At 57.1% G+C, this 111,014-nt stretch overlaps 8 protein-coding genes across 20 annotated transcripts; 7 read left to right on the plus strand and 1 right to left on the minus strand.

Moving 5' to 3' along the window:
- Positions 1-1,613: 1,613 nt before the first annotated feature.
- Positions 1,614-11,680, plus strand: BCAM (basal cell adhesion molecule). 3 transcript variants are annotated; one of them, XM_023649872.2, is made up of 15 exons: positions 1,614-1,773; positions 4,258-4,379; positions 4,902-5,130; positions 5,215-5,285; positions 5,589-5,685; positions 5,766-5,948; positions 6,457-6,593; positions 6,914-7,070; positions 8,917-9,032; positions 9,116-9,257; positions 9,400-9,536; positions 9,722-9,866; positions 9,959-10,103; positions 11,011-11,128; positions 11,222-11,680. In XM_023649872.2, the coding sequence occupies exons 1-15, from the start codon at positions 1,692-1,694 to the stop codon at positions 11,225-11,227; spliced, it is 1,887 nt and encodes a 628-aa protein (XP_023505640.2). In that variant the 5' UTR covers positions 1,614-1,691; the 3' UTR covers positions 11,228-11,680. The 3 variants fall into 3 exon arrangements, with proteins under 3 accessions (XP_023505640.2, XP_070079101.1, XP_023505641.2); XM_023649873.2 differs by lacking the exon at positions 1,614-1,773 and adding an exon at positions 2,652-2,843; XM_070223000.1 differs by lacking the exon at positions 5,766-5,948 and having other exon boundaries at positions 1,618-1,773.
- A 4,025-nt stretch (positions 11,681-15,705) lies between these two features.
- On the plus strand, positions 15,706-43,591 carry NECTIN2 (nectin cell adhesion molecule 2). 4 transcript variants are annotated; one of them, XR_011421880.1, is made up of 10 exons: positions 16,986-17,304; positions 26,498-26,893; positions 30,030-30,326; positions 32,004-32,121; positions 32,416-32,564; positions 39,251-39,404; positions 41,522-41,585; positions 41,724-41,810; positions 42,462-42,937; positions 43,340-43,591. XR_011421880.1 is itself a non-coding variant. In XM_070223001.1 (9 exons), exons 2-9 carry the CDS (start codon positions 26,620-26,622, stop codon positions 42,732-42,734), a joined length of 1,416 nt encoding a protein of 471 aa, XP_070079102.1. In that variant the 5' UTR covers positions 15,706-16,380; positions 26,498-26,619; the 3' UTR covers positions 42,735-43,591. The 4 variants fall into 4 exon arrangements, 2 of the variants coding, with proteins under 2 accessions (XP_070079102.1, XP_003362376.1); XM_070223001.1 differs by lacking the exon at positions 16,986-17,304 and adding an exon at positions 15,706-16,380 and having other exon boundaries at positions 42,462-43,591; XR_011421881.1 differs by having other exon boundaries at positions 16,886-17,304; positions 36,423-39,404; positions 42,462-43,591.
- Positions 43,592-44,933: 1,342 nt separating this feature from the next.
- TOMM40 (translocase of outer mitochondrial membrane 40) lies at positions 44,934-51,952 on the plus strand. The gene is made up of 10 exons (XM_023649875.2): positions 44,934-45,090; positions 45,186-45,465; positions 46,190-46,257; positions 46,700-46,792; positions 47,657-47,758; positions 47,831-47,936; positions 49,622-49,744; positions 50,023-50,099; positions 50,197-50,299; positions 51,354-51,952. The coding sequence occupies exons 1-10, from the start codon at positions 44,980-44,982 to the stop codon at positions 51,491-51,493; spliced, it is 1,203 nt and encodes a 400-aa protein (XP_023505643.1). The 5' UTR covers positions 44,934-44,979; the 3' UTR covers positions 51,494-51,952.
- Positions 51,953-53,272: 1,320 nt separating this feature from the next.
- LOC100070639 (mitochondrial import receptor subunit TOM40 homolog) lies at positions 53,273-59,474 on the plus strand. The gene is made up of 5 exons (XM_070223002.1): positions 53,273-53,452; positions 53,896-53,988; positions 54,853-54,954; positions 55,027-55,132; positions 59,323-59,474. The coding sequence occupies exons 1-5, from the start codon at positions 53,288-53,290 to the stop codon at positions 59,397-59,399; spliced, it is 543 nt and encodes a 180-aa protein (XP_070079103.1). The 5' UTR covers positions 53,273-53,287; the 3' UTR covers positions 59,400-59,474.
- A 3,748-nt stretch (positions 59,475-63,222) lies between these two features.
- Positions 63,223-67,088, minus strand: LOC111775214 (apolipoprotein C-I). 6 transcript variants are annotated; one of them, XM_070223004.1, is made up of 6 exons: positions 66,444-66,470; positions 66,018-66,100; positions 65,460-65,495; positions 65,302-65,375; positions 64,648-64,819; positions 63,223-63,545 (listed from the first exon to the last, which is right to left on the minus strand). In XM_070223004.1, exons 2-6 carry the CDS (start codon positions 66,038-66,040, stop codon positions 63,497-63,499), a joined length of 354 nt encoding a protein of 117 aa, XP_070079105.1. In that variant the 5' UTR covers positions 66,041-66,100; positions 66,444-66,470; the 3' UTR covers positions 63,223-63,496. The 6 variants fall into 6 exon arrangements, with proteins under 6 accessions (XP_070079105.1, XP_070079107.1, XP_070079108.1 ...); XM_070223006.1 differs by lacking the exons at positions 65,460-65,495; positions 66,444-66,470 and adding an exon at positions 66,914-67,088; XM_070223007.1 differs by lacking the exon at positions 65,460-65,495.
- A 13,891-nt stretch (positions 67,089-80,979) lies between these two features.
- Positions 80,980-82,658, plus strand: LOC138915724 (mitochondrial import receptor subunit TOM40 homolog). Its single transcript, XM_070223010.1, has 3 exons — positions 80,980-81,277; positions 81,409-81,485; positions 81,582-82,658. The coding sequence occupies exons 1-3, from the start codon at positions 81,253-81,255 to the stop codon at positions 81,735-81,737; spliced, it is 258 nt and encodes an 85-aa protein (XP_070079111.1). The 5' UTR covers positions 80,980-81,252; the 3' UTR covers positions 81,738-82,658.
- A 27-nt stretch (positions 82,659-82,685) lies between these two features.
- On the plus strand, positions 82,686-87,427 carry APOE (apolipoprotein E). Of its 2 annotated transcripts, none has more exons than XM_005614763.4 (4): positions 82,686-84,699; positions 85,437-85,502; positions 85,994-86,177; positions 86,581-87,427. In XM_005614763.4, exons 2-4 carry the CDS (start codon positions 85,460-85,462, stop codon positions 87,284-87,286), a joined length of 933 nt encoding a protein of 310 aa, XP_005614820.3. In that variant the 5' UTR covers positions 82,686-84,699; positions 85,437-85,459; the 3' UTR covers positions 87,287-87,427. The 2 variants fall into 2 exon arrangements, with proteins under 2 accessions (XP_005614820.3, XP_023505644.1); XM_023649876.2 differs by having other exon boundaries at positions 84,609-84,771.
- A 2,181-nt stretch (positions 87,428-89,608) lies between these two features.
- LOC138915723 (apolipoprotein C-I-like) lies at positions 89,609-92,393 on the plus strand. Of its 2 annotated transcripts, none has more exons than XM_070223009.1 (4): positions 89,609-90,239; positions 90,325-90,398; positions 90,857-91,007; positions 92,111-92,393. In XM_070223009.1, exons 2-4 carry the CDS (start codon positions 90,341-90,343, stop codon positions 92,205-92,207), a joined length of 306 nt encoding a protein of 101 aa, XP_070079110.1. In that variant the 5' UTR covers positions 89,609-90,239; positions 90,325-90,340; the 3' UTR covers positions 92,208-92,393. The 2 variants fall into 2 exon arrangements, with proteins under 2 accessions (XP_070079110.1, XP_070079109.1); XM_070223008.1 differs by having other exon boundaries at positions 89,866-90,083.
- Positions 92,394-111,014: the final 18,621 nt, after the last annotated feature.

Raw genomic sequence — 111,014 nt, forward strand, 5'->3', positions numbered from 1 at the left:
ACTCCACATGGTCCTCTCCCAACTAGAACCTCGGCTGGTTGGGTTCTTGAGGAAGGTGGAAGAGGGTGGCTCAGGAGAGTGTGCCGACCAGGGTCCAGCCCAAGCAGTAGACACACAGCCAGGGCCGGAAAAGCTGGGGGTGGGTGTGTGGGGTCGCAGGGTGGGAACTTGTCCCAAGGAGCGTGTGGGGCTGTCTGGGAAAGCGACTGTCTTTGTCCCAGAGTTTGGACCGTGTGTCCTGTGACCGGGGGAGGGAGGCCTGTCCCCAGGTAGAGATGACCCAGAGTGAGCAGGGCTTGGGTAGGGGAGCCCAGAGAGGGTAGCTGACTCAGCTTAGGGGAACAAGGAGGGCTTCCTGGAAGAGGGGATGGTGGGTTAATACTCAAAGACCACCTCTCCCAGGATAATAGTTGCTTTCCTGTATCGCTGATGGAGGAAGTAGACTGGGCCAGTCTGACCAATAACTCCCAGGCTGACCTGTAATCTAAGTCTTCCCTCTGTGTCTCCTGGGTAAAGCCCCGTCTTACCAGTGACCCCCAGTCTGACCAGAGGCCTGAGGAACCTCTCCCAGTAGGATCAGCCACCCCCCCATCCTGACCAGTGTCCAAGGCTTGCTTCTCTGCAGTAACCGGTGGCCTCTCCCGCCCCCAGCCAGCCCCCCAGCCAGCAGTCTGGAGATTTTCTCCCAGTCAGACCTGGCTAGTGAGGAGCCTGGGGGCAGTCTGTTCTGTGACTCCTCGTCTGACCTGTGACCTTCCCTTCTGACCCATGGCCAAGCTCCTCCCCTTCCTCTCAGGTACCCTGGCCTTCTCCCCTCCCCCACTCACCTGCTTCTGCCAGCCTGGTTCTCCTCCCCTCCCCCCAAAGTTGGGAAGGAGTGAAGGGGGGAGGGAGGGAAGAAGGGGGGCGGCATTCCTGGGATTCCCTGGATGGGGGGGGGAAGAGAGGGAGGGCGCTATAGAGGAGAACCAAGGAGAGAGCACCCCGCAGCCCCCGCCGTGGTCACAAAGGCCTCGGCAGAACGGGGTTTGAAGACTATTAGATAGCAGAGACTGAACTGATGGGTTCCAGGCCACTGGTCAGACAGGAAGGCACAGGGAGGGGCCTCACAGGACAAAGTGGGAGAAGCCGTTCTAAGCCACCGGTCAGGCTGGCAGATCCTGGGTGGCCTGGGGAAGTCCAACCCAGGCCACTGGTTAGACTGGGGCTCCCTGGTTATTCTGGGGGAGGCTCACTCGCGCCGCGGATCAGCCTAGGGGGCCACTAGTTGGACTGGGAGAGGCCAGTGCAGGTTGCTGGTTAGACCGGCATCAGCTGGGGGAAATCGACGAGGCAAGGCCAAGCCACTGGCCATAATGGGAAGGAGTCTCCAAGGTCCTTGGTCAGAATGCGAGGGAGAAGGTGTCCCAGGGACGTCCCCGCTCAGGACACTGGCTGGACTGGTCGGTCAGGCCACCCGCCGCGGGCACTGGTCAGCCTGAGCCTGAGAGTCCAGGGCTCGGGGGCAGCGGCTCCAGGCCGAGCGCTGGGAGGTCCTGGCCTCGCGCCCGGGTTTCGGGGGGCGGACCGGGGAGGGGGGCCCGCGGGCGGGGCGGGGCGGGGCTGCCGGGGGCGGGGCCTGCTCGCTCCCCGCCCCGGGGCCGCCGAGCGGCAGCCCGGGCTCAGTCACCGCCGCCACCGCCGCCGCGAACATGGAGCCCCCGGCCGCCCGGGCCGGGGCGCGCGGGGCCTCGCGGCTGCTGGCGCTCGCGCTCCTGCTGGGGGCGCCCTCAGGTACGGCTGGCGGAGAGCAGGGCGCGCCTGGGGGCGGCCCCGGGGCCCCCGGGGATGGATGGGGAAGGGGCTCTCACCGACCCCAGGGAGCCAGTCCTGGGGAGCCCAGGGAGGAGGGCTAGGGAGCATGGAGACCCCCCTCCCCGTGAGAAACCTGCGGACAGCCAGGCAGAGTTGCTGGGGATGCCACAGCAGTGGATCAGAGACCACCTGAGGAGTCCCAGCCTCCTCCCGGCTCGGAATCCTGGAGTGGGGGCCCCAGCCTCCTCCTCCCCCAGCCCCTGGAACCTGGGCCCCCTCCCCTGCCCCCTGGGACCCAGGGGTCCAGGCCTCCAGGGACCGGAGTGGCTTCCCCCAGGACACAGGAAACCAAAACCCCAGGACTCCCCCTGGAAGGTTCTCAAGATTTGAGAGGGTCAGGGACCCTCTGCCCAGAACGAGACTCCCCTGCGTTCAAGGGTTCTCCATCTAGATTCAGAGCCCAGACTCTGAAGAGCCCGCCTCCCTCAGGAAAGGGCTGGGGCACTGGCCCTGGGCAGTGACAGGGGAACAAAGTGTTTCCGAGTGACAGTGCCCCCTTCCCGGGGCCCCAGATAAATCCACACACCTGCGAGGTGGTGGGAGGGGAGGGGCCGGCAGCAGGGGGAACAGAGATGAGGAAGGCTGAAGAGGAGAGGAAAGATCTGTCTGCTGACTTTGCCGGCTGCTCCTCAGAGCCAGCCCCAGGCACCAGCGCGGCCCCACGCCCCCTCCCCTGGGACAAGCCTGGGCCAGAGATGGGTGCCTGGGAATCCAGGCCCCTGGTGTAAGCATGGCAAATAGTGGGTCCCCAGGGGCAGGGCTGGGCCAGGCTGGGCGGGGAAGAGAAGGGAGGTTCTAAGACTTGAGAGCTGATGCCCAGAGGGTAAGCGAGCACGGTTTCTCCATGAGAACGGATCTATCTGCCAGGATCCTGGGACAGGAGTCCAGGCTCCAGCCGCCAATTCCCCCAGGACCCGGGAGCCTAGGCCCCCAGCTCCCTTCTCCCTCAGGACCCAGGATCCAGGGCCTCGACCCCATCCCGTTCTAAGGTGACACACCTCACCCACTTCCCTCTCTATCAAAGAAGCAGAGGGGCCAAGGGGCGGGTAGGGGGCTCTGGCGCCAGGCCGGGCAGGTCTGAGCCAGCCTGTCCCTCCCACATTCCTACAACCTGCCCAGCCCTGTCCCCCCTCACCGCCCCCGCACACCCATCCTGCCTCAGCTGCAGGCCCAGCCGCAGCCCACACCCCAGCCCAGCCCCCGACTCATGGGAGAGAGACCCAGGGGCCGAGAGAGATGGAGACTGAGAGAGACAGGCTGCGAGAGACACGGAGAGAGGCAGAGGGTGTGGGACTGAGAGATGGAGACCCAGGGTGAGAGATGTGGGCAAAGACGGTGCCACGACGAGAGAGACTTTCATCCTACGTCACCCTGCCAGGCCCTGTGCAGGGTGCTGGAGGCGACGGAATGAGGCAGCCCTGGCCCTGCCCTTGAGAGGGGGGGTTGGTCTGGTGTGGAAAGCAAGGACAGGTGCAACTTTACGCCAGGAGGATTGAATGGAGGCCACGGACCCTGTGTGGCCCAAGGGAGGATCCCTTAGATCTGCAAGTGGAGGGAGAGATGGAGAGAAGTGCTCACAGGATCTGAAGCTCCCAGACGAGATGCAGAGATGAGAGATGGAGGGAGACAGGAGCAGGGTCTGAGGGAGGAGGGGCTGGGGACCTGAGCTCCTGGGTCTGAGGGAGGAGGGGCTGGGGCCTGAGCTCCTGGGTCTGAGGGAGGAGGGGCTGGGGGATAGACCACTGGGTCTGAGGGAGGAGGGGCTGGGGGATGGACCCCTGGGTCTGAGGGAGGAGGGGCTGGGGGATAGACCACTGGGTCTGAGGGAGGAGGGGCTGGGGGATGGACCCCTGGGTCTGAGGGAGGAGGGGCTGGGGGATAGACCACTGGGTCTGAGGGAGGAGGGGCTGGGCCTGGACCCCTGGGTCTGAGGGAGGAGGGGCTGGGACCTGGACTCCTGGGTCTGAGGGAGGAGGGGCTGGGGGATAGACCACTGGGTCTGAGGGAGGAGGGGCTGGGGGATGGACCCCTGGGTCTGAGGGAGGAGGGGCTGGGGCCTGGACCCCTGGGTCTGAGGGAGGAGGGGCTGGGGCCTGGACCCCTGGGTCTGAGGGAGGAGGGGCTGGGACCTGGACTCCTGGGTCTGAGGGAGGAGGGGCTGGGGGATAGACCACTGGGTCTGAGGGAGGAGGGGCTGGGGCCTGGACCCCTGGGTCTGAGGGAGGAGGGGCTGGGGGATGGATCCCTGGGTCTGAGGGAGGAGGGGCTGGAGCCTGGACTCCTGTGTCCTGGGGAAGGAGGGGGCCTGGAGCCAGGACTCCTGGGTCCTGGGGGAGGCGAGGCTCCATCTGGGGGCTCTCCCTATGGGTGGCAGGGAGAGAGAGCTCACTTGCTCTTCCGCAGGTGCCCAGGCTGAGGTGCAGGGGTCTGTGCCCTCCCTGGTGGAGGTGATGCGAGGGGAGTCTGCCACTCTGGACTGCACCCCCTTGGGGACCCAAGGCCATTTCGTGCTGGAATGGTTCCTGGTGAGTGCTGTGGGCTGGGCGGGTGGAGGGGGGCCTGGGAGTCAGGATGCAAACACTTCTTCCCTCATCAGAGCTGAAAGACCCTGAGAGTTCTCCCAGGCTGACTCTCCAGGGTCCCTTGGTGTCCGGGCACAGCTGAGACTAGAATGAAGAAATCTCTCTTCAGAGCACTGGCTTTTAAGAGAGAACATCCAGAGAAGGACACGAAGAAAGCAAGAGATCGGGGATCTAAAGAGAGACAGAGAAGAAGAGAAAATAAGCAGAGAGAGACAGGGCGGGAGAGGGAGACAGAGAGAGAGGAAGAGAGACGGGGACAGAGTGAGAGGGAGAAAGGGAAATGACAACAGGTAGGGCACAGGGGCAGGAGAGGGTGGAGAGAGGGACAGAGGGAGCAGAGAGAGGTGACAAGAGGAAAAGAGACAGACTCACAGAGCAGCAGAAAGAAAGGGACATGGAGAGAGACAGAGACACTGAGGAGGGTGGGCCGGGCAGCCACGAACTGAGGCCCTCCCCGCCCCGCAGGCCGACCGCTCTGGGGTCCGCCACCGCCTGGCCTCGGCCGAGGTACAGGGCTCTGAGCTCCAGGCCAGGGTGCATGACTCCCGGGGCCGCAGCCCCCCCTACCAGCTGGACTCCCGGGGACGCCTGGTGCTGACCAACGCCCAGGTGGGCGACGAGCGGGACTATGTGTGCGTGGTGCGGGCAGGGGCAGCGGGCACCACCGAGGCCACCACGCAGCTCCGAGTGTTTGGTGAGCATCCGAGGGCACCCCCGGAAGGGGCGGGCAGGTGAGAGCCCAGGGAAGGGGCTCCTGACAGTAACATCTCCCCCCTAGCAAAACCAGAGGCCACCGAGGTCATCCCCAACAAAGGGATACTGTCTGTGACGGATAACTTTGCCCAGGAGGTACCTCGGGACAGACCTTGATTCCAGGGTCCTGGGGGAGGAGGGGGCTGGGGGACCCAGAATCCTGGACCTAAGGAGGGAGGGGGCTGGGGGCCAGACTCCTGCATCCTGGAGGAGGAGCGACTGGGGTCCTGGGTTCTCAGTCTGAGCAGGGCCTGGGGTGTGGATTTCTGGGTCCTTGGGGAGTGGAGGGCTGGGAGCCCAGACCCCTGGATCTGAGTGGGGAGAGCGGCTGAGGGAGGCAGGGCCCCAGATTTCAGAGTCCTGGCTCAGAGCCCAGGGCCACGCCCATGTCCGCCTCAGATCGCCGTCTGCAACAGCCCCAACGGGAACCCGGCCCCCCAGATCACGTGGTATCGGGACGGGCAGCGCCTGGAGGTGCCCATGGAGGTGAACCCAGGTGAGTGGCACAAGAGCCCAGCACGATGTGGGGTGGGGTGGGGTGGTGGCGGCTGACTGACCGCCTCGTCCCTCTCCCAGAGGGCTACACGGCCACCCGCACGGTCCGGGAGGCCTCGGGCCTGCTGTCCCTCACCAGCACCCTCTACCTGCGGCCTGGCAAGGCTGACCGCGACGCCAGCTTCCACTGCTCCGTGCGCTACCGCCTGCCCGCCGGCCAGGAGGGCCACCTGGACAGCCCCAGCTTCCACCTCAGCCTGCACTGTGAGTCCACGCTGGCCTGGGGACCCCACCCCGGACTCCGAGCCAGCCTGTGGCCTCCCCCTCCCCCTGGCCCTCCGCTCCTTTACCTCGCACTGAAAGGTGTGCTGGCCACTCACCTCTGACCTCTGACCTCAAATAGTAACCCAAGCCCCATCCTGCTCTCTGACCCCCCTTGGCACCCTCAACCGCATGGAGTTTCAGGATTGTGTGCTCCACCCTCTCACACTGAATTGGGTCCCCAATTCACTGACCTGTCCCCCACACTGACCTCTGACCCTTGACCTGTCATCTCAGCTTATCTCAACCTCTGACCTCTGGCCCCTGACCTCAGAATAAGTGTGAACCTGAACCTTGAAAGATAGGACCTGTCCCCTTGAGCAGCCACAGCCCTGCCCTCTGCTGCGGTGCTGGCCTCTCTCGCTTCATCCAGCCCTGCCTTCACCTTTGACCTGACCTGCCCTTGACCCTGATCGAGCGTCTGCCCTGACCTGGCCCCCCTTGTTCTTAGATCCCACGGAGCACGTGCACTTCTGGGTGGGCAGCCCGTCCACCGCGGAGGGCTGGGTCCGCGAGGGGGAGTCTGTCCAGCTGTTCTGCCGGGGGGACGGCAGCCCCAGCCCGGAGTACACGTTCTTCCGCCTGCAGGTGACTCACCCCTGACCCCTGTGCCATAGTGACCTGCACCAGCTTCTGACCTTTCATTTGGGTGGTGGCTGGCTTAGCTGACTGGTGACTCAGGAGCTAATGGGGCCTCTGACCCCTGACTTGAGGGGGTCCTGACTTGGCACCTGACATAGGTGACCCTCTGCCCCTTACTGGAGTGGGCTCTGACCTCGCATGACACTAGCCTGGTGACCCCTAACCTCCCAAGACGCCTGACTCTGCCCCAGGGGGCCCCTGACCTAGCATGACCCCACGGGCCCAGGGCGGCTCCTGAACTGGGTTCCTCATCCCTGGTCACACAGGACAAGCAGGAGGATGTGCTGAAAACAGATCTGGAGGGGAACTTGACCCTGGACGGGGTGCAGCGGGCCCACAGCGGGACCTACGGCTGCAGGGTGGAGGACTACGATGCAGCCGAGGACGCGGAGCTCTCCCAGACCCTGGAGCTGCGCGTGGCCTGTGAGCGCCCCGGGAGAACGGGAGGGGCCCCCCCATGACCAGCTCTATGCTCTCTGCCTTCCCTCCGGGCCCCTGCCCCAGCCCCCTCCAATCTGCCACACCAGGCAGCCTGAGAGCTCTTTCCAGTGCAAAAACCTGACCTCCCCCTGCTCAGAACCTGCCATGGCTCCCCAGTGCCCTCGGGAGAAAGCCTAACCACAGCCTTCAAGGCCCACCTGGCCTGCTTCACCTCTGACTGACCTTTCTCCCCGCCAAGGCACTCTCCTCATTCCTATGATAACCCCCCAACCTCTCTCCCATCCGTTTCTAACTAATCTCTTGGGGGCCTGTTTGCCAAGAAGCCGCCTCAGTTTGCTGGCACCTGAACCCTGTGCCAAGGCTCTGGTCCTCCTCAGCACTGCTTATGCCTCCCTTCCTGGGGCTTGACCCTGTGCCAGACGTGGGGGACACGTCTGTGAACAAGACAGCACAGTCCCCGCCTTCAGAGAGCTCCCTGTCCAGTAGGCGAGGAGGATGCTAAGGAAGACTCAGGAGCAAGCCCGCGTCCACAGGGACTAAGGCAGAGGATAAGGAGGGGGCCAGGAGTGGGGATTATTCAAGATGGGGACGTTGCAGGCTGCATCCCCGGGAGGCAGATTCTGAGTCTTTGATCTGCAGGCAGGATGTTTATGGGGATGGCCTTGGATCCTCAGCTTTGGGGGGCGGGGAGGTGGAGGAAGCAGGATTGGGTGGAGAGAAGCTGGGCTGCCATCTAAAGAAGGCCTCAGTTGGCCCCACGGGGCACTCAGAAGCCGGGGTGCCTCCAGCTCAACCAGTCACTGGAGGTTGGGCTGCCTGAGGAAGGGGGTGTGACCTTGAGCGAGGGACTCTCTGCAGCTGAGGCCGTTCCGGAGAGGACCGACAGCTGAGGGCCGACAGCTGCCATCCTTCTCAACAGCTGGGGAAATAAATCCTCTGGTGCTGAAGGGGAAATCCGAGTGTCCACACTAGGGCATCAGAGAGGCCGCTCGGAGAAGGGGAGATTTGAGTGGCAAACCACAGAGTGGAATCTGGATTCGAAGAGCGGGATGAAGAGCATTTTGGGCAGGGGGAACAGCACGTGCAAAGGCCCTGAGGCAGGGCCCAATGTGGCACACTAGAGAAAAACAGCAAGAGGATGGGGTGGCTGGAGCTTAGGGGACAAGCGAGGAGGATGGGAGATGAGGTTGAAGAGGTAGACAGGGGTCAGACCAGGCAGGATTTTTGGCTTTGTCGAGGAGTTTGGCTTTATGCCAAGGGTCCTGGGAACCACTGCCCGATTTTATGCAGAGGTAAGGGTTGATCAGTGTGTGCTTTAAAAGCATCCCTCTGGCTGCTCAGCGGAGGATGGACTGGAGAGGACAAGAGTCCTGCCCCGCAGGGAGACCGGTGAGGCAACTGCAGTGGTCCGGGCGGTCCTACCCGGGGTTCAGAGATGGAGAGCAGTGGGAAGATCCATTTGGGGGGCAGAGCAGATAAAGACTTGATGGAAGGATGGAGAGGGGGAGGAGGAGGGGGCAAGGGTTTGGGTGGTTAAGTCGGAGAAGGAACACCTCGTACCTCCAGGGTCCTGCATGAACCTTAGGCCCCGATGCCAGCCCTGGCGTAAGGTGGTCGAGGTGGCCGTGCGTTTTGGAGTTCGACTCCTAGATTCGCGGTCAGGATTTGGCCTGGATGCGAGAGTGGCGTGTGGCGGAGATGGAGAGCGAGGAGGAACCCTTGGCGTTCTCTGCTTATGATCATCCATTCATGTCTGCAGCCCGGGAGAGCTCCTAACCAAGTGGGTGAGGGTCCGGGGAAGGTGACGGCCTCTCCCCCCACCCCACAGACCTGGACCCCCTCGAGCTCAGCACCGGGGAGGAGCTCTCCGTACACCTGAACAGCAGCACGGCTGTCAACTGCTCCGTGCAAGGCCTGCCCGCCCCAGCCCTCCGCTGGACCAAGGTGAGATGAAGGGAGCCCCAGCCCTGGGCCCCCCTCCCTTCTGTCACCCCCTACCCTTCTCTCACAGCCCGCCTCACCTCCAGGACTCCATACCCCTGGGGAACGGCCCTACGCTCTCGCTCAGCAAAATCACCTTCGATTCGGCTGGCACCTACTTCTGTGAGGCCTCCATGCCCAGGGTTCCCCTCCTCAGTCGCACCCGGAGCTTCAAGCTGCTGGTTGAAGGTTCGAGGGCGGGGCGGGGGTGGAAGGGGACAGTGGGGGCAGGCGGCCAGGACACAGGGACGGTCCATGGCTGGTCCCTCTGTCTTCCACTCTGTTCCTCTCCATTCTCTGTCTCCCTCTCTTCCCACCCCGCCACCCGCAGGGCCACCAGAGGTAAAGCCGGAGGAGACGCAGCCCCAGGCAAAGGGCAGCTGGAGGGAAGGAGATGAAGTCAGGCTGGTCTGCTTTGCCCGCGGCTTCCCAGAGCCCAAGCTCAGCTGGAGCCAGTTGGGTGGCAGTGTAAGGGACCCCTCCCCCTCCACCCCGAACCCTCTGGGAGCAACCCAGGCACCCTCCCCAAACCTGTTCCCTCACCCATCCAAGCACTGTGTCCCCTCCACTTCCTGGGGCACTGGACATTTTCACCTCTGCCCTCACCCCCAGCCCTTGGTCCCATGGGCCTGGCCTGACCCGAGCCTCCACAGCCAGCAGAGCCGGCCCCTGGAGGGCAAGGCTGGGTGAGCAGCTCTCTGACACTGAAGGTGACCAGTGCCCTGAGCCGAGACGGCGTCTCCTGTGAGGCCTCCAACCCCCACGGGAACGCGCGCCACGTCTTCCACTTTGGCGCTGGTGAGTAACCGCGGCGGAGGGTTGGGACCCGGGCGTGGGGCAGACAGCGCCACTGGCTGACCACCCCCTCCCCCTCCGTCCTGCCCCTGCAGTGGCCCCCCAGACCGCCCAGGCTGGAGTGGCTGTCATGGCCGTGGCCATCAGCGTGGGCCTCCTGCTCCTCGTTGTCGCTGCCTTCTACTGCATGAGACGCAAGGGCCGCCCTGGCTGCTGCCGGCGCGGGGAGAAGGGGGCTCCGTGAGTGGCCTGCCACCTTGGAACTGACCTCTGTAACCATCCCTGTGTCTGATGCTGACCAGCCTCAACCCCAAACCCAGCCCGTGACCAACCTCAGTGGCATCCTGGCACTGACCCCAAACCCAACCACTTCCCCAACCCAACCCCATCACCAAGGGAAATGCAGTTCCATCTTCCACCTCAGCCCTGATGCGTAACCGTCCCCTCTGCCATCCTCATCCTCACTTGATCCCCACCCGATCCTTGAACATCCCCAGACCCACCCGCAAGTCCAACTTAACCCCATTTGTACCCCCAATCTCCCCTCCAACCCCAATCTCACCCTCATCCCCAACTCCATCTCCAGTTCCAACACTACTCCCATCCCCAACCCCAAACCCAGTCCGTAACCACCTCACACCTGTCCCCATCGAACCTCTACAATGCTACTGTATCCCCATCCTCGACGCCAACGTAACCGGCCCCTCTCCAACCCTAACCTCACCCCAAACTCCAGCCTCTCCCCCAACCCCATCCCCAACTCCAACCCGGAACCAGCACCAACCCAGCTTCAACACAGCCCCAGCCCCAAGGCCCCTCCGACCCCAGTTCCTAACTCCGAACCCAGCCCCCTCTCACCTTGTCTCCAACCCAGCCACGTGGCCACCCTCAGCTCCAATCCATAGCCACCCCCAAACCCATCCTCAAAACCGACCCCAGCTGGGGTACCACCCCGACTCCAACAGCATCTTCAACCCTAGCCCCACCCCACCCCTAACCTCAATGCCGTCACCACGCCCCCAGCCCCAATCCACTCCCAACCCGTTCCCACCCGTGCTCCAAGCCCATCCCCTCTAGCACGACGCCATTCCCAGGTCCTTCCCCGGTCAGCCGTGACTCCCTCTGACAGGCTGCTTCCTCTCGCCAGGCCACCTGGGGAGCCAGAGCTGAGCCACTCGGGGTCCGAGCGGCCGGAGCAGACGGGCCTTCTCCTGGGAAGTGCCTCTGGAGGGGCCAGGCGTGGCAGTGGCGGCTTTAGAGATGAGGTGGGTGAGGGCCTGGGCACCTGGGGAGAGGGGGCCTGCTGGGGGTGGAACAGCCTCCGTGGGCATGGGCTGAGCACCTCATCTTCTCTGCAGTGCTGAGCCCGAGGCCCTCCAAGAGGCAGTCCCTGGACCTAACCTGGAGTTGCTCACGGGCATCAGAGAACCAGCCCTGCTCACGCCTGCCCCCGCCTTCCCGGCCTTCCTTCTTGGGCCCTCCCTTCCTTCCTCTGCAGGCTGGGCAGGGACCGACAGCGGCCAGCTCCGAGGCTGCTGAGAGGGAGGGAGGGCAGCTGGGTGGGAGGGGACCTTCCTTCAGAGAGGGTGACTCTCCCAGGCCCCAGAATAGCTCCTGGACTGAAGCCCAGGGCCCAGCCTGGGACGAGGCTCCGAGGGTCGGCTGGCCAGGGCTATTTTTACCTCCTGCCTCCATTGCTGGTCCCCCCACCTGACGTCCTGCTGCATAGTCTGACACTGGATCCCCACCCCCACCCCCGCGCCATCATCTGTGGACACTGGAGTCTGGAATAAATGCCGTCTGTCACGTGGACACCATCCTGTGGCCAGAGCCGCCTCTGGGGGATGAAAGGGGGCGGGGGCACAGGTGATGCTCGCCCCCCCCAACTGTCCTCCTCCCACTCCCTTGCAAGACCCGGGAGACTCTGATGTCATGGAGAAAGAAATAAGAGAGAGCAGAGGGTAATTCAGCTGGCCAAGGGTAGAAGAGAGAGATGCCAGGGGTCCAGAGTGCTCTGAGCCTGGCCCCTGAGGACTATGGCTGGCTCGGTGGGGGGTGGGGTGCTGTCCCCTTAAATAAAAGTTCCCAGTCTCTTGCCAGAGCCCCAGAGGGAATTGAAGCTGCCAGAGGAAAAGTTCTCTCTGAGCTGTAGGGTGGCTGGAATTAGGAATGGAGCCGCTCCCTCTGGGGACGACATGGTTCCTGCAGCTGAGGACTCCCTGGGGAAGGAGGGGTGGCTTGGAGGACCCCAGATGAAGGGGCCCGGGGCAGAGAAGAGACAGCGAGGCCAGCTAGAGAGACTTACGGAGGCAGAGGAAGAGAGATGGGGAGAAGGATGGAAAGATGTAGGAGGAGGAACGAGGGATGGACTGGAAGAAGCTCAGAGAGGAGCCAGAGCCCTAGAGAGAGACAGGCAGAGACAGATTTGGGGAGAGAAAGGCAGAGACAGACAGACAGAGACAAACCCACAGAAAGAGCTGAGATTCAGAGAAAGAACGACGGAAAGGGAGAAAAATTGTTGAAAGCAGCTCACGAGCGGTGGGAGGCGGGCACGAGTGGCCTTGGCCAAGTGTCATCACCTTCCTGAGCCCATCAGATGGAGATAAGTCCCACTTGGCCCCGTGGAGGGCTGGCGTGAGGCGTGGGCGCCACCGTCCCCGTGCAATGCACGCACGCAGAGGGCTCTGCACTCGGACATCCCTCATCTCAGGCACATGACTGCCTCTCCGTCCTCAGTTTGCTCAGCCACACGATGGACAAAGTGGGATCTGTCGCCGTGGGAAATTGGCGAGATGCTGTGGGAGCATCCTTGTAGGCGACCGAGCAGCAGGCCCAGAGGCCCTGGAACAGGAGAGCTCGCCGGCCGGGTTATTGAATTAGCTTAAAACAAAAGAGAGACGCAAAAGAGATGGGGCAGGTTAACACAGATCGGGGCACAAGAGATCAAAGGTCCCTGCCACCTGAGTTCTGGGGTACGCGTGCCTCCCATGTCCCATCGCTCAGCATGGCGTGGTTTCCACGCCCAGAGTGGATGTAAGCTGGGGGCTTCTGCAGCCGGAAGGCGCCCAGGGCCACTAGGGGCCAAAGACGCCCAGCTGAGACGATAGCTGGCTGATAACCTGCTTGGCCGCTGCAGCTTTTATCACGTGACTTGGGCACAGGACTCGTGGAACAGAGCGGAGTCCCCGACACCCCACGGAAGCATCTTAAGGACACGTGGATACTTGGAGCTTACTCGATCTTTCCATCCCTCCCATCTGTGTTCAGCTCCCATTCTTAACAGGTCTAACAGGCCTCATGCGTTGCGTCTTCATATCCATCCTTCGTTTCATCTCCCTGTCTCCATATCTGTGGGGCTTTCTTGTTTTCTAGAAGGCAGAACTGAATATTCTTTTATGAAAACACAGCAGAGGCGCCCAGAGGATCATAGGGGGTTGGGAGTATGTGATGAGATAACCGTGGAAAGCATTTAGGACAAAGCCTGGCTCAGAGGATGTGCTCGGTTCACGCTGACGATTATTATTATTTTCCAAGGGAAGGGGAGGGACAGAGAGAAAAGCAAAATAGGGCCCCTTGGTCCAGGGAAGGGACCAGGTGGAGAGAGAGCCCACTCAAAGGGCAGACATTGGTGAGAGGGCATCTGCGGAGCCTGAGGGGGAATAAACAGATGTCTGGGAGTAAGAGAGGAGGGGTACACTGCCCAGCACCTCGTCCCGAGTTAATGAGGGGAGGGTCCTGGCCCGCCTCCCAGGAGGGCATACGTTTGCATGAGGTCCCTCATCTGCATGGCATCCCAGGCAATTTGCATACAGCTGGCAGCCTGCGCCCTCAGTCTGACCCCTCCTTCCACCTTGGCCAAGGGTCTGGGGAAGGCGGAATGGGATGGGGTGATGAACCACAGGATTTGGGCCTCCAGGAAGGAAAGGCAAGTTTGGAGTAGATTCAGCCTGTTCATCAACCTTCTGTGGCTCCCTGTTGCTCTCGGGAGCATGAGCCCCCCTTCTTCTGGCATCCGGGGCCTTCTGAGATATGACCCTTCACAGACCCCACTGCTCCCTCGCTCACACGGGCCCCCACCTTGTGCTGCGATGACTTTACTGTTCCCCTCACCTGGAATGTCCTTCCCCATGTCCCCCACTGTAACAAAGCTTGCCTGTCCTTCCAAGCCTGGGCATCTTGAAGGATTCTGAAATTTTTCACACCCTTTTGCCTGCTCTTGAAACTTCACAGGCATCCATGCCTCTTCTGAACTCATAGAGTTTATCAGCAAGGATGTGTTTGGTTGCAAATGACAAAAAAAACCAAAGTCCAAAATTTGTGTAAGTGCAAAGGGAAAATTATTCACTCGTATAACCTGGAAGTTCAAGGGCTGACTACCTTCAGGCATAGCTGGATCTAGGAGCTCAAAGAGTCTCATCGAAAAGCTGTCCTCTCCTCTTTCTCAGCTCTGCTGTCCTCCATGCACAGGCAGGATCTTTTGTCTCGCGTGCCACCATAGTGCCAGATTTCTACCCTTGTAGCTTAGCAACCCCCATCAAGAGAGGGTGTCCCTTTCCTGTTAGTTCAAGCAGAAGGCTCAGGGCCAATTCTCCCACCCCCATTCCTGAAACAATCCCTGCGGCCAGGGGATCAAATGCTGTGATTGGCCGGGAGTGGGTCAGGTTCACTGTGAGCCACAGGCACTGAGAATAAGTTTCCCCAGAGGAAATCTGAGGGCTTGCTGCTGGAAGAAGGGAAATAGGTTGCTGGACAGGTAAAATTCTCGGCATCAACTCCTGTGGCCCTGTGCCCCTTCCTGCTGGTGGCTATGGCTCTTCAGTGAAGTGCCACCTCTGGCACTCCTTGACACTGGAAGTCCAGGCATGGGACCCACCCAGTCCTTTGTCAAAAAACACGGCAGCGCTCAGCCTTAAGTGTGTCTGGGGGCGTGAAACTCCAGCCTACCCTCCTGAGACTTCTCTCCTGGGCTCGCCTGTGCGCACAGAGAACAGCCAGGAGAGCTGAGCCCATTCACTGACAGGCCGGGAGAAGAATGGGTGCCAGGGGGCCTTCCTGGAAGAAGGCTCCCTGGGGACTGGTTATTTTGCACAAAGAAGAAATGGGGGGCGGGGCCAGAATTTTACAAAGCAAGTTAGTAGCAAAGCTGGCATGAAACCCCAGCGATCCTGGCCCTAGACCGGGGAGAGAAGGACAGAGAGATCTAGAGCGCATTCATTATGCACCTGTTTGTCCAGCCCGCATCGTCCCAAGCTGTGCCAAGCCCGAGATATGGGTTATCTGGAGGTCCCAGCCTGTGACTTCTGGCTGGGTAGCTTGCGGGCAAATAACCACTTCCGGCTCAGCGTAGGCTGCAGCGAAATGAGATCATGACAGCGTCCCCTTCGTGAGATTCTTGTGATGAGTTAACTGAGAGAAGTCAGTCCGTTCTGGATCTGCCATTTCGTAAGACATTTATTAACAGTGTTGTTACCAAGACATGCATGCGGGTCAATAAGAGTCTCCCCTCCTTCAGACCTTGCCCTTCTGGAAAGGAAAGCTCAGGGGTACGGCAGGTGGGGCGGGAGGGCAAGTCTAGGGGGTCCTCTGGCTAGGGCAAGAGTGTCTGCCCCAGCTGATCAGCCCGGCGCCTCCGTGCCCCAGAGGACCGGGAACGGAGGGGCTCCAGGCGCTCGGTGGCATCCCTGCCTCGACCCCCCGGCGTCCCGCCCTCACCCCGCCACGCGGGCGGCCTCCCCAGCTCCCCCGCGCAGGCCGCCCGAGGAATGCGAAGAGGTAGGTGGGGGTGGGGAGGAGCGGGAGCCGCCAGGGAGAGACAAAGGGGCCGAGTCAGAGGGAGAGGCACAAAGACGCGAGGAGGCTGGGGAGATAGGAGAAGTGGGACAAGGACACGGGGAGGGACCGGCGGAGGCCAGCGGCCCGACCCCAGCCCAGCCCCGCACAGCCCGCGGAGCGCGGGGGCCGGTCTGTGCTGCCCCCTGGCGGGCGGCCGCGGTAAGGAGACGGTGCGGACCAGATGGAGGAGGAGAGGACGGGGATGCAGGGAGGGAGGGACGCGGAGAACAGAGACAGCGAGGGAGAAGCAAGAGACACTGGAAGAGAGACTCAGAGACACACAGAGACTGGAGGGCAGAGACAGTAGGCACAGAGATGGAGAGACACAGAGACACAGAGACGCAGGGAGGAGGAGAGACACAGAGACAGACAGAGAGTCAAAGGGATGGAAAGAGATACGGAGACCAAGTGACACAGAAACAGTGACAGAAAGACAAAGAGAGCCAGAAACACAAAGCGACCCCGAGACGTGAGGACCGAAAGACCCAGAGATAGAGAAATACAGGGACGGAGAAGGAGAACCCAAGATAGAGAGACGAGAGACACTAAGAGAGGCAGAGAGAAATCTAGAAAAAACCACGCAGCGGCGCCCAGCATCCGCGGCAGAGATCGGAAAGAGACGGGGAGAAGCCGAGATGCCCGCAGACGCGACCCGACAAGGAGCAAGAACTCGGGGACTGGCGAGGTGGGGTTGGGGGCGGGGCCTCGGCTGGGGGCGGGGCTCCAGAAGGGGCGGGGCCCAGCGAACCCACGTGCCCCCCGCAGGGGTGACGAGGCCAGGGCTAAGCTGGAGGGGCGGGGCCAGAGCTTGGGGCGGGGCCAGAGCTGGCCGGTCGGGGCTCCGGGGAAGGAGCCGGACACACTACAGGGGGGCGTGGCCGTCGCGGGGGCGTGGCCTCACGGGGGCGGGGTCGATAAGAAGTTCCATAGTTGGCGTGAGGCTCCGCCTTAAAGGAGCCGTCAGAGAAGGGGGAGGGACGCGGGGGGGACTGGGGGGGACCTCCTCGAGGGCAGGGGGCGTGGTTAAAAGCCCTAAGGCGGCGGGGCTTGAACCCCAGGAGAAGGCAGGGACAGGATCCCAGGGGCGGGGCGAACATGGAATCCTGGAGGACGGCAGGTGTAGAATCCTGGGAGGGGGCGGGTGCAGAATGCTGGGGGTGGGAATGTGGAATTCTGGGAGGGGCGGGTGTAGAATCCTGGGGCAGGACCAGCGTGGAATTTCAGAGGGGGCGGGGCCAGAAGAGCATGGGGCGGGGCCTGAGCCCGGGATCGGCTGGACAGGTGGGGGGAGGGAAGGGGTGGGTCCTGTGACGTCAGCGAGTCCGAACGGCCAGAAAGAAGCTAGGGGCCGGGGGCGCGGAGCCGAGAGAACCGGCCCGAGAGCCGAGCCGGGAGAGCGGAGCGCGGCGGAACTGGCCCGGAGCCGAGCCGCTCAGGCACCTGCTCGCCTGCCCCGCCGATCGGCGTCCGCAGAGTAGCCCACGGGCCTCCGCCCGGGCCCAGCCCCTCCCCGGGCCCCCCATGGCCCGGGCCGCAGCCCTTCCGCCGTCCAGATCGCTGCGGACGCTGCCGCTGCTGCCGCTGCTGCTGCTGCTGCTCCGGGAAACCGGTGAGAGACCGCAGCCCCCCCGCCCGCGCGCGCGGACCGGCCCCTTCCCCGCCTCCGAGGGGTGAGCCCGAGCACCCTCCCCGCCTCCACCCCGGATCCCCGGGCCCCCTCTCTCGCCCCACCGACTCCGACCCCCCGACACCTCATCCTCTCTCTGAGACTCCCACCTTTGGTCTCTGCATCCCTCTCACCCCCGACACCCTTCCTCATCCGAACTCCCCATCCTACGCCGGACTTCTGTTACCCCCTCCCCCTTACTCAGACTCTGTCGCCGAAAGGGTTAAATCCAAGGCCTCGCGCCCCCTCCCCACCCCGCGCCGATCGGTTCCCTCGGATCTGGGTTTCCGTCTGCGCTCACCCCCTCAGGAATGTGGGGAATGTCTCCCCACCCTCAGCAGGAGGGTCGGAGGAGGAGGCGAGACCACCCCACCCGCCCTTTTCCCTTCTCCCAAGGTTGGGCGTCTGAGGCCCGGGCAGGATCGAGGGCAGGGGGCCAGAGGTCGAGGTCCTCGAGAGAAGAGGCGGAGAGCTCAGACTTTGGGTCCCTTGGAGGGCCCGGGAGGAGAGTTCCGGCGACCTGGGACAGGGCCTGAGGGCTCCAACCCCGGGCCTCAGGGAGCTGCAGGCTCTGACTCTTAGGCCCCAGGAAACAAGGGGCTCGGGGCTGACTCCTGGGCTCCAGAAAGATTAGGGGCTGGGGGCTCTGTGTCCTGGGTACCAGGTAGAATGAAGGCTAGGGGCTATGTCTACTGGGGTTCTGGTAGCATTGGGGGCAGGAAGGGCTCAAGCTTGTGGGTTTCAGATTTAATTGTGAGCGGGGGGCTCTGTCTCCTGGGTCCCAGGTAGAATTGGGGTGGGGGGGGACAAGAGGCCCTATCTCGTGGGCTTCAGATTGTGAGCACTGGAATGTCTCCTGAGATCCAGATATAAAGGTGGGCAGGGACCCCGTCTCTTGGCTTCTAGATATATTCTTAGGGCTGGAGGCGCTGTGTGGAAGCGGAAGGCTCCATCAGCTGTGTCCCAGGGAAACAGGAGGCCGAGTCTCAAAGGCTGGGACCGGTCCCTTTCCCTGTGAGCTGTCGGTGGGGACGTCCCTGGGGAAGTTTTCCCGGTTTCACTTTCGTCGAGCTGGGGCGGGCGCGCTCTCCTGGCTCCCGGTTCCGGGCTCCAGGTTTCGGGACCTTATCTCTCCTGTTGTCGCGTCTTTGTCCTCGGATCCGCCTCGGAAGGTGGCCGCGAGGGGACGCCACCCTAATCCTCCGCCCCTCCATTTGCCCTGCCCAATACCCCCTCCTGTTTCCCCCAACCCCCCATGGAGGTGGGGCGCAGCCCCCAGGGGAGGGAGGGGCTGGGAGGAAGCAAGGTGGAGAAGGCTCTGGCTCCGCCCCTTGCAGATGACCCGGCTGTTTATTCCCAGCTGGAAACTTAGGATACTGGGGTTTCCCAAGAGTTTGCCCAGAAAGCACAGGGGCATCTTGGGGAAACCCGGTCATCCTTCTGACCTCACTTTTCCTAGTATGTCTCTGAGTTATCTCCCAGCCTTGACCCGGGCTGGGTGCTGCTTCTTGCATTCCCTGCCTCCCCCTTCTGTGTCAGAGATTAGGGAGGTGAGGTCAGAGGCTGCCACCTCTGGGGGAATGCTCCGAATCCACCTGACAGTGAGCCAGGCCTTGACTTGGCTGGTGATGTCATGGGAAGCTCTAGGCTGCCCTGGGTGACAGGTCCTGTTCCTGTTCCCATTTTGCAGATGAGGAAACAGAGGGTTCGAAAGGGCAAGCAACTTTCCCAGGATTTACAGCCGTCCCTGGAAGCCAGACTGCAGACTTCGGAGCCTTTCTTGGCCCTGCTCCACCGGGTGGGCTCCAGAAAGCGCCTCTGAGCCCGCATTTCCTCCTGTGTAAAACTGAGATAACAGTCCAGTCCCTGCAGGGCCACTGGGAGGGTTCGGAGGTCCCACTGATCCCTGTGAAGGCCCTTAGCCTGGGGAGGGGCCTTCCCCTTCCTGATGGTCCATCCTTGTGCCTTTGCTCTCTGCCATCTTGCCCTCGCTGCTCCCTTCCTCTCTCCCTCTCTCTCCCTCCCTCCCTCCTTCCCTCCCTTCATCTCTCTCTCTCTCAGGCTCTCACTTGCTCTCGCTCTCTCTGCTCCTCTGGCTCCCTCCTCTCTCTCTCCATCTCTCTCTGAGCTTTCTCTCCTCCCTGCTCCCCGTCTCCCTCTCTCCTTTCCCTCCGTCTCTGTTTACCCTCTCTGGCTGCTCTGCCTTCCTCCTCCTCAGCCTCCACGGAATGAGGGTGCACCACCTGGGCCTCCCGCTGGGCCGGCTTGGCTCCTCAGTCCTCCCCAGCTTTCACTGCTCATCCATGTCAGCCAGGCAGCCCCACATCGTGGAGGGGGAGGGGAGAAGAGAGGACTGCAGGCCCGCTGTCTCTTCTTGTTAGGGAAGGGGAACTGGGCAGAGGAGAAGTCGGGGTGAGTCTGTCCCCATACTCGGGGGAGGAGAGGGGGAGAGAGATGGACAGAGAGGAGGAGATACAGGGATGGGGACAGACGCTGACAGAGGGAGGACGTCGGAAACAGATTTAGGGGTGGGGTTGGGGACACATACGGGAATGAACCGAGAGCTGGGGAGGAATGAAGTAGAGCCCCAGGGAGGGGACAGAAAGACACTGGGATGGGACGGAGAAAGGTGGGGGCAAGGAGCTGGGCAGAGACACCAGGATAAAGGCAGGCACAGCCTGAGGAGAGAGACTTAGGGGTTTGGTGACAGGCAGGGAGCCCAAAAGACCCCAACTGTGAGTGATGGAGATGCCAGGACCCCGGGGAGGTTAGGGCATCAGCGAGCCTCAAGGCCAGCAGTGTGCGGGGGCAGAGGGAGAGGTGAACATAGGAGGCACAGCGAGTTGGGCACCCCGGCCAGCTCCCCCGCCCCCACCTGGGACACTGTTACATTTTTAATGTCCCAGCCATGCTGAGAAATGGAGCAGGAGGAGGAGAGGGGACCCAGTGAGATGGCCCAGGCAGGGAGGAAGTGTGTCCGAGATGGGGAGAGACATGCGGGGCTGGGGAGACCAGGGCGCAGGGAGATCCAAGGGCCAGAGACAGAGAGAAACAGAAACCTGAGAGATGGAGAGCCCAAACCTCAAGAGATCAGAGACCCCAGGAATCGATGGCCGGAACCAGATTCCAGAGACCAGGAGACCCCGACCCAGAAAGACAGGGACCACAGAGGTCAGAGCTCCACAGGAAAGAGAATATGAGACCGGTTAAGGAGGTGGGGTCTCTTGATGGGCTGGTGAAACGTTTGCAGTGGATTGTGGTGATGGACACATGAATCTATGAATACACAAAAAGCCATTGAACTGTACACTTTTAAATGGGCAATTGTAGGGTGTGGGAATTATATCTCCATAAAGATGTTAGAGAGAGAGAGGAAAAAAATGAGAGACACAGAAGGCAGAGACAGGCACTCCTTGGAGACAAAGGTAAGAGTGACAGGGTCTCTGAGAGAGACAGAGGCAGAGACCAGAGACCCTGGGAGTTGGAGACATAGCTTGGGACCCTAAGAACCGGATGCAAGGACAGACACCAGAGATCAAAGAGAGGGACCTGTGGGGGGGCGGGGCCGGTCTCAGAGGCAGAAGCAGGCAGGTGTGAACTCTGAACTGGGCGGAGCGCTGCGCGTAAGGGATTCTGTGTGAGAGGCTCAGACAGTCCTAGAGATCCACCCGCAGAAATGTCAGAGCCCCCAGGGGAGGCCTTCGGGGCAGCCAAGCCCCTGAGCAAAGGTAGAGAACTCTCAGCCAGGGAGGGGGGATCTCCCGGCACTGGGTGATGACCACCAGGGAGGCAGGCGAATCAGGAGGCAGGTCACACAGACAGCCCCACATCCTGGTGGCGCCTGCTACTGCTCACCCCCCAGACCGGCTCCTGGATGTCCACTGTGGGGGTGGGCACTATGATTAATGCAATTAATTAATTACTGAGGTGGCCGAGGCAGCAGCCCAGGCCAGTCCTCTCAGCACGCTGGCCTGAAAGGGCTGCTAGAGTCTGGCCGCGTCCTGTGGGGAGAGGGCGGCTCCCAGGGCTTTATAGGTCCAGGGTGAGCCAAGCCTGGAGAGGCCAGCTGGGCAGGAACCCAGAAGTCTGTTCTGGGACTGAGGAGTCTGGGCCCCCAGCCCCCTCCCCCTCCCTTTCCATAGGTCACTGTCTTGATCTTCCCTTCCCCAGATAGGAGGGTTTTGGATTCGGTGTCTGTCTCCCAAAGTTCCCCCCCCCCCCCCCCCCCCCCCCCCCCCGGCTCACACAATGCCCTGGCCAGCCCCCACTCTGCCCCCGACAGGAAACCTGCAGGCCTGGGCCGCAGGGAGAGGAAGCGTGTCTGGGGACCCAGCTGACACCTCATGGAGCTGTCAGCATTCTGGCTCGTGGAGGGAAGCTGAGGAAGGCCAGCGTTCTCACGGTCACTCCCCCGCCGTGGTGCCGGCCAGGTCCTGGACAAGGTCAGGGCACAGGCACCCACCCAGCAGCGTGCTGGGCACTAGAGTCCTAACTCCAGGCCGGCGGGCTGTCCTCTTGGCTTCATTTCCCCGCCTCCACCTGAAATGCAAAATACCTGGGCGGCAGTCCACACCCGTTCCCCCTTATCCCACCGTCTATCAGCCTCCCTGTCTCAACATTCCAGCTTCTGAATATGCTTCCAGTCCGCTTTTCCCTCCATCCCCACAGCCCCTACCCTGGTCCAGGTCCCTCTTCTTGCTCTGAGACCCTGCCCCACTCCATTCTGAGGGCTCTTTCTAGAGCACAAACCGAAGCCTGTTCCTCCCTCTATGTGTAACTCTCTGTGGCTCCCCAGTACCCTCAGGAAAAAGACTAAACTCTAGTTCAACCTCAGCCTGTGTGATCTGCTGCATTCTTGGTTCCCCATCTTCATCTCATTCATTCGTTCAGCACGTTTCTGGGGCTCCTACAGTGTGTCAGGCACTGATCTAGGCTCTGGGGATCCAGCAGAGAACAAGACAGATGAAGGTCCCTGCCCCCAGCACTGATGTTCTCTTGGGGACGATACATCGGGAGTTATGAGGAAAACAGAGCAGAGGCAAGGAGATTTTGTTATTGTCAGTGGGCGATTAGGGAATGCCTGGCTAAGCAAAGGGCTGAAGGAAGGGAGAGAGGGAGCCCTTGGGACGTGTGTGGGAAGAGCATTCCAAGATGAGGGGACAGCATGTGCAAAGGCCCTGAGGTGGGACTTGCCTGGCACGATTGAGGGATAGTGCGGAGGCCAGCGTGGCTGGAACAGGGTGAGCCAAGGGGACGAGGGTGGGAGATGAGGTCAGCATGAGGACAGGCACAGACCAGGCAGCATCTGTGGACCGCTGGAAAGACCTGAGCTTTTTTCTGAGTGAAAAGAGAGCCATGGGAGGGCTCAGAGCAGAGAGGAGGGACACGGTCTGCTGTAGCTTCTCACAGGCCCCTCGGGCTGCCTGTGGGAACAGACTGTGAGGGGCATCTGCAGTCCTCCATGAGGGGGGGCTGCCCCAGAGGGGAGGTGCCAGCAGACGAGGCCAGGATGGCGGCGGTGGACGGGTCAGATGTGGTCGGACTGTAGTAGATGTGTTTTGAAGATGGAGCTGACAGGATTTCCTGATGGATGCGTGTGGGGTGAGAGAGAAGGTGGGGGGGGGCGGGGGGGCGCGGGGAGGACTCCAACGCTTTGATCCTGAACCTTTTCCTGAAGTGGAAATGCCAAAAAAAAAAACGGACTGCTAGCCCCTCAGGGGCTCAACCAGCCTACGCATTCACTCAGAATTAGCAACTGAGAAGGGGTCGGAGAGCGCGGGGTTTTAGGACCGTGTTCATTCACTACTGCCAGCCGGTCTCTGTTGCAGGTGCGGAGGGTCCAGCTGTGAGCAAAACGGGACAGAATCTCTGTCCTGGTGGAGCTCAAGGGGGTCGAGAAATGTCTAGGGTGTCAGATGGGGCGAGGTGCTGTGTAGACAAATGGGGTGCGGGGCTGGAGGACGAGGGCCGGCTCAGGGAGCGGAGAGGTGCGTGGCCACCTGGGGCAGCATCCTGGGGGTGAAAGAATGATCTGAGGAGTCTGCCCCACAGGGAGCTAGAAGTGGGTGTTTTTAGTCCTCTGAAGCTGACAGTGTTGAGACGCTCCCCCCCAGAAGCGGGGGAGGGGGGGACAGCCTCCCTCCAAAGGGAGATGGAGCATCTTGCCATCACAGGACTCTCCTGAGGACAGGAAAGCTGAGTCCCAGAAGGGGCCCAGAGGCCCAGAGAGGGCTCCAGTCTCCACCACCAGGAAGCCCTCCGCACCCGCCTCAGTGGGTCAGGCCTCTTGCTCCAGCTTCTTCTCCCACACCCACCCCCTTCAGTCTTTATGGTGTCCTTGGTGATGACGGTTTGTGCAATATTTGTCTCCCCTGCTGGAATGGCATCTGATGGTCCCAGCGCTTTGGTGGCCCCGCTGCCAGCACAGAGCCTGATACTCATTCGACAGTGTTTGTGGAGCACCTGCTCCGTGGGTTGAGTCCATACTGGTTGCATGGATTTGCATAGGATGGGAAAGGATGGCGGGAGAGCAGATTACTTCCGGTTCCGCCCTCTCCCCCAACCGCTAAACCCCTTTCTAACTCCCTCTGGTGGAGCCGACCTCCTCCCCATGCCCAGGCACAGTTGGGACCTCTGGGTCTTTTTGTTGACACTTGTCAGGCCTTTTGGTGTCTGATAATGCATTGCTGTCCAGCTCCGCCTTCCCCTCAAGTCTCCTTGGCTTCAGCCAAGTCCTTCTCCAATTGAAGAGCCCTCATTGGCTCCCACTTGCCTCAGGGGGAGCCCCCACTCCCTGGCCCCATCCTGCTTTCTCTGCCACGCACCTGACTGGGGACCCTTCCTTCCTCAACCGGCTAGAAGGGGGCAGAGCTTTTGGGGATCCTTGTCCCGCACTGAGTGCATGTGGCAGCCAGGAGAGAGGAGGGTCCTGGCACCTCAGGGAATGCCTTGAGGGAACGGGGTGGCCCTTCCTCAGCGCCACCCAACTGCCCCCCGGGAGTCCCATATCCTGATTTTTGTTTGAGTTTTGACCTTGAATCTCCAGACCCTTCTGTGCCGCGAGGTCACTTCTGAAACAATGCCATGTAGGGCGAAAGTAAACACAAGTGAGAGCTGGATCCGGCTTGCTGCGGGGGGCCATTCACCTCGGCCTGACTCACCCGTGCCAGGCCCTGCGAAGGGCTTACGGGAAAACACTGAGTCATGGAATTGTCTCAGGGACGCTGCACGGCCACTTAAACATCCCCATTTTATAGACGGAGGAGATTAGGCTCCAAACAAGGTCTGCCACCTGGAAAGGGACAGAGCCAGCAGGAGATCCCTGCCATCTGCTCCGAGATGCCACACTCTTGTCGCTCTGGGGTCGCCCCAGAGTGGAGAGGCCCCATCTCCCAAGGTGGCACTGTGAGGTCTGAGTTGGGAGACCTGTGCGGGGAATTCCACGAGATGATGCGTGTGTCACACCCTGCTGCCACTTCACTGATGGCTTCTTTCCAAAAGTGCCTGGCACTGGCCCCGCCCGAGGGGTTGCTTTCTGCCGGGGACCCTCTCGTTAGGGTCACCTGTTAATGTTCCCTGGGTTCCTTTGTGAGACCAGAGGCTGCACACACTCCCCATCCCCACCTCGGTTGGAGTCAGCTGGGTCGGAGTCAGCCCCTTGAGACGGGGTGTGTGCCCTTGGCTTTGCCGGAGGCTGAGTGTCGAGAGCCACTTACCCGGCTGTGTTTATTTAACCATCTCGGAGCCCGTGTTTCCTGTGCCAAGTGCGCTACAAATAGTCTTTAATCCTTATAACAAGCCCAGGAGGTGGGCGCGGTCATGACCCTCTTTTTACAGCTGAGGAAACTGAGGCACAGAGAGGTTAAATGGCTTGCCCCAGGTCACAGTGCCAGCAGGTGGCAGAGCCAGGATTCAAACCCAGGCAGCCTGTGTCCTCAGTCGCCAGGCTGGAAACATTCTTCTTTATTCCGGTTGTTATTAAAAATGAGGAAAAAAAAGATAAGCTGAGAAACGGAAACAGACGTTTAGCAAAAACTTGTACATAAATATTCGCAGTAGCTGTGTTTATGACCACCCAAAAGTGGAAACAACCCACATGTCCGTCAGCTGATGAGGAGATAAACGAAATGTGGTATGTCCCCACAATGGAATATTATTCGGCCATAAAGAGGAATGAGTACTGACCCGTGCTATGACATGGATGACCCTGCAAGGTTATGCTGAGTGAAGAAAGCCAGTCTCAAAAGGTCACATAGTGCATGATTCTGTTTATGTGAAATGTCCAGAACAGGCAGATCTTTAGAGACAGGAAGTGGATGAGAGGTTACCAGGGCTGGGGGGTGGGGTGGGGGGGAATGGGGAGTGACTGTTAATGGGTACAGAAATTTCTTTGGGGGATTATAAAAATGGCCTAAAATTGATTACGGCGATGGATGCAGAACTCGTCAATATACAAAAAGCCATTAAGCGGGACACTTTAAATGGGTAGATGGGAATTATTTCTCTGTAAAGCTGCCCCCCCCAAAAAAAAAACAGTCTAAGAGAGCTGTAGGTTTTATCAAAAGGTGGGAGCAAGTAAATTCCTATGGAAAAAGATGAAAACTACCCTCCCACTTTTTAATTTTTTTGAAATTTGTTTGGTGATCGATTTATTTTTCTGTTGACTTGATTTGGGAGGATTATTTTTTTCTCCAAACATTTTATCCTGAAAAATTTCAAACATGCGGGTGGAAGGGTGGACCAGAGGCCTCTAGACTTTCCGGCGGGGCCATTGGCCGCATTTGTTTCTTCACTGTCTCTGTATATTGTTTTATTTTCTTACTGAACCGTTTGAGAGAAGATTGCAAAGTTGACATTGTAACCCTGTATCTTTTAAGAAAAAGCCACACAATGTAACCACGATTTCCTCATGGCGCCTAGTCACAGTAATTCCATGATGTGTTAGATGGACTCAGAGGGCCCTAGTTTTCCTCTGTGTCTTTTCTGGCTGGCCTTACTGGAATCGGGGCCCCTTGAAGGCTCCGGTGTTCCCTTTGGGGTCTGCATGTCCCTGTGGGGCCCCCTCAGGACGGCCCTGCCAAGCCTGCAGGGGTCTGGGTCCTTTGCCCACCTGACTTCCCTCTTCCCTCTCTCCCAGGAGCCCAGGATGTGCAGGTGCGCGTGCTGCCCGAGGTGCGGGGCCACCTGGGGGGCACCGTGGAGCTGCCGTGCCACCTGCTGCCACCAGCCTCTGAGGTCCAGGTGTCACAGGTGACGTGGATGCGCATGGATGCTGCTGGGATCAGCTCGAACGTGGCTGTTTTCCACCCTTTGTACGGGCCCAGCTTCCCCAGCCCGAAGCCTGGCAAGGAGCGGTTGTCCTTTGTCACGGCCAGGCAGAGCCCTGGGGCTGGGCAGGGCGCGAAGATGGAGCTGCGAGATGCCACGCTGGCGCTGGGGGGGCTGACGGTGGAGGATGAAGGCAACTACACCTGCGAGTTTGCCACCTTCCCCCAGGGCACCGGCCGTGGAGTGACCTGGCTCAGGGCCATAGGTGAGCAGGGCGGGGAGCGGGGGACAGTGAGGTGGGGAGGAGCGCGATGTGGCAAGGGGTCTGTTTCCCTCTCTGCTTCGGCCATAATGTCAACTTTCTCCGTGGTCTTCAGTCAACTGGCAAATATTCCTGAAACACCTGCTCTTTGTCAGATGCTGTTCTGCCAGTTGGGGACACAGCAGGGATGTGTATTCAGCACCCCTGTGTACCAGGCACTGTTCTTTTTTTTCCCTTTATTTTTTTGATTGAGGTCACATTGGTTTATAACATTCTATAAGTGTCAGGTATACATCATGTTTCGATTTCTGTATAGACTGTGTCGTGCTCACCACCCAAAGTCTAATTACCATCTGCCACCATACACATGTGCCGTACACGTGGTTATACGTGCTGTGGACGCCGGAGTGGGGCAGGTTGTGCTTCACCTAGCGAGGTCTGTGGTGTTTGAACAAGAACTAGAAGGAGCTGAGGGAGCCCTGCAAATATCTAAGGGAAGAGAGTGCCAGGCAGAGGGAATGGTAAGTGCAAAGGCCCTGAGGCAGCTCGCACCTGGAATATTTGAGGAAGGATGAGGAAGTCAGTGTGGTGGAGATGAGTGAAGACAGGGATAATAGGAAAGGACGACACGGGGAAGGTGGTGAAGGGGAGGGCATGGATCACAGATAGGCTCATGGAGCTTATCAAGACTTTTGCTTTTTTTTTTTGGTGTGGAAGATTGTCACTGAGCTAACATCTTGCCAGTCTTCCTCTATTTTGTATGTGGGATGCCACCACAGCATGGCTGGTTGAGCGGTGTGTTGGTCTGCACCCAGGATCCGAACCCACGAACCCCAGGCCGCTGAAGCAGAGCATTCAAACTTAACCACTGTGCCACTGGGCTGGCCCAGGCCTTTGGCTTTTGCCCTGAGAGCACAAGAGCTCCGGGAAGTTCTGAGCAGGGGAGGGGTGTGATCTGGCTTGGGGTCTCCCAGGCTCCTTCTGGCTGCACGGAGGTGGGAGGTGAGGGTGGAAGCTGGGAGGCCACAGAGGAGGCGACTGTGTAAGTCCAGGCGGGAGTTGATAGCAAATAGACCGAGGTGGAGGCAGTGGGCGTGACGAGATCAGATTTGGGGGATATTTTAAAGATGAAGCCAGAGAAGAATGAAATTGGCAAACAGGATGTTGTAAAATACTCACTCCGAGTAAGGGACCCGGTGGCCTCATTTAGACAGAATCGAATTTAGATAGAAGCCTCTTAGTCAAGTCCTGTGGTGTAAGAAGGGCCCCTCGTGGGCACACCTCCACCAGCAGAGGAAGGGATGCACGAGCAGATGGAACAGTGTGTGCAAAGCCGGGGTGGGAGAGCGAGCTTGGCGTGCCAAGAACAGAAAGGAGGCTGGCGAGGTGGTGGTGAGGGCTTGGGTGACCCTCACCGAGGCAGGGACCCCATCAGGCCCGGCTTGCCTGGGCCTCGTCGGGTGGACTTCATCCCAAGTACCATTTGGAGCCGTTGGAGGGGTTCCAGCCAGCAGAGCCACCTGATCAGATTGTTGACACTGTTTGAAGATGACGGGCTGCTGTGGGGGGCTATTGGAGGGGTCAGCAGAGGTGGCTGGAAGCAGAGAGACCAGGAGGGAGAAGGCACTGGCTTGGAAGAGGCCAGATTCAGCGGGAGGCGGGTGGAGGGAAGTGGGTGGAAGAGAGACACTGTTGGGAGATAGTCAGCTCTCGTCCACGAATGGAGGGAGGACCTCGGGGAGGACTCCCAGCCTTCCGGCTTCGGCGGCAGGGCGACCACACAGCCGCTGAGCGAGCCGGGGAAGTGGGAGGAAGGTATTTTTTTGAAGGATGCTATTTCTTGCTAACTGTCGGCATTCCCCTGGAATCCCACCTGCCCCCCAACGACTTCCCAGAAGCCACATCACCCTGGACACTTTATTTTCCCTCCTCCAGCCCCGGAGAGTCTGAGGCATCTCCTGGGTCAACGCTTCCCTTTCTAGGCAGCCTGAAACCATAGCTGTTTTGCATAACCCAGAGCCCGGCTCTTCTCCCCACCACCCCTTGCAAAGGTCCCTCTTCTTGTGCAATCGTTTGTTCTGGGCAAGAGGTTTGGGGAGGCACCTGCGGGGGCAGGAGAGCAGAACAGAACAGCCGAGGCTCTTGGAGGGAGCAGGCGGTGCTGCGAGGGCCACCAACAGGAGAGGGTCAGAAGTCAGAGAACTTCCCTAGAGGAAGTTAGGCTGGGACCTGGAGGAAGGGGAGGAGCGAGCCAAGCAGAAGGAGGGCCGGAGCCTTCCAGGTGCAAGGTCACCGAGACCCCGCAGTGGGCGGGAGCAGGGACAGAGGTGGGTGGGGTGGGGTGCCTGGGGCACCCAAGGGTGGATGGGAGGGTGCAGAGAGGATGTGGGGAAGCCATCAGAGGCGCTGTGGCCGTCCAGGAGGCAGGGGAAGGAGAGGGAAGCAGAGGAGGGCTGAGAAGCTCAGGGGACGCCCAGATGGAGAGGTCCAGAGGCAGCTGGAGCCGTGCGGCAGGAGCAGGCGTCAGGCTGGGTGGGGGCCCGCGTCGGGAACTGGGTGCTATTCTGATTTTTCGTGGAGGGTCGGTTTTCCCTCCTAATATTTTCCCGTGTTCTCCAGAAGGATGAGTGAAAAGGGCAAATGATTCCCAGCCTCGGGAGTCTCTTGCCTTTATTAACTTCCAGCACCACAGTCTAACCGTGATCGCAGGAAAGAAGTGGGAGGTCTTTCCAGCTGGACCTCTGGACCACGCTGGCCTGCTTTTGGCTTTTCTTTTTAAATCTCAGCCTCTTCCAGGCTTTTCAGACGCCGTCTCTGCTTTTCTAGCAGAGCAGAGCAGACAGTATAATAAAATGGCTCATGCATAGCACAGTGCCGGGCTCTGTCCAAAGGGCTTTACGTATAATTTATTTAATCCGCACACAATCCTAGGGGGTGGGAACATTTATCGTCCCCAGTTTCAGAGGAAACTGAGGTACGGAGTTGGGAAATGACTTGCCTAAGGCCATGCAGCTGCTAAGCAGCAGCACTGGGATGGCAACCTGGGCAGCTGGGTCTTAACTGCTCAGCTCCACGGCTGAGGTGTTTGTTGAATGACTGCAGGTGAAGACTGACACGCCCGCTCTGTTCCTTTCCCCAGCCCAGCCCCAGAACCGTATTGAGAAGCAGGAGGTCCCGCTCAGCCTGGAGCCTGTGCCCGTAGCCCGCTGTGTCTCCACGGGGGGCCGGCCACCCGCCCGGATCTCCTGGCTTTCGCCCTTGGATGGGGAGGCCAGAGAGAGCCAGGTGTCCGGGTCTGTGCCCGGCACAGTCACCGTCACCAGCCGCTTCACCCTGGTGCCCTTGGGCCGAGCAGACGGTGTCGAGGTCATCTGCAAAGTGGAGCACGAGAGCTTCAAGGAGCCCGATCTGCTGTCTGTGAGCCTCTCCGTGCGCTGTGAGTGTGTCAGGAGTGATCGAACCCCCAGGGCTGTCTACACGCTCTCCTCTAGGGCATGTCTACACTCTCCCCGAGTGTTGTCTGCATTGGTTCCCTCGGGCCGAATAATTCTGCACTGCCTTCCTGCCTGTTGTCTACACTGGCTCTATCTACACACTGCCCCCTCATGGTCTACACTGCTTCCCTAGGCTGTCTTCTTGCTGCCACCATCAACAGTGTAAGCCATAGTGGGTCTGCAAGGGCCAGTTTTATACATTTCTTCCCAATTCTGCATCTAGTGAAGTCATATTGGTAGCTTGAAATCAAGCCTGGGGGAGTGTTTATGACAAGGAAATTGGCAAACTCTGCAGCTGGGGGCTGGGGTTTTTTTTTTTCTTTTTTTGCTGAGGAAGATTGGCCCTGAGCCAACATCTGTGCCAGTCTTTCTCTACTTTGTATGTGGGATGCCACCACAGCATGGCTGACAATTGGTGTAGGTCTGTGCCCAGGATCCAAACCCATGAACCAAGGCCACTGAAGTGGAGTGCGCCGAACTTAACTGCTATGCCACAGGGCCGGCCTCAAGGGCTGGGTTTTTTTTTTCCTCCTTTCAGAGAGCCAGTTTACCAGCACGTAACTTCCCCCAACCATATCTTTCCTGGCTCTCATGGACCCTGGTGGACACTGCTCCCTCTCTGTCTGTATATCAACGACTCCTGGTCTGCCCAACCCAACGTTGTCTACACACGCACCCCCATTCACACTGCCTGAATTGGCTTCCCTAGGCACCGTCTATACTGAGCCTCCTGGGGTCTCTACACCAGCTCCCACCCCCCAGTATGATTCACATTGGCCCCTCTGGGCCCTGTCACTACTGGCCCTTCCAGAATGTTCTGTGCCAGCTCTTCAAAACTGCCTACGCTGACACCCCCTAATACCATCCATAGAGGCTGCCCTGGCACTCTCCCTGCAGACTCTGCCCAAATGGGAACCTTACCAGCCCTTCCAGTCACTGTCCAAACATACCCCAAACCCCAACTCAGAATCCTCTACCCTGGCTCCCAGGCAAGGCCTTCGGCTAAACCCATCCCCTCACCTACTCTGGCAGTTGGAGGTAACACACATTATCTGAAGTGGCTCCCGCAGGCCCTGTCTACACTGAACAATGCCTTCCTCACAACCACCCACAGCGGCGTCCCTGGATGGTGTCCACACTGGCCTCAGCAGACACAGCCCAGACTGATCTGCACCAGTTTCTGTGGTTCCACCTCCTGCCAAACCACCTCATTTCTTCTTTTATTTTTTAATATTCTGCCTCTCTCCCTTTTGTCCTTCCTCATTTATTTTCCTTTTTATTGCTGGGAAAGATTCCCCCTGAGCTAACATCTGTTACCAATCTTCCTCTCTCTCTCTTTTTTTCCCTTCCCAAAGCCCCAGTATACAGTTGTAGATTCTAGTTGTAGGTCCTTCTAGTTCTTCTATATGAGCCGCCACCCCAGCATGGCCACTGACATGGTGTGGTTCCACGACCAGGAACCAAACCTGCCCCACTGAAGCAGAGCACCCCAAACTTTAACCACTAGGCCATGAGGGCTGGCTCCTATGCCGTTTCTGTAGGATTCCCATCTATCTGCTTACCTATCACCTCCTCGGGGATTCTCCCCATTTCTCAGCCAGTCCCCCTGTTTCCATCAGACCCCCCTGAAGTCTCCATCTCTGGCTATGATGACAACTGGTACCTCGGCCGTAGTGAGGCCACCCTGAGCTGTGACGTCCGCAGCAACCCAGAGCCCACAGGCTATGACTGGAGCACGTGAGTCCCGGGTGGACCTGGACTCCTGGGTCTGAGGGAGGAGGGGCTGGGGGCCTGATCTCCTGGGTCTGAGGGAGGAGGGGCTGGGGGCCTGATCTCCTGGGTCATGGGAGAGGACCACCAGGGGCCCAAACCCATGAGTCTTCCAGAAGGAGGGAGCTGGCAGTACTGGGCTCTCAGGCAGTAAGTTTTAGATCCCTGGAGCTGGGCTTCCGAGGGCTCTGTCATCAGGGACCAGGCCTTGCTCCCGTCTGGCCCCTGCTGTCCCCGTCACATGACCCCCATCCTCTCCAGAACCTCGGGCACCCTGCCAGCCTCAGCCGTCGCCCAGGGCCCCCAGCTGATCATCCACTCGGTGGACAAGCTGGTCAACACCACCTTCATCTGCACGGTCACCAACGCCGTGGGCACAGGCCGCGCAGAGCAGGTGGTCCTCGTTCGAGGTAAGCGGGTCTTGGGGGCGGCGTGTGACAAGTGGGTCTGCTCCCCCGGCGCTCCTCCCTCCTGGAGCCGGGCCGCGCTGGAGAGGCTGTGCCGCCGGCCGGGAGAGGGCTTCCGACCCACCTCGCCAATCGGGGAGCAGGGCCCTGTGGCTTTTTTGCCTTGTCCCAGGTGGGATCTGGATTGGGGTGACAGGGTGGGCGTGGGCAGAGGAGTGAGGAGGTAGAGGCCTGTGCTGGGGGCTTTGTAGAAAGTAGAGGCGGGGAAGGGTCTTCAGGAAGAGACTCAGGGACATTGCCGTGGGCTCCAGCCAGTGAGACGCACGCACAGAATCACATAGCTGACTGTCGGAGAGACACATGTCAGCAGCTAGATAGACACAGAGATGTTCAGAAACGTTGACCTCTTACGTGAGTGCTGGTCAGAACCGTCTGGAAAGCAGTGCTAGTGTGTGCTGGAAGGTTTGTGTTTCTGGAGGTGGTATTTGGGGAATGGCGGCTGTGCGTCTGTGGGTCGAAAGTTCTCTGTCTCCTGATGTGAACACAGAAGCACACAAGCCCCAAGACATGTCGCTGGAGAGGAAGAGAACGAAGCCAAGCCAGGCCTGTGCACAGGCTGATGGAAACGAGATTGAAGTCACAGCTGTAGACCCACAAGCCTGCAGGGAGGCTGGGGCGGTTATGGGGCTACGCATCAGAGACAGAGACACGTGGACTCCTGGTCTGGGAATGGAGTCCCCTCCATGTCAGAGCCACAGCCCCCAGGGCCTGCATCTACAGAGACACGCTCTGTGCTTCGAGATGCGTTGGAATCGAAACAGACACTCACCCAAAACGTAACCCACACACTCAAACCCATTGTCACCAAGATCCACACCCCGAGAGAGCAGGGACACCAGCCAAGACATACTGAACAAAGCCAGATGACACCAGGCCAGAGCCGGTGAGATGCCACAGGTTCCTGGAAAGAGCCTCCCAGCATGGCGGTCCTTGCAGCACGCCCGCGCGACACACAACAGCCTCTGCGGGTAGGAGGACAGTCCCCCAGAAGCACGACCGAGAACAAACGCAAAGATGTAGGTGTGAAGATGGACACACACTCACACCTGGAGACAGACGGAAAGAGACCCCTTACTGAGACATGATCTTAACACCACACACACACACCTGGACAGACACCCAAATGAAAACAGACCCCTCCTAAGGAATTTAGTCACTCACCAGGGAGATGTGACATCGCTATTTAGAAACACTGTCACAAACCACAAATCAGAAAGACAGTTGACCTGCCCTCAGCATGGCTGACAGGCTCAGATACACACAAACACGCACACCTGGAGGGAGACACTACCACAGACATGCTGGAAGCCAGAAGGATCTGGAACAGCAACGGTTCTACACGCGGAAACAGCATCACACACACAGAGGCTGAGAAAGAAACTTGGAGATGTTCTCAGAGGTGCACACCCTCAGGAGTTCCCCAGAAACCCCTTTACAGAGATTCTCTTTCAACGCATCGTCATCTGAGAAATATTTGTTGAGGTTTCCTCTTTGCCAGGCAGCCTCGCTGAAGTTGGGGATACAATGGTGGACAAGAAAGACACAGTGTGTGCCCTCCAAGGCACACCCAGCGGAGGGCCAGCTCCACCCATCCAGCAAGATGCCCAACTGGAAATACAGCCCTGGACCGCTACCCCAGAAACACCCAGGAGGCTGGTCTCCCAACCCACGCTCCCGCGGTAGGCACCGCCAGGGGGCGGAGCCTGCAGAACACAGATGCGGTCACACATAAGGGCCTTCGGAAGAATAGACAACCGCAAAAATATGGACACCCCCCAAACACACAGACATCCCAGGGATGTCCAGTGCTGGAAGCACCCCCCCCCCCCCCACAAAGAGAACACAGCAGCTTCAGCCTTCAGCCCTTTGGCAATATTCCCCAGTGAAACACACACATACTCAGAGCCCCATCAGGGACATGGGGGCCCACAGAATGACACCCCCAGAGAAAGACTCAGCCCTCTGGAAAGACCTTCCTGCTCCTCAACTCTCCCAGAGCTGGCCACAGGCCCGCACACAGTCAAAGACATCGTCGCAAAGACGTGTGCCCACAGATGGATGCCAACAGAAATGGGGACATGCTGTGAGGAGCCTAGAGATCCCGCCACTGCCGTGGGAATACCAACAGACAGCCCGGCCCAGGGAGAAAACTCGCAGCAGTGGTGGAACCACTCTGAGCGGGTCCCAGAGACACATCATGCCCAGATATTCCGTCACAGACACGCGGATTCCCATGCGCACACGGATCCAGACATGTCACAGACGCATGGTTTGGGGTTCGCTCCGGCACAGACAGGTGCACGGGCTGCAGCTCAGACTAGACGTCGCCTCAGCGAGACCTCAGAGAGCGTTGGGCCTGCAGACTCATGAGCGCTCCCCCGCCATCTCCAAAATACCACCTCCAGAAACAGGCAGACATTCCAAGACACGTTAAAACTGGTTCCCAGACGAGATGGATGAGCACGCACGGTGAGCAGTCTGTTTCCTGCCCCGACCCTGTGTGCAGGTAGAGACATACCCCACCCCCTGCAAAGGCTTCACAAAATAGTACTTACCCTTCATACTGGAGATCCGCTTTTTCTAGTCTACTTTTTTTTTTTATTGCTACTTGCGAGTCATGTTACTGATTTGACAGCCCACGGGGTTGTGATTCCCTATTTGAAAAGGCCACTCTTAAAAGAAACACCCAGAAACGATGTCCTCAAGCGCCTGGGTCCCAGCCCCGCTGTGTGCAGCGGTGTGGGGAGAGGGGATCGGTATAAATGGACCCCTGTCCGTCTCTCCTTGCCAGGTCCTGTGTGCAGGACGGGGAAAGGGCTTGTGTGAGGGGATTCCAGGGCCTGTGGCATCAGTATCTGTCCCTGGCATGGGGCCCAGACGCCCCCTCCCTCATTCTCTTGCCTCCTCCCCATTAGTGCTCCCTGGCTTAGCGCTTCCTTCTCCGACTTTCCCCTCCCTTCCCCCCCCCCCAGCCCTCCCCTCCCACCCGCTCAGCCACTGCGGGCGACACTAGGGCGACACTAGCTGTAGGCGTCGTGAGCCCCCTTTTCCACGCTGAGGACGTGTGGTTCAGAGAGGAGGCGGCCAGGCCGCCCAGACCACGGGCTCCCAGCCACTCCCCAGGGAGGAATTCTTCCCCAGGACCCTTGCCCTTCTCAGTCCCCTTCCTGCAAGTGCAAAGAGCTTGAGGACCAAACAGCCTCACCTCCACTTCAGCTCTGCCTCTCTCTGGCTGGATCCCCCCAAGATCCCACCACCCTGACCTCAGAGCTTTTGTGAGGACCCCACAGCACGTCCTAAGGGGGTTGCAGACTCAGATGCCTGTAGGGGTGACTGGGTGACCAGGTGGGGAACTCTGTTCCCTTGCCAGTCCCCAGCCTTCCCTCAGTGACAGCCCCGTCACCAGGTGGAGGAGATGAGACTTTGATGGTGCCAGATCAGATTCCTTTTTCTCTAAAAGAAATCTGGAATTTTCGGCAAAATGGCCTGGTTTTGGCAATGTTGGCTAGCAAGTTTAATTTTTGAAAGACACTGTGCAGGTGGAAGGAAACACATCTGGGGACCACCAGTTGGCACCCCCCCCCCAACTATGTACAAAGCCCCCAGCCTGTAGCAAAGAACAAACGAGCTCTCCCTTCCCTCCCCACCTCCTGCTCCGTTCTCTGCTCTCTCAGAGTCGCCTCCTCGTTCCCTCACTGCCCTCCCACCCCCGTGTCCTGTGTCCTTCCTGCCCCCCTAGACATCTCCTCTTGACCTCGTGTCTCCCTCTCTCTCTCTCTCACCCTCCTTCTCTCTCCTCAGACACCCCCCGGGCCTCAACCCGAGACGTGGGTCCAGTGGTGTGGGGGGCCGTGGGGGGGACTCTGCTGGTGCTGCTGCTTCTGGCTGGGGGGTCCTTGGCCTTCATCCTGCTGAGGGGGAGGAGGAGGAGGAAGAGCCCCGGAGGAGGAGAGGACGGCGGCAGAGGAGCGTCCTACGATGCAAAAACGCAAGTGTTTGGGAACGGAGGCCCCGTCTACAGGACACCAGTGGCCCCTGGTCCCCCAGGGCCAGATGGCAAGGACGAGGAGGATGAGGAGGAAGACGAGGAGAAGGAGGAGAAGGCAGAGAAGGACCTCATGTTGCCTCCACCCCCGGTGCTCGAGGACGACATGGAGTCCCAGCTGGATGGCTCCCTCATCTCACGGCGGGCGGTATACGTGTGACCCCCAAGACAGACAGACAGACAGACAGAGCCGGCTGCACCAGCCAAGGCTTCCAGACTGGTTGGACTCGTTTGTCTGGATGACACTGGAGTTCAAAGGCTGCCTCCCGATTTCCTGGGCTTGGAGGGAGGTGGCGAATCACACACTGGACTTGCGTCTCCAGGGCTGCCTGGGGAAGGGGAGGCCCCGGGGAGCTCGGTAGCGGGGACCCACAGCGGACCCCCCCCGGAGACTTGGTTTTGGCTCCGGCCTGCCCCGGCCCCATGAAACTCAGGAGTTAATAAACGCCTTGGAGGAAAACATTGGGGGTGTCTTGTAATACATCAGACCCCCTCCTTGGGGCGGGACAGGAACTGCTGAGTCCCAGGGATGGGAAGAGCTGAAGTGGGCCCCAGGGAGAGGGAGCCTGATGGGTGCTCGACTTGAGAAAGCTGGGAGGCTCTGACTGCTTGGGTCCTTGAAAGACCCATTGGATGCTGAAGACCCCCCGAGGCCAGTGGGACTGGAAACTGAGCTTAGAGGCTGAGATGCTTGGGCGCGGGGCTTCCAGCACAGAGGCTGCCTTCCCTGGGGAGTGGCCAGACTGGTGGGAGGCCTGAGTTCCCGAGAGAGTGGGGCTGGGGTGCTGGACTCCTGGGGCCCTGCGGGGGGGATGCTGGGACCTGACCCCCGGGGGGAGCTCAGACCCCACCTCCTGAGGTTGCTGAGGATCTTGGGAGGGAGGGCTGCCCCTGCCTCGGGGCCCCTGAGGGTACGGAGCAGGCGAGGGTACTGAGGAAGCAGGGAAGTCCCACCTGTCACCATGGAGCAGTGGCCTTTCCCAGCCTCCTTCCTCTTTCTGTGTCCCCAGGCTGGGCCCGGGGGAATTTTCAGTGATTCAGAGGGAGGGGCCACAGCTCTGTATCCCTCCCACTCCCCCCAACTAGAAAACCCCCCACACCCAGCCCAGGGACTGAGGCAGGGACCTGGGAGGGCCAGGGTTAAAACCCAGCCACCTCTGCTCTCCCGAGCCCCAGAGCTGCCTGTGTGAAACGCAGGTGGCCAGGTGCCCTTCGTCTCTGCTCCTGAGGCAGTTAGGGGCGGGTCTCTATGGGGCTGAGCAGCCAGGAGGTGCTGGGGGAGTTCATTTCTTCCACCAGCGTGCACTCGCACTCACTCTGCTGGGGACACAGCGGTGACCTCCCAGGAATGCGGTCAGTAGTGACGACAGGAATCACAGTAATTTTAGGGTGACCATGAGTGGACCGAGCAGCAACTACTCTGTTATTCCTCCACGCCCTGAAGCCCGCCAGAGGATGCCAGCCCTCGCGTCGAACAGGACCTTGCGGAAGTCGGATCCTCCGGGGATCCAGACGTCATCCCTCTGGGCAGCTTTCTCTCCTTGCATGTGTGGTGGGGTTGATAGAAGGGTGGGGCTCTTGCACACCTGTTATTTCCTCTGGCTGTTTCCTGTCTGTCCCACCCCGTCCCCTGCACCATGGGAGGGCGGTGCCTGCAGGCGGGGGCGGGAATCTTGTCAATCTGGCATGCGGTAGGTCCTGGAGAGCCTGTGCTGGGCCCCTCCTCATGCGTCTAGAAGATGCCAACTGTGTGCCAGACCCTGCCCCTCGCAGCTCATAGTCTAGTGTGGAAATTGGCGAGTAGACAGGTAACTGTGCCAGAAGATGCCAGGAGAGGGAAGCGCTACACAGGAGAGGCCCCGGGGGCCGCGAGTCCTCCCAACCCCCTGTCCGGTCAGCTTGGAGGAGCTGTGATCCTCCGCCCAGGAGGACTCCGTCCCCTGTAACGAAAGAGGAGTTCTGATCCCAATCCCAGAATCCCCCCAATTCTCTGCCTCTTAGCTCTGCTCCCCCGTCCTCTCCCTTCCCGCGTTCCCCCACTCGCCCCTCATCGCTCTGCTCGAGCCGGCCGCGTGGTCCCCGTGCTGTTCCTTAAAAACAACACGGGGCTTCCTCCTCCGGGCCTTTTCGCTGGCTGTCCCCTCTGCCTGGAACACTCTCACGTTCTCCTGGCCATCCCCGGCAGCCCCTGCAGGTCTTCGCTGAATGTCACCTGCAGCAAGGCCCGCTCTGACTACCCTTGAGGGCCCCTGCTCTGTCACTTTCTTATCATCTTCCCTGCTGTTAGAGTTGTATCCTGTGTCACGTCACTGCCACCTGGCACATTCGCCATTGTCTTTGTTTCTGTACAGTTGGTCCCTCTCTCTCCCAGAACGCAAGTTCCATGGGGGTGGGGACTTTGTATGTTTTGGTCACCATCCTAGCCCACAGCAAATGCTCAGTGAGGATTAGTTGAAGGGAAGAATGTCCCCTGCCCTTGGGAGAGAGGGTAGGCAGGTGGGCTGTGACTTAGAGAGGGGGCACTGGGAATAAGGCGCAGTGGCTTCCTCCTGGACACCCCCTCATGCTATCCCTCTTCTTGCAGAGACTCCCAACACAGCAGGCGCAGGGGCCACGGGTGGCATCATTGGGGGCATCATTGCTGCCATCATTGCCACCGCTGTGGCTGCCACGGGCATCATCATCTGCCGGCAGCAGCAGAAGGAGCAGGGGCTGCAGGGGGCAGAGGAGGAGGATGAGTGAGTGATGGGCCCTGAGAAGCGGGTGGGGGAGGGGCCCCAGAACTGGGGAGCACAGGGTCGGGGCAAGGGTGGGGGACAATCATCCATAATGGCTGTGTGAAACAGAGAGAGCCCAGATAACTATGACTCGGCTGGGGTGGAGGGGAGAGTTCATTTCTGTCTCCCGTAAAGCATGGGTCCAACAGCTCTGCTCTGTGAGGTCCTCAGAGCCCAGGCTCCTGCTATCTTGTTGCTCCACTTTCCCTTGTCGACGCAAATAATCAATAACCAACCATGGATAAGAAAGATAGTGATATTTATCGAGCCAGTGCTGAGGACTAGCCCGGAAGTGCAATCTCCACTGGAGAAGAAAGCACTGCAGGGGAGCGTGGTTTACCGCATGGTTATATATTGTTTTAGAACAAAGAACATACACCAAGCATGACAGGAATACAATTTTCTTTCCCCCATAGTCACAAAGATGTTTTGCTGCAGTTTAACAGGTACACAGCAGGTCAACTTGACCTTGGTTTTCTCTGGGAAGAAAAGCTGATCTTCAAAGAATTACTGATATTGGCGTCAGAGGAAGGGAGACATTTATCCTATTCTTTGCTTTGGGAAAATGCATGAAGCAGATGTACAGTGCACATCTGGTGGGCCCTAAGTCAGGCTGCTCTGGGAAAAACAAGTTTTAGGCTGAATTGGGGTTAAACCAGAATGGCTTCCCCCATATACCTCAATATGTGAAAAATTCTTCTTCTTATTTTCATCACCCTGTAGTGGAGCCTTCACTCAAATTCCGAGATGGCTCCCCACTCTTCTATCGTTGTCTATGTACATGACAACCAGACATGGCCATCCTGGCCTCAACACCCCCATTCCTGCCTGTGGAAAAGGGAAATGGAAATAGAAGGCTGTGGGCTGCCCTGTAGGGGAACACATCACTTCCTTTCACTTCCCATTAGCCAGAACTTAGTCATATGGCTGCCCCAGCTGCAGAGGAAGCTGGGAAATGTAGTTTTTCTCTGGGTGGCCGTATGTCCAGCTGAGATTTCTATTACTGTGAGAAGAGAGGAGACTGGATGTTGGGGGCAATTAGCCCCCCTTCTCTGTGAGATGCATTTTACAGGTGTGACCTTGAGGAAGCCTCCCGTCCATTTGTTGATTCAATAAGTATTCAGAAAGTACCCACTTGGGGCCAGGCCCTGGAGGATAGGGACACAAAGATGAGACAAACATTTAAAAAGTGTCCACACACATAAATATGTCATGGGAACATAAATTCTCAGAGAGAGCCAATGATATTCATTTTATCGAAGAGGAAACAGATTCAGAGAGCTGAAATCACTTGCTGAAATTCATCTAGCAAGTAAGCTCTTGGGGGGTAAAATGGGTCTCAAATAACACCACATAGTGTGTGGGTGTAGGAACACTTGTTAAAAATGCGTATACAGGAGGGGCTCTCAGTCCGTATTTATAACAAGCTCCCTAAGTTATTCTCACGCACAAGCAAGTTTGTGAACCACTGTCTGGATCATCTTGTCTGTACAAGTCAGCATCTTGCTATGGAGCTTCTCCTCTAAGCCCAGCCTGGTGCTGAGACCCAGTGGTTCCTGAGATGGGATGGCCCTGGGCCTGCCCTCCTGGGGCTTACTGCTGGGAGGAGACAGACCTATTCCCCAGACGGTGATGGTCCAGCATGGCCAGGGCTGGGCTAAGGAAGCTGAGGGAGCTGTGAGGGGGCACCTGACCCAGCCTCGAGGGTCAGGGAGGGCTTCCTGGAGGAGGGGACTTTATTATTATTATTTTTTGCTGAGGAAGATTCACCCTGAGCTAACATCCACTGCCAATCTCCCTCTTCTCATGTTGAATGACATCAGAAATAACGTTTCAAATACAAACTTCCCTAAGCAGGAAGTGCAGCTATATAACAGGACTGTCTGATCCTCCTGGAGAATCAGGGAAGCTTCCTGGAGGAAAAGCTATTCACAGGATGAGTAGGAGTTAGCCAGGCGAGGGGTGGGTGGGGGCGGGGGAAAGGGAGGTCAGGCAGAGGGAAGAGCATGTGCAGTGGCCCTGGGGTAGGAGAGCTTCTTGGGTCTGAGCCTCTACCTGCCCTACCTTCTACCCCACAGCCAGGAGGGGCCTCCCTCGTACAAGCCACCCACCCCAAAGGCGAAGCTGGAGGAGCCAGAGATGGTGAGCACTTCCCCTGGAGCCCAGGCTGCCCTCACCACCACACTCACCTTTCCCCACTGTGGCCGGGGCTGGGGGGGCTGGTGGGGAGAGGCTGGCTGTGGGGGGCGTCCTGACCTGTTCTTCCTCCTCCCCCTGCAGCCCTCCCAGCTATTCACTTTGGGGGCCTCGGAGCACAGCCCACTCAAGACCCCCTACTTTGATGCTGGTGTCCCATGCGCTGAGCAGGTAGGAGCTCTGGGGAGAACATGGGTGGGTTTGGGGTCTGGGTTTAAGGGCCAAGGGTCAGTCCCTGACATAAGAGGTCAAGGACTAAAGGTCACAACTCAAGATCAGGGCTGTGTCTCTAGTCAGAGCTTAGAGCATTGAGATGCGTCTAGGATTCAATGGGGGAGGTCATGGTTGAAAGGGTCAAAGACATCAGGTTAGAGTTTAAAGTCACGCGGTCAATGAAGACTGTTGAACATCTATATCTGCCAGATACTGTGCCTGGAGCTGCGACAAGACAGTGGTCTACTGGAGGTCAGGGGTCAGACAGTGAAGTTGAGACAAGTCAAGTTTCAAGGGGCTATTTAGGGCTATGGTCAAGTAGTTGAGGTCAAGATTGAAGTCAAGGGTTCATGGGGAAAGACATGGGGTCAGCGGTAGAAAAGACAAAGGAGAGACCCAGGACTGACAGGGTGAGGTCCATGCTCTGGGCTTTGAGTTAGGGACAAGCCATGTGGTTGTCCCAGTGTGGTCTCTACCCAGGTGACAATGGATGAGGTCGGGTCTGGTTGGCATGGGCAGATGGTCAGGATTTGGGGGTCAAGGGACAGGTTGGAATTCTGTATCATGCTCAGGAAGTGACCTTGGGCTCCTGTTCACCACCCCCCCCAGGAATTGCCTCGATACCATGAGCTGCCCACCTTGGAAGAGCGGTCGGGGCCCCTGCTCACAGGGGCCATGAGCCTGGGGTCCCCCATCCTGGTGCCTCCAGGGCCACCAGCTGTGGAGGAGGTTTCCCTGGACCTCGAGAATGAAGAGGAGGAGGAGGAGGAGGAGGACTATCTGGACAAGATCAACCCCATCTATGATGCCCTGTCCTACTCCAGTCCCCCTGATTCCTACCAGAGCAAAGGCTTTGTCATGTCCCGGGCCATGTATGTGTGAGCTGCCATGGCCCTGGCCTCTTGCTGCTCACTTTATGATCTCTCGGCTTTCTGCCAGGGATCTAATGCCCCCTGACTGCTGGCCAGGCCACTGTCAGTTAACACACATGCATCTCATCTGTGACTTCTACCATGGTGGCTCCACTATGACCTCTAATCCATGACCTCTGACCCAGAGAAACCAGCCATGACAATGGAAACCTGGTAACCTTATATCATGAGGGCCTAGGGGGGTTCTGTTTCTGCACAACCTCTGACCCCAAGGACTCCTAAGACTGTGACCTTGCATCATACCTCTCATGTCCCACCATCTCCAGACTCCCCCCACATCCCAGAGAAGACTCCAGTCCTCTGATTTGTCCTCAGACAGTAAACTCCCAATAGCTTTGCTGGGGTGGGCACTGGGGGTACCCTGCTGCTCAGACCTGAGCCCTCCAGGCGGCAGAGACCCACTCGCCCCCTCCCCACCCTGTCTGTTCCCCAAAGGTGGGAGGGAGGGGATTCCCCAGCCCCAGGCAGAGCTTCCCCATCCCTTCCTTCCTGCAGGCAGGAGTCCCAGGGTCCACACACTTCCCTGAGCCCCACTACCCCAATTTCTGTCCACAGGTAATTAAACCCCAGCCCAGGACTAGATGGGGTGAGCCTCATGCACAGTGTGCCTTGCCAGCCCCAGCCTTGGGAGAAGAATTTGCTGTTACTCTGAACACTATTGACTACTTTTATTCCTGCCCAGTGGGATGGGACCCAAGCGTCCCCCTGGGGGGGGGGGGAAAGTGGGTCACCTGGGTTGGGGGTAGGGGATATATTGTTTTGTAATATAGCATTTCCTAGAAAATATGAGTTTGTACTTTGACCATCTCTCAACGTGTGTTTTCTGTGGGATGTGAAGGGGATGGGTGTGGGGCATGATGGGTAATGAACAGGGGGCCCAGGGCTTGAGGGAATCAGTAGACTCGAGGTCAAGATGGGTTACGGACAAAAACAAAAGGGCCAAAGATATGAAGAAAATAACCAAGAGAAGGGATAAGGAGCAAAAATGCATAAACATAGTGATGAGGAATGGAAGGCGTAGGAGAGGAGTCCAGGGATGGTGGTGTATGAAAAGGAATCAGCGCAAACAGCACTCTAATGGGTAAGGGACGGAAATAAACGAAACGAAGATAGAAATGGCAGTAATTAAGTACGAGGGCTCAGCTTTAATGGAGAAATGGCAAGCAAAAATAGGCCAACGTCAAAATTAGGAATGATGCTGTCATAGGAGCTCAGGGCAGGATGGGTAATAGGTCTGAATGATGAGCCAAAGGCAGAGGGATGAATAAGGGAGAAACAGGGGCCGCAGGCATGACGGGTAATGGACCCAAAACACGATGGTTAATTAAGGAAGGGCTAGACGAATGATGGACGTGAAGAGGCAGAAAGGGGCTAAAGGCGGTGCAGGCAACGAAGCTGAAATGAATGGGCAGAGGCATGCTGGGTAATGGGACAGGAATGAATGGGCCCAGGAGAGAAGCCTTAGCGACGCGAGGGGGCGGGAGCAGAGGGCAGAGGCATGATGGGTAACGAAAGGGGTGGGCCTACGGCAACCGCCGCGCTGAACAAGTAAGCAGCATTGTGGGTAACAAAAAGCAGGACAGGGTTCACATAACCGATTAGAATTCTCCCAAGGCACTGTGGGAAGGGCCAGCACTTCCGGTTTTCGGTCGCCCACTCCGGACTAGGGGCCTGCCCCACTGCCGCGGTGCCTGGTGGGACTCGAGGCCTGACCTTGCTGCCTAGCAGCCTCTGCCGTGCAACCTACCTTTATCTGTGTCCCTCGACCCTGGCACGTTAGCCAATGAGCGGACGAGGCTGATTACGTCATCAGGGTGGGACCCTGTACCTGCCGGAGCCAATCAGGATTGTGCAAGGGCCAAAACCGACCACTTAACATGGCAACTTCGCCGCGGGGCGGAGTCGAAGGCGGGGGGGCCTTCTGGAAAGGGGCGGAGACGATGAGGCAGTGGGCGTTGCAAAGTGCGAAGCACAGACCAGTGGCGGGCGAGCACCGGGACCCGCGGCGTCTTGAGCCAATAGGTACGGGTGATGCGAGCCAACGGAAAGAGCGGGTAGGTGTGCCTTGACCGGCGTATGAGTGGGAACCAATAGAAAAGGCTGTTCCAAAGAAGTGGGTGGGACCCTCATGCAAGACACCAATAGTAAAGGCAGGCCCTGAAGCCGGTGGGCGGAGCCCAGGCCTTGCTGAGCCAATGGGACAGGCGGGGCGGGGCGATGGTGGCGGCGGCGGCAGCAGCGGGTTCGGTTGCGCGTGGCGCACGGGGTGGGAGCGGAGCCCAGGCCGGGAGCAGGCGCTGCAGCCAGTGAGACCGGGGCCCGGAGCAGGGTGGGGGTTGCCGGGGGACTCGGCCTGGGGTGCGCCGGCCTGACCTCCGCCCTCTGACCTTTCCCCTTGCAGGCGACCATGGGGAACGTGTTGGCCGCTAGCTCTCCGCCCGCGGGGCCGCCGCCGCCGCCCGCGCCCGCCCTCGTGGGACTGCCGCCGCCGCCGCCCTCTCCTCCCGGCTTCACGCTGCCGCAGCTCGGGGGCGGCCTGGGCGCTGGGGCCGGCGCGGGTCGAGGCTCGGAGCGGACGCCGGGGGCTGCGGCCGCCAGCGGCGCAGGGAGCGCGGACGATGGGGCCTGCGGCTGCCTGCCGAACCCGGGCACGTTCGAGGAGTGCCACCGGAAGTGCAAGGGTGAGGGGCGAGGGACCCGGCGGGGCGCGCTGGCCCGGATCTCGGGGGACAGGGAAGCACACTGAGGACCTTGGGAACGGGCACGGGCTCCTGGAGTCGTGAAACAGCGTAGGGGTTGACGTTGGGATCGGATGGGGGAAAGTTGGCCTAGGGGCTCAGAATGATGGCACCGAACGGTGGAACCTCGGGGTGGAATGCCACAGCGGTGAGAAGAGCCTTAGGGACCTCAGGAGGCCCGGGGATCAGCCAAGCCAGCCTCCTCGCGATCGGGAAGGAAACTGAGGCCCAAGGTCATAGTGTCTTCAAGAGTCCTGTGTGGGTGGACCCAAGGTTTCTGGATCCTGGGTTGGACTAATTGTGATAGCAGAAATCGTGGAGACTTACTGAGCACTATTCTGGCATTCAGTGGATGTTAACTCGTTAAATGTTTGCAGTTTTTCCACGTGGTGATAGTCACACCTTACACGTGACAAGCTTGACATAGATAGGGAGACTTGTGTACAGTCACAGGGAGAGTAGATGGAGGCAGTGGGATTGGGATGCAGAAAAAAGCCCTGGTACTGACCGTGTCTACTGGTTAGGGTTCTTTGTATGGTGTTCTGCTTGTGCGGCTGTGGAGAAAGGAGAGCTGAGAGGGTAGGGAAGGAAGAGAGGAGAGTTGGCTGTGTGTGTGTGTGTGTGTGTGTGTGTGTGTGTGGAGAGTGACAGCGTTTCTCCTCCTCAGAGCTGTTTCCCATTCAGATGGAAGGTGTCAAGCTCACGGTCAACAAAGGGTTGAGTAACCACTTCCAGGTGAGCCTTGCTGGTGCCCTTGCCCTCCAGAGTCATGCCAGCCATCCCCCTGAATCGGCACGCACAGCCCCTCCTCCTCCGCAAATGGCTGGGCTCCATGGGACATGAAAAGGCTCAGAGACGCAGCTAGACCGACTCCTCACTGGGGGCCAGGGTAGCATTTGGGGACCCAGAGTCCAGAGATGCCCGTCCCCCGTGATGTCCAGGCAGGAGTAGGGCCAGGTTTGCAGCTCCGCCCCCAGCACATCTTTTCTCTGAGGGTCATCTACTCAGGCCACACCACCCCGTCTTCACCCCCTGCCCAGCCCAGAGACGCCTGGCTTTTGCTCCCTGATCGGGGAGCCAGGCTGGCAGGTGTCCGCATCCCAAGCTGGGGGGTAGCTGTGCTGGGGTGGACTCAGCGGGGTGTATTGGGGTCCCCACAGCCCTCGCTCTTCTCCAGGTGAACCACACAGTCGCCCTCAGCACAATTGGGGAGTCCAACTACCACTTCGGGGTCACGTACGTGGGGACAAAGCAGCTGAGTCCCACTGAGGTGAGGCGCCTATTGTCATTCATCGGTGTCTCTTCTTTCTAACACGTGTGGAGCCGGACGCCAGGAGAACAAGGCTCCAACAGTAGAGGGCCAGGCTGCTGAGGGAGCTGAGGGTGTCGAGGGGTGGGGACCCTGTGTCCAAGGTGCATTGGGACGGGGTCATTCCTTCCTCCTGCTCCCCTGCTGTCTGCCCAGCCCTGTGCTGGGTGAGGCTGGGGACGCTGGGGTGACCACCAGACAGTGATGACTAGAGGGTCAGGGCTGGGCTGTAGATCCTGGGGGGTTCCATGCCGAAGTCGGCATTGGGACGTTCTCTAGGGGGCGCTGGAGCGCCACAGGAAGAGGGGACCAAGGGAGAGACTGTCATATGTGCGCTTGAGAGGGGGCCTCAGGCTGTTGCAGAGGCTGGGTCAGCCGGGTAGGGGCAGAACCTCAGGTCTGGAGGGCGGCTGGGGCGGGACGCAGTGGAGTTGGGGCTGAATTGGGTCTCTGCTTATAGAGACTGGACGTTTCTGTTGAAGAAATTGATTTATTCAACACACCTTCTTTGTCCCCGTGCTGAGCCCAGCCGTGTGCCACATGGTGCTGGGACACAGCTTTGACTGACATGACCATGGGGCACAGGGTCTAGAGGGGAGAAGGAACAGTCCTGTCCCCGGCCATTTACAACCCAGGCTGGGCAGAAGTGAAATGGGGGCACCCAAAGGCCGTGGGAGCCCAGAGGGGAACCTAACTCAGCCTAGGTGGCCAGGGGGCTTCCTGGAGGAGGGGACCTCAGGCTGAGGCTTTCTGACCTAGGCCCATCGCCCATGAACTTAGACGTAATGCTAGACGTCGGCCCCTGACCTGGCCCTCTGCCCACAGGCGTTCCCCGTGCTGGTGGGGGACATGGACAACAGCGGCAGCCTCAATGCTCAGGTCATTCACCAGCTGGGCCCCGGGCTCAGGTCCAAGATGGCCATCCAGGTGAGTGGGCGCCGAGTCGGCTGTCCCCCAGCCCCCCGAGCCCAGGCTGGCCTCACACCCTGCTCCCCACAGACGCAGCAGTCGAAGTTCGTGAACTGGCAGGTGGATGGGGAGTACCGGGGCTCCGACTTCACGGCCGCCGTCACCCTGGGGAACCCGGACGTGCTGGTGGGGTCAGGTAAGAGGGCAGGGCCGGAGGTTGGTCACCTGGCCGTCCCAGCTGTCCACGCACATCCGCTCCTTCCCGGGACCCCTGTTCTGTCTGAGAAGGGTCAGGCCAGGAACGGTTTCGAAACATCAGGCAACATGACATCATGAACAAGAAAGAGGTTCAGGTGCCAACTGTGCCGCTGGCTGCCCTTCCATGGAGGCGACTTCCACTCCTCCAGAGCCTCTGTTTCCTCGTTTGTAACCTGGGCTCCCTCACAGGGCTGTGGTGGAGGTGGTGGACCTTTGTGTGTGGAAAAGCGTGCAGTTGCAGGGGCGGGCCCCGTTTCCCAGGCACGTGTGAGCTGTGGTCCTTCACGGCCCCTCCAGGCCCTACACGATGGCCCCCCTTTGAGAGCCACTGGTCCTGAGCTGGCCCAGCTTTAGGGAGGCCCTGGGCCTGGGGGAGCCGGGGCTGGATGTGAGCAGAAGGAAGACCAGAGCTGGGCGTGGAGCTGGAGGTACGGGAAGGGGGAGGGGTTCCCCACAAAGGCCTCAAGGAAGCAGCAAGCTGGGCCACTCTGGAGGGTGAGCATCCTGGGCCCAGGCCTGGGGGGTGCTCATGGAGCAGAAAGCGTGGGCTGTGGCATGGAGACGAGCCAGCATTCTCAGAGCCTGCATGTGGGGACCTGGAGAGAGACTTGAGCAGTAGGGACCATGCTCTGACTGGGTCCTCACAGCCTCCTAGTGGCCGCTCTGTCTGCTGGCCCCTTACAGGGGGATCAGGGTGGGGACTGCAGTGTCCCATGGTGGTGGTGGCTCTGACCAGGGTCGTGCTGCAGAGAAGGACCCAAATCCAGGAAATACACAGGGGCAAATATTGAGTTGGGCTGCCTGAGCAGAGGGAAGGTCCCCGGGGTACAGGGACAGTGTGTGCAGGCCTGATGGCAGAGAGAGAGAGGGAGAGAGAAAGCTCTGCTCCTGCAGCCCGCAGGGAACAGCCGGGTGTGTTCAGGGAGGAGGAAGTGGTTCTATCTGGAATCCCGGACCAGCCACCCGGGGCCTCTGGGGCACTGGGGAGCCATGGATGGTTCTGATCAGAGGAGAACAGGGGCAGGTGTATGCTGAAACCACATCCCTGTGTGCTTCAGCTGAAGTTGCTGGGTGAGGGTGGGACTGGGGCAGGAGAGCAGGGAGGAGGGTAGGGCTGGGGGAGCAGGGGCAAGGCCAGGACGGAGACCTCTACAGGGCGAATCCCAGTGGTCACTGAGCGCCAGCTATGTGCTCCACACGCTCTGGATGCTGTGCCCACATCTCCTCCTTCGTGGTCCTCACAGCCTCGAGAGGCGGTCTTTTGCAGAGATGTGACAGCACTGGCCCGCGGTTACTCCCCGGGCCTGGGCTGTGGCTGGGGTTTGAATGGCCGCAGGATTTTTCTTGCCCTGTCTCCCCTCCTGCCTCGACCTCCCTCCATCAGCCTCCTCTGTAATGATGGGAAATGAATGCTGGCCACACGGGGATGTGCAGAGCACGTGAGGATCCCGGGGCGGAGAGGCTGACCTGAGAGCCCTGGGAAATGCTCAAGACAGGAGCAGGGGCGGGGCCTGAGGGCAGCCCAGAGCCTGCAGCAGGGTTGAGCCTGGAAGGCTGCTGGGAGCAGGGGTCTGCTGGACAGAAACCACGTGGCCCAGGAACGTCCCGCCCTCTCGCCCGCAGGGATCCTCGTGGCGCACTACCTGCAGAGCATCACGCCGTGTCTGGCTCTGGGTGGAGAGCTGGTCTACCACCGGCGGCCCGGGGAGGAGGGCACCGTCATGTCTCTAGCTGGGAAATACACATGTGAGCCGGGGCTGGGGCCCGAGTCAGGGCTGGGACCAGAACCCTGGGTCTGAGGGAAGAGGAGCTGGGGGCCTGGACTGTTAGGTCTGAGGGAGGAGGGGCTGGGGACCTGGACTCCTGGGTCTGAGGGAGGAGGGGCTGGAGCCCGGACCCCCGGGTCTGAGGGAGGAGGGGCTGGGGCCCGGACCCCTGGGTCTGTGGGAAGAGGGGGAATCTGGTTCCCAGAGGCCAACGTCCCCTTGGTGACCTGCTCCCACCCCCACCCTGCTCCCTCACAGTGAATAACTGGTTGGCGACCGTCACGCTGGGCCAGGCGGGCATGCACGCCACATACTACCACAAAGCCAGTGACCAGGTGAGCTAGTCCGGCCGGGCCACGAGGACACACGTCCTGGGCCTGGTGGCCCCGGGCGTGCAGCCAGGAAGCTGACTCTGCCGCCCGGCCCCTCCAGCTGCAGGTAGGCGTGGAGTTTGAGGCCAGCACGAGGATGCAGGACACGAGTGTCTCCTTCGGGTACCAGCTGGACCTGCCCAAGGCCCACCTGCTCTTCAAAGGTACAGGCCTCAGTCCCATTGCGGACAGCGGGCGAGAGGGGACTCAGCTCTGAGTGGGGTACAGGCCACAGGGGACAGTAGAGGGCGGCAGGCTGGGACTGTGGGGGGCTTGCAGACCCTGGGACGCGCTTTTTAGAAGGTGGGTGATGGGCCCCGAGCTTTGCCCCCTCCTCACCCCTCCTGCCCCACCAGCAGCCCCTCCCCTCCCTGCCCTCAGCCTCTCTTGCCTGTGTCCTAAGTGGAGGGCAACTTGGAGCCCATCTACCCCATCTCGCGTTAGTGCGAACTGAGGCTCCTGGAGGTTGTGCGGTCACGGCGAGATCCAGAACCTTCTCCCAGGCTGACTGGCTCTAGTCTTCGGCCTTCAGTTGCTTCTGGGACCTCCGTGGTCCTCAGTTTGGAGGTGTGAAGACCACCCAGAAGGCCGCTTTGGTCAGCTGGGCTGGGCTTCTGAAGATGGTCATGGGGCCCAGGGGCTCTGCCTCTCGGGCCTGCCTGCCACCTCTGGAACCCTGGCTGTGCCCTCAGCTTCGTATCTGAGGGTTTGGGGTCTAGGTTGACTGCTGCTCTGCCCCTGTGAAATGAATGGTCGCCCTTTTCCAGGGTGTGGGGACTACTTGGTGCACTCACACTTGTGGAAGGTTCTGGGCGCCAGAGGAGATTTCGGTCTTTAGTTTAGCAGATTATGAACAGCTGCTCTGTGCCCAGCCTTGTGCTCAGCAGGCTGGGGACAACGTGGAGACCCAGCCCTGTCCTCAGGGGGCTCACAGTGGAGGGGACAGGCTCCTTCCCAGGAATGATGACCTCGTGTGGACAGAGGGAAAATTGGGGAGCCATGGGGGCTGTAGGGCTTCCTGGAGGAGGAGGGTTCTGTGAGCTGAGAGCTGAGGGGGAGGAGGAGGAAGGAACCAGGTGCTCCCAGGGCTGGGGTACCTGGGGAGGGAAGAGGGTTCCGGGTGGCGGGAACAGCGTGGGCAGGGGGCTACAGGCAGGCAGTCTGGCTGGTGGTGTCTGAGGTGGCCTGGCAGGGCTCTCACCCCGGCCGTCCCCCCAGGCTCCGTGGACAGCAACTGGATCGTGGGCGCCACCCTGGAGAAGAAGCTGCCCCCGCTGCCCCTGACGCTGGCCCTCGGGGCCTTCCTGAACCACCGGAAAAACAAGTTCCAGTGCGGCTTCGGCCTCACCATCGGCTGAGCCCCCCACCTCGCCGCCACGCCCTTCCTCCTCCAGATCCCCCCCTCCCTTCCCTCCTCCTCAGGTCCGGGGGCAGCGGAAAGGAGGGGATCCGCCACCCCAGCAGCTGAGGGGGACTCTGGAACCGGCTCCAGGATCGGGAGCAGCAGGGGCCATGTGCCCAGGGGGCTGGGGTCCCGGAAGGGGCTCCAGAGTCGAGGACATGGGGTTCTGGGCACCAGGGGCAGAGGGGCCACAAACCTCAGGGAGGTGTTGGGGTGTCCCCGTCCCCCAAGGGCCCTGGGCCCGGCCCCGGGGGGCAGCAAGGAGAGGAGCTGCCAGCCCCGGTCACTCCGCCCGCCCGCCTTCCCTCCCCCCCTCCTCGGTAGAAATCATGTTTATAAGTTATGGAAGAACCCGGACGTTTTACAGAAAAAGACAAAAACAAGAACAAAAAATATACATAAAAAACCAAGTGAAGTGGGAGGCCTTGCTTTTCCTGCTGTTTCTGCGGCCTCCTGGGCCCTTTCCATCCGGCCGACGTTCCCACAGCGGCCGGTAGGGGGCGCGGCAGGGTCAGCGCAGAAGAATGACACCAACCACGGGGTTCTCAAGCCTGGCTGCTGCCTGGACCCCGCTCAGAGAGGGAAAGGGCCTGGCCCAGGATCACACAGCCCAGGACTGCACCTTAGAGGGGCATCACAGGCCTTCCCTCAGCAGGAGGGCAGGGTCTTGGGTCACTCGCCCCAGCTCGTCCTGCCAGAGTGGCTGCAGAGGACTTTGTCCCTGCCAGCTGTGGACACAGATGACGCTGTCTCTGAGTGCAGGGCTGGGGACACTGAGCTGGGACTCCGAGGTCTTCGCAGCTTCCTAAAGGAGCAGGGCATGATGGGGTGTGAGCACCTCTTCATGATGGGAAGGTCAGAGCTATCAGAAGCTTCCGGAAGAACTGAAGTACCTGGACAGGCTTCAGAATCAGTGGCTGTGTCTGAGGGGGAGAAGGGCCTGGGCTCCAGCACTCCTGGGCCTCGGGGGCCCGGCTGGGGTCTGACTCAGGTGGGGAGAGGGGTGGGGGCGGGGTGCCCGGTGTCTCAGGCCTCTGAAGCTGGAGGACGAGGAGCTGTCCCTTTGCCACCTGGGGCCCAGAGAAACCGACACCCCTGACCCTGCAGACAGGACCGGAAACCCCGTCTGCCCCTCCACATACACACACACACATGGTCAGGGAGGGAGGCGGCTGGACAGAGATGACCCTCCGTCACCCAGAGAGGCTGCTGCACCTGCTCTGCCAGCAGCTTGTGAGGCCAAAGCCGACAGCCTGGGCCGGGTGGCACTGGGGCCCCTCCTGGGTCCAGGTGTTCGGCCTCCCCTAACCCCGTGGCTCCGAGGTTCCCACACCCTGGAGGGACCAGGACAAATCCCACCTCCTCCGGTTGTCCCTGTGTGGCTTCACTGCCCACCTCAACTGTGAACCTCGGCTTTGTCATCTTGAAAGAGCTGGGATTCATGTCACAGGCTGCTGGGAAGGTGACAGTGTTTGAGCGCTCTGTGTGGCCCGTCAGAGCAGTCAGCTCTAATATGGGACCCACCGTGGGCCGGAGACTGTCCTCAGTACTTCCGGGGTATGGTAGTAGCTTGTTGCATCACCGAACAATGGTGTCAGTGCAGCCTACTTCCCAGTTTTGTGGATCAAGAAACGGGATGTACAGAGAGCTGGGTTATTCGCCCAAAGTCACACAGCTGGCAACCGGCAGAGCCCGGATTGTGTTGCTTGTGGGGCTCTGGAGAAGGGAGAGCTGGGAGGGTAGGGAAGGAATGGGTGAGAGTTGGGTGTGTGTGTATGCGTGTGCGCGCGCGCACGTGTGTGTGTGTGTGTGTGTGTGTGTGCAGGGAGACAGCGTTTCCCCTCCTCAGAGCTGTTTCTCATTCAGATGGAAGGTGTCAAGGTCAGGGTCAACAGGGTTGAGTAACCACTTCCAGGTGAGCCTTGCTGGTGCCCTTGCCCTCCAGAATCATCCCAGCCAGCCCCCTGAATCGGCACGCACAGCCCCTCCTCCTCCCCAAATGGCTGGGCTCCATGGGACATGAAAAGGCTCAGAGACGCAGCTAGACCGACTCCTCACTGGGGGCCACGGTAGCATTTGGGGACCCAGAGTCCACAGACGCCCGTCCCCCCTTGATGTCCAGGCAGGAGTAGGGCCAGGTTTGCAGCTCCGCCCCCAGCACATCTTTTCTCTGAGGGTCATCTACTCAGGCCACACCACCCCGTCTTCACCCCCTGCCCAGCCCAGAGACGCCTGGCTTTTGCTCCCTGATCGGGGAGCCAGGCTGGCAGGTGTCCGCATCCCAAGCTGGGGGGTAGCTGTGCTGGGGTGGACTCAGCGGGGTGTATTGGGGTCCCCACAGCCCTCGCTCTTCTCCAGGTGAACCACACAGTCGCCCTCAGCACAATTGGGGAGTCCAACTACCACTTCGGGGTCACGTACGTGGGGACAAAGCAGCTGAGTCCCACTGAGGTGAGGCGCCTATTGTCATTCATCGGTGTCTCTTCTTTCTAACACGTGTGGAGCCGGACGCCAGGAGAACAAGGCTCCAACAGTAGAGGGCCAGGCTGCTGAGGGAGCTGAGGGTGTCGAGGGGTGGGGACCCTGTGTCCAAGGTGCATTGGGACGGGGTCATTCCTTCCTCCTGCTCCCCTGCTGTCTGCCCAGCCCTGTGCTGGGTGAGGCTGGGGACGCTGGGGTGACCACCAGACAGTGATGACTAGAGGGTCAGGGCTGGGCTGTAGATCCTGGGGGGTTCCATGCCGAAGTCGGCATTGGGACGTTCTCTAGGGGGCGCTGGAGCGCCACAGGAAGAGGGGACCAAGGGAGAGACTGTCATATGTGCGCTTGAGAGGGGGCCTCAGGCTGTTGCAGAGGCTGGGTCAGCCGGGTAGGGGCAGAACCTCAGGTCTGGAGGGCGGCTGGGGCGGGACGCAGTGGAGTTGGGGCTGAATTGGGTCTCTGCTTATAGAGACTGGACGTTTCTGTTGAAGAAATTGATTTATTCAACACACCTTCTTTGTCCCCGTGCTGAGCCCAGCCGTGTGCCACATGGTGCTGGGACACAGCTTTGACTGACATGACCATGGGGCACAGGGTCTAGAGGGGAGAAGGAACAGTCCTGTCCCCGGCCATTTACAACCCAGGCTGGGCAGAAGTGAAATGGGGGCACCCAAAGGCCGTGGGAGCCCAGAGGGGAACCTAACTCAGCCTAGGTGGCCAGGGGGCTTCCTGGAGGAGGGGACCTCAGGCTGAGGCTTTCTGACCTAGGCCCATCGCCCATGAACTTAGACGTAATGCTAGACGTCGGCCCCTGACCTGGCCCTCTGCCCACAGGCGTTCCCCGTGCTGGTGGGGGACATGGACAACAGCGGCAGCCTCAATGCTCAGGTCATTCACCAGCTGGGCCCCGGGCTCAGGTCCAAGATGGCCATCCAGGTGAGTGGGCGCCGAGTCGGCTGTCCCCCAGCCCCCCGAGCCCAGGCTGGCCTCACACCCTGCTCCCCACAGACGCAGCAGTCGAAGTTCGTGAACTGGCAGGTGGATGGGGAGTACCGGGGCTCCGACTTCACGGCCGCCGTCACCCTGGGGAACCCGGACGTGCTGGTGGGGTCAGGTAAGAGGGCAGGGCCGGAGGTTGGTCACCTGGCCGTCCCAGCTGTCCACGCACATCCGCTCCTTCCCGGGACCCCTGTTCTCCCGTCTGAGAAGGGTCAGGGCAGGAGCGCTTTCGAAATTTCAGGCAACGTGACATCGTGGGCGAGAAAGAGCCACCAGTGACACTTTTGCCCTCAATTCTCACAAGGTCTCTTCTTCCCTCAGACACTCATCATACAGGGCCCTCTGGGCTGGGTCAGTGCTGAGGACAGAAGAAGGTCAGCAGCAACAGCTGGGCCTTGGGACCCCCGTGGCTCCACCCCCCTGAGCCTTGGTTTCCACATGTGTCACATGTCACAGCAGCAGTGAACATGTCTTGGTGCAGGCCACAGTGGCAAAGCCCATCTTTGGCCCTCAGTGCGGGGCCAGAAGCAAATGACAGTCCCTGTGTGTCAGATCCCTGTGCCCCTACAGTGGATGGGAGTCGGTGTGTTCATGGCCCCTTTTCACGTATGAGGGAGCCAGGCCCAGGGGTGACGTGAGTCCCCCAGGATCCCACGGCAGAAAGCACAGGACCTGGAATTTGCCTTTTGGCCTGTCTCGAGAGCCCGGGTTCTCCTGGTGGCCTCCCTGTGGCCTCAGCTCCTGCTATGGAGCCTCTGCTCCCTTCTGAGCATCTGGGCGGGCTGTTCTGGGACCCAGCAGTGACTGAGATGACCCCTTCCTCCCCCACAGAACTCGCAGGCTGGGGGATGACATTGGCCTTTGAACAGAGCCTCACACAGGGACATCATTCCTGGGGTGAGGAAGCCAGCCCAGGAAAGGGTCAGGGCTGGGAGAGCTTCTCTCAGGGGAGCACGTCCCTCCTGAAGTGACAGGGATGGCTTCTCTCAAACGGGGGTTGAGGTCTAGTCTAGGTGAAGGTGGAGAGGGCACCACGTGGGCAAAGGCCCCCCAGAGGCCCCCGGAGCCCGGGATGTGCAGGGGAAGGGGCGTCCTATCCACTGGGGCCAAGAACAGCCTTTCTCTGGTGGTGCCCCACCTGAGCACCCACCCTGGGTGGCTGCCGTTCCTGCTCCAGGGACGTCCCCAGGGAATCCTGATGGGGTCAGCTGAGCAGGGGAATGGCCAGGGTTGGCTGACCTCACCTCCCTCTCTCCCTCACCCATTCTTATCTCCTGCTCTTTGCCCTTGCTGGAGGTCTCGTCTTTGCTTGCACAGACCTCTACTCACTGTGTTTCCTGCTATTAGGGAATACATTCTTCATGACCCCTCCAGACACTACAGAATGGCCCCCGATTGAGAACTGCTGGTCCTGTCTGAGCCCAGCCTCGGGGAGCTGACAGGCCTGGGGGAGCCAGGTCTAGATGTGAGCAGGAGGAACAGCAGAGAAAATCAGTGGGAGATGTTCCCCAAAAAGGCCTGTGAGGGGCAAGTCTGAGTGGTGAGCTGGGCAGCTCTGGAGGATGAACATCCTGGGCCAGGAACCTTGGGAATGTGCTAGGGGAGCAGAGAGGATGGGGTGTGGTGTGGGGACGAGCCAGAATCCTTCCTTACTCACCAGGTAAGGTTGTTGGGAACCCTATAAGTGAGGTACCAGGAGAATTTCAAGTGGTTTTATTCCATAAAGTCAACCATGGCTCCTAAAAGCTGTCTGGTCATATCTGAGTCTATGCCTGTTTCTCTCAACTATGACATTCCAGTCAAAGCCTTGGTAACATAACCAATATTTCCAATTGTGTCCTATTATAAGGAGGACAGGTTCTTATTGGACTTACGCAAATAACTGTTGCCATGAAAATAAGAACAGTCACGTATCAGGAGGTTCCAAATTCTGGAGGCATCAGGTAGGGAGAAAAAAACAACTGTTTCAATTCTACTTACAAAGGCTTAATTTACTTAATTGCTATAAGTCATAGTTTGCTTAAGAGAAGAGAGGAAAGGGTTTCCTCAAATCTGGAAAAACAAAATAAAAAAATCAGCAGTATTTCAAACAAGAAGTCATAAAAGTTATACTCATCCTCATCAATTCTCTCACTCCCATGGAATCAATTTTGATCTTGATATTCTGTTACCAGTTTTATGGAGCCATCATTTTCTCCATTAGAGTTCTGGAATTTCTTTCCCAGCTCAGTTTTATAATGTGAAAGTTTTTCAGAAAACTATATTCTATAGCAGGTGTCAGAGGACTTCCCATGAATCTCTCTGAAGATGAAACATATTTTCAAAAGCATCAGAGTAAAACAATAACTGTCTGTGAATGATAAAAGATTTAAAAATGGCAGTTGACAAAGGTATTTCATTGTTTCTGTGACATAACATTTTAAAATATCTAGAATTCTGACTTACAACCAGGACAGATCAGAACTTTAGGAATGTTATATCATTTTAAAAAACGCTTATATTAATAACATTCACCCACACAATATAACCTAAGAAGGTTTATTATTTTTGTGACAATGCTTCTCAGGTAATTTACCATGCCAAATGAGCCTAACTAGCTTAATATCTCCTTTTTTATACAAAGAGAGAACAAATTCTTTGAGAAGTCACAGGGATACATTGGAATTCTCAAAGTTACTTCCAAGTCAAAGACAGAATTTATTTAGGATTTGAACTTTTGGAAAGTGTCAAGAATATCAAAAGATTTTAAAACACTTGGTCAAATAGGATGATAGCTCTCTGTGGAGCAAAGCTTAGTTATCCATTTAACTAAAGTGATGAGAGAAGATGTTAAAAGCAAACATACACAGTTAAATAGTTAAAAAACATTCATAGACCTGCACCTTTCTGAACACAGAAAATTTTTTGACAGAACATAGGTTTTGTATCCTTTACACAGTCTTACTCATAGGTAAAGAAAAACCATTTATAATCTCTTTATCAAGAGTAGACTAAAAGTTCAGAAATTTATCTTTTTAAGAGAAAGAAAAACAAATTTTGATTTTCATACCAGCTTACTTTTGATATGAAAACTTATTCCTTTAATTGAATTTGTTTTCATCTTCACCCACATGCCTATCCACAAAGTTCTTTTTTCAGGGTTCTTCCACAAACCTTCTCTAACTTTCATTTAAATGCAGAATTCATTCTGTGTCTTCTTTCCTTCCCTGTACTGTAGGACAAATTTATCTTTCTTAACCAAACAAAGATATCTCCATTCCTTAAATCCTCTTTACTGAAAACACACATCTTACTTTCCTTAATTTTTCATATTGGCATCCTGTGGATTGGCAGATCCATAAATACTGTCTAGAAACACGTGATTTCTCAAAGAAAGTTTGTCAACATGGCACAAAACGTGTTTATCAATAAACCCAAGTATTTTTCCAGTTTCTCTGTAAGAAGATGCCAAAGGTAGATAACCTATGTTTATTAATTAATATCTAATATCTAATATCTTGTGTGGAAATGTCCTAGATACTCAGTAAATCTTACAGTTTAACTTAATTTGGCAGAACCCTAAGCTTTCAAGTTACCGCAAAGCTTTTGAAGTTATTTTAAGTACGTACCCCATAACACGTAATTATTGTTAAGAAGTTCACCCAACACTGTTATCTTTTCCACATCTCTTTAGTTCACTTATTCCCAATAATTATTTAGATTGCCTACAAGACTTCATGAGACATTAGACAAAATTAGCTATCGTTCTAAGATATTATTTTTGCTAACAAGTTTTATAACAGTGATAACATGAGCTTTTTCAACCAATAAACCACATAGAATAAGGGCTGCATGGCTGCATCATATGCGGTGTTGGTAACTCACATGCTGCATCGTATGCGGTGTTGGTAACTCACATTCCTATTTCAATCAAACCAACAAAATTAAATAAGCTTTCATTTACCAAAGATTACTTTATCTCATTTAACTTAAAAAACGTTTGAGTTACTTTCTACTACATTTACATAAGCATCTAACTGTAAACCAATTGAATTGAGCTCATTTAGAAATTATATCTGGGGGTAAAATGTCACATGTATATAAATAGACAAACGTACACAGAGACTCCACAGCTATTGTTTTAAAATTAGTGCCATGAATCAGGTACAGTAATACAAAGCTCACTAGTTATGAATCCCAGTTTTCTTTTAAGCTTTTTCTACTAATATTTGTGGGGAAGACACTTAAAATGGTAGATTTTGAGTGAGGGCACTAAATACATGGTTTTTGCTTTCTTTTTCCCTTTTTTTCCCCCTTCCGTCTTAGGAATTGGTGATTGGCTAGATAACAGTTCCCAGAGAGGTTACACGCCTTGTAAGATAGAGGACATGGGTGGAATCTGAACTGCCTCTACAGCTGCCTTTCCAGTTTTGCAAGGATTTGTAAAATAAAGACAGTTGTTCTTAATTCCTCAGAAATCGTCTTGTCACTCAAATGACATTACTGGTTGATCTACACGTCGAACTGCATCACCTCTAATTTGCTTCTTTCCCTCTGGGTGCTTAGTTTTATTTTAACTTAAGGAGGAACGTCTGAAAAATGCCTATCAGGCTCTGAATATGAGCTTCCAATTTGGCTGAATTTCTGACCCTAAGTTGCTAAATCCTTTTAAACGTAACGTCTTGTCAGGTTGTAGCCAGGATGAACAGTAAGTATACCTGGGAATGTTGACCGCTCCCTTAATTTCTCACCTAGAAGTTTCCCAGGAAATCTCTCCAAATCTCATTTTCTCTGGGAGGGGCTTCTTTTGGGCCCTCTTTCAAAGGTAGATCACGGGAGTGTTCATAAAGCCAGGACCTAATAGGCTTTTCTTTTAGGAACCTTTTATAAATTATTTTTTTTTCTTTTTGCAATGAAAGTTTCAATAAGATGACTTTGGGATTTTGAAGCTTTTGCTTTTAAGCATGCTTCTTAAATGATCTTATCTAATTGGAAACATTCCTTCTAAGGGCCAAGGTAATTCCCTTCAGGCTGAAGACAGGTTGAAAGGACCTTTAGCTGCAGATAGAGTGCAACCCACATTTCTGTCCGAGCATCTCTGACTGCAAACGGGTGCACCTGCATTTTTGTTCAACTGCATTTTGAGATCCTGACCTGATGATTATCCAGCCAAGCCCTCAGAGCCTGCAGCTCCTGGGTCATCGGGCCCAGCTGCTCCTCCACCTCTGACTTGTGGGCCTTCACCTCCTCCATGATGTCCTCCATCAGCACCCTGGGAGCGGAGAGGGCGGGAGCGTGTGCGCGGAGACAGGGAGAAAGACGGGGTGGGGGAGGGCAAGATGAGGACAGAGAGACCCAAAGGAGAGAAGGAAGGGGAGGGAAAGGCTGAGGGAAAGGCCAAGAGAAGGAGACAGAGACGGACAGAAGCTGAGATGAGAGGGAAGAGTGTGGGAGACTGAGCTCCATGATGGAGGGAGACACAGAGAGGAAGATGGCAGAGACGGGGAGAGCTGACAACAGTCAGAGAGAGGCAAGGCCGGGAGCTCCAATGGAGAAAGGAAGCAAGAAATGAAGAGAGACCCCTAAGAGCTGGTGATAGAGAAAGAAAGAAATAACAAATAACCCTGTAATGAACATCCTCACCCGTCTCCCCGTGTCTTTCTCCGGCCCCGGCATCGGAGCAGACTTGGGATCGCTGGGACACAGGACACACATACTTCACGTCACTAGAAACTGCCAGGCTGCTCTCCGTTGCAGTGACCCAGCCCGCAATCCTGAGGAGTGGAGGCAGCTTCCCAGGTGCCCACATCCTCACCAGCACCTGCCCTTTTCCGCTCTTCTGCCCTCTGCCCGGGGGACCAGGAGCTGACTGGGTCCTTTGGTTGTTTTCCTCTCTCTGCCCCTGAGCTGGAGGCTCCCTTCACAAGCAGAGCGCACACTCACTCCAGAACCGCTCGTCCAGCTCCTCTGTCCCTGTGGGTCTCTTGCGTCTCTGGCCTGAGAGCTTTCCAGGGGCTGATGAAAATGCTGGAAATATCAGTGGAATGGCTGCAAAATGCGAAAAAAATGGCCAATTGAAAATTAGTAAGTGTTGGGTTAAATCAGTCCAGAATACACCCTCATACCAACCAGCCAGCCCCAGTGCAGCGCCTCCTACGATTTTTACCTGGTGACGAAGGTGGGTGCATCATAATATGGCGGATGTGATGCCAACACAACCTGGGGCAGGGCGTGTGTGCACAGTCACGGCAGCATGCTCGGCAGGGTGAGAGGAAGGCAGAGTGAGTAAGAATGTGACCCTGGAGCCCTGCTTGGGCTCAAATCCCGGCTCTACCCACATTTGCTATGTGACTCGCACAAGTGACTTTAGCCTGCTGTGCCTCAGTTTCTTCCTCTGTAAAATAGGGGCAGTGACAGCATCTACCACAGAGGGGTTTTGTGAAAATGTAACGTTTAGGGGGTTTTGTCAGACTTAGTATAACTACGAATTCATCCAGTGCTGTAGCCCCTGCACCTTGCCCAGGCCTGTGCTGAGCTGTGCCTGCGGACAACAGTCCTGGCCTTGTCCTTCTGGGGCTCACAGTCCAGTTAGGGAGACAAACCTGTCCCCAGACAGTGATGACCCAGGGTGAGCAAGGCTGGGATGGAGGTGCTTGACCCAGCCTGGAGGTCAAGGAGGGCTGCCTGAAGGAGGGGATATCAAAGCTGAGACTTGGAGGGTGGGCTTTGGGTCTGTCTCTAGCTCATGTCCAGCCCTTGTCCTCGTCCAGATCCCTTCCCCTCATCCACTGACAGTGTGATAAACAGCTCCTGTGGGCATGGCCATGAATCAACCCAGTGCCTTCTCTTGGGGAGCCCAGCCAGGGAAGAGCAGAGCAGAGCCATAGCCCCAGGCTGGGCTCCACTGCGGTTCTCCACTTCCTGCCTGTGTGGCCTTGCACAGGTGCCTTCAACTCTTTTTGTTGTTGTTGTTGAGGAAGACTGGCCCTGAGCTAACATGTGTGCCAGTCCTCCTCTGTTTTGGATGTGGGACGCCGCACCGTGGCTTGATGAGCGATGTGTAGGTCTGTGCCTGGGATCTGAACCTGCACACCTTGGTCTCCCGAGGTGGAGCTCACGACCTAACCACTGCACCACTGGGCCAGCTCCTGTCCTTCGAGCCCTGAAGCCCGGTTCCTGAGGGTTACGATAAATGTTCAATAAGAACTTGATCACTCTTCGGCCTTGTTCCCAACGCAGGCACAATTGAAAAGCAGTGAATCTTGTTAATTTGTTCTTTTCTTGTTTACCCTGAGGCGTCACTCAAGGGACACAAGGATTTAGGAGCTCATTTTGGGAAAAAGAACAATGCCTCCAAGGAAGTTACGTCCCCCAGATAGCCAGCCCCCAGCTGTGCTGATGCCAAGAAGTCACGTTGCCCAGGGGCTTATCTGGAGTGAAAGAAACACGGACTTCCCCTTTGTTTTCTGATTCGCCTCCTCCTCAGCCCCTTAGCACTACAAAGACCCTGCTTTCCTCTCCTGTGAAGGTGGATTTTTTTCTCCTCTTGTTAAGGTGGATTCTTCTCCTCCTGTTAAGGTGGATTCCTTCTCCTCCTGTTAAGGTGGATTCCTTCTCCTCCTGTTAAGGTGGATTCCTTCTCCTCCTGTTAAGGTGGATTCCTTCTCCTCCTGTTAAGGTGGATTCCTTCTCCTCCTGTTAAGGTGGATTCCTTCTCCTCCTGTTAAGGTGGATTCCTTCTCCTCCTGTTAAGGTGGATTCCTTCTCCTCCTGTTAAGGTGGATTCCTTCTCCTCCTGTTAAGCTGGATTCTTTCTCCTCCTGTTAAGCTGGATTCTTTCTCCTCCTGTTAAGGTGGATTCTTTCTCCTCTGGGTAAGGTGGATTACAGAGAACCTATCCTCTCACCTTCCCATTTTGGCCATTCGTATAAACCTTTCTCTCTCGCTAAGTACCGGCCTCAGTGATTGTATTATTGTGCGTCAGGCCCACAGACTTAGGATCAGGAGGTTCAGTATCACTCTCTGGCCTCAATACCCTCATGGGATTAATAGGGCCCAGCTCCCAAGGTTCTCGTGAGGATTCTCTTGAGATCCTGAACTTCAGAGTCCTCAGGACAGAGCAAGTAGGGATGCTCCACACGTGTGAGTCTCAGCATCTCTTTCCCAAAGACACAACCCCCACCCTGTCCCATAGCCCCCACCCCACAGCAAAGAAGCACACAGAAGTCTCATTAGGATTTTTATTGCTGGTAGGGGGTGGGGGCTACATGGGGCACCTTGTGGGAAATCTTCAGCACCGGGGCCTGGGGTGTGTGAAGTTTCAGAGCTTCTTCAGGGGCAGAATCTTAGGTTAGAGTGAGAAACTCTCCCAGTGTTCAGGGCAGCAGTGTTCTGGCGTGTGCTTGTGTTCTGGCGTGTGCTTGTGTTGTGGCTTGTGTGTGTGTTCTGGCGTGTGCTTGTGTTCTGGCGTGTGCTTGTGTTCTGGTGTGTGCTTGTGTCCTCATGTATTCTTGTGTTGTGGTTTCCCAGTTGGCTTTGATGGCATTTTCCTGTAGAGAGAGACGGGGAGAGGTCACTGTGTGTTGCCCCAATCCCGCCCCTACCCTGACTCCCTGGTCTCTCTCTTCCACTAAGAAGATTCAGAGGAGCCCAGGACTTGGTGGCCCCGCTTCTGTGCCTGTTTCCCAGAGGGACCAGAGTTCCTTAAAATCAGAATGCTTGACGCTGGCCTGGCTCTCAAGGCCTGCCCTCTCTGCCCCAACGCCTGCTCTTGTCCTCTCTGTCCCCTGTCCCCTGCTGATTCGAGGACACTTTCCAGCCGCCCGCCCTTTGCTCAGGCTGTTCCCTTGTCCTAGAATGCCACCCTCTCCTTGACTATGTGCACATCTTCCTGCCTCAGGGCCTTTGCACTCCCCGTCCACAGGGAACATTCTCCCCACATTCCTAGACCCTGCTGCATTTTCCCTCATTCAGATCTCAACTGAAAGTGTCACTCTTCAGAGCAGACCCAGTCGCCCTGTCTACAAGAGCCCCTCCCCATCCCTACTTGTTCTCAACACCCTGTTTATCGTCTTCTCAGTGCTGAGCTCCCTCTGGGCTCCTCTCCTGGAACTCCCTGGTTCATGGGCTGTTCCCCTCCCTCTCTCTCCCCCGAATGGCAGCTCCCTGTGGGCTGTGACTTTGTCCTGTTCATCGCTCTCCTTCCCTAATGCACCAGGTCCTGGCCCTGAGCCGATGCTCAATGCATATTTGTTCACAAATGAATGCTTTCCTAACTCCTCAGACAGAGCCCCTGTGGGCGAAACACCCTGGAGCGTCCACACTGTGCCAGGCCCCATGCGGCCCTCCACGTCCTTCCCCTCAGAAGCCTCCATGGCACAGACGGAGAAACTGCGGCTCCTGATGTCACAGGAGGAGTGGGTCTGCCCCAGCCTGTGCCCCAGGTCTGTGCAGCCCCAGCTTGGGCCTGTCCCCACCACCCAGGGCCATCTCCACATGAGCCTGGCCGGAGTCAGGAACCTGTCCCCCAAGTCTGAGCACCCAGAGAGCCAGCTGTGTGACCGCAGGGACCTTGTCACCCTCCCCAGCCTCAGTTTTCCCAGTGTCTTCATCCATGCACCCAGCCCACCCGGGCCCGGGAAGGGGAGTCACCGGGTCGCTGAAGCTCTGTTCTTCTTGTTGATGTCGTCGATGATGTATTTCACAATCTCCTTCCCCAGGCGCTTTCCAACCTTCTTCCACCACCTCCGGATGACGTCGGTGACGCCGTCCGGCTCTAGGTCCGCCTGGTCCGGCTCTAGGTCTGCCTGGGCCGGGGCTCGGCCTGTCCAGGAGACGGGGAGGGTGCAAACATCTCAGTATTGGGAGGCCTCCCAATGAGTGTCAGGGATGGGAAAGGAGGTCCAGGAACGGGATTCTTGGGGCTCCTGGTGTTAAAATGGGGGGAGGTAGTGGGGCCCCCAAGTGGGTCTCAAGCTGCTGGGAATTGCCTTCTCTCCCCCTGGACACACCCCGCCCCCCCTTCCACACTGTAAAAGCAAGACAGCCAATCCTGGAGGGGTGGGGGTCAGTACATCATGTGTTGCTGGGGCTCCACAGGGCAGATTTCCCACCTGCTGGACCACCCCTTAGAGAAGCTGAGACCCAGCTGGCGGGATGTGGTGGGGTGATGAATGCAGGACAGGGGAACCTGGGCACATAAGGGTCCCCAGAGCTCTCCAGAGTCCTCTGAGCCTGGACCCCAGGCCTGGGGCCAGCTTCGCACTTCCAAATCTCAAACTTCCAGGGTCTCCTCTCCTCTTTTACCTTCACACACCATCCATAGAGCCACCAACAGGACCGGGAGTGACAGAGCGAGCCTCATGGCTGGTGAGGGGGCTCTGGAGACAGAAGCGGGATGGGGTGATCAGCGACACATCATGTCCCTCCCCCAGGTCCCTCCCGGGAAGTCAGTGAGCACCTACCTGGACCAGAGAGGGACAGGACAGGTGAGCTCCCACCTGGACCAGTGAGGGACAGGGGAGATGAGGGAGCCTGGCCTGGCCTGGGCCTTTATTAGGCTGCGGAGGGGTGGGGCAGGTCCCCCCTCCTTCCCCCTGGGCCTCCCCTGGGCCTGCCTCCCTGTGTCCTCTCTCCTTTCCATTTGGGCCCCTTGCTGATGGCAGCGGGTCACGTCAGGCACAGTCATGACCCTTTGGCCCGAAGCCCCTGGCTGTCCATCGCCCGCATCTCGAAATTTCCCTGACTGTGGGGCCCTCTGCCTGCTCCAGCCCTTACCCCTCAGGGGGCAGTCTCCACCTCCCCTCCTGATGCACACCCTGCTCCCAGCCTCAGGGCCTCTCCCTCTCCCTCTGGGTAGCTCAGGGACTCAGTTCACACTGGACCCCGGCCCTCTTCCATCCCACCACTTCTTCACAAGCCTCTTCAGCCCAAACAGCTCCCGCTCCACGTCTCTGTGGTCACGCAGTTGCCCCACACTCCTACCCCCGGCAGGCCCCCTCCAATCTCACTCTCAGACTCACCTTTCACGCCCCACAACTTGCATCTGGAGCACCCAGGCCTCCCTTCTGCTCTCTGGGTCTGAACCTCACAGCCTCCTCTCTCCCTTTTGGGAAGGGGTACTTTCAGCCTGTCTCAACTGTAAAACCTGCGCTGCAAGGCTCCAGCCTGGGCCCCACCATCCATCCCCCAGACTCCTCTTCCATTCCTCCCCCAGCTCCAAGGCTGCCGGGCCCGGTAAACACTCCGTCTGCTATTCATCACCCTCTCAGGCCCCTCCTGGCACCCAGGCTCCCATCTCCCCTCCCTCCACCACATCTGCCTCTCAGGGCTGGATCCAGGGCTTCCCCCCTCCTCCGGGCTGCCTTTGACCCCCAGTGATCCCTGGCAGCTGGGCATAGAGAGGCCCCAGATCCAGACTCTTCTTGGTTGGCCTTGTGTCTCCCCACCATATGTCAGTCTGGAGATGAAAGGGGATGGTTTGAAAGGGACACACAGACACTACCCTGGCAGCATTGCAACACTCCTCTTGCCAGCTCAGCACTTCCGGTCCCTGTCAACCCCCCTGCTGCCTTCCCAGACATCCGCCTCCCTGGTGAGACCAGCAGTCCCCAGACATCTACCCAAAGTCTGCTCCCCTCCCTGCACTGACCCAAAAGAAGAGAAAAACAAATTGCCTTTTCCAGTTTCATCTTCATCACACCTATAGGAGTTTCCATTCACAGATGGGGAAACTGAGGCACAGCCAATAACATTCAATGGCTCAGTGAATGATTAGATGGGTGTGGGTAGTCCCTCCCCTTCCCAGACCTCAGGCTGTCTCTCTGCATCCCTGCCGGGGTCAGCCTCTGCCCCACAGCACCCCTGCCAGCCTGTGTCTCCCAAAGCTCTGTCCCCAGCCCCTGTTCCAAGTCTTGACCTGACTGGGGCTGCCATGAGGTGGGACAGCCCTGTCTGCTCAGACATCTTCCTACGTGAGGATTCAGAATTCAGGTCTTCAAGTGACAGACGTGGCTGGTGCCCCTCTCTCCCACTGACATCTGGGGAACAGGCTCAGAGGGGTGGCCCCAGCTCCAGGGCACACTGCGATCAGTGGAATGCGGAGCTGGGGCCAGGCCCTGGCCTCTGAGCCCACTGACCCTTTCCCTCCTCACTGGGCTCTGGGTGAGTCACGTGGGAGAGGGGACCCGCCTCCACAGGGACACCAAGGGAGGGCCAGGGAAAGCCCTCGTGGTGCAGAGGGTGCCGGAGAGAAAGCAGGCACAGGGGTGAGGAGAATGCAGCCTGGCCTGGGAGACAGGAGCATCAGCCTGGTCAGTTCCCTGCAGTGGGAACCCTGCTCCCCTCCTCTGAGCACTGAGGGCGTGGGAGAGGAGAGGCCGGTGGTTCCCAGCTCCAGCCCTGGCTTCTCTGTGTGTCAGCTCCCAGCTCCATCTCCCAGCCCTGACCTCCATGGGCGGTACTGACCCTCCCAGGGTGGGCCTCTCCTTCACCCTGCAGCCTGGACTCTGCACCCACTGGGCTTGTTGGATAGACAAGAGGTCCACGACCCAGCTGGAGGAGGGAAGGAAGTGAGACACAAAGGACCCCACCCCCACCGCCTCCCCTTCTGAGTCAGACCCCAGCCCATCCCCCGAGGTCCAGGAGTGCTGGAGCCCAGGCCCTTCTCCCCCTCAGACACAGTCATTGATTCTGAAGCCTGTCCGGCTGCTTGAATTCTTCCTGAAGTACCTAACGGCTCTGACCGTCCCATCATGAAGAGGTGCTCACACCCCATCATGCCCTGCTCCTTTAGGAAGCTGGGAAGACCTCGGAGTCCCAGCTCAGTGTCCCCAGCCCTACACTCAGAGACAGCGTCGCCTGTGTCCACAGCTGGCAGGGACAAAGTCCTCTGCAGCCACTCTGGCAGGACGAGCTGGGGCGAGTGACCCAAGACCCTGCCCTCCTGCTGAGAGAAGGCCTGTGGAGTCCCCAGCTGATGGAAGTCCCGGGCTGTGTGATCCTGGGCCAGGCCCTTCCCCTCTCTGAGCGGGGTCCAGGCAGCAGCCAGGCTTGAATCCCTTGTGGTTGGTGTCACTCTTCTGCGCTTGGGCCCTGCAGCGCCCCCTATTGGTCACTGTGGGAAGGTCAGGCTGGAAGGAATGGGTCAAAGGAGCCACAGATGCAACATAGGAAAACAGAGGCCTCCAATTTCACCTGGGGTTTTGTGCGTGTGTGTGTGTGTGTGTGTGTGTGTGTGTGTGTATTTCATTATTGTCCTGTAAAATGCTTCAGTTCTTCCCTGTTTTTCTACTGAACGAAGATTTCTTTCCCCACCCAGTAACAGCCCAGACAATGAGAAACACAGCAGCTCATCCAATGAGAAACACAGCAGCTCAGCCAATGAGAAATGCCACAGCTCAGCCAATGAGAAACACCAGAGCTCAGCCAATGAGAAACACTGCAGCTCAGCCAACGAGAAATGCCACAGCTCAACCAATGAGAAACACCAGAGCTCAGCCAATGAGAAATGCCACAGCTCAGCCAATGAGAAACGCCACAGCTCAGCCAATGAGTAACGTCACAGCTCAGCCAATGAGAAACATAGCAGCTTAGCCAATGAGAAACATCACAGTTCAGCCAGTGAGAAACACTGCAGCTCAGCCAATGAGAAACACTGCAGCTCAGCCAATGAGAAACACCAGAGCTCAGCCAATGAGAAACGCCACATCTCAGCCAATGAGAAACATCACAGCTCAGCCAATGAGAAGCTGTTGCCACCCTGAGCTGTTACTTTCCCCAAATGGACTTTCCTTTAGAACAGCCCCTCCCTGCTCCCCCTTTTTCCCTATGAAAGCAGCTCCCCTCCTTTGTTTTGTGGATTTGCCTAGGGTTTGCCACCACATGCGGGTCCTGAGTTACAGTTCCTTTGGCCAGCCCTGGATAAACTTGTTGAGGCTTTCAGGTCAACATATTGGTGTCAGAAGTGGGCTCCAGAGGAGGCAGTGACCCCCAGAGTTGAATGAGGTCCCACACTGAACCCCCATGCTCGTCACTTCTGGGAGTTGCTGCCTGCTTTTGGTTTATCGAGTCTCCTCTTGGAATTTGAGCTCCGCTCCCTTTGCATTCTGAGCTCTCAGGTTATTCAGCATTTGAGAGGCTTGTCCTCTCAGGGAAGGAATTTTATCCTCCACATTCAAGGCATGGTCCTTGGGTTCAGAGCATCGTCCTTTGGTGAGTATGGGGTTGTTTTTTGAGGGTAGCACTGTTCCTGGCTAGCTTTTCTTAAAACCAAATTGGAAGTCTGTGGCTCTAGAATTAAGCATGATGAAGGATACGTCTATTTTCATCGGTATCTCGAGGCTTCTGGATACGCACAGAGCTCTAAAATTGCTTCAGCACAAGATACCGTGTCTAAACTGGCTGAAACAACTGAAGAACTGAGGGAGAACAAAATGGCCTCCGGAGCCTCATGTTCCCCTCCCCCTTGTTCTTTGTCTCAGGTGCCATTTGGTTTGTCTTCCCAGAACCTTTGTCTCAGACTCCACCCTGGCATCCTTCTTATACTTAGGCCCCACCCCCAATGCCATCTTCCTCTCTTCTGCTCTGAGAAAACTTGCCCCTTTAAGATCAGACCCTCTGAGGACTCAAATGCTAAGCCCCTGATTACTATTTCTAAGTTAATGAAGCAAATAAACAACTAGAAGGGAAATTTTGAGTAGCACTTACCCGAGACTTTTGATAATAGACAGAATGACTCCAAAAGCAGCTTACAGGATCCTTACAGCATGCTGGGAAAAATCTTTCATTAAAGACCGTAGCCACCTGAACAAGTAACCTTAACTTAGTCCATCTGCCAGAAATACAATTTGGATCCAACTATTCTTTTGAGTTTTGTACCTGACACGTGGCTAAAAGTTTTAAAATGAAAGCTATGAGGTCTCTGTTAATGTCTGTCTCTGTGTCTATGTATGTGTGTCATAGAGATGTGATATTTTTCTACCTCTGGTTGATATGGTTAGAATTGATTTGTAAAAAGCTCTATTTAATTGCCTTGAAATTAAGTGCTTATAAAGTAAGTATTCTTAAATCTCAGAAATATAATGGAAACTCACTTAAATGCTTCTCAGGTTCATGTCCTCTAGGATTAATCATTAGTAAATAAAAGCCAACTGAAGGTTGTTGGTGTAAATTAAAACAGGCACATCTTCTGAGTTGTTAGTCCTGGGCGTCATGCAAATGTGCAACTTTTCTCTCTGCCTGGGTTTACTAGTCAAGGGGGCTCATGCTGTCTCTGTTACAAAATTGTCAGCAAGAAAGTAACTTGGGATGATGGTTGGCTATTTAATGTGTAATCCAAACGTTATTGTAAAACTCAAGTAATTAAAATAAATGTAAATAAGAACAAAGTCTACACTAAGTTAAACTAAATAAAGGATAGTCTTGAATACCTAAATCATTTTCCAAACAAGATAAAATACTAAAATGTAAATCACTGAATCTGAATATAGGTTTATCAAATTTTGGCTTCCTATTGCAAAGAAACTAAAGATAAATTTCGGTATGTTGGTAACCATGCCTTGCGCCACATGGGAAAGACTGCCATATTCAAAGGGCAGATACTCCTAGAAATTATGAAATGTGCTTATAAATCTGCCAGTCTGTGATCTCTTAGTTCTTAATTTTCACTAGGAATTGAGGATTCTAAGGATTAAGATTTCTAATATATGTAAATAAAGCTATTAGAAATAAAAGGGAAACATGTCTGTATGCAAGGAAAGTAAAGTGTGTGTCAGTAAAAGAAGGTATGAGGAATGGACATAATTTTGTTTTAAAGAGAGGCTGGCTATTTCAGGAAGGGGTAGAAGGAAACACAACAAAATCCCAATGTAAAAAGAAAGTTGTAGAAGCTTGAGGGAAAGGAATCTTGGGAAAAGAATTTTATGAGTGGTTAGGACTGGCAAAGATTGGAATGAATAAATTTTAATATCAAAATAAGCTGATGCAAATTAAAATCTTTTCTGTTAGGAGGGCGAGGTTTTCTTAGGCTATTGGTCTGCTCTTGATAACACATTACGAAAGCTTCTTTATGTTTAAGCAATAGGACAAGAAAACAGAGTTTTTCAGTTTCCTCAAAGTAATTTCCTGTGTTTTTTCTATCAGATCTTTAATTATGCAAGAAACCTGAGTCTTCTCAGTATTGAAGGAGGGAAGTTTTGCTTACAACTATGTAACCTTTTGTATTCGCCTTTGAAACCTGTTATTGTTACTTTGGTCAAATAGATACTTAAGTATTATTTTGTAATGATCCATGATCCTATCTGGTCGAGTGTCCAAACCTCTTGATACTTTTGACAAGCTTCCCAAACTATTCAAATTCTAAATGCTGTTTTTTGACCAGGATGTAACTTTGGGATTTTCCAGAGGGCACCTAGGACATCTCAAAAGATTGATTCTCTTTATAAAAGGAGACGTTCCTCTAATTATGCTTATTTGGTGTATCAGATTACATGAGGAGCATGGCTGAATGAGAGACAAGACTTTTTAGTTTGTATGGTATTGGTGAGTGTTACTAAAAAGTGTTCTAGAGATGATATAAAACTCCTAAACATCTGCTATGTCCTACTATAATGTTATTACCTGTGATTCTATTGACTATCTAGAACGTATATCACAAAAATACCTAATTTTCTTGTCCATTGCATTTACCCATTGCCTTTCAAAAGCAAAAAAAAAAAAAAAAAAAAAAGGCTTCTGTCAGAGTTATTGTTTTACTCTGATGCTTTTACAAATATGTTTCATTTTCAAAGAGATTCATGAAAAAGACTTTGGCAAGTACTCTGGCATACTGGTTCTGATAACTTTAAGATCACGACACGAAACTGGGTGGAGTTTCTGCAACTGGAGAGGAGGACTGGTGCTTCCAGGGCTTGTTGTCCAGACGTCAAGGACCGCTCTTCCTCCTCTGCTTGAAGCCATCTATAACTTACAGCAATTTGGTAAAGTGTATCTTTGCAACAAGGGTTAAACATTTATCTTTTTCTCTCTACTGCATCCCTCCAGAATTTGGAAACTCTAAAGTATTCTTGTCATGGTGATGTGTGTCTTTGCATGGGTTCAGTGAAAGTCTGTTCTCCTTGTAACAGGACACATTGCAAATAATGGCTGCATTACCAAGGCTTTGACTAGAATCCTATATTCAAGAAAGATGTATCTAGACTCCTCCTCACTCAGATCCGGGTGTCCAGGCCCCCAGCCCCTCCTCCCTCAGACCCAGGGGTCCAGGCCCCCAGCCCCTCCTCCCTCAGACCCCGGAATCCATCCCCCAGCCCCTCCTCCCTCAGACCCAGGGGTCCAGGCCCCCAGCTCCTCCTCCCTCAGACCCAGGGGTCCAGGTCCCCCAGCCCCTCCGCCCTCAGACCCCGGAATCCATCCCCCAGCCCCTCCTCCCTCAGACCCAGGGGTCCCGCCCCAGCCCTGACTCCCACCCTGGCCCAGGCTCACGTGTGTATTTCCAAGCTAGAGACATGACGGTGCCCTCCTCCCCAGGCTGCCGGTGGTAGACCAGCTCTCCATCCAGAACCAGACACAGCGTGATGCTCTGCAGGTAGTGCGCCATGAGGATTCCTGCGGGCGAGAGGGCAGACGTTCCTGAGCCCGGGTGTTTCTGTCCAGCAGACCCCTGCTCCCAGCAGCCTCGCTCACTCACTCATGATCACCGAACACATCAGGGGTGGGATCCAGGCCCTTCCTCATCCCACGCCCAGACTCTGAACCACTGAGCCTCTGCAAGAAGCACGAGCGACAGGTGGGCAAGAGTACACCTACCCTGGGTTCTAATCTCAGCCCCAGCCCAGGCCGGGGGAGTAACCACGGGCCACTGCTGTCACATCTCTGCAAACAGGACCGCCTCTCGAGGCTGTGAGGACCACCAAGGAGGGGAGGGGGGCACAGCATCCAGAGCGTGTCCGGCACACAGCTGGTGCTCAGCGATCGCTGGGAGTTGCCCCTGTTGAGGTCCCTCCCTGGGTCTCTGCCCCTGGGCAGGAAGGACGACCCTGAGGCCCCCAAGAGTGTTTGCTAACACGTGACTGTCCCCCACGGGCCTGAAGGTCTGGAGCCCAAGGACCAAGTTAGACAGAGACACGCTGAGAGGTCATGACCCAGCAAGAAAGAGGAAGCCCCAAGGAAAAGGGACCACAAAGACACGCAGGACACGGAGGGCACAGAGGTGGGGGAGAGAGAGGGACAAGGAGGGCTGTGGGACAGGATGCAGCACCGAGATGCTTCCCAGATCAAGAAACCAGATCCCAGTTCCCACCCGGCCCAGGGAGCAGGGCAGGAAGGAGGGGACAGGATCGGGGGCTCACGTTTGCAGGCACACCGGGGTGGGGGCTGACTCAGGGCCCAAGGGAGGTCGAGGGTTCACAGCCTCAGCCCTGGTGGTGTCCTCTGGGGAGGCGGGGGTCAGGGTGGCCTGGGGCTGCCCCCTCTGGGCTCACGCGGGCCCCTGTGAGCGCCTCTTCCCCCAAAGAGGAGATGGGACAATTCGACACGCCCACCAGTTGTTAAGCCAGCAGCACCCCTCTGGCCAGGCTCGTCCACTCATTCAACTGAGGGGAAACTGAGGCCCAGAGACGAAAAAGGAACTGTCCAGAGGCAGAGACACAGGGACTAAACTCAGAGTCTCTGTCCTCCCAGCTCTGGGTCCTCCCAGCACAGCCACAAGGCCCCGGGCGGCTGGTCCCGGCTTCCAGATAGAACCGCTTCCTCCTCCCTGAACACACCGGCTGTTCTCTGCGGGCTGCAGGAGCAGAGCTCTCTCTCTCCCCCTCTCTCTCTGCCATCAGGCCCGCACACACTGTCCCTGTGCCCCGGGGACCTTCCCTCTGCTCAGTCTGCCCAACTCAATATTTGCCCCTGTGTATTTCCTGGATTTGGGTCCTTCTCTGCAGCACGACCCTGGTCAGAGCCACCACCACCACGGAACACTGCAGTCCCCACCCTGATCCCCCTGCAGGGGGCCAGCAGACAGAGCGGCCACTGGGAGGCTGTGAGGACCCAGTCAGAGCATGGTCCCTACTGCCCGAGTCTCCCTCCAGGTCCCCATGTGTGGGCCCCGAGGATGCTGGCTCGTCCCCATGCCGCAGCCCATCCTCTCTGCTCCCTGAGCACCTCCCAGGCGCCAGGCCCAGGATGCTCACCCTCCAGAGTGGCCCAGCTCGCGGCCTCCTTGAGGCCTTTGTGGGGAGCCCTTCCCCCTTCCTGCATCTCCAGCTCCCCCGACCCTCTCTGTTGTTTGTCCCGCTCACATCCAGCTCCGCCTCGCCCAGGCCCGGGGGCTCCCCAAGGCTGGGCCTGGTCAGGACCAGCGGTTCTCAATGGGGGGCCATCCTGCAGGGCTGTGAAGAACCTGGTGAGTTCGAATCCCCGAGAGCAGGAAACGCAGTGAGTAGAGGTGTGTTAGAGCAGACAGGAGGCCTCCAGCGAGGGCAGAGAGCAGGAGATAAAGATGAGGTGAAGGGAGAGAGGGAGGTGGGGGCGGCCTCGCCTGACCTTTCCCCTGCTGGGCTGGCCCCATTAGGATTCCCTGGGGACGTCCCTGGGGCAGGAATGGCAGCCACCCAGGGTGGGTGCTCAGGTGGGGCAGCACCCGAGGGAGGCCATTCTTGGCCCCAGTGGACAGGACGCCCCTTCCCCTGCACATCCCGGGCTCCGGGGGCCTCTGGGGGGCCTTTGCCCACGTGGTGCCCTCTCCACCTTCACCTAGACTAGACCTCAACCCCCGTTTGAGAGAAGCCATCCCTGTCACTTCAGGAGGGACGTGCTCCCCTGTGAGAAGCTCTCCCAGCCCTGACCCTTTCCTGGGCTGGCTTCCTCACCCCAGGAATGATGTCCCTGTGTGAGGCTCTGTTCAAAGGCCAATGTCGTCCCCCAGCCTGCGAGCTCTGTGGGGGAGGAAGGGGCCATCTCAGTCACTGCTGGGTCTCAGAACCGCCTGCCCAGAGCTGGGCACCGGCCAGATGCTCAGAAGGGAGCAGAGGCTCCATGGCAGGAGCTGAGGCCACGGGGAGGCCACCAGGAGAACCTGGGCTCTCGAGTCAGGCCAAAAGTCAAATTCCAGGTCCTGTGCTTCCTGCCGTGGGATCCTGGGGGACTCATGTCACCCCCAGGGCTGGCTCCCACATCTGTGGAATGGGGCCGGGAACACACTGACCCCTGGCCCACTGTGGGGCACAGGGATCTGACACACAGGGACTGTCATTTGCTTCTGGCCCTGCACTGAGGGCCAAAGATGGGCTCTGCCACTACGGCCTGCACCAAGAGGTGGTCGCTGCTGCTGTGACATGTGACGCATGAGGAAACTGAGGCCCCAGGGGATGGAGCCACGGGGTTCCCAAGGCCCAGCTGTCGTTGCTGAGTTCCTCATGATCTCAGCTCTGACCCAGCCCAGTGGGCCCTGTATGATGAGTGTCTGAGGGAAGAAGAGACACCTGTAAGAATTGAGGGACAAAAGTGTCACTGGTGGCCTTGGGCTCCAGCAGAGGGAGAGCTGGAGGCCCGTGTTGGGGAGCACAGAAGGACGACACCATGTTTGCAGGGGGTGCCCAGTGCCATAGAGAAGAGCATGGACCCTCGAATCCAACTTGCTGTGTGTCCTTGGGGAAGCACTTCCCCTCTCTGTGCCTCAATACATGGGGATAATGGCAGCACCCAGCACACAGGGCTGTGGAGGGCATTCCACCAGCCCTTCTCACTGCCCTGTCCCTAGGGCCTAGAACGACGGAATGAAGGACAGGAAGCACACAACTCTCTGCGGGTCTGACAAAGGGCAAGAGTCAGATGGGACCTGCCATCACCCCCGCTCACTCCTGTGTTCAGTGTTTTCTGAGCACCTCCTCTGTTCCCCGCACAGTTCCAGGCCCTGGGCACACAGTGGGCAGTAAGACAGGTAAGTTCCTGCCCCCAAAGAGCTGACATCCTGTGGGAGACAGACGACTCCAGCAAGACCATTTCAGAGGGAGGAGCTACAAAGGCCAGGGACAGGCTGAGGACACAGCGCAGACACGAGCATCACTGTGGTCCCCGCAGGTCTCTGGGTGAGGGGGCCGTGTGTGCCCTGACTCCCCCCAACTCAGCCACAGCGACAGCAGAGGGAAGAATTCCAAGCAGGAGGGACAGTGTGTGCAAAGGTCCTGGGGAGGAAGACACAGCACTTCCAGCAAGGGTGAGAAGAGCTCCCGTGGCCCCATGGCAGCAAGTGCATGAGCACAAGGGTGACGCCGCCGTCACAGCTCAGCGGGGGACAGAACAGGTTCTCCTGCCTGAAAGCCCTCATTCCATGGGGCCCTGCGATGCAGCCTCACCTCGGAGGCCTCTCCCACCCAGCGTCCTCCGTGTCCTGGATTCATGGCATGGCCCTTCCCTCCCTTCTCGCCTCTTCCGGCTGCTCCCTCCTCCCCACCAGGGTCGCCCTTCTCCCCTGAGGAAGCTCAGAGGTCAGGCCTCCTTTGAGATGACTCCCTTGCCTGCAGGCGGCAGAGTCTAGGACTCTCCTGGACACTCCAGGGCTGCTGGCTTCCAGCCCTCACAGCCTCATTCCCTCCATCCTCCCCACCCGAGAGCCAGCTCCGCCCGCAGAGCAGATGGCAGCACAGACAGACAGATGCAGCAACTGGCAGCTCCATGCTTCCTGACCTTCAGGCCCAACCCAGGGGGCATCGGACCCCTCTCTGAGCCCCCACGTCCACTCCACTGGCATCCACATCTCCGCTTCCAGGTCCATCCCGATCTCACCACCTCTCAGCCTCCACCGCGCCTGGGGACCCCTTGGAGTCTGTTCTCCACGTGTCAGCACAAGGGGTCCCGGTGGAGGCCACGTCAGACCCCAATCCTCTCATGCTGGGGACATGGTGGCCCTGAGTCCTCCAGAGTCCAGGCTGAAGTACAGCCCAACGCCTGGTTCCAGCAGGGGCCCGGTGCCACCCGGCCCAGGCTGTCGGCTTTGGCCTCACAAGCTGCTGGCAGAGCAGGTGCGGCGGCCTCTCTGGGTGATGGAGGGTCATCTCTGTCCAGCCGCCTCCCTCCCTGACCATGTGTGTGAGTGTGTGTGTGTATGTGGGGGCAGACGGGGTTTCCGGTCCTGTCTGGAGGGTCAGGGGTGTCAGTTTCTCTGAGCCCCAGGTGGCAAAGGGACAGCTCCTCGTCCTCCAGCTTCAGAGGCCTGAGACACCAGGCACCCCGCCCCCACCCCTCTCCCCACCTGAGTCAGACCCCAGCCGGGCCCCCGAGGCCCAGGAGTGCTGGAGCCCAGGCCCTTCTCCCCCTCAGACACAGTCATTGATTCTGAAGCCTGTCCAGCTGCTTGAATTCTTCCAATAGCTTCTGATGACTCTGACCTTCCCATCATGAAGAGGTGCTCACACCCCATCATGCCCTGCTCCTTTAGGAAGCTGGGAAGACCTCGGAGTCCCAGCTCAGTGTCCCCAGCCCTGCACTCAGAGACAGCGTCGCCTGTGTCCACAGCTCGCAGGGACAAAGTCCTCTGCAGCCACTCTGGCAGGACGAGCTGGGGCGAGTGACCCAAGACCCTGCCCTCCTGCTGAGGGAAGGCCTGTGATGCTCCCCGAAGGCAAAGTCCCAGGCTGTGTGATCCTGGGCCAGGCCCTTCCCCTCTCTGAGCGGGGTCCAGGCAGCAGCCAGATTTGACTCCGCTGTGGTTGGCATTGCCCTTCCCCACCTCGGGCCTTGCAGTGCCCCCTATTGGTCACTGTGGGAAGGTTGGGCAGGATTGAATGAGCAAAGCAGGCAGCAGACAGAAGTAGGAAAACTGAGGTCACTCATTTCCATTGGGGTTTATTTATGCATATCTTTTGGAAAATGTCTTGGTTCTTCAATAACTGCTTTACTACTGGAGGAAGATTTCCCTGTCTGCCTGGCAACAGCACAGCCAATGAAAAACCCTGCACCTCAGCCAATGAGAAGTGCCACAGCTCAGCCAATGAGAAATGCCACAGCTCAGCCAATGAGAAACACAGCAGCTCAGCCAATGAGAAACACTGCAGCTCAGCCAATGAGAAATGCCACAGCTCAGCCAACAAGAAATGCCACAGCTCAGCCAATGAGAAATGCCACAGCTCAGCCAATGAGAAACACCACAGCTCAGCCAATGAGAAACACAGCAGCTCAGTCAATGAGAAACGCCACAGCTCAGCCAATGAGAAGCTATTTCCCCCCTGAACCACTACTCTGCCCCAGTGGACTTGGTTTAGAACAGCCCCTGCCTCTCCCCCTTTTCTCTAAAGAGGCAGCTCCCCTCCTTCGTTTTCTAGAATTGGCTATGGTGCACCATAGCATGCACAATCTGAATTTCAGTTCTCCTGGCTATTCCCAAATAAATAAACACAGGATTCTGCACACTATAGGCAGAGGTGGCCACACAACCTCAGGGAGGTGTTGGGGTGTCCCCGTCCCCCAACGGGCCCTGGGATAGGCTCCAGGGGACAGCAAGGAGAGGAGCGTCCCCATCCCCATCACTCTGCCCACCCACATTCCCACCCACCCCCTTGGTACAAATCATGTTTGTAAGTTATGGAAGAACCTGGACATTTTACAAAAACAACAACAAAAAACATACATAAAAAGAAAAAAACAAGCAAGGGGGCCAGCCTGGTGGTGTAGTGGTTAAGTTCACAATCTCTGCTTCAGCGGACTGGGGTTTGCCAGTTGGGATCCTGCTCGTCAGGCCATGCTGAGGCGGCGTCCCACACAGCAGAGCTAGAAGGACCTACAACTGGAATATATAGCTAGGTACTAGGGGCTTCGGGGAGAAGAAGAAGAAAAAAAGGAAGATTGGCAACAGATGTGAGCTCAGCTGCCAATCTTAAAAAAAAAAAAAAAGCCTGGCTGCTGCCTGGACCCTGCTCAGTGAGGGGAAGGGCCTGGCCCAGGATCACACAGCCTGGGACTTCCGCCTGCTGGAGACATCACAGGCCTTCCCTCAGCAGGAGGGCAGAGTCTTGGGTCACTCACCCCAGCTCATCCTGCCAGAGTGGCTGCAGAGGACTTTGTCCCTGTGAGCTGTGGACACAGGTGACGCTGTCTCTGAGTGCAGGGCTGGGGACACTGAGCTGGGACTCCAAAGTCTTTCCAGATTTCAAAGTGACAGGACATGATGGGGTGAGGAAGCCAGCCCAGGAAAGGGTCAGGGCTGGGAGAGCTACTCACAGGGGACCCCGTCCCTCCTGAAGTGACAGGGGCGGCTTCTCTCAAACGGGGGTTGGGGTCTAGTCTGTGGGAACGTGGAGAGGGCACCACGTGGGCAAAGGTCCGCCAGAGGCCCCCAGAGCCCGGGGTGTGCAGGGGGAGGGGCGTCCTGTCCACTGGGGCCAAGAATGGCCTCCCTCAGGTGCTGCCCCACCTGAGCATCTGCCCTGGGTGCCTGCCATTCCTGCCCCAGGGATGTCCCCAAGGAATCCTGATGGGGCCAGCCGAGCAAGGGAACAGCCAGGAGTGGCCATTCCGCCTCCCTCTCTCCCTTCACCTCATCTTTATCTCTTGCTCTCTGCCCTCGCTGGAGGCCTCCTGTCTGCTCTAACACACCTCTACTCACTGCGTTTCCTGCTCTCGGGGGTTCGAACTCACCAGGTTCTTCACGGCCCCTCCAGACCCTGCAGGATGGCCCCCCATTGAGAACCGCTGGTCCTGACCAGGCCCAGCCTTGGGGAGCCCCCGGGCCTGGGGGAGCCGGGGCTGGATGTGAGCGGGACAAACAACAGAGAGGGTCGGGGGAGCTGGAGATGCAGGAAGGGGGAAGGGCTCCCCACAAAGGCCTCAAGGAGGCCGCGAGCTGGGCCACTCTGGAGGGTGAGCATCCTGGGCCTGGCGCCTGGGAGGTGCTCAGGGAGCAGAGAGGATGGGCTGCGGCATGGGGACGAGCCAGCATCCTCGGGGCCCACACATGGGGACCTGGAGGGAGACTCGGGCAGTAGGGACCATGCTCTGACTGGGTCCTCACAGCCTCCCAGTGGCCGCTCTGTCTGCTGGCCCCCTGCAGGGGGATCAGGGTGGGGACTGCAGTGTCCCGTGGTGGTGGTGGCTCTGACCAGGGTCGTGCTGCAGAGAAGGACCCAAATCCAGGAAATACACAGGGGCAAATATTGAGTTGGGCAGACTGAGCAGAGGGAAGGTCCCCGGGGCACAGGGACAGTGTGTGCGGGCCTGATGGCAGAGAGAGAGGGGGAGAGAGAGAGCTCTGCTCCTGCAGCCCGCAGAGAACAGCCGGTGTGTTCAGGGAGGAGGAAGCGGTTCTATCTGGAAGCCGGGACCAGCCGCCCGGGGCCTTGTGGCTGTGCTGGGAGGACCCAGAGCTGGGAGGACAGAGACTATGAATTTAGTCCCTGTGTCTCTGCCTCTGGACAGTTCCTTTTTCGTCTCTGGGCCTCAGTTTCCCCTCAGTTGAATGAGTGGACGAGCCTGGCCAGAGGGGTGCTGCTGGCTTAACAACTGGTGGGCGTGTCGAATTGTCCCGTCTCCTCTTTGGGGGAAGAAGCGCTCACAGGGGCCCGCGTGAGCCCAGAGGGGGCAGCCCCAGGCCACCCTGACCCCCGCCTCCCCAGAGGACACCACCAGGGCCGAGGCTGTGAACCCTCGACCTCCCTTGGGCCCTGAGTCAGCCCCCACCCCGGTGTGCCTGCAAACGTGAGCCCCCGATCCTGTCCCCTCCTTCCTGCCCTGCTCCCTGGGCCGGGTGGGAACTGGGATCTGGTTTCTTGATCTGGGAAGCATCTCGGTGCGTCCTGTCCCACAGCCCTCCTTGTCCCTCTCTCTCCCCCACCTCTGTGCCCTCCGTGTCCTGCGTGTCTTTGTGGTCCCTTTTCCTTGGGGCTTCCTCTTTCTTGCTGGGTCATGACCTCTCAGACTGTCTCTGTCTGCCTCGGCCCTTGGGCTCCAGACCTTCAGGCCCGTGGGGGACAGTCACAGGTTAGCAAACACGCTCGGGGCCTCAGGGTCATCCCTCCTGCCCAGGGGCAGAGGACCAGACAGAGACGTCAACATAGGGAGTCCTGCCAGAGGGCAGCCCCAAGCCTGCAGCAGGGGTGAGCCCGGACGGCTGCTGGGAGCAGGGGTCTGCTGGACAGAAACCACCCGGCCCAGGAACGTCCCGCCCTCCCGCCCGCAAGGGTCCTCGTGGCGCACTACCTGCAGAGCATCACGCCGTGTCTGGGTCTGGGTGGAGAGCTGGTCTACCACCGGCGGCCCGGGGAGGAGGGCACCGTCATGTCTCTAGCTGGGAAATACACATGTGAGCCGGGGCCGGGGCCCGAGTCAGGGCTGGGGCAGGACCCCTGGGTCTGAGGGAGGAGGGGAATCCCGGTTCCCAAAGGCCCACGTCCCTTGGTGACCTGCTCCCACCCCCACCCTGCTCCCTCACAGTGAACAACTGGTTGGCGACCATCACGCTGGGCCAAGCAGGCATGCATGCCACGTACTACCACAAAGCCAGTGACCAGGTGAGCTAGTCCGGCCGGGCCAAGAGGACACACGTCCCGGGGCTGGTGTCCCCGGGCGTGCAGCTAGGAAGCTGACTCTGCCGCCTGGCCCTCCAGCTGCAGGTAGGCGTGGAGTTTGAGGCCAGCACGAGGATGCAGGACACGAGTGTCTCCTTCGGGTACCAGCTGGACCTGCCCAAGGCCCACCTGCTCTTCAAAGGTACAGGCCTCAGTCCCATTGCGGACAGCGGGCGAGAGGGGACTCAGCTCTGAGTGGGGTGCGGGCCACAGGGGACAGTAGAGGGCGGCGGGCTGGGACTGTGGGGGTCCTGTGGACCCTGGGACGCTTTTTAGAAGGTGGGTGATGGGCCCCGAGCTTTGCCCCCACCTCACCCCTCCTGCCCCACCAGCAGCCCCTCCCAGAATAACAGGAGAAAATCACACAAAGCTTTATAACATGTGTACCTGGGAGAAGCCCAGGAAAATGGAGGAACTTGCCTAAATGGCTGAAGCCATCACCTTAAACACCATCTTCAGCTAAAGACAAAGGAGGACACTGGGGATAGTGATTTGGGGCCTCAAAGGGCAGGAAGGCAACTCACATGGAAATGGAAAAGCAAATGTTTGGGAAGTAGAACTGAGATAAGAACGGGCTTAACAAGGACCCTCCCAGCCTACAGATGCCCAGAGTTATCTGTGGTGACGGCCTGTCCTGGGGACAGAACTTCTATCTTAAATTCTTTTAGGCAATTAGGGGGAAGGTCAAAGTTCCTTTCAGTCCCTTGTCCTTAACCAAAGTGACACATTTTGGTGTGGCCAATTCTGATGCCCACAACCACCACCCCAGCAGCTGAGGGGGACTCTGGAACTGGCTCCAGCATTGGGAGCAGCAGGGGCCGTGTGCCCAGGGGGCTGGGGTCCCGGAAGGGGCTCCAGAGTCGAGGACATGGGGTTCTGGGCACCAGGGGCAGAGGGGCAACAGACCTCAGGGAGGTGTTGGGGTGTCCCCGTCCCCCAAGGGCCCTGGGCCCGGCCCCAGGGGGCAGCAAGGAGAGGAGCTGCCAGCCCCGGTCACTCCGCCCGCCCGCCTTCCCTCCCCCACCCCCGGTAGAAATCATGTTTATAAGTTATGGAAGAACCCAGACATTTTACAGAAAAAAAACAAAAAAACAAAAAATATACATAAAAAACCAAGCTAAGTGGGAGGCCTTGCTTTTCCAGCTGTGTCTGCCGCCTCCTGGGCCCTTTCCATCTGGCCGACGTTCCCACAGCGGCCGGTAGGGGGCGCGGCAGGGTCAGCGCAGAAGAACGACACCAACCACGGGGTTCTCAAGCCTGGCTGCTGCCTGGACCCCGCTCAGAGAGGGGAAGGGCCTGGCCCAGGATCACACAGCCTGGGACTTTGCCTTCGGGGGGCATCACAGGCCTTCCCTCAGCAGGAGGGCAGGGTCTTGGGTCACTCGCCCCAGCTAGTCCTGCCAGAGTGGCTGCAGAGGACTTTGTCCCTGCCAGCTGTGGACACAGATGACGCTGTCTCTGAATGCAGGGCTGGGGACACTGAGCTGGGACTCCGAGGTCTTCCCAGCTTCCTAAAGGAGCAGGGCATGATGGGGTGTGAGCACCTCTTCATGATGGGAAGGTCAGAGCTATCAGAAGCTTCCGGAAGAACTGAAGTACCTGGACAGGCTTCAGAATCAGTGGCTGTGTCTGAGGGGGAGAAGGGCCTGGGCTCCAGCACTCCTGGGCCTCGGGGGCCCGGCTGGGGTCTGACTCAGGTGGGGAGAGGGGTGGGGGCGGGGTGCCCTGTGTCTCAGGCCTCTGAAGCTGGAGGATGAGGAGCTGTCCCTTTGCCACCTGGGGCTCAGAGAAACCGACACCCCTGACCCTGCAGACAGGACCGGAAACCCCGTCTGCCCCACGCAAACACATACACACATGGTCAGGGAGGGAGGCGGCTGGACAGAGATGACCCTCCCCCACCAAGAGAGGCTGCTGCACCTGCTCTGCCAGCAGCTTGTGAGGCCAAAGCTGACAGCCTGGGCCAGGCTGGCACCGGGACCCCTTTTGGGACCAGGCATTCGGCCTCCCCTGACCCCGTGGCTCCGAGGTTCCCACACTCTGGAGGGACCAGGACAAATCCCACCTCCTCCGGTTGTCCCCATGTGGCTTCACAGCCCACCTCAACTGTGAACCTCGGCTTTGTCGTCTTGAAAGAGCTAGGATTCATGTCACAGGGCTGCTGGGAAGGTGACAGTGTTTGAGTGCTCTGTGTGGCCCGTCAGAGCAGTCAGCTCTAATATGGGACCCACCGTGGGCCGGAGACTGTCCCCAGTACTTCCGGGGTACGGTAGTAGCTTGTTGCATCACCGAACAACGGTGTCTGTACAGCTAGTTCCCAGTTTTGTGGACCAAGAAACTGGATGTTCAGAGAGCCTGGGTTATTCGCCCAAGGTCACACAGCTGGCAGCCCAGATTCAGGCCTGGACCGTGTGGTTCCAGAATCTACTGTCCTGACTGGGCAACAGGAATGCTCAGAGCCCTGAGGAGGATACAGTCTGTGGGGCTCCCGGAATCCACAAGCTGGTGTTAGGGAGAAGTGCTGGCTTTTCATTTCACAAGTGGCAAAAGGGGCTCAGAGAGGCCCTTCCTTGTGCCCAAGGTCACAGCCAAAGCAGGAGCTGGGATCAAAGCCCAGCTTGCACTTCTGAAGCCCACGCTTTTGGCAGATGCTTTTCGCTGTCCCTGCCCCTCCTGTCTCGTCTCTGTCTGGGCCTCCAGCCCCCTGCTCTCTGACACCCCAGGAATCCAAGCCCCCAGCCCTCTCCTTCCTCTGACCCAGGATTTCAGGCCCCCCGGTCCCCTTCCCAAATGTTATTCATGCACAGGAAAAGAGCAGGGCAGGGGAAATAGGGGCTCTGGGCAGCTGGCCGCTCCTTGCCTCCCATGCCCAGCCCCCCAGAATAGAGCAGGGCGCCTGAGTTACTGGGTGAGATGTCACCTCCTTTGACTGGTGGCGGGGTGGGGGTGGGGGTCTCGGGGCCTCCGAGCCCCACCTCCTTCCCCGGCCCTGCTGAGTTAAAGGGGGAACAGCCCACCTCGTGACTGGGGGCTGGCCCGGCTGGGCCTAGCTCTGCAGGAGTAGGCGGGGCAGGGGGGAGCCCTTTAAGAGGACAGCCTGGATCCCTGAGGTCTATTCAGCTCCAGCGGACGCGAAGGACGCGCTTTCCCAGGACCGGTGAGAAGCAGAGCTGGGGGCACAGAGACCAGCTTAGGGCTTCTGCGGGGGACGGGCTTGGGGGAAGAGGAGGTGACCGTCCTGTGGGTCGGGACAGAAGCGGGAGGGACTGGACCTACGGGAGGGGTGGGTCCCCGGGGCATCCTGCTTTAGCTGGAAGGTGGGGTGGGGGAGCAGCTGGACCTGTAGGAAGACCCAGATGAGCCATAGCAAGAGCCCACGAATTGTCACTGTCGTTTCCTGAGCCCCTGCTGGGTGCCCCCATCGGCCTCAGATCTCCATTAATTGGAGGCGCAGGGGTGGCGGCGGGGCAGCTGGAGCATCAACTGAAGGCAAACTTTTAAATGAGGATTAAATGAGCTAATATGGGGAAGATGGCACTTAGATGGAAGTTGGAGCTTCGAATGGGAAGGTGGGAGGTGGAATGCACGGCTGGAATTTAGGAAGCCCAGCTGGGGCTCACCGGGCAGCTCGGAGCAGGATGAATGGAATTTGAACCCTGGGAGAGGGGGATGGAATTTGGGCGGCCGGTGGGCGAGCCAGGGATGGGGAGATAGGAGAAGACTGGAGGGAGGTAAATAGACAAGGGAGGGGCCTCGGTAAATGTTTGTGATTGGATTAAGGTGATGCCCATCTGGGGCGAGGGCCGCGCTTTGAAGGCCGGGACCGGGTGGGGCGGGGCTCCGGGTGGGAAGAGTCCTGGCTGGCTGTTGATTGACAGGGTCTCCCTCCCCCAGATTGACCAATCGCAGGCGGAAAAATGAAGGCTCTGTGGGCGGCGTTGGTGGTCACGCTCCTGGCAGGTATGGGGAAGGGGGGTACTCAAGTTCCCTGCCCCTCCCCCCTCCCCTGGCCTCCCTGCCCCTCTTCCGTCCCTGGGGCCCCTCTTCTGCTGGTTTGTCTCCCCCTTGGGGCAGACCCAGGTCTGAGGCCTCTCCTGACGTTCACAGACTCTGAGCCGCTGTTTTCCTCTCTTGGGGCCTCAGTTTCCCCATCCTTCAAATGGGAGTCATCACGGTTTCTAATGCATTGTTGTCAGGCAGGGAGTGAGCCCTAGGGTCCGCTGGGGTGATTTTTATGCCCCGTCACCCAAGCACGGCCCTACATGGAGCACAGACAGACTCAATAAATGCATATCAAGCGATTAAACAGGCTAGGGGTCCCTCCGCCCGCTCCCTGCCCACCGGGGCGCTGAAGAAGCGCACAAGCATTAGTGGAGAGCCTACTGTGTGCCAGGCACTGTCCGCCTGCAGCGGGCAGAGAGCCCCGATCACTGGGAACTTGCTCCCCGCAGGATGCCAGGCCGACGTGGAGCCGGACGCCGAGGTGCAGCTGGGGAACGAGTGGGCCGGGGGCCAGGCCAGCCAGCCCTGGGAGCAGGCCCTCAGCCGCTTCTGGGATTACCTGCGCTGGGTGCAGACGCTGTCTGACCAGGTGCAGGAGGAGCTGCTGAGCCCCCAGGTCACCCAGGAACTGACGTGAGTGCCCCCCCCCCCCCCGCCCGCCCCGCCCCTGACCCTCCTGCTAGGCAATTCCTTCTGGACTCTCAGCCTCCACTGGTCTGGGTTTCTTTCTGTCCCTGTCACCAACTCTTAGGGGCCCTCTCTTCATTTCTTGCTTCCTTTCCCAAGTTCGAGCTCCTGTCCTTGCCTTTCTCTTTTTCTACGCTCTTCTCGTCTCTGGCGTCTTCCTCTCTGTCTCCCTCCCTCATGGACCTCAGTCTGCCTCACCCCTCTCATCTCAGCTTCTGTCCGTCTCTCTCCTTCTCTTGGTCTCTCCTCCCCTCCCTTCTGTCCCTCTTTGGGGTCTCTCTGTCCCCAGCCTGCCCTCCCCGTCTTTCTCCCTCTCTCCGCGCACACGCTCCCACCTCTCGGCCCCCAGGGTGCTGATGGAGGACACCATGAAGGAGGTTAAGGCCTACAAGGCGGAGCTAGAGGAGCAGCTGGGCCCCATGGCCCAGGACACTCAGGCCCGGCTATCCAAGGAGCTGCAGGCGGCCCAGGCGCGCCTGGGGGCGGACATGGAGGACGTGCGCGGCCGCCTGGCGCAGTACCGCAGCGAGGTGCAGGCCATGGTGGGCCAGAGCACAGACGAGCTGCTGGGCCGCCTCAGCTCCCACCTGCGCAAGCTACGCAAGCGGCTGCTCCGGGACGCCGAGGACCTGCAGAAGCGCCTGGCCGTGTACCGCGCCGGCGTCCAGGAGGGTGCCGAGCGCAGCGTGAACACCCTCCGCGAGCGCCTGGGGCCGCTGGTGGCGCAGGCGGCCACCGCGCGCTCCCTGGTCAGCAGGCCGCTGCAGGAGCGCGCCGAGGCCTGGGGCGAGCGGCTGCGCGGGCGGCTGGAGAAGGTGGGCGCCGGGGCGGGGGACCGGCTGGACGAGGTGCGGGAGCAGGTGCAGGAGGTGCGGGCCAAGGTGGAGGAGCAGGCCGCCCAGATGCGCCTGCAGGCCGAGGCCTTCCACGCCCGCCTCAAGAGCTGGTTTGAGCCCCTGGTGCAGGACATGCAGCAGAAGTGGGCGGAGCTGGTGGAGAAGGTGCAGTCGGCTGTGGGCACCGGCCCCACCACCGAGCCGAGGGAGAAGCACTGAGCGCCCTGGCCACTGCCTGGGGGGCCCCGGTCCCACTCCATGCCTCCTGTCCCCCACCCAGCCTGCGGGAGGGGCCGTCCCTGCCTTGGCTGTCCTCCTGCTGGGCCCTAGATGAATAAAGATGCCTCGAACTTCACAGCAGCTGCTGGGCGTCCGTGTGCCATTTCTCACAGCTCCAGCTCAGCTTCTCTTTCCCGCCCCACCCTGGCCACCCAGTTCTGGGTCCTGTCCCCTCTCCCTTATGGCTCTTCTGATCTGCAGTGTCTGCGTCCTTCTGTCCCCTTCTGAGTCTTCCGTTTTTCCGCTCCCTCTGCTTGCTACGGCCCACTGTCTCTTCTCTGCTTCTTTTTCCCTTTGGTCTCCAAGACCCAGGTTCTGGAACAAATCCAGCCCTGGCTTCTATCCTGCAGTCGCCTCTGACTTGCCTGGGCAGGAAAGCGAACTCCCCCAGCCTCAGTGGGCCCAGCTTCATAATAAATGCCTCACAGAGTTGTTGTGACTCAAAGACCAGAGACCACTGTCATGGTGAAGCCATCATTGTGTTTTTCCTGATCCCATTCTCCTTGTTGTCTTAGCTGATTCTGTTCCTTCCATCTCATGGCCTCAGTCTCTGTTCTGCTGTCCCCAAGAGGCTTCATTTTTCTGGATTGTGTTTCCTTCCACCTCTCTCTGTTCTCTCTCCCTCCTCCGGGTTCTCTTGCCCCCCCACCCTGCCTGTTTCTTTTTCCCGCCCACCACCCTCCCTAATCCGGGCTCGTCTTCTCCACCAGTTGGCCTTTCTCCCTCCCTCTGGGTTAGCAAGTCCCTTCCCTCTGAGCTGCTCCTCTCTGTCCTCTGCCCTCATTCTCGTTCTTTCCCTCCTCCAGCTGGGTTGTGGACCTCTTGTCTAGCCAAACAAGACCAGTGGGTGTGGGGTCCAGGCTGCAGGGAGAAGGAGAGGCCCACCCTAGGAGGGTCAGCCCCGCCCCTGGATCTCAGGGCTCAGAGATGGAGCTGGGAGCTGACGCTCAGAGAAGCCAGGGCTGGAGCTGGGATCCACCGCCTCTCCTCTCCCACGCCCTCAGTGCTCAGAGGAGGGGAGCAGGGTTCCCACCACAGGCGACGGGCCAGGCTGGCACTCGTGTCCTGCAGGCCAACCTGCATTCTCCTTGTCCCCGTGCCTGCTTTCACTCCTGCACACTCTGCACCACGAGGGCTTTCCCTGGCCCTGCCTTGGGTGCCTCTGTGGAGGCGGCTCCCCTCTCCCACCTGACTCACCCAGAGCCCAGTGAGCAGGGAAAGGGTCAGTGGGCTCAGAGGCCAGGGCCTGGCCCCAGCTCAGCATTCCACTGATCACAGTGTGCCCTGGAGCTGGGGACACTCCTCTGAGCCGGTTTCCCCAGGTGTAAGGGAGAGAGGGGCTGCCTGGCACGTCTGTTAGTTGGAGGGCTGAATTCTGAATCCTCACATAGGAAGATATCCGAGCAGAGAGAGCTGTCCCGCCTCACCTCAGCCCCAGTCAGATCAAGATGTGGAACAGGGGCTGGGGACGGAGCTTCGAGAGACACAGGCTGACAGGGGTGCTGTGGGGCGGAGGCTGACCCCGGCATGGATGCAGAGAGACAGCCAGAGGTCTGGGAAGGGGAGGGACTAAGATGCCTCCACCCACCTAACCATTCACTGAGCCACTGAATGATCTTGGCTGGGCCTCAGTTTCCCCATCTGTGAACGGAAACCCCTATAGCTGGGATGCGGATGAGACTGGAAAAGTCAACTTGTTTCCTCTTCTTTTGGGTCAAGACAGGGAGGGGAGCAGACTTTGGGTGCGTGTCTGGGGACTGCTGGGCTCACCAGGGAGGCGGATGTCTGGGAAGGCAGCAATGTGGCTGACAGGGACCGGAAGTGCTGAGGTGGCTAGAGGGGTGTTGCAATGCTGCCAGGGTAGTATCTGTGTGTCCCTTTCAAACCATCTCCTCTCATCTCCAGACTGACACGTGGTGGTGGGGAAACAAGGTCAGCCAAGCTAGAGTCTGGATCCTGGGCCACCCTTCTCCCAGCTGCCAGGGATCACTGGGGGTCAAAGGCGGCCGAGAAGAGGGGGGTAGCCCTGGATCCAGCCCCGAGAGACAGATGTGGTGGAGAGAGGGGAGATGGGGAGAGGGGCTGTTGCTAGAAGGGGCCTGAGAGTGTGAAGAACAGCAGACAGACTGTTTATGGGTCCTGAAGACTTGAGGAGGGGGGAGCACCAGAAGAGGGGGCCTGGGGCATGGATGGTGGGGCCCACACTGGGAGCCTTGCAGCGTGGGCTTTGCTGTTCAGACAGGCTGAAAAGACTCCTCCCCAAAAGGGAGAGAGGGGGCCTTAAAGTTCAGACCCAGAGAGCAGGTAGCCAGGCCTGGGAGCTCCAGATGCAAGTTGTGGGGCGTGAAGGGCGAGTCTGAGAGTGAGATTGGAGGGGGCCAGCCAGGGGTAGGAGTGTGGGGCAACGGCATGACCCCAGAGACGTGGAGCGGGAGCTGTTTGGGCTGAAGAGGCTTGGGAAGAATGGGCGGGATGGAAGAGGGCCAGGGTCCAGTGTGAACTGAGTCCCTGAGCTACCCAGAGGGAGAGGGAGAGGCCCTGAGGCTGGGAGCAGGGTGTGCATCAGGAGGGGAGGTGGAGACTGCCCCCTGTGGGGGAAGGGCTGGAGCAGGTGGAGGGCCCCATAGTCAGGGAGATTTCGAGATGCTGGCAACGGACAGCCAGAGGCTTCGGGCCAAAGGGTCGTGCCTGCGCCCCACCTGACCTGCCTCCATCAGCAAGGGGCCCAAATGGAAAGGTGAGAGGACACAGGGAGGCCCAGGGGGAAGGAGGGGAGACCTGCCCCACCCCTCCCCAGCCCTATAAAGGCCCAGGCCAGGCCAGGCTCCCTCATCTCACCTGGCCCTCACTGGTCCAGCTGGGAGCTCACCTGTCCTGTCCCTCTCTGGTCCAGGTAGGTGCTCACTGACTTCCCGGGAGGGACCTGGGGGAGGGATATGGGGTGTCACTGATCACCCCATCCCCGCTTCTGCCTTCAGAGCCCCCTCACCAGCCATGAGGCTTGCTCTGTCGCTCCCGGTCCTGTTGGTGGCTCTGTGGATGGTGTGTGAAGGTAAAAGGGGAGAGGAGACCCTGGGAGTTTGAGATTTGGAAATGCGAAGCTGGCCCCGGGCATGGGGTCCAGGCTCAGAGGACCCTGGAGAGCTCCGGGGCCCCTTATGTGCCCAGGTTCCCCTGTCGTCCACTCATCACCCCACCACATCCCACCAGCTGGGTCCAGCAAGTGGGAAATCTGCTCTCTGGAGCCCCAGCAACTGATGACGTATTGACCCCCACCCCTCCAGGATTGGTTGTCTTGCTCTTACAGCGTGGTAGCGTGGGCAGGGTGTGTCCAGGGAGAGAAAGCAATTCCTAGCAGCTTGAGACGCACCTGGGGGCCCACTACCTCCCCCCCATTTTAACACCGTGAGCCCCAAGAATCCCGTTCCTGGACCTCCTTTCCCATCCCTGACGCTCATCGGGAGGCCTCCCAATACTGAAATGTTTGCACCCTCCCCGTCTCCTGGACAGGCCGAGCCCTGGCCCAGGCGGACCTACAGCCGGACGGCGTTGTCGACATCATCTGGAGGGAGGTGAAGAAGGTTGGAAAGCACCTGGGGGAGGAGATCGTGAAACACATCATCGACGACATCAACAAGAAGAACGGAGCTTCAGCGACCTGGTAAGTCCCCTTCCCGGGGCCCGGGTGGGCTGAGTGCATGGATGAACAGATTGGGAAAACTGATGCTGGGGAGGGTGACAAGGTCCCTGCGGTCACACAGCTGGCTCTCTGGGTGCTCAGACTTGGGGGACAGGTTCCTGATTCTATCCAGGATCATGTGGAGATGGCCCTGGGTGGTGGGGACAGGCCCAAGCTGTGGCTGCACAGACCTGGGCCCTCAGACTGGGGCAGACCCACTCCTCCTGTGACATCAGGAGCCGCAGTTTCTCCGTCTGTGCCATGGGGGCTTCTGAGGATAAGGACCTGGAGGACCGCATGGGGCCTGGCACAGTGTGGACGCTCCAGGGTGTTTCGCCCACAGTGGCTCTGTCTGAGGAGTTAGGAATGCATTCGTTCCTGAATGAATATTCATTGAGCATCGGCTCAGGGCCTGGACCTGGTCCATGTGGGGAACGGGATTGATGAGCAAGACGAAGTCTCAGCCCACGGGGAGCTGCCATTTGGGGGAGGGAGGGGGAGGGGAACAGCCCATGAACCAGGGAGTTCCAGGAGAGGAGCCCAGAGGGAGCGCAGCACTGAGAAGACGATAAACAGGGTGTTGAGAACAAGCAGGGATGGGGAGGGGCTCTTGTAGACAGGGTGACTGGGTCTGCTCTGAAGAGTGACACTTTCAATTGAGATCTGAATGAAGGAAAATGCAGCAGGGGCTAGGAATGTGGGGAGAATGTTCCCTGTGGACGGGGAGTGCAGAGGCCCTGAGGCAGGAAGATGTGCACATAGTCAAGGAGAGGGTGGCATTGTAGGACAAGGGAACAGCCTGAGCAAAGGGCAGGCAGCTGGAAAGTGCCCTTGAATCAACAGGGAACAGGGGACAGTGAGGGCCAGAGTGGGCGTGGGGGCAGAGAGGACAGGCCTTGAGAGCCAGGCCAGCATGAAGCGTTCTGACTTCAAGAAGCTCTGGTCCCTCTGGGAAACAGGCACAGAAGTGGGACCACCCAGTTCTTGTCAACTCCGAATCTTCTTGGGGGAAGAGAGACCAGGGAGTCAGGGTAGGGGCGGGATTGGGGCAAAACACAGTGACCTCTCCCCTTCTCTCTCTACAGGAAAATGGCATCAAATACAATGAAAGATATTCCAGATACAGTAGATCGTGTTCCCTCTCCGCACAAGGAGGCTGCCCCTCTTACCCCCCAACCCTAGCTGCATCCACCCGCCACGCCCCCACCCAAGCAGGATCCGCCCCTCTCCTCCAGGGCTGTGCCCCAGACAGAGACCCAGGCAAAGGCTCTGAAACTTCCCACATGCCCAGCCTCTGTGTCGAAGACTTCCCACAGGACATCCCATGTCCCCTCCACCCCCCAACTGCAATAAAAATCCTGTAGAGAATTCTGAGTGCGTCTTTGCTGTGGGGCAGGGACCATGGGACAGGGTGGGGGTTGTGCCTTTGGGGAAGAGAGGCCAAGATTCATGTGTGGAGCATCTCTCCGTGGTCTGCACTGAGGACTTTGGGAACTTCACGATCTGAAAAGGATCCTCACGAGAACCTTGGGAGCTGGCCCTGTAAATGCCTTGGGGGCACTGAGGCTCAGACAGGTGAAATTGATAGGGGCTTGACACAAGGTTGACATAAAGGCAGCCATATGGTAGAAAAGAAACCATGTTGTAACTTTGCATGACCTCTGATTAACTATCCCACACGTGCTCTGTAGATTTGATGGCCCCTCCCGGCTGCTGTAAGTTGATAACTTTGTTCCTTTGAGTTCCTTAGGAATGTGATGGCCCCTAGGCAGACAGTCTGTGCTGATAGACATCGTCAATGACAACTGTAGGATCAGGGTATGGTGCATTGCTTCAGTCTCTGACCCATATCCAGTGGAACAGAAGACTATGGGAAATAAGACCAGATGTCTGTCCCAGTGGAGATCAGAAGGAAGCCCCACTGGGATTAGGTCTATTTTTCAGGGACTGTTGAAATTTGGGTTGTCTATACTTCTTATGCTTCTTATCTGATACTTGATTATAAAATGGGCCTTGAGATGTTGTTCCAAAGCTGTCAAGTAAGGTACAAAATTCTAATAATGCAAAATGTCAACCTGAAGCCAGGAACAAGAGAATATTTCCAAATGAGTGTTAACAGTTTCATTCCTCTAACCCAGACCTATGCCCCAATTCACCAGGAAGGATCTAGATGGGTCGTCACCCCGAATCCCTCAAGATTGGGGAATGACCAAGGAACAGGGGGATTGAAACCGGAAAACAGTTAGCCATTGATGATGAAGCAGCTAGGAAGTAAAGTTTTTTCTTTTTGCAATTACTGATCACAGCTTTGGTTGTTCCCCCACCCATTGTTAACTGTGCTGTTTAGGCAAAAGGCTGTCTGACTCCCACCAGGTTCCTATAGGTAACGTGTCCCTGGAGCCTGGGTCACCATGGTAATGGGTCTGTGAGCTATTTTTCTGGAATGAGAACTCCATGTCCACTTCAGGCTGGTTTAGACCACCAGCTCATCAACTGGACCCATGCAGGTGTCTGATAGGTGACATTTAGAAGTCAAGAGGATAAAACCTCCACCCTCAGATCAGGCTGACACCACCGTTTTGTGAACCTGTGTCCTATGAAGAGACATGAAGTGTGAGGACGCTTGTGCATATCATCAATTATGTCACCTCTCCTCACCTCCAATCATCCATCTCCTCATTTCAGACCACCCTGCCCCGCCATCCCATAAAGATCCCTGAATCCCCATTTTCGAGAAAGCAGATTTGGAGTCATGCTCTGGCTTCCTCTCATGACTGCCTTGTGATTTAACCCTCTATCTGCTGCAATCTCGTCATCTCTGTGTTTGGCTTTCTTGGCAGCAGGCAAAAACAAACCTCGCACAGTAACAAAATGACTTGTGCAAGGTCACACAGGCCAGAAGTGGAGAACCACAGTGGACCCCAGCCTGGGACTATCGCTGTGCTCTGCTCTTCCCTGGCTGGGCTGCTCAAGAGAAGGCACTGGATTGATTAATGCCCATGCACACAGGAGATGTTTATCACACTGTCAATGGATGAGGAAAAGGGATCTGGGCGAGGACAAGGGCTGGACATGAGCTAGAGACAGACCCAACGCCTACCCTCCAAGTCTCAGCTTTGATGGCCCCTCCTTGACCTCCAGGCTGGGTCAAGCACCTCCATCCCAGCCCTGCCCACCCTCGGTCATCACTGCCTGGGGACAGGTCTGTCTCCCCCACTGGAAAGTCAGCCCCAGAAGGACAGGACCAGGACTGTTGTCACCACTGTGTCCCCAGATTCAGCCCAGCACAGGTCTGGGCATGGTGCAGGCCCTCAATAAAACTTGATGAAATGAGGAATTATACTAAATTGCAAAGAAAGAACACCACCCAAAACCTAAACGTTACATTTTCACAGAACCCCTCTGTGGTAGATGCTGGCCCTGTCCTTATTTTACAGAGGAAGAAACTGAGGCACAGCAGGCTAAAGTCACTTGTGTGAGACACATAGCAAATGTGGGTAGAGCCAGGATTTGAACCCAAGGAGGGCTCCAGGGTCACATTCTCACTCACTCTGTTTTCTCAGGGGAACGCCAGTGGGGAACATGAATTGCGTAGAAGCATATTTATGTGTAGCAGACACAGCAGCCCCTAGAGACCGTCCCCATTTTAGAGTATCTAGTTCCTTCACAATATGACCATTTGCAACACTGCAATAACACTGAGTCTGAAGGGGGCGTCCCCCCATCACCTTTCTTAAGGGATCCATGGAAGCCTGCTTCTTGGGGCTGCTCTTCCCCCAGGCAGGGCAACTGGCCAGACCCTTTCCCATGTTAACTTGGTTTCCTGGCATATTTTAGCAATTATTTTCTTTAAAGTCTGGTTCATCTTTCCAGTCTTTCCCGTAGACTGAGGCCTCCGTGAAGCGTGTAAGTTTCATTGTATTCCGAGGGCTGCGGACACCTCATGTGTTACCTTGGCTGTGAAAGTTCCTCCATTATCGCTTTGAATGGAAAGAGGCAGCCCAAAGCCAGGGATCGTTTCCATTAGTAAGGGACCATTTCCTTGGTTACTTGGAAAGCCTTTTCTGTCCTGCATGGAAAACCTTACACCCATCCTGTGAAGACATGGAGAAATACCGGCAAATAGGTCTAATTTCCCGCGGCTCTTGGTAGAACAGTAAAGTCTATTTGCCCATCATCTCCTGGTGCTTTCCTTGGGGTTCAATTTCAATTATATTTGAATTATAAAACCCCTTTTATAAATTGAAGTGGCCCGCTTTTGGGATTGTTTCGGGCATTTTCAGGCAACTTTGTGCCACCTTTTGGACGGTTCTTTGCATTTGTGGCCCAACCATAGACTTTTGGAACCGATGATAAGTGGCATCCCTCCCATGATGGATTCCATGATGCAGACGAGTAACAATTCCTTCCATTAAATGCCCGGGTATAAGCACTGGTCCCTGTTCATCCTAAATCCAGCCTGCTCTGGGGGTTTGGTACGGATCACCATCTAAGCCTCGAGAGTGAGCATGCAGTCCCCATTCAGCTGCTCTGTCTAGATCCGTTTCTGAGCATTGAGGCTTAAAAGAGACAGATCTTCACTGGGAAGTAGTGCTATGGCCTTACGATCTGGGTTTGGGGTTCTGGCTGCCTATGTTGCAGCCTGATTGGCCAAATTATGTCCTGAAGCTATGTAACTATCAGTGTTTGGGTGGTCCAGGCAATGTACTATGGCCACTTTTTCCAGCATCAGAACAGATTCTAACAGGGCCAGTATCCCCTCCGTGTGTTTGATGTCTTTTCTTCTTAAAGTTAGCAGCCCTCTCTCTTTCCATATGGCTCCATGTGTCATGCACGATGGAGGAGGCATCCTGAGCATCGTATAAATGGTTACCTTCCTCTTAGCTCCAAGGTGCATGGCTCTCGAGAGGGCTGATCTCTGCCTTCTGGGCAGACGGACCTGGAGGGAGGGCTTCTGCTTCTGGGTTTTCCTGAGGAGTCACCACTGTGTACTCAGCATCCTGGAGTCCACGGTGCATGAAGATGCTCCATCAGTCAACATTTCCGTATGCGGATTTTCCAAAGGCTGGGCAGTCAGGTCGGGGCTGCTACAGTGAACTTCTTCAGTCATTTGTATACAACCGTGGACAGGTTCTGCTGTCATCCTGGGGAGCAGGGCGTCCAGGTTTAGGGGAGACATCACCTTCAGTTTACATTTGGCTTGTCCTGTATTATGGCGTGATATTTGCCCAGTCTCCCTGCAGGAGGCCAATATCCACCTTTTTCTTCAAGCAGGAGTAGCACACGACGTGAGGGTGCATAGTAGGAGGCTGACCCAGGGTAAATGTTTCAGGCTCTTGTAGAAGTTTCCACGTTGCAGCCACAGCCCGGAGGCAAACTGGCCATCTTGAGTTACAATGTCCTGTTGTTTTGAAAAATAAGCTACTGCCTTCTGGCAGCACCTAAATTCTGAGTTAGCACTGCTACGCTCACTCCTGGTCTTTCATGCACAAAAAGAAAATGGTTTCTTAACGTCTGGGAGACCAAGTGCTGGGGCCACTGGAAGCTTCTCCATGACGATATAAAACGCCTTGTGGCGTTCTGCAGTCCAGTTCATTGGTTCATAGTCATTTCCTTTAAGAGTCTCATATACCGGTTTGCCCATAAGCCCTAAATGAGGGATCCAAATGTAACAAAACCCAGCCAACCCTACAATCCTCACAGCTGTCTCCTGCTGTTGGGGACAGTCAACTCAGCTAGTGCCTCCCTTCGGTCCAGTAATAAGTTTCTGTGTCCTTTCAATGACTCAGATCCTGAAGTCCTTAGAGCTGGTTGAGAAATTTGTGCCTCCCCCTTGGAGATTTTATATCCCCTTTCTGCTAGAAAGTTTAAAGTAATGATCGTAGTTGGGTCTGAAGATTCCTTACTTTTACCAGCAATCAGTATGTCCTCCACGTATTGGAGTAAGACTCCTTCACATAACTGGAGATGCCTTACGTCCTTGGCTGGGGCTTCCCCGAAGATCGTGGGGGCATTTCGGAATCCTTGCGGGAGGACCATCCAGCAATATCGTTGTTTTACATTTGTCTCTGGATCTTCCCATTCAAAGAGGAAGAGATCCTGAGACAAAGGGCTTAGGGGTATGCAGTGAAAGGCATCCTTGAAGTCCAGAACTGTAAACCAGCAGAAGCCTCCAGATGAAGTTGTAAGCAGAGCATAAGGATTTGGCATCCCCTGATGTGTATCCTCTACTATTTGGTTACAGTCTCTCAAATTCTGTAGAAAATGGTTGTCTCTGGTCCCGGATTTTTGCACTGGTAGGACGGGAGTGTTATATGGGAATCGACACAGTCTGATTGATTGGCATTTGAGAAGGTGGCTGTCAGAGGCTTTATACCCTCTTTCTCATTTCTCTGTGAAGGGCATTGCCTTAAATTTTGAGCCCTGGCGTCTGGGCAGAGTTTTACCACCATTGGATCAGCCTTCTTGGCTCCTCCACACTTCCCGTTGGCCCAAACACCTGCTCTTGTCTTTCTAGAAGTTTTCCGGGGACTCCTGATCGAGGCTCGTCTCCCAGTTGCAACATGGTGGCATGGTGGGCACAGGAGTGATCTGGGGGCACATTAATGTCTACTTTCTCTGGTCAGAAAGTCACTTGGGCATTTCATTTGGTTAGTGGATCTCACCCCCACAATGGAGTTGGGCACTCGGGCAATACAGACAGCTGTGCTTTAGGTATGTTTTCCCTACGTGACACTTGAGTGATTGTAGGAAACGTGTACGAGAGAATTCCCCAGATTCACCAGGAATGGACGTGGTCTTGAGGGAGGGGGTGGCCTGCCTGGGGTTGAACAACATAAGTAGCTCCGGTGTCAATTAGAAAGTCTACAAGTCTTTTCCCCACAGCAGTTGTCACCCAGGGTTCCTTGTGGGAAATGTCAGTGATGCTGGTGGAGTCTAGAGAAAGCCGCGGGCCCCTTCATTCTTGGTGACTGTCGGCAAATTGGAGCATCTGCTCACCAGGCACACAGTTTCCTTTCTCACCTTCTGAGAATGACTGGGACACCCCTTTTCCAATGGGCTTCCTGCTTGCAATAGGCACGTTGTCTAGTCCCCAAGTCACGTGCCCAGGATGATTGGAAGAAGGGGACTCAGAGGGTCTTACACATGGTCTTCTGCCTCTTGCTGCGGATGGTTGTGGTTTTGGTTGATTCCCACTGATTGCTACAGTGAGCAGGGCAGCCTGCTGTCTCATCTCCCGTTGTTTGTGTCTTTCTGGTATCTGGTCCCACTGTTACACACTGTAAAGGCAACCTCAAACAGCTGTGACATCAGCATCCCTAATCCCCCTTCTAGTCTTTGTAAATGTTTCCTTATATCTGGGGCGCTTTGATGATAAAAGTCATACTGATTAGCCTCACGTGGCCCAGATGTCCCAGGTCAATGTCAGTATACCTTCTGGAGGCTTCAAAGACTTTCACTAAGAGGTCGAAGGGCTTTCTTTTGGACTCTATTGCACCTCCTGGACCTTATTTAGGCTCTTTGGCTTTACACCCCCCTCCTGCAGTCCAGTTATTAAACATGCTTTGTGATGCTTTCAACTTGACCACTCTCTGGGGTCATCGGAGTCCCAGCCTGGCTCAACCCCGGGCAGGGCCTCTACCGCTGGAGCCCTGATTGAGTTGCTAAGTTGTGACTCATGGAGTCTCTTGGCCTCCTGATGAGCTCTGTCCAGTATCATCCCCCCTTCCTCTGGGGTGAGGAGGATGTCCATGAGGGCCTGAACGTCGGCGCAGTTGGTCAGAGTAGCAAATATGGACGTAAACAAACTTTCCCTCTGTGGGGGATCATCTCGGTAGGCAGACATGTTGTTTTTCCAATTGTATATGTCCAAAGTGGAAAAGGGGGAATGCACCTACAGAAACCCTCTGGGCTGGCCTTGGTGAGGAACTTGCCATAACTTGAATTTGCCTGCCTGCTGTGGAACATTCTCTGTGTCGAACTGAGGACCCCAATGGGTATGAGGAGGGGTGACCATTCCTTTCTATTAGACAAAGTGGGTACTGGGTCAAACCAGCGGCATCAGGGGGGTCATTATGTCCTTCCTGGTCATCTCCAACTGTGCCTCCAGCATGCGGTGGAGGTGCTGTAGGACACAACAAATGGGCAAGGGCAAGGTCATCCTCTGACTTTGATTCTGGACGGATAGGGTTTCTTCCGTGCATCCTCCCTCTGAATCATGAGCTCATATCCCTTTCTTTTTTCAGATCAAGACAGCAAAGATTGCACACAAGGGATCTCATCCCCTTTCTCTTCCCTTTTACAGAATAGGTCTAATTGCAAGATAGTCTCACAGTTCAAAGACCTATTCTCAGGCCACACCTCATCTGACCCAATGAGTCTTGGGGCCAGCTTGTCTTATAAAAGAAAATCATTTTCTTTTTCTTCATGGGCTTATAAGTGAGCATCACCCAATTTTGAAGAATGTGTCCCAAAGGGCTTCCATGGGGTGGGTCATCTACATTTCCCATTTTCTCCCAGGTGACTGCAACAAACAAGGTCTCTCTAGGGATGAGGTTCACATTCTGACAGTGTGGTGCTTGCAGGAACAACTCCCCGGAGAATGACCAAGGGGTCAGCTGTTTCCTGTACCTGTTCCAACACCCACAGAGTTTAGGTGACTAAGCCGTGGACAGGGCCACTGTCGGGCGCTTCCCTATGAACAGGGAAGTTTTGGCGAGGTATATTTGGGGGGTCTTCCCTATGAGGTCATTACCTGTACAGGCAGATGCCCCGACACCTCCACAAAACCCTCGTCACCTGGGACCATCCAGAGGGACTGGAGGGAACACGGCCTCTCTTCTTCAGAGTCAGAAGACCGTCCTCAAATTAATTCGTAAAGAGAGTTTCTTGCGGTCACCCAGAACTCAGTCCCTAAACAACCAATTCAAATTAGACAAACAGCATTAATACACAATAATGCACAATGCAATTCTGCATATAGCATAGATTAGGATTGTAGCCAGATTACCAGGAGCACTCAGAACCAGATTACCAAGAGTACTCAGGACCAGATTACCTGGAGTAACTCCGAGTGAACCATTTATCCTGTCTCTAATTATCCCAGATGCAAGCCGAAGACTTGCGACTCAGCTCGCCAGGATTTCCTAAAATACAAGTCAAATTTATATTTCCAGGGCCTCAAATGAGAAGATGAGGTAAAGCACAGTCACTTTCTTAAGATTACTCAACCAAAGACATCTTGATCCACAAATGTCATCTTCTCTCAAGAGTGAAAGTAACAGAAAGAGCTGGTGGTGCTGCCCTGGGGAAGCAAGAGCCCAAAGTTGACCCTCCAGACTCAAACAGCCTGGGGGTTGCTCAGGGTCAATAACGAGGACCAGCGCCCTGCTGAGCAGCCACCAAGCTTTGGCCTGGTGGGCAAGAGAACAAAAGTCCCTTTGTGGTCACCAATTGGTTACTGAGCAAGCGCTCACTGCCCGATGGTTGGAGAAGCCAATACTACGGCACCGGCTTTGGAGAGAAGAAAGAGCTTTATTGCAAGGATGACAAGCAAGGAGACAGCAGGCAGGGCTCAAATCTGTCTCCCAGAGCTGAAGCAGGCACGGACTTTATGGAGTTGGGACAGGGCGTGGTTATGCAGAATACTAGCTTGGCAGAATGTGATTGGAGGGCAGGAGTGTCACAATCTTAGAAGTCGGGATTGCTACCCATCAAGGGACCCCTCCCTTCTCGTGAGGCTGCCCACACCACTTTCTCTGCACATTGAGTTCCACAGTTAAGGAACTTTTGCTTCCTAGGTGGCTCCAGGTCACCTGAGGACAAGGGTTCCATCTTCTGAGCATGTGCCAGCTGTGTGACTTGCAGGCTTTGCTCATTGGTCCTGCAAAACAAGGCTGACATTTCATTATGGATGCAGTAGGATACAAGAGGGACAGGACGGTTTGGTCCATGATGGGATTGTTACGTGGGCACCTGGGAAGCTGCATACACTGCTAAGGATTTTGGGCTGGGTCACTGGAATGAAGACCACCCTGGCTGTTCCTAGTGACACGAAGCTCTTGTGTGTCCTGTGTTCTTGGCATCCCAAACAGGGTACAATGCAGGGGCCAGAGAGACATACGGGGAGATAGAAGAGGATGTTCCTTCCGGGGTTGTTTGTTATTTCTTTCTGTCCCACTCACCAGCTCTTAGGGGTCTCTCTTCATTTCTTGCTTCCTTTCTCCATTGTAGCTCCCGGCCTTGCCTCTCTCTGACTGTTCTCAGCTCTCCCCGTCTCTGGCAAATTCCTCTCTGTGTCTCCCTCCATCATGGAGCTCAGCCGCTCACACTCTTCCCTCCTATCTCAGCTTCACAATACCTGTTTAGAGGGTTGTTGTGACTCAAAAGACCGGAGACCACTGTCATGGTGAGGCCACTTTCCCGATGCCATTGTCCCTGTCGTCTTACCTGATTCTGCTCCTTCTGTCTGCTGACCTGGTGTCCCCAAGAGACTTCATTTTTCTGGGTTCTGTTTCCTTCCACCACTCTCTGTCCTCTCTTCCACCTGCTGGTTCTCTGGCCCCCCGACCCTGCCTGTTTCTTTTTTCCCTTCACGCTCCCTCCTCCAGGCTCGTCTTGTCCACCATTCTGCTGTTCCTGGTTCCTCTGCCTTTCTCCCTCCCTCTCAGGTAGCAAGTCTCTTCCCTCTGAGCAGGTCCTTCCTGTCCTCTGCCCTCAGTCTCCCTCCTTCCCTCCTCCAGCTGGATTGTGGACCTCTTGTCTATCCCGACAAGCCCAGTGGGTGCGGAGTCCAGGCTGCAGGGAGAAGGAGAGGCCCACCCTGGGAGGGTCAGTACCTCCAATGGAGGTCAGGGCTCAGAGATGGAGCTGGGAGCTGACACTAGAGAAGCCAGGGCTGGAGCTGGGAGCCACCAGCCTCTCCTCTCCCACGCCCTCAGAGCTCAGAGGAGGGGAGCAGGGGTCCCACCGCATGGGACGGGCCAAGCTGGCGCTCATGACTCCCAGGCCAGGTTGCATTCTCCCCACCCCTGTGCCTGCTTTCTCTCCGGCACCCTCTGCACCACGAGGGCTTTCCCTGGCCCTGCTTTGGGTGCCTCTGTGGAGGCGGCTCCCCTCTCCCACCTGACTCACCCAGAGCCCAGTGAGCAGGGAAAGGGTCAGTGGGCTCAGAGGCCAGGGCCTGGCCCCAGCTCAGCATTCCACAGATCACAGTGTGCCCTGGAGCTGGGGACACTCCTCTGAGCCTGTTTCCCCAGGTGTCAGGGAAAGAGGTGTCACCAGCCACGTCTCTTGTTTGAAGAGATGAATTCTGAATCCTCACATACGACGACGTCTGAGCAGACAGAGCTGTCCCGCCTCACCTCAGCCCCAGTCAGGTCAAGACGTGGATCAGGGGCTGGGCACGGAACTTCGGAAAACACAGGCTGGCAGGGGTGCTGTGGGGAGGAATCTGACACTGGCGGGGAGGCAGAGAGATAGCCAGAGGTCTGGGAATGGGAAGGACTAAGATGCCTCCACCCACCTAACCATTCACTGAGCCACTGAATGCTCTTGGCTGTGCCTCAGTTTCCCCATCTGTGAACAGAAACCCCAATAGCTGGGATGCAGATGAGACTGGAAAAGCCAACTTGTTTTTCTCTTCTTTTGGGTCAGGACAGGGAACGGAGCTGACTTTGGGTGCATGTCTGGGGACTGCTGGGCTCACCAGGGAGGCGGATGTCTGGGAAGACAGCAGTGTGGCTGACAGAGACCAGAAGTGCAGGGCTGGCCAGAGGGGTGTTGCAGCGCTGCCAGGGTAGTGTCTGTGTGTCCCTTTCAAACCATCTCCTCTCATCTCCAGACTGACACTTGGTGGTGGGGAAACAAGGTCAGCCAAGCTAGAGTCTGGATCCTGGGCCACCCTTCTCCCAGCTGCCAGGGATCACTGGGGGTCAAAGGCGGCTGAGAGGAGGGAGGAAGCCCTGGATCCAGCCCTGAGAAGCAGATGGGGTGGAGGGAGGGGAGCTGGGGACCCGGGTGCCAGGAGGGGCCTGAGAGGGTGACGAACAGCAGATGGAGGGTTTACAGGGCCCTGCAGACTTGGAGATGCAGGAGCAATGGAAGAGGGGGCCTGGGGGAAGGATGGTGGGGCCCACACTGGGAGCCTTGCAGCGCAGGTTTTGCAGTTCAGACAGGCTGGAAAGACCCCTCTCCAAAAGGGAGAGAGGGGGCTGTGAGGTTCAGACCCAGAGAGCAGGGAGGGAGGCCTGGGTGCTCCAGATGCAAGTTGTGGGGCGTGAAGGGCGAGTCTGAGAGTGAGATGGGGGGGCCCTGCAGGGAGTAGGAGTGTGGGGCAACTGCGTGAGCCCAGAGACGTGGAGCGGGAGCTGTTTGGGCTGAAGAGGCTTGTGAAGAAGTGGTGGGATGGAAGAGGGCCGGGGTCCAGGGTGAACTGAGTCCCTGAGCTACCCAGAGGGAGAGGGAGAGGCCCTGAGTCTGGGAGCAGGGCCTGCATCAGTAGGGGAGGTGGAGACTGCCCCCTGAGGGGGAAGGGGCTGGAGCAGGTGCAGGGCCCCACAGTCAGGGAGATTTGGAGATGTGGGCAATGGACAGCCACAGGCTTCGGGCCAAAGGGTCTTGCCTGCGCCCCACCTGACCCGCTGCCATCAGCGAGGGGCCCAAATTGAAAGGTGAGAGGACACTCGGAGGCATGCCCAGGGGAGGCCCAGGTGGAGGAAAGTGGACCTGCCCCACCCCTCCGCAGCCTAATAAAGGCCCAGGACAGGCCAGGCTCACTCATCTCACCTGGCCCTCACTGGTCCAGCTGGGAGCTCACCTGTCCTGTCCCTCTGTGGTCCAGGTAGGTGCTCACTGACTTCCCGGGAGGGACCTGGGGGAGGGATATGGGGTGTCACTGATGACCCCATCCCCGCTTCTGCCTCCAGAGCCCCCTCACCAGCCATGAGGCTTGCTCTGTCGCTCCCGGTCCTGTTGGTGGCTCTGTGGATGGTGTGTGAAGGTAAAAGAGGAGAGGAGACCCTGGGAGTTTCAGACTTGGAAGTGCGAAGCTGGCCCTGGGCATGGGGTCCAGGCTCAGAGGACCCTGGAGAGCACTGCGGCCCCTTATGTGCCTGGCTTCTCCTGTCGTCCATTCATCACCCCCATCCCCTCCACATCCCATCAGCTGGGTCTCAGGTTCTCTAAGGGGTGGTCCAGCAGGTGGGAAGTCTGCCCTGGGGAACCCCAGCAACGGATGACGTAGTGATCCCCACCCTTCCAGGGTGGTTGTCTTGCTCTTACAGAGTGGAAGCGTGGGCGGGGTGTGTCCAGGGGGAGAGAAAGCAATTCCCAGCAGCTTGAGACCCACCTGGGGCTCCACTACCCTCCCCTGTCATTTTAACACCAGGAGCCCCAAGAATCCCGTTCCTGGACCTCCTTTCCCATCCCTGACGCTCATCGGGAGGTCTCCCAATACCGAAATGTTTGCACACTCCCCGTCTCCTTCACAGGCCGAGCCCCAGCACAGGCAGACCTAGAGCCAGCCCAGGCGGACCTAGAGCCGGACGGCGTCATCGACGTCATCTGGGGGGGGTTGAAGAAGGTTGGAAAGCACCTGGGGAAGGAGATCGTGAAACACATCATCCACGACATCAACAAGAAGAACGGAGCTTCAGCGACCTGGTTAGTCCCCTTCCCGGGCCCGGGTGGGCTGGGTGCATGGGTGAAGACACCGGGAAAACTGATGCTGGGGAGGGTGACAAGGTCCCTGCGGTCACACAGCTGGCTCTCTGGGTGCTCAGACTTCAGGGACAGGTTCCTGACTCTGTCCAGGCTCATGTGGAGATGGCCCCGGGTGGTGGGGACAGGCCCAAGCTGGGGCTGCACAGACTTGGGGCACAGGCTGGGGCAGACCCTCTCCTCCTATGACATCAGGAGCCGCAGTTTCTCCATCTGTGCCATGGGGGCTTCTGAGGGGAAGGACCTGGAGGACTGCGTGGGGCCTGGCACAGTGTGGACGCTCCATGGTGTTCTGCCCACAGTGGCTCTGTCTGAGGAGTTAGGAAAGCATTCGTTCCTGAACAAATATTCATTGAGCATCGGCTCAGGGCCAGGACCTGGTCCATGTGGGGAATGAGAGTGATGAACAGGACGAAGTCACAGCTCACCGGGAGCTGCCTTTCGGGGGCGGGAGATTGAGGGGAACAGTCCATGAACCAGGGAGTTCCAGGAGAGGAGCCCAGAGGGAGCGCAGCACTGAGAAGAGAATAAGCAGGGTGGGCAGAACAACCAGGGAACAGCCAGGGGAGGGGCTCTTGTAGACAGGGCGACTGGGTCTGCCCTGAAGAGTGACACTTTCAGTTGAGATCTGAATGAAGGAAAATGCAGCAGGGGCTAGGAATGTGGGGAGAATGTTCCCTGTGGACAGGGAGTGCAAAGGCCCTGAGGCAGGAAGATGTGCACATAGTCAAGGCGAGAGTGGCATTCTAGGCCAAGAGAACAGCCTGGGCAAAGGGCGGGCAGCTGGAAAGTGCCCTTGAATCATCAGGGGACAGGGGACAGTGAGGGCAAGATTGGGCGTGGGGCAGAGAGGGCAGGCCTTGAGAGACAGGCCAGCATGAAGCGTTCTGACTTCAAGGAGCTCTGGTCCCTCTGGGAAACAGGCACAGAAGTGGGGCCGCCCAGCCCAGGGTTCTCCATGTTGTCGTGGGGGAAGAAAGAGAGCAGGGAGTCAGGGCAGGGGCGGGATTGGGGCAAAACACAATGACCTCTCCCCGTCTCTCTCTACAGGAAAGTGGCATCAAAGATAATCAAAAATATTCCGGATGGAAAAGGCCTCATTCCCCCTCCACACGAGGAGACTGCCCCTCTTACCCGCCCACCCAAGCAGGATCCACCCGCCACGCCCCCACCCAAGCAGGATCCGCCCCTCTCCTCCAAGGCTGTGCCCCAGACAGAGGCCCAGCAAAGGCTCTGAAATTTCCCACATCCCCAGCCTCTGTGTCGAAGACTTCCCACAGGACATCCCACGTCCCCTCCACCCCCAACCCGCAATAAAAATCCTGTAGAGAATTCTGAGAGCTTCTTTGCTGTGGTGCGGGGGCCATGGGACAGGGTGGGGGTCGCGCCTTTAGGGAAGAGAGGGAGAGACTCATGTGTGGAGCATCTCCACTTGCTCTGCGCTGAGGATTTGGAACTTCCCGATCTCAAAAGCATCCTTGCAAGAATCTTGGAGCTGGGCCCCATTAATTTCACGAGGGCTTTGAGGCCCAGAGAGGTGAAGTCACTCGTGCAAGTTCACACAGACAGGAAGTGGAGAACCGCAGTGGACCCCAGCCTGGGGCTATGGCCCTGCTGTGCTCTTCCCTGGCTGGGCTCCCCAAGAGAAGGCACTGGATTGATTCATGGCCATGCACACAGGAGCTGTTTATCACATTGTCAAAGGATCAGGGAAAGGGATCTGGAGGAGAACAAGGGTCGGTACGAGCTAGACTCAGACCCAATGCCCACCCTCCAAGTCTCAGCTTTGATGGCCCCTCCTTGACCTCCAGGCTGGGTCAAGCACCTCCATACCAGCCCTGCTCACCCTGGGTCATCACCGTCTGGGGAGAGGTCTGTTTCCCCCACTGGAAAGTGAGCCCCAGAAGGACAGGACCAGGGCTGTTGTCACCACCGTGTCCCCAGACCCAACCCAGCAAAGGTCTGGGCATGGTGCAGGGGCTCCATATTCTTGACGAAATAAGAAACTATACTCAATCTGAAAAAAAAACGAAACAAAACCAAAAAGATCTCAACATTACATTTTCACAAAACCCCTCTGAGATAGATACTGTCACTGCCCCTATTTTACAGAGAAACAAACTGAGGCAGAGAAGGCTAAAGTCACTTGTGTGAGTCACAAGCCAAAAGTGCCTAGAGCCAGGATTGGAACCCAAGGAGGGCTCCAGGGTCACATTGTTACTCACCCTGCCTTCCTCTCACCATGCCGAGTATGCGGCCAGGACTGTGCACACATGCCCGCCCCCAGCCGCGTTGGCATCACATCTGCCATATTCCAATGCACCACCTTCCTCATCAGGTAGAAATCATAGGAGGCGCTGCACTGGGGCTGCCTGGTTGGCATGAAGTTGTATTCTATACCGATTGAACCCAACTGTTATTAGTTTTCAGTTGGCCATTTTTCCAGCATGTTGCAACCATTCAGTTGATATTTCTAGCATTTTCATCAGCCCCTGGAAAGCTCTCAGGCCAGAGACACAAAAGACCCACAGGGACAGAGGAGCTGGACGAGCGGTTCTGGAGTGAGTGTGCGCTCTGCTTGTGAAGGGAGCCTCCAGCTCAGGGGCAGAGAGAGGAAAACAACCAAAGGACCCAGTCAGCTCCTGGTCCCCGGGCAGAGGGCAGAAGAGCAGAAAATGGCTGGTGCTGGTGAGGATGTGGGTGTTACTGAGCAAGGGCTTGCTGCCCGATGCATAGAGAAGCCAATACTACACGGCTGACTTGAGAGAAGAAAGAGCTTCATTGCAAGGTCGACAAACACGGAGCCAGGAGCCAAGGGTCAAAGCTGTCTCCCCAGCTGAAGCAGGGACAGACTTTGTAGAGTCAGCAGAGGGAGGGGTCATGTAGAATACTAGCTTGACGGAATCTGATGGGTGGCGGGTGTGTAAGAGTCTTGTAAGTCTGGATTGCTACAAATCAAGGGACCCTTCCCCTCTCATGAGGGTCCCCACACGGCTTTCTCTGCACACTGAGTTCTATAGTTAGGGGACCCCTGGTTTCTAAGAGGCTCAAGGTCATCTGAGGACAAGGGTTCCATCTTCTCAGCATGCTCCAGCTATGTGACTGGCAGATTTTGCTCAATGCTCCTGCAAAACAACATTGACATTTTATTATTGATACAATAGGAAACAAGAGGGCCAGTCTGGTTTGGTCAGTGATGTTAACAAATACCCCCCTTTCTTTGTCCATTCCTCATCCTGAGTAGCGACATCCATTCTAGCTACTTCCTGCTGGTTAGGGGCGCAGACTTGGGCTTCAAGGAATGAAATTCCTTTGTCTTTAATTGCAAATATCCAGGGCTCCCAGTGTCTGGGCCTTTACCTTGAATAGTCATCGGATGCTTTGAGGGTGTGTGTTTAAGGATACAGGGCACAGAACAAATACAGAGTTTGACAAGAAGAAACACATCTCAACAAACATGAAATAATTAGACCTCATTTAAGCAACCGTTCAAGCGTCGACCTTATTCCTGCTGGGGTTCATGAGAAGATATTTCTCATGAGATCAAAGCCAGGTTCTTGGGGTGACACTTGTTGGAGCCAAGTTGCCGGTTGTGTAATTTTATCCATGTGAGTTTCAACCCCTGAAGAGGCATTAACACAGACACAACAGGAGGAGTTTGCAACAGCTCAAACACCTCCTTGCTCAGCTACCACGTCATCTAGAGCAACTCGGTTATCTAACACTACTTTAGCCAAAGAATCCAATGCTCTCTGCCGCAGAAGCTAAGGCTTGGGCCGTTTCTCTAGCTATCATTCCTAAGGTGAGAGGAAGATGTCTAATCCTATGTTCATGAGCAGCCACACCCCACAGGGTAAAGAGTTTGTCCAAAGAAATATCCAGCAGCATCTGACTGACCCCAGGCAAATATTTGTCAGATGTTCCCCAGATGGAATCCCCATCTAATTAGATCTTCTAGTTCTAGTAAGAAGTTGAAAGAACTTGTCCAATGCTGAGCTTTGCTTGATTTATGTACGTGAATGGAGTATCCTAACAGACAAGCACTTCCCATGCACCAGCTATCAAGGCATTTAGAGGCCCTGGGTTGCTGTTTGCACCCACATGTCGACAAAGATGTACCCTGAGGAGGCACATGGAATATCAGACATCCTCATAAAACTTAGGATTTCATCTTGGGGGAGTTTGTTTAGGACCCAGTTGACCCAGGGGCCAGTGTGCACTCCTGGAGAAACAGTTTAACCTGATCCTGGCAGAGGTGGGAGTGCCCCTAGAGGAACGTGTTTTCTCCTGTCTTAGCTCTATACATAGAGGAGTGTTTTGATTCTTATTTGCTCGTTGAAACACTTGGATCTTAAATATGGGAGGGACACAGGCTGCCAAAAATAGGGATGGTTTTTACAACATCCTGACCAAGAGGTGCCATGACTGAAGCCTTGACAAGCATAGATCCCAGGGTCATCTTTTTGATCTGAGGACATGAGAAGAGGATCAAATTTAGGCTCAGTTAAGAAAAACAGGGGACTGCAGATTGTCTGTCCATCAATCTGACTCTAGAGGTTACTTCTAAAGGTGTTTTGTCATAGGTCACAATGAAATTGGGGATGCTTGAGAATTTTATTACGGGCATTATTTTTGTCTTTTTGAGGAAAACTAGCCCTGAGCTAACATCTGTGTCAATCTTCCTCTCTTTTATGTGGGACGCTGCCCCAGCGTGACTTGATGAGCCGTGCTAGATCCATGCCCAGGATCCGAACCTGCGAACACATGGCTGCCAAAGCAGAGTGCACGAACTTAACCACTACGCCATGGGGCTGGCCCCAGGATTACTGGCATTATTACAGGGGGACCACGATCAGTTCCTGAGTAGGGGTTTGGGTGGCAGATCCAACAGTCAGTAAGGTGTCCAGATTTTGAAAAGGCCTCTGAATTTTTTTTCTATTTTAATGAAGATTAGACCTGACCCAACATCTGCAGTCAATCCACCTCTTTTTGCTGAGGAAGACTGGCCCTGCATTAACATACGTGCCCATCTCCTCTAGTTTATGTGGGACGCCTGCCACAGCATAGATCCGGACCTGGGATCTGAACCTGCAAACTGCAGGCCTCCAAAGTGGAGCACCTGAACTTAATCACTGTCCCACTGGGCAGCCCCTGAAATTCTCATTAAGCAGTTATCATACCACGCCTGAGCGTCCAGGGCAAACACAAGAACATAGTAAAGAAAAGTCGGGGACACTTTAGAGCCTGGACTGGAATCAATGAAGAAGATGGTTCCAACCACATGCCAGAAGGACTCAGGCAAAGCTGCTTGAATGAGGGGGCTTCATAGTCAGAGAGTGAGTCCATATGGAATGACATCTGAGGGGGAAGCCGAAAATTTTGATTAATCTTTTGTGGGGTTTCAAACAAGGAGGTAGGAGTGATGGACTAAGCAGTGCAGACTAGTGTGTGGGAGAGCAAGATGGCATTAAATCGCATCAACAGAGGACCGGCCCAGGATCTTGGGGAAGCCGTTTCCCTCAGCTGTCGCTTCCTTCTGGCCTCTCAACCTGATGGGGTGGAGGCTCGTTTCAGGGACACGAAAAGCTTCTTCTCTCTCTGGGGATTCTGGAGCCCCCTCAGTTTTGGTCTGTTTTTTCTTGAAAAGTAACCTTAGATCAGTTCAAGGTTCACAAGAACACTCTTGGGTGGAAAAGTCGGCCTCAGGCCTCCATGGCCGTCCACTGTTTGCATGGTTTGCTCCTTCTGTTTCCTGTTGTCCTGGAAGGTGTGACTTGTTTCCGGATCCTAGAGAGGAGGGAGGGAATCCTGACGAAAAATGGGTATGATTGCTACTTGTGAGTGATGCCTCCAAGGTTTACCTCCTTTTCACTTAGCTGAAGAATGTGTCACCAGAAGGACTCCAGAGGGTCCCTTCCGCTCCGGTCATAGTGGAGCCTCAGGGTGTTGATTCTTCCGAGTCTTAAGGAGGACCCAGTCTCCGGGCTTGTACAAGCCAGGGAACGCCTGTGGGGAACATGAATCGCCCAGAAGCACATTTCTGTGTAGCAGACACAGCAGCCCCTAGAGCCTGTCCCCATTGGAGAGCATCTAGTTCCTTCACAATATGACCGTTTGGTTATCTTCCTCTTTGCTCCAAGATCCAGGGATCCTGTGAGGGCTGATCTCTGCCTTCTGGGCAGACGGACCTGGAGGGAGGGCTTCTGCTTCTGGGTTTTCCTGAGGAGTCACCACTGCGTACTCAGCATCCTGGAGTCCACGGTGCATGAA

Source organism: Equus caballus, chromosome 10 (genome assembly GCF_041296265.1).
Source record: "Equus caballus isolate H_3958 breed thoroughbred chromosome 10, TB-T2T, whole genome shotgun sequence".
Classification (NCBI taxonomy): domain Eukaryota; kingdom Metazoa; phylum Chordata; class Mammalia; order Perissodactyla; family Equidae; genus Equus; species Equus caballus.

Coding starts and splice junctions, on each gene's coding strand:
- BCAM (XM_023649872.2), top strand. CDS start 1,692: ATGGAGCCCCCGGCCGCCCGGGCCGGGGCGCGCGGGGCCTCGCGGCTG. Junction 9,033..9,115: donor CAGCCCTCCGCTGGACCAAG/GTGAGATGAAGG, acceptor CCTCACCTCCAG/GACTCCATACCCCTGGGGAA. Junction 10,104..11,010: donor CGCGGGGAGAAGGGGGCTCC/GTGAGTGGCCTG, acceptor TCCTCTCGCCAG/GCCACCTGGGGAGCCAGAGC.
- APOE (XM_005614763.4), top strand. CDS start 85,460: ATGAAGGCTCTGTGGGCGGCGTTGGTGGTCACGCTCCTGGCAG. Junction 85,503..85,993: donor GGTGGTCACGCTCCTGGCAG/GTATGGGGAAGG, acceptor TGCTCCCCGCAG/GATGCCAGGCCGACGTGGAG. Junction 86,178..86,580: donor CAGGTCACCCAGGAACTGAC/GTGAGTGCCCCC, acceptor CTCGGCCCCCAG/GGTGCTGATGGAGGACACCA.
- NECTIN2 (XM_003362328.5), top strand. CDS start 17,217: ATGGCCCGGGCCGCAGCCCTTCCGCCGTCCAGATCGCTGCGGACGCTG. Junction 26,894..30,029: donor GACCTGGCTCAGGGCCATAG/GTGAGCAGGGCG, acceptor TCCTTTCCCCAG/CCCAGCCCCAGAACCGTATT. Junction 41,586..41,723: donor AGCTGGAGGAGCCAGAGATG/GTGAGCACTTCC, acceptor CTCCCCCTGCAG/CCCTCCCAGCTATTCACTTT.
- LOC111775214 (XM_070223004.1), bottom strand. CDS start 66,040: ATGCAAGTTGTGGGGCGTGAAAG. Junction 65,376..65,459: donor CCTGTCCCTCTCTGGTCCAG/GTAGGTGCTCAC, acceptor TTCTGTCTCCAG/AGCCCCCTCACCAGCCATGA. Junction 64,820..65,301: donor TCTATGGATGGTGTGTGAAG/GTAAAAGAGGAG, acceptor TCTCCTGGACAG/GCCGAGCCCCGGCCCAGGCA.
- LOC138915723 (XM_070223008.1), top strand. Junction 90,399..90,856: donor TCTGTGGATGGTGTGTGAAG/GTAAAAGGGGAG, acceptor TCTCCTGGACAG/GCCGAGCCCTGGCCCAGGCG. Junction 91,008..92,110: donor AACGGAGCTTCAGCGACCTG/GTAAGTCCCCTT, acceptor CTCTCTCTACAG/GAAAATGGCATCAAATACAA.
- LOC100070639 (XM_070223002.1), top strand. CDS start 53,288: ATGGGTGAGAGTTGGGTGTGTGTGTATGCGTGTGCGCGCGCGCACGTG. Junction 53,989..54,852: donor AGCAGCTGAGTCCCACTGAG/GTGAGGCGCCTA, acceptor CTCTGCCCACAG/GCGTTCCCCGTGCTGGTGGG. Junction 54,955..55,026: donor GGTCCAAGATGGCCATCCAG/GTGAGTGGGCGC, acceptor TGCTCCCCACAG/ACGCAGCAGTCGAAGTTCGT.
- TOMM40 (XM_023649875.2), top strand. CDS start 44,980: ATGGGACAGGCGGGGCGGGGCGATGGTGGCGGCGGCGGCAGCAGCGGG. Junction 47,759..47,830: donor GGTCCAAGATGGCCATCCAG/GTGAGTGGGCGC, acceptor TGCTCCCCACAG/ACGCAGCAGTCGAAGTTCGT. Junction 47,937..49,621: donor GGACGTGCTGGTGGGGTCAG/GTAAGAGGGCAG, acceptor TCTCGCCCGCAG/GGATCCTCGTGGCGCACTAC.
- LOC138915724 (XM_070223010.1), top strand. CDS start 81,253: ATGTCTCTAGCTGGGAAATACACAT. Junction 81,278..81,408: donor TCTAGCTGGGAAATACACAT/GTGAGCCGGGGC, acceptor GCTCCCTCACAG/TGAACAACTGGTTGGCGACC. Junction 81,486..81,581: donor ACCACAAAGCCAGTGACCAG/GTGAGCTAGTCC, acceptor CTGGCCCTCCAG/CTGCAGGTAGGCGTGGAGTT.